Source organism: Vanacampus margaritifer, chromosome 1 (assembly GCF_051991255.1).
Source record: "Vanacampus margaritifer isolate UIUO_Vmar chromosome 1, RoL_Vmar_1.0, whole genome shotgun sequence".
NCBI classification, from domain to species: domain Eukaryota; kingdom Metazoa; phylum Chordata; class Actinopteri; order Syngnathiformes; family Syngnathidae; genus Vanacampus; species Vanacampus margaritifer.
The window spans coordinates 45,711,921-45,856,099 of NC_135432.1; the positions used below are offsets into that span (position 1 = coordinate 45,711,921).

General features: G+C 40.4%; 2 protein-coding genes across 10 annotated transcripts in view; both read right to left on the reverse strand.

Annotated features, from left to right (window-relative positions):
- Positions 1-8,343: 8,343 nt before the first annotated feature.
- On the reverse strand, positions 8,344-83,195 carry clmna (calmin a). Of its 2 annotated transcripts, none has more exons than XM_077560983.1 (13): positions 82,787-83,195; positions 73,791-73,852; positions 67,151-67,246; positions 66,962-67,045; positions 66,762-66,854; positions 60,598-60,788; positions 60,304-60,497; positions 59,785-59,867; positions 57,734-59,677; positions 41,936-42,114; positions 13,587-13,659; positions 13,411-13,478; positions 8,344-9,877 (listed from the first exon to the last, which is right to left on the reverse strand). In XM_077560983.1, the coding sequence occupies exons 1-13, from the start codon at positions 82,869-82,871 to the stop codon at positions 9,754-9,756; spliced, it is 3,276 nt and encodes a 1,091-aa protein (XP_077417109.1). In that variant the 5' UTR covers positions 82,872-83,195; the 3' UTR covers positions 8,344-9,753. The 2 variants fall into 2 exon arrangements, 1 of the variants encoding a protein (XP_077417109.1); XR_013293498.1 differs by lacking the exon at positions 8,344-9,877 and adding an exon at positions 33,046-33,169 and having other exon boundaries at positions 13,412-13,478.
- A 40,322-nt stretch (positions 83,196-123,517) lies between these two features.
- The window catches only part of syne3 (spectrin repeat containing, nuclear envelope family member 3), a 148,674-nt gene continuing 128,012 nt past the window's right edge, over positions 123,518-144,179 (reverse strand). For 4 of the 8 annotated variants that reach the window (XM_077577705.1, XM_077572798.1, XM_077574462.1 and 1 more), the window contains 3 exons: positions 141,125-141,593; positions 140,659-140,802; positions 131,665-136,412 (listed from right to left, as the gene is read on the reverse strand). In XM_077577705.1, coding sequence (XP_077433831.1) covers positions 135,942-136,412; positions 140,659-140,802; positions 141,125-141,593 — 1,084 coding nt within the window. In that variant the 3' untranslated portion in view covers positions 131,665-135,941. The other 4 variants (XM_077575292.1, XM_077576959.1, XM_077576130.1 and 1 more) reach the window with 4 other exon arrangements.

Consider the following 144,179-nt stretch of genomic DNA (forward strand, 5'->3'; position numbering starts at 1 on the left):
GCAGCCGAAGGACCGCCGTTACAGTTGCCCAGCAGCCTTCCTTCAGGAACTGGACCCAGCCAAAGCGACCGAGATCCTGTCATGAGACAACAATCCGAACAATCCGACTGTGAATTTGTCATCTCCACAAAGGGTTGTTCAGGTGACATCCAGAGGTCGTGAGGTTAGGGTGCCTTTTGTTACCGCTGTCATGGTAAATCCCCCAGTCTGGTGGTGCTGTTTTTAGCAGTCCCATACCACTTTCTTATGTTGTCAGGTTGTTTTTTATGAATTTTTTTAAATTTGTTAATAAAATTAAAATATTTTGAAATCACATCTTGTCCTTTGGATGTTTGAACTGCGTGCCTTTTATTTGTGAAGTCTATTTCATACTCCTGGGGTGCAAGTCCCCAGGTGGTGTGTCCCCATTACCCAAAGCCCACTTTGCCACACTAGCATTAACATAGCATTTATCATCTACTGATGCGATCACACCACAACAGGTAAGGTATTTTTATTGTTTGAATACTGTACCGTACTGTAAATGTAAAAAACATAAATGGATTTTTCTGTTTTTGGCGCTTGAGAACGGTCGGACAAGTCAGACTTTGAACACTTCACAGGAACAAATTATGTTCAGGTACCTGTGTGTGTGTGTGTGTGTGTGTGTGTGTGTGTGTGTATGTATATATATATATATATATATATATATATATATATATATATATATATATATATATATATATATATATATATATATATATATATATATATATATATATTGTGCTGCTCAAAAGTTTGTGAACCTCTTGAGCAATTTGGACTTTCCAATTGTTTCAACCTCATTTTGTTGTTCATTCTGAACCATTACATTTTATATGAAATAACAGGTGTAAGTCTACCAATTAAATGCATTATTGTTGTTTTTTTATCAATTGTGTAGTCAAAACTTAATTAAAAAGAGTTTTTGGTAAATTCATGTAGGTGCAAAAGTAAGTGAACCCTGAGCTGCATTGCTTAAAACAAGCAGTCAAGTAGGATCAGGTAGGACAAAATGTTAGTTAATTTAACCACTGAAATGGACCAATGAAATGAGAGGTTTAGCAAAGAAATTGTGCATCACTGACTGAAACAGAGACAAAACCATGTCACTTTAGTCTTACCCAGGTGAACCCATACGGAGGAAGATAAATTTCAGGAGACCTCAGGAAGTGGGTAGTGAGGAAAGCTATAAAGTCATAAATAAAAAATTCCACTGTAAAGCAGATCATCTGCAATTAGAGAACACTTAAAATTACTACAACCCTGCCTAGAAATGGACAACCTTCTAAAATATTAGCAAGAACCACAAGAAAAATAATAATTCAGATAAAAAGCCAACTCGAACACCAAGGGATTTGCAGACCTCTTTTGCTGCATCTGGGACACATGTATATGCTTCAACAATCAGAAGAAAAGTCAATCGACAAGGCTTTCATGAAAGGCTTGCTAGGTAGAAGCCTCTGCTCACAAAAAAAGATCAAAGCTGCCCATCTCATCTTTGCCAGCGAATACCTGGACAACACTGTAGCTTTTCAGAAGTCCCATCTGTGGACAGATGAGTCCAAAATTGAACTGTTTGGTCACAACTAAAACAGTCATGTTTGGTGAAAAGTCAACACTGCATACTAGAAAAACCTTTACCCTAGAGTGAAAAATGGGGGTGAGAATGTTAAATTGTGGGCTGGCTTTTTATCCTCAGGACCTGGACAATGCCACATAATCCAGGGAATCATGATTTCAGAGGAATATTGTGAAATCCTGGAACATTACCTGAAGCCGTTCTTTGTGAAGTTACAGCCTGGTAGACAATGGATCATGCAACATGACAAAAATCCAAAACATTCCAGCAATACAACCAAGTAATAGCTGAAGAACAGCAAGATTCATGTTCTGGATGTGCCCAGTCAAAATTCTTAAATTCTTTCAAAATACTGAGGCGGGACCTGAAGCGGGCAGTTTATGCTAGACTTCCATCCAACCTCTCTCAACTGGCTGCATTTTGCAAGGAAGAGTGGCAAAAGCTCCCCCAAAGTAGATGTGAAAGACTGATGAATCACTAAAGAATGTGTTTGGATGAAGTTCTCATTGCAAAAGGAGGTGCAATGCCTGATTAAGTGAGAGGTTCACATACTTTTGCACCCATGAGTTTTTCTTAAATAAACAACTTTTGTTCAAGAATGAATGACAACATTATCATTCTTTTTGTTCAAGTCCATTATTTTCTTTTTTGTTTTTATTTTCTTTTTCTTTTTTTCGAAAGAGCTCAGTATTGTTCATTCAGTAATTTTACCGATTTGACATGTCATCATCATTGTTCTCTTTTTATTTATTTGTATTTATTTTGTTTGTGGGTGAGTGTGTGTATGTGTGTGTGTGCATGTGTGCGTGTGTGTGAGCGTGTACTCATTAGTTCACCTAAAACCTATTAAAATACCGTTCACCTAAACCGAATACTTCAGAATCCAGCTAGAGTCGCGAGGTTGTCAGGAGACCCGAGGAAGGATCAAAGAAAAGAAAGTAAAGTGAAATGCAGCACCGACCAGACATTACCTACTACCCACCGGGTTACCAACCAGAGTCTTTCACCAACCCCAGAAACATCAAAATTCCAAAAAATTAGGGAGACCTCAACAGACCAAAGGAGAGACTGAGGAAAGGAAATATGAAGCAGAGTGAGATCCACAGACATCAGCCTCCACCGATTCAACGACCAGAGGAAGAAGCAAATTGTGTTTGAATTTCGATAGATACTGGGGCCCGCCCGAGGTACCAGGAGGCCCACCGGAGCGGGGCAAGCACAACACCCCCACCTACCCGCCCGGCCCCTGGAGCCCCGAGACCCGGGCCATGGATGGAGCCCGGGGAGGGGGAGGGAGGCGTACAGGGGAGGGGGAAGAGACTGGGGAAGCAAACGACAAGAAGGGCAAGGGGCGGCGGCAGGGCCGCAGAATGAGCGGGAGAGGAGGAGGAAGGGTGACAAGGGAGAAGGGACAGGGAGGCGGAGGACGGGCAGGGAGAGGCGAGGAGGGAAAGGCAGCAAGGGGGAGGGTTGAGGGAGCCACGGGGCACCCCGGAGGCCCACAGGCCCCGAACCGCGTCGCCGGGCCCGGAGAGACGGACCGCACCGGGGCGGCGCCACCCCGGACACCAGGGAGAGCACCGCAACGCAGCATCCCCCAAGAGACCCAGGGAACGGCCAAGACGCAGCCGTCACCCAGCAGCCAACAGAGGGGCAGAGCCGCCCACGCTCAGCCAGGGGGGACAGCACCTATAGAGTTAACCCACTGGCATGCAGTAATTCCGAATATTATCCCTTAGTGCCCATTGGAGGTGAATCTTGAGGAGTTGGTGACTGTAAGGTGTCGTTTGATGTAGTCTGCTCGATCCTGCTGGCAGCAACTGGGTTCCTGATTCTAAAAACGCAACCATTAGTTACAAATTGCCAAAAACAGAAACAGCAATGTAAGTTATCGTGATGTGGTGGCTCTCGCTAACAGGCAGAATTAAGTAACCAGATTTAGGTTAAAAGATTCTATATACGTAGAGCATGTTTCTATAAATTTTGATGTTTGTTTTTTATTTGAGGAAGATATTTTTTTCCATTAAAATGTGATTTATGACGAGGTTAGAACATTGGTCGATATTCAGAGTTTGTTTATTTTTCCACTTAACAAGAATTAATATTTTTTGCGTTAGTAAGGGCTACAAGTGTAGATTGAAATTGTTTACGTCGTAAGTCAGTTGTTGTTAGGTCACCTAGTAAACACAAGATTGGAGATAAAGGTATTCTACAGTCCAAGATAGCGGAAAGTTTTTCTAAGACTTTAGTCCAGAAATACATAACCGGAGTGCATAACCATAAAGCATGAAAATAAGTGTCTGTAGTGTTTTGTAAACACTGGAGACAAATGTCAAACTTGAATCCAAAAGTTAGATTCCGGAGCTATAGACAAGTCTGTCTCCTATTTTGAGATGGGTAAATACATTTTATCAGTATACGAAAGTAAATTATATATTTTTGAGAGTTTTTTTGTTGTTGTTGGAGAAAGCTTTGTAATATCTTTAGCTAAACCAGGAGGTTGGAACGTACCCCGAAGTGTTGGAATTTGTTTCTTTATCATATTTTTAACTTGCAGATAATTTCCATTTTTTATTTTGTATTTTTGGAGCAAGGATGTACATATATGATATAAACATAATATCTGAGAAAAGATGGTGGAGATAATAGAGTAATTATTTTCTGCTCCCACACACCTAAATAAAACGATTGGTTGTTAAGTTGAAAGTCGGGGTTATGCCATAGGGGAGAAAGCCCGCAGGGCTCCACTTTGGCTTTTGTAATTTCTAGTGCCTTCCACCAGGCAGTCAGGGTGGCGGAAATCATTGGGTTTTTAAAACAATTGTGTCGCTTAATCAATGTTGTAATGAAGAGTAAATCTAGAAGTCTGAGGTTATTACAATCCTTCTGTTCTAGTTCCAGCCAACAGTTAGTATCTCTGTTGGGTTGTGCCCATAGAATGATATATTGTAGCTGGTTAGCTATATAGTAGTGCATAAAATTTGGGGCCTCTAGACCTCCTTTGGATTTACTTTTCTGAAGAGTAGATATACAAATCTTTGCCTTTTTTTTATTCCAGTAAAATTTTGTAACGGCAGAGTCCAACAAGTCCATTATTTTGAATGTCAGCATTGTAGATTTGGGTATGACTAAACATTTAATAAGGTTATTTCAATATTTTATACAAAAAATCTGACCATGCCTGCAGGGTTCACAAACTTTTGAGCAGCACTGTATATATATATATATATTAAAACAAAGGGGAAAAAAGGAGGGTAAATTGGAGGCTCAGTCATCACCATCAGGGAGGGTTGTTGAAGCTTCTATATGATTTAAAACAGGCGCCCAGGTTTCTTCAAAGGCAGCCAAGGAACCTTGGAGGGCAAAGTTTTTTGGAGAGCAGCAACTCTTTAATCCACCTGTTATAAGAAGGAGGTTGAGAAATTTTCCAGTTAAGGAGTATGAGACGTCTCGCCAACAAGGTGGAAAAAGCAAGAACTGTCCGCAAAGGTTTTGTAGCCACTGGGTGTAAGAGGGCGACAAACAAAGCAAAAAAACAGGCCGGAAGGATACAATTGCCATAAGCAGTGCTGAGTGTGTCAAAAATTTCAGAACAAAAGGTGGCAAGCCTGAGACAAGACAAAAGGGCACAAGCAAACTTTTGAGCTCTGTTCATTTTGGTCCCAACTTCACATTACAACTGCTCAACTTTGACAAGCAAACTGCCGTGAGCTCAGATAATTTTTCCCTGAGTAACCCTTGAAGAAAGGAACAAGGGAAAACAATGTTTATAATAAAGGATGAAGCAAAGACGGGAAATTCGTTAGCTTTTCATAGCTACGCTGGTGCTGTTGGAGGGGGCTGCCCCGATGGACACCACCAAACTAGGCAAGACTAATGTTAACATACAAGGCACCCGACGACCGTTAATCACGACCCCCCACCAAGCTACCACCTGCTAAGAAGCTTGCACAAAACACTGCAAAGGAGACACCAAACACTGCTGAAATTGAGTACAGTACTTGTTTGCTGACATAGTTAAAGTCCTGATGAAAGTTGAAAGCAAAGTTGATGAATTCAGTGATAACTGAAAGAACAATCCTACATGTTTGCCAAGCTACTTCAACGCGTCGAGGAAAATGGTAAGACAGTTGCGATGTGCCACTCAAGGATTGACTCTCTGGAGGCCAAATGTCAAAATATGGAGAAGGAAAACGCTGCTCTGAAAGAAAAGGTACTGGAAGTTGAACACTACAAACGTCATTGAAATCTCCGACTATCTGGTCTTAACGGTTCTTTATGCAGTTTGCCACTTTTTTTTTTACTCGCGACTGCCACCTCTGGCCCAAAGCGTAACTGCAGCATCAGTGTCAGGCTCATTCATGGTGTGCGTGCAAGTACGTGCATGATCTTAAAACGACAGCCACAGTTGACAAACAAAGACATGACTTCAAATGAGGTAAGAAAAACTCCGCCCCTCCTTAAGGGAAATGTGGAGTGTGAGGGTACGCATACTCTACTATAAAGGGAAGATAAAAGCTGATAGGTGCAGTCACAGTAAAACAGTCAGGGCTCTTCGTACTTATCTGGGCATTGGTGGAGCATGCATGATGTAGAAAAAGCTTTAATATTACCTTTTTAAACTGCACAATGTACCTTTAAAGAAGAAGATCAAGGAGCTTCTAATGAAGATCTTTCCACATTGGGCTGACAACATCAAGAATGTGATCGACTCTGCACTGCATCGGGGGGAAGGAGAGCTGCCGTAGCCGCCAGGTCATTATGCAGTTTGTGAGACGAGTTCATCGAAACGCAGTGTGAACATCAACGAAGGACTCACAAATCTGCAAGGAGCAAGAGGTCTGCTTTGTCCAGGACTAAGATTTGCTGTCGCACAAGATACTCTGGCCAAAAATAAAACTGGCTAGATCACAGAATAAGGTAGCTTACTACAAAGGCCATATTGCAATTATTGATGGGCGCATAGTTACATCTTAAATATGAGACCTAATCTTCAAATTGTTCTAATCGTTTAAATTCTAACTTGTTCCAAAGGAATGATTATTATGTTAGGTTCAATGAATATACAAAATGCTCACATGTTGTTTTTTGTGTGTGATTTGTGTGTATGTGTGTGTGAAAGACTTGATTGTGATGATTGTGCAAAAGACATTGACCTAACTGAACGTGACAAGGCAATTAAGTGTCTAAAAATAGACCATTCTCCAGGCACAGATGGGTTAACTGGTAAATTTTACAAACACTTTTGGGAATCTCTTCAGAACCTACTTTTCCAAGTTTTTAAGGAAACAACAAATAGTTTAACCTTACTAACAAGCATGAAATGGGGTATCATCACTCTGAATCCCTAAACCAGACAAAAATACTAAGCTAATGTAGTATACAGCTATATTCAAAAGTATTATATTTAGAATTATATTGTTCCCACAGGTATTTTATGTTAATTCATAGTGCAGCCCATGTTCAGAGGGTGGTCATCTTGTGTTATTGCTTAATAATAGTTGAGGAAAAAGGAGAAAAATGCGGTATTCTATAAAGAAATTGTAATTACTAACAACGACCAGCAGAGGGCAGCGTTCACTGTTTTGTGTGCATGGCATTGGAGGGAGCTTCGCATTCTAAATGTGGAGACAACCGTGTGTGTGAACCACTAATCTGAATATATGACTGGATAGCCGATAGCGGATAGCCCATACTCGTGCATGCCGTTGAAGTCACAGGGCGGCCATCTTGCTCCTTCCATCTCGCGAGCAGACTACTCTATAAACTATATGGTATACGTACAGATTAGACAAGAGTTAGTATAGGGGCGGGGGGTGGGGTGTGTGTGGCGGGGTGTCACTATTTTTTAACGATTAAAAAATTTAAAGAAATTAAAAATATCAAGTAGACAGTATGTGCTCCTTTGAAGACCCCTTTTTCTTTTATCGCTCAGTTCCTTAGACTCCAATATTAAATTTGGCAGAGGCACCTTTTGTTGAATTGCAGTTATAATTCTTTAATTAAAAAATATACAAGTTTCCTCCTGTAAACATCATTAAGCATATAATTTATACATGTATTTAAGGAAAGTTGTAAAATGTCTGAAGTCCTCTTGTTTGTTAGGATGTTTGTAATCTAACCCTTGGTCTTACTTTATCCCAGATAACATCCCAGATAACATTTGAAATTATTCTATTCCACTCATTAAATTGTTTATGTGGTATTTCCACGGGAAGGAATTTAAAAAGAAAGAGAAGCCTGGGTAGTATGTACATTATAATAATATCTATACAATTATACATATTAATTGGGAGTAATGACCAACAATTTAAATCTGCTTTTATAATAGCCGTTAGTGGAGCGTAATTAGAATCAAAGATTTTAGATAAATTATTAGGTATCTGTACTCCTAGATATATGATTACTTTGTTTTTCAAATAAAATGTATTCATCCTGTGAATGTCTCTCTGTGGTGTGTAGTTAGGTCAAAGTTTGTGTTTTGTGTAGGTTTAATTTGTAACCTGAGTATGAGCCAAAGAGTTTCAGCATATAAAATAACTTATATAAACTTCCATTTGGGTCGGTAATAGTTAGCAATATGTCATCCCCGTAGGCACATATTTTATATTGTGTATCTCTGATCATTACACTGGTTATATCTTTATCTTCTCTGATTGCCTGTAGCAGTGGTTCAATAAAAAGTGCAAAGAGTATTGGGCTGATGAGACACCCTTGTAGACAAACTCTGTTAAATACAACAGTTTTCGATAAATTCCCATTTATTTTCATGCTTGCTGCGGGGGAACAGTACAAAGACCTCAAACATCTGATTACTTGATTTTCAAAGCAAAAACTTTCAAGAGTCAAGTACAAATATTCCCATCGGACTGAATCAAATGTTTTTTCAGCGTCGAGACTTATAACTGCAGATTCTTTATGACTGTTTCTCATATGATCAATAAGGTGGAGAGCCCGTCTTACATTATCCTGTGTTTGTCTGTTTTTCACAAAACCTGGTTTGATCAAGGTCAATTAAATCCGGGATTATATCTTAAAACTGCAAAATATTTTCTTTCAGAATTTTAAATTTCTTTTCACACTCTACGTTTGACAAGTTGAGACTCTGTCACACTGTTTTATGCTCTCTCAATTTCAGGAGAAAGGCACCAGTCAGAAGAAAATTATAATGATCCAGCACTTACTTCAATACTAGAGGACTTCTTTATAAATGGGTGATGGGGAAAAAAAAGGTTTTCAGGAGGTGCTTGTATATATCCATCCATCCATTTTCTTAACCGCTTAGTCCTCACAAGGGTCACGGGGGGCGCTGGAGCCTATCCCAGCTGGCTTCGGGCAGTAGGCGGGTCACTCCTTGAACTGGTTGCCAATCAATCGCAGGGCACACAGAAACGAACAACCATCCACACACAATCATGGACAATTTGGAGTGTTCAATTAACCTACCATGCATGACTTTGGAATGTTGAAGAAAATCGGAGTACCCGGAGAAAACCCACGCAAGCACGGGGAGAACATACAAACTCCCAGGAAGGTCGAAGCCCGGACTCAATATCACGTCCTCTGGACTGGGAGGCGGATGCGCTAACCAGTCATCCACCGTGCCATATATATAATCACAATTGGAAACTCATTTTTCAATATACAATCAAACAACAAAACTTTCTCAATTTCTCATTATCATTTTGTAACGTAGCTTGTAAAAATAGGCAGGAAATCCCAGCATGGTCTCAAAATATTAGAATTTATCCATGTAATACTTTATAATTTATTTAATATTGTGATTTGGAACTACATAGGCTATCACCAGGACTTAAAGGATGGTGACAATTTATTATTTTTTTGTGCAAATGCAAGAAATTTCATGACAATAAAACTCAAAACTAGAGATATTATTTTGCAAGAAAAGCTGCAGTGTCTAACAGGTTATCCATCCATCCAACCATCCATCCATACATACATCCATACATACATCCATACATCCACTATCTGAACCGCTTATTATTTTGAAAGACAATAATGAAAAAAGCGTGTCAGATGCATTCACTTAGAGCAGTAAGGTTAAAAATGTAAAGCGTACAGTTAACAATTGGTATAAATACAAATGAAAAACAAAAAGTGTGTGTTTGTGTGTGTGAGAGGGTTGAGTGTCTTCAGTGGTTGATATTGAACAACAGACTAGGCAAAGTCTTCAGGTCCATTTGAGGCAACAGCCATAAGCAGTAGAGCAGCAGCCATAGAACAAACAGCAGATAAGGCTCCCAGCTCCCACTCCAGCTAAACAGGCATATAATCAGAAAGTTATGTACAGTTTGTAATAACTCATTGATTAACAGGTTTTCTCAAACTGAAGCATTTCTTCCATGTATAATACTTAACTATAGTGGTTTGGGGAAAGAGGTAAACACTTGGGCTTTTCGGTGAACCAACAGGTTCTTAATCTTACTGTTGTGTTGTTAATTACAAGCCACTAGGGAAGTAACGGTTTATGTAGTGTTCCCTTGCTATAACACGGTTCACTTTTCACAGCTTTGACTTTTTGTTTTAGTGCAATTTTACATGCCTTTTTTACAGTAATGTACCTATTTTATAACATTTATGAAGGTTTGAACATTGAGAATATTTAAACAAGAAAGAAATGTGAGGAAAATATAAATGCCTCGATGAGAAAAGTGTATAAACTGTGTGGTGAGGGGTTTTAGAGCCTAAAAAACATTTATGATAAATGCAAAATATAAAGCTAACTTCTTTGCGTCTTCTTCTTATTTCATTCATTGCGGATATTTTTTGGAACCTAACCCCAGCGGAAAACGAGGGAACACTGTATTCGTCCAGAACCGTCTCGGTTTGGACGTCACAGTTTGCTGCATACACTCAAATAACAAACGTGTGAGTTCATTGCAGTATCTGCACTCCAAACCAGGTTGAGGTAATGCGCCTAAATCAGTTTGCCAACCGACCATAAACAAAAAAAAAAACATGAAGAAAAAAAAAAGTCGGCATCATGACGTTCAATGAGAACAAATGGGCTTGAAATGTCACTCGGTCACTAAGTTGCGAGCGTTGACGAACGTTGCAAAACTTGGGTTTCGCCAGAGTTCGACAGGATTCAGAATTGGTCCCAATATGTCGCATTTGTGTTCCGAGTTATTTGTAGTTGTTATTCGCATTGTTTTGCCAACATGCACATTTGCTCGTAATCCCATCATAATTCATCGTAATTTGTCATAAAACGTGTCAGCAAAGTTCTTTCCAAGGTCCCATTCATAAATTCACTCTGACGCCCATATACTATGGTTAAAAAATGCTTGTGTTGAGGCAGAGCTCGCTCTGTTTGGAGAAGTGTGACTCCTTGGAGCAGCACATGCATTGAAATTATATTAAAAATAAAAAATAAAATAAAAAATATCTTGCAGAAATGTGTTGAATGTATTTTCTAGATTGTATTTAAATTACAAGTGCTTAATGTGCCCCAGCCTATCATGGGCAGCGCGGGCAGTCAAGCCGGTGATATTCCTCAACAAGATGTTGACGCACGGGCATAAGGCTATATGAACATTATAATATCAATGGCATCTGACTACCTGAAAAAAGGTTTAAGCCGATTAACTCATTCATTCCCAGCAATTTTCACTGAATTAACCCGCTCCTGTTTTACTGTTTTTGCAAGGTCCACAGAATATTCTGTTATATTGCTATTAAAACATGGAATCTACCAAAAAAAAAAAAAGATTAGAGTGAATATTCTGTTCTATTGCTATAAAAACATGGAATCTACCAAAAAAAAGATTAGTCTCTTCTTTCATCAGGAAAAAAGTATTTTGGCATCTGTTTCCGTTTTGCAGCAATTAGCAATAACAATAAAATTAGAGTATCTTCTTTCATCAGGAAAAAAAAGTATATTTGCATCTTTCCATTTTGCAGCAATTAGCAATAATAATAACATCAGAATGAAAATGTGGAAGAAACAGTGCCTCTTCTTCCACCTTGTGATCGTGCCACAGGGGACAGCAGCTTCAGCATAGGCCATAAAAGGGGTATTGGAGGTTCAGTTTCAACTGCAACACTGCCAATCCAGTGGCACTGTCGATACGATATTGGAGAATCACATCAGTTAAGATAGCCTTGACCCTGAGGGATCCCATCCAACCCCTGGGCTCTGCAGCAAGGAGACTTTTAAGCAGCTATGCGCCCTCAGTCCAAGTAAAAGAAGAGTCCAAGTTGGAGTCCAAAGATTCTGCTTTCTCATTGGAAGATGTGTCTATAATTTAGCGTGGTAAGGTTAGGTGAGCACTGTACTTTTCCCACAATATCCTGAGTCGAGGTCAGCAGTGCCCCTGTCCTACTGTACACAGTAAGGTAAGGTAAGGCTTTGTATGACCAATGTTAGCTGATCGCAGGAAACGGAACACGTCTCTGTCGTGGGCGAGCAGCGGAAAAGTAGGAAGAGTGCGGGTGGCGGCCAACTGGGACAACTAGTTGAGCTTGGGACGGCCTCAGGGATGACGCCAGCCGTCAGTAAGGAGCTGTTTGGCCGGTACCAAGTCTTCTAGGCGGGCCACATGGCCTGGCAGCTGTAGCCACCGCTTCCTGATGTTGGTTGAGATGGTGATTTACTTAAGGGATTCCGATGCCCTGTAGCAGGAGCCAGAGGGCTTCACGGTCAAGCGAGTCAAATGCCACCTTCAGATCCATGTATGTGGCAAGGAAAGGCTGTTGGTAATCTCTCCTATGCTCAGCTAGGATCTGAAGGGCGAGGATGCAGTCTGCTGTACATTGTTTAAGTGTGAAAACGGCTTGTTGTGGGTGGCACTTAGAGACGAGATATGGCAGTGGATGTTTGAGGATCACCGATGTTACAACTTTGGAAGGGACGGACAGTAGGGTGAATGGGTGGTAGCACGGTTCCTCTTGTCTCCCTTGTACTTATTGAAGAACAGTACATAGACACAGTGCTGATGCATTATTCTCTGCCACTGATCCTGACTAGAATTCTCTTCAAGCCATTGAGAAGTCATTCTTTATGGCCTTGCTGAATTCCTCCCATGCCTGGCCTTAGCCACTGCCAAAGCCTGCCGATATTCATCAGCTGCCTCCAGGCATTTCTTCATCCTTAGCTCATTTGCTTCCCAAAATGTATAAATATGTTCTATTCTAAATGTTTTAAGTGTCCGAAAGACATATTTATACGTTTTTTATGGGGTTTTTTTTGTTTAAGCAAGAGCATAAAGAAGGCTTTGATGCAGCCTCTCAACTGAAAAGAACGGTTGAAGAAATGGTAGTTATAATACAAACGGCCAGCAGTTGGCAGCAGAGCATAAGAGACCAACCATGTTGAAAAACAGCTCATTTACTCACAATTTCAAATAGATTTGTGAATAATGATGAAACTTAGGTATATTCTAATGCTAATTGCTGCAAAATGGAAACACATAAATATACTTTTTTCTTGATGAAAGAAGAGACTCTAATCTTTCGTTTGGTAGGTTCTATGTTTTTATAGCAATAGAACACAATATGGGCCTTGCAAAATCAGTCAAAATCCAGTGAAACAGCCGGGAGTGAAGGGGATTGCTTCTGTGAAAATGGCTGGGAGAGAATGAGTTAATTAAGGTGTCCCTCACTGCTGGTGTCTATGAACAGTAAAATAGCCCACTCGATATGAGCTCAAAGTTGATTATTCAACAGTGGCCTAAGATGCCTTGGTGCGAAGCACAAAATAGGACACCATTATGTTTGAACGTGGTATTGAAACAACCCGTGCCGATCACAGAACTCTAATTACAAACGGGTGAAGGAACAGTTCTTACCAAAATTCAGAGTCCCCATTATTAGATTTTCTGGAAAACACTCTCATGGTCGTCTGAGTGTTCTGCGACTAGAAGAGGGAAAAAAACAAATGTTCTAAAGTAACTATAATGCAGTCAGCCTAAAAAAAGTAGAAAAAGGAGTGAAAGCCAATGTAAGTAAATTTAACTAGTCTCACCTGAGAGAAATTAATACCCTTCCTTTGACGAAGGACTAGAGGGTTTAGGGTTTCATTCTGACTGGTGCCATCTCTGAAAGGAAAATTCAGATCTGTTGAGGCAGATGTGTAAGTGCAACAGAATAATACAGAACAATAACACACATGATTATTTACCTGTCACACATCACAACAATGCATGTAAAATATTTTTGTACTTATTTTGACTTGAATTGACTTGTTCTGGACTATGTAACAATTATTTTCTGACCATTCATTTAATTTTCATTCCCTATTGTTTGCATGGTCCTTAGGCATATAGAATATAATAGAATAGAATAGAATAGACTTGACATGCTATTTGCACAACTGCATAGCAGTATAGGCACTTTAGAATTCTTGTGTGTTTCTTTGAGTCAGACAAGGAACTAAATTATTGCACATATAGTTAAAAGGCTTAGTATATGTTAAGTGACTATGACAGTGAGGGGGTGTTGTGTCCTGGGGTACTTGTTGCCCTCCTTAAAGGTGTATTCAAGAATTTTCTCGAAAAGTAGAAGCCAAACCTCCGTTTGCCACTTTTTAAAAACTGTGCATGCGGAAGACCATCCTACTAGCGCTCCTGCTCATCCGGGGGAAACGCCTATCAAATGTCGAGAACGTGCAGGCTCATCTTTATCGTTATCAGGTCTTGCTTCATAGAAGGATGTCCTATTGCGGCTCTCAGCCATTTTTAAAATATGTGGTGGGATTGGTGGGGCTACAACGATGAATGGGTGAGTCAGAAGCTCACCAGCTACATGCTACAAACGGTCAAAGTGCACATGCGCAGCTAGGAACAAGCATGCACAACGTCATTATGTCAAATTGATTGACAGGATCAAGAACCAAGATCCCTCTGAAGTCCTGATAGTGGCTTTGTGAGCACAGCAGTCAAGTGTGTTCCACTTCCCTGGCCTAAACACAATTGGTGGGTCTGTGCTTCAACCATCAACCACCATCGGAGGCGTGGCCTAAACCAGAAGTGGGCGTGATAAAAAAAAAACTTCTTTTTTTTTTAAGATTCACTGATTGTCACACCCACGTAATTTCTTGTCCGCATTTGACCCATCCCCTGAGGGAGCGATGAGCAGCAGCAGTAGCCGCGCTCGGGAATCATATGGTGATCTAACCCCACAATTCCAACCCTTAATGCTGAGTGTCAAGCAGGGCAGCAATGGGTCCCATTTTTATAGTCTTTGGTACGACCCGGCCGGGGATTGATCCCACGACCTCCCAGTGTCAGACACTCTACTACTAATCCACTGAGCTAGTAAATGTTAAAAAAAAGAAGTGTGAAATTGATATGGATTAATCAAAAGTTGCTATAATTTTTGTTTATTTGAAAACTATTGCCAAAACAGCCTAATTGAGATTCAAATCAGTGCTTTTGACCACAAAAGTAAAACCTATTTTTTTTAAAGTTGTTTTTAATAAACTCAGAAAATGTATGTGTATGAATAAATATTTACTGAACAGTCTGAAAATGTTTTTTATCACAAAAATAATTTTATCACAATAAAAAAGGAAGTTTTTTTCTTAACTCAGAAAAAACATTTGAAAATATGTGATACTGCTGAATACAGCACATGGAGAAGGAAATAATGCAACATGGCTTTTCTTTTTTTATTGTTTTTTTACGTGTGCACATTGAGCACTTGTAAAACATGAAATACAAATAATTTGTATTTCATATTTTTCAAGTGCTCAATGTGCTCACGCACAGTCAAGCCGGTGATATTCCTCCACATTCCAAAACGCAACATGATGTCGCTAAAGCTATAAGAACATTAAAATATAAATGCGATCTGACTCCCTGAAAAAAAAAAAGGTTTAAGCTGTTTATGTGTCAAAATGATGACATACCATGTACGCTGTCATATTGGACTATTTTGTGCAACGCGTCGTCACGATGACCTTGGTGAGCAGGTGACAACACGGCTGAACCTATTCCTGGTCTATATTGTGCTATAAAAAATGGCTATGGCGTCATCAAGTAACCTATTGACATAATTTGGATAGCACTCCTGCATCTCAGGTTACATAGGCTATTCTTCCTTCAGAAAGAAAGGGGGAAAAGTACATTTGGACACACAGCCAAACCGTGTTTATGTGCGCAACCGGTCCGTGATGGTGGCGTTATGAATGAAAGCGTGTACAATATAATATATATTTTATATATATTCTTCTAATGTTTTTAGCCCACCAGAATTTATGGACACATCTGCTATTGATAGTCTGAAAATATTAGAACAAATTTCGCAGGGTTTTATATTTATTATTACTATTATTATTAATTGTTCACGTCATGATGGCTCAATCCCGTTTGTCTGTAGATAAACATTACGTCACTTCATGTAAAAAAAAAAAAAAAATAAATAAAAAAACACGATTTAAAAACACGAAAATTTATGAGTACATGTGCGCAGACATGTGGTATCATAGTCTGGGTTAGGGTTATTGTGTTTGTGGAATGTGAGTTAAGAAACAAAATGCACCTGCTTTTATCCATCTCAGGGAGCAGCCATTTTGCCACTGACTGCTGACTAAAATCACACATAGTTGCTCAGGGCTCAGATAACCAATCAAGGCTCGCCAGCTTTCTGAAGCTGAGCCCTGATTGATCATCAAACTGTGATGTCATTTACAGTCTACAGCAAGTGGCACAATTGCTACTCCCTCAGATGGATTAAAGGGGGTGTTGCCTGGAGGGCTGTTGGGCATGTACACACCACGGTGGCATAGCAACGACTTCAGATTCAAGAAGTGACGTTCGTCTCAGTCAACAGCCAAATTATGTTTATCCTAGTGTTTAACCTGAAGATGGCGTACACAGACAATGTTTGCCCCATATTCAAACTCTCAACAAACATGCACTAAAATGTCAAAATAATATAATGGACATGTAGACACCCGTTTATACAGCTCATTAGCAAAAAAAAGAAGTTATTTTGGTGTTGAGTACCCCTTTAAGTATATAGCACATACATTTTCAGTTCATCCTCAAAGGGATCATCCAAGCGGGATGGCTCATCTTTCACTCATAAAAACTTTCATTATGTATCAGGTAAATAATATTAGCATGCATTTTCAATTTCATCCATTTTTTTCATTTTGCAGAAATCAGTAAATAACCAAATAACTAATATCCGCCCCTTCAGTATTTCAATATAGCCACACCTCCACTCCCTCTTCCCATGTATTGGTGGGAGTCAGTGCAGAGACAGAACAAAACAAAATCATTCAAAATCATTGTACATACTACATACATTGCTCATAATTTCCCAAAACAGCTCTTAATCAACACCAACATTTAAGTTGACGTCTCTACTTATGTCTACTTCAACAGTTGCATGCACCCGTCTTGAGAATATCCACACTGAGACAGAATTCCTGCCAATCCTTGCATATTGTGACATCTAAACAAGGCCATCAAATGAGAGACAGTCATAGAACTCTTCCCTTGCTGACTATGTTCCTGAGAAAATCAACACACCTGTGGATCATAATGATGAAACGGAAACAACATAGGATTTATTATAGTTGCATTGACTCAGTATGTGGGGAAATTAAAAATTTCGACCTGGATAGAGGCACTCAATGCCCTAGATCCTGTGCAAGCCACATTCTTGGATGTCAGCAAGTTGAAGCCTTTGATTGACCTCACCAAGACAACTGCTCTGAACTCTGAATTTGAGTTGGCCTGCAACTTTCTCAGGACACAAATAAAAGTCTCTTCACCAGTTGACGAGAAGTGGACAATAAAACAGGTGATTGCTATTGCTAGCCTAATATTATCATATTAGATCATGACTGTGATGGGGTTGTTTGATTCTATCAGGCCAGGTGTCCTGACTCCAACTCCATTGATGGTAAACTACAAACATAAGCCAGGAGCCTAAGAATGCCCTCTGTCAGTCAACTCTTGACGTGGGGCCAGGGTCTGGTAGGAGGCTACAGTTTTAGAACTGTTTCTTCTCTCTCCCAACTATTCACATTGAGCGCTGCCATAACTCAACCTTCCTCTCTGGATATCTGCGCATTGGTACAACAATCAAGGCAACTCATACCCCAAAGGACAGTCGCGCTCGTATGAGCTCACAGCAAGAGATCTCTTGGATCAAGGGAGAAACGTATCATTTTGTTGACTGTGATCTAGTGTTAATTTCCTCAACGAAAACTAAACAAAAATAAATTTGTCAACACACATTTTTCACCGGACTAAAACTAGACTAGAGTAAAACCTCTCATTAATAAACAATAACTGGGACTAAATCAGAAGGTATTTTGTCGACTAATGAAGACGACATGAAAATGTACTTCACTTAACAAAAAACGGACAAAAATTTATGGACGTTTTAGTTCATGAAAAAAACGAGACGAAAATTAGATGATTTAGTAAAATCTTGTCACTGTGACACTGTCATGTCACACATGGTGAAACCCCCCCTTTCAAATCTGCAGCTAGTGAATGCAACAAGGACAAACACATGGGACAGACAGGAGGTGGATTCACAGTGAAAGGCTAAAAAAAAAGTAAATTATAGTACGTAAAATAACATAAGGTTAACATTAATCCAACGGCTATAACGTTCTAACAATAATGTTAATCCGACCGCTAACTAATGCTGGCTAACCTAATAGCTCATAGCATGGTGCCATAGTAGCCACTTGTTGATATACTGTGATGAGTGTGAAGTTTTTCATCAAAAAGATGAAAAAACATTTTATGTGATATAGTTTTAGATCTGAAATGTTCAAAAAACTGCTGGAAAAAAAAATATGGGTTAAATGATTGTCCTGACTAAAATTAGACTAAAACATTGACAGTTTTTGTTGACTAAAACTAGACAAATAAAATTATGTTTTCTTGGACTAAAATAAAGACTAAAATGCTAGATTTATAGTCGACTAAAAATTTCCTAAATAAAAACGGATGAGGTTGACTAGCTATGATAAAAACGAACAAGCATGATTGAAACTAGACTAAAACTGAGACTAAATTTAAAAATGGCAGATAAAATTAACACTACTGTGATCGTGCATATTATTGTGTGAACTTGTAATGACTGCAGTTCTGTAAATAATGTTTTGGCTTACTTTATTTTGTTTATTTTCATCACAATTTGTCAATACATTGTCCACCTGAATCAAACATTTGGATCTTGTCTTTAATTACTGCCTCTGCCCTCTAGTAGCCAAATCTAGAATAATCTGATATAGCCCAGTTACGTTACGACGCACCCATTACAATAACCTAGCATTGCTCAAACAATTGTTACATTTCTTGGTGAGCTATTCAGGGGGGCAGTTGTGCAGTAAATATTACTGATATTCATTTTCACCGGTTCAGTGTTTCTCATCATGGAGGTTTTTGATAACCTTGAAATAAAAATTCCAAATGCAGTACTTGTCGATGGAGCAAGTGGTCTTTGTGCGAAGAAGTAACTGATTTTCTTGCACAGTATGGCAATATAAGGCAGAATGTCGTTATTGAGAAAACTGGAACTGAATTTGATTATCACGTTGTGGAGTTTAATTCTGGTTCAGCATTGGTGAAGCTATCACCATTGCTCCCATACACTTACTTTTCCGAAGACGGTAACAATTTTTTTTTGTATGTGTGTGTGTGGGTTGGAAGGGGGTGGAGGGTTGTTTCTTGTTTTTTGTTTTCTGTTTGGAAAATATGGAGGCTCATATACGGGTGTTAATATCAAATCAATAAAAGCATAAAAGAGTAAAACAGCAATGTACCAATCTATAATAAGATCAATCAACATTGCAATACCATATAAGATAAACTCTAATAAACTGAAACTCATTCAGACTCCCCCACCAGCTCATACATACACACACCACCCCTATACACCATGCAGAGTAATGACAGTGGAATACATATATGAAGTCTAATCAATAAGTAATAAATAGCAGTGATTAAAGGGTGGACATAATGCAGTGGTTAGCAGTTTTGGAGTCTGACAGCTTGTGGATGGAAGCTGTTCGCCATCCTGGTGGTTCTGCTTCGCAGGCTTCTGTATCTTTTGCCTGATGGCAGTAGTTCAAAGTACTTGTGCAGTGGGTGTGATGGGTCCCTGATGAAGGTCAACCCCCTCCTCCTACAGTGGCTCTGAAATAGCTCTTCTACAGAGGGGAGTAACCCTCCAATCACCTGTTTTGCTCCTCTCACCTATCCTCTGTAGGGCTTTTTTGTCTGACACACTGCAGCTGGAATACCACGTTGATATGCAGTATGTCGGAACGCTTTCAACCACGCCCCTGTAGAAGGTTCTAAGAACGTTGGAGGGAAGGAAAGTCTGTCTCAATTTCCTTAGGAAATGCAATCTCTGTTGGGCCCGTTTGGTGATGACTGTAGTGTTATTGCTCCAGCCCAGGTCCTGGGAGATCTGCAGTCCAAGGAACTTGATAGTTTCTGCTCTCTCCACTATGCGACCACTGATACAAAGGGCTTTGTGCTCAAGTATAGATTTACGAAAGTCAATCATCATCTCTCTCGTCACAACAGATTATGTTTGTGACACCAGTCCTCCAGTTCTTTTACTTCTGTTCTGTTCATTGACTCCTCGTTTTCCCAGGTGAGTCCCACCGCTGTGGTATCATCTGCAAACTTAATGATTTGATTACCCTTTTGTCTTGTTACACAATCATGTGTCAGCAATGTGAAGAGAAGAGGGCTGAGAACACATCCTTTGGGGGATCCTGTGCCCAGTGAGATGGGGCTGGATATGTTGTTTCCAACATTAACAGTTTGAGGTCTCTCAGTCCAGTATCCAGAGACAGATGGTATTGTCTAGATCAATCTGAAGGAGTTTCTTCACCAATTTCAGGGGAATGATGGTATTAAATGCTGAACTCTGAACTGAAAAGTCAATATACTGAATTCTGGCATAGGTGTTTTTCTGATCCAGATGAGAGAGGACAGAGTACAAGGTGGTTGATATTGCATCCTCTGTAGAGCAGTTAGGGCGATAAGCAAACTGGAAGGGATCAAATGAGGCACGGAAGCAGGCTGTGATGTGTGACTTGACAACTGCCTTTTTGGTCACTGGAACAATGGTGGAGGCCTTGAAGCATATTGGGATCGTTGCGTGACTGATGGAAATGTTAAAAGTCTATTATAAAAATAAAATTACTAAAATAGTTCTCAAATGTGTAAAAGACATGTCTGTGACATGCATTCGTCAAAATTGATTTTGGATCTAATATTTTTGCTGTCTCTAAATCAGCCCAAAAATGCTCTGTTCATAACAGCCTGTTTTAGGGGTGTGTCACTTTTATGTAAATAGCTGCACTAGGCCACGCCTAGGTCATACCCTTTTCGCTCAAAGAGGCAGTGATTTAGGTCATGGTAGCTATGTGCTTATGTTGTGAAGGGAAACGACTGACCATGGGAGCAGAAGAAAATAAAAATACGGACATATATTTTACACATTTGAGAACTATTTTTAATATATGGAAAAGTGGCATAACATTTTACTTTGTATCTTGACAAAACAATACACAACCGCTTCAAATTATCCAACCACCGTCTACTATATCATATTTGACCTCTTGTAACCAAACACCTCCACATGACAAATGTAGATCCCACTTCAGGCACTAAACATACACCAGTAATATGGTAGAAGGTCCACATCGCTTATTAGAAAGGATAGGAAGGAAGGCTAAATCAAAAATGTTCAACTTACATCTCTCCCGTTTGCAGTCGTGTCTCACTGTTGAGACCGATCCATTATGTTTAAACGTGTTGCAAATCTAGCTCTGAACAGGCATTCACTAACAAAACAGTCCTTTGAGAAATTATGTCGGTACACATCCTTCAAAAATAAAATTAATCCACTGTCTTTTCAAAAACTTGGGACGAAGGAAGCGAGCACTTTTTCCTGGTAATTGTTTGCCCTCTTCACGGATCCATTGGCGAGCAGGGAGAGAAAAAGAAAGAAGCAGCTAGCTTTTCGAATTTCAGTGGGTGTGACAAACCTTTACCAGAGATGGTGCTACTAACCCGAGGGGGCTGGGTCGAGTGCACTTCAGTGTCTTTTTGACATCACTAAATCACGGAAATTTAATCTGCCCATTTGAGGCACACAGAAAAAAGGAGAAAGCTAAAGAAGTCGCGGACGGACTTTTTTCATACCTGGTTGGATTGTAGACAGGCCGGGGGATGCATATTATTTATAGAAAACCCCACTAAGGTGCATTTTTATACTATTGGCATTTAAAGATATCAGTCAGGACATCCGCTAGCTCTCCAGTGCAAACTTTGAGAACTCGTCCCGTGATGTTGTCCGGGCCTGCAGCTTTACGCGGATTGACCCTGGTCAATGAGAACATTGAATTAATATTAATTGATAAATGTTTACATTCATAATGACAAGACAAATTCTGTTTACGCAAATGTTTATTTTCAAATAAAGATGAAGCCTTCAAGTGATAAAAACATTTCAACTCAGGCTGCCAAAACAACATTCCAAAAAAAGAAAAGTCTATGTTACTTAAAAGTAACAACTCTGCTCCAAGTTGGGTGGGTTTCGTTATTTAAGTCCCTCCATTCCTTCTCCACCACCACCTCAGTCTTCCTCTGCTCCTTTGTTATTTTCTCCCTCCAATCAGCCAGACCTGCTTTAATCAAGGGTTCTAACCGACCACACCTGTTGGTGTTGTGAGGCATCCTGGGAGATTTGGGCTATTTTGGTGCGAGTCACTGAATTCTGGAAAGGATTGTCCCTCCACTACACGTCCCCTCGTAATGCCATATGCTCTAAAGAGTTTTACATAAACTGTATGATGGAAAAATGTTTTATTTTTCAAAGTATTTTGAAACAAATATGGTCCCTCTATATCTTAGTGTCCTAAAAGTTCATATCTAGGCATCCTGCCTAGGAATCTGTCCTGCTGGTGTAACAAAGTAAGGCCCAATTCCAATACCGCCCCTTACACCCGTCTCGTTCCTCCCCCTTAGGAATGCGCGTTAACGCGGACAAAGGAGTTTCCCAATTCTCCGTAAACTGTAAGGTTAGGGTTATAGACAAGGGCTGCAGGTCCCTTTTCACGAAGATAGAAGTCGACCTCCCTAGGTTCTCCCTTTCTACAGTCACGCCTCCTTGGCAAGGCGGAAGCAATGGCGGAAGTAATGGTGACACCAGGAAATAACAAAATGCAAGAGACACATAAATATAAGTATGCTAATATTTATTGAATGTCATAGTAACGATAGTGTTTTTATTGAATGTTCAGGCTTTGGGAGTAATGGAATACAAAGACTCAACTTTAAATTTGAAGAAACATTTACAGGTAAGATCGCTAATATTAGCTAAAGTTACTGTCCGTTAGCGAAGCTTCTACCTATGAAAAATATTTTGAAACTGTGTGGTTTTGAATTTGATATAATGGGCTAGGAGGTATTTGTTAAACAATAGCGGTGTTTGTTGGCAATTAAGTCGGTGCCTGCCTGCTAGGCTGTCCCAGTGTTGGTGTAGCATTGAGATATACGGTACTTACATCAATGACACAAATAACTGAAATGTTAAGGCAACTTGTTGGCTACATGGTTAACTAAAGATTAGACAGAAAAGACCAGAGAAATACTATATATGTTCAATGTATGGAACATTTAAGATCAATGGAGGTTTTTAGGCATTTTGACAGCTTCCACCATCACTGTCTCTGATGCATTTGGCTGATTAATGGTCACCACTAATAAATAAATATTGAGTAAAAAATGTCAAAAAGGGTCAAGAGATAAATAAATAGTATGCTGGGACAAGCGAGTCACCTCTTTAGCTCTTATAACACTAGTGACTAATATTTTTAATGACGATGGTTATTGTTATTGTTTCTATCGTTAGTTAGTGAAATACTGAATTGATTATGCATACTCTGTAGTTGTTTTAATTTTTAATTTGTGCTTTGTGTTTTTGTAGAGAAAGCACCCAAGACGCTTGCTTGTGACCAAGGAAGACACCAGTCCATCTGAGATAAATGAACAGCCTGGTGCCTCTGAAAAAGGAGAAGAGCAAGAGGTCTATCATCCTCCATTAAAACAAGTAAAACTTGAACTTGGACACAGGACAACCCAGAGTGCTATTAGTGGACTTATATTTGACTTTGTGATCGATGATGTTTAGCCTTTCTCCTTGGTTGAGCAACCTTCATTTAAAAAAGCTTATAGCGGGAATCAGTGGTGGGGGAAAAAGTCATGTGCAGAAAGATGCTAGTGCTGAATATTGAAAGTGAATTTGCTGCCATGAAAGATAATTTGACTTTAACACTTGATAAAGTGACGTGTTTGCACAACAGCAGACTTATGGACGGCACATAACAGAAGTTTTTTGGTATGACATGCAACTGGATCGAGAAGGGCACTTTGGAAAGGAAGTCGGCAGGACGAGCCTGTGCATGAGTAAAGGGAAGGCATACCTTTGATGTCCTTGCTGTGAAATACATGCAGACTACAAGTTGCAATCCAAAGTAAGGGCCACAGTTACTGACAATGGAAGTAATTTGTAAAGGCTTTCCGTGAATTTGAAACAACTGAAGAGGAAGCATCAGATGAATTTGATGATGGAGAAGGTTTTTGTATATGGATACGGTATTGGAGACGGAGGGAAATGAGGACCTTCAATTATTCCTGTCCCCTCATCAACGATGTGCAGCGAACACACTAAACCTGATTGCCACTAATGAAGTGGATAAAGCAGCATCAAAAGGGCTGTCCCGTAAAATTTACCCAAGTGCAGTGGGAAAATGTGCTTCTAAATGGAACAAAGCACATCGCTCATCAGCAGCTGCAGAAGTTGTACAGGATATTGCAAGCATGAGGGTGACTGTTCCATGTATCACAAAATGGAGCTCTGAGTACATGGCTATTGCCAAACTGACTGGACTTGAAGAAGATCAGCTGGGTGACCTCTCCTCAAGATTGGGCGTGGCGAGGCTGAACCCTCATGAGATAACTTTTCTCAGAGAATATGTACCTGTTTTACAGTTTTACAGCCTCATGCTCAATCCATTGATCTTCTGCAGGGAGAGCAAAAGTGCTATCTTGGGTTCCTCATTCCAACAATCTTGAGCCTCAAATCTAAACTCTCTGAGAAACTTCCACAGGTGGCGTACACAGCAAACTTAATTTCTGCAGTCATTGATGCAATTCATTGTCGCTTTGGTGCCATGCTGAGTAGCCATGATGCAAAAATGGCAACAACTACTATGCCAAAATTTCGCATGTGTTGGCTTCCAGTTGAGAAGAAACAAGATATGCACAACATATTGTTTCACAAGGTAGCCTCTTTGGAATCTAGAGCATCTCCTACAGCTGCAGTGAACACTATCAATGAGACTGATGGATCAGATGACAATTTTTTCCGTGTTTGGGAAGACTAACGCTGACAGAAGCACAGCAGAGGAAGAAGTTCAGCGGTTCTTGAATAATAATGTGAAGAGCATGGTTTCTCTAAATGCATTTACTTTGGTTAAACAGCTTTTTATGAAGTACACTACTACCCTACCTTCCAGTGCTCCAGTTGAACGCCTCTTAAGTTATGGTGGAAACATACCTCATCTAGTAGCAGAATGTCTGATGACCACATGGAGCAAGTTCTCTTTCCTTATAACAGAATGTTTTGCCCAAAGCAGGGTTTTGATTGAATGTAGGCCTACATGTTTTTGTAGAACTTTAAAAAAAATATATAATAATGGTGTATTTTATTTATTTAATAAATAGCCTCTTGATTTGTTTAAGAATGTTTCAGTTGCTTTTGTTGTAAATGTAAGAGAGAGTATTTTGTGTTTGTCAAAGGAGAATTTCTATTTTGTATACTGTAATTTAGGCTTATTTAAGTTCCATCAGTGGACACCTGATTTGTTGAAATAGAAAACAAGTGTGCCATTAAAGATTGAAGTTGGGGAAGATTTTTGTTTACCCTTTAAGGGGCATACTCTACTTTGTTTTGTACACTGTTTTAGACAAAACATACTTTTAATTCAGAATTTACAATTTCCCTGCCTGAATTTAATTAATGGTTTTAGCACTACACATGCAAAAAAAATTCCCTACTGCAGTCCATAAAATGTAAATATTTCAAATTAAGCTTTAAACACACAGCTTAACAAACACCCTTTAATAATGTTAGGTAGCAAAAATTTAAACATTAAAAAAATATTAAAAACGAAATCTGTGTTGCTATGACAACTTTTGTTCATTTCACATAATAGTATATTATTTCCTACTGTATTCAGCAGTATTTTCCCAAGTTTATATAAAAAAAAACTTGTTCTGTAAATAGTTTATTTGCTATTGTGATCAAAACAGTGAATATTCATTTTGAGACTGTTCTGTAAATATATATTCATACTCAAAAAGATTCCTGTTCTGAGTCATTAAAAAAAGACATGTTCTAAATAGTTCCCTTACTATTGTGATAAAAAAGAAGTGAATCTCAATTTTCAGAGTGTTCTGTAAATATTTATTCATACACATAAATGTTCTGAGTTTATAAAAACTTTTTTGAAAAATAGTTTTTTTGTGATCAAAAGCTTTGATTTGAATATTTATTAGGCTGTTTAGTCAATCATTTTCAAATACCGGTAAACAAAAAATACAGAAACTTTTGAAATTTGAGGAATTCATGCAGGCGCTATAGCATATGTCACGTGGTGTGTGTGTGTGTGTGTGTTTGTGGTTGGGGTCACATGACAGGTGATGTATGCTTCAAATAGACGCGCTTCTCGGTAGTACGTGTGATTGAGTCGAGCTGGGTAGCCGTATTTTTTGTTGACCGCATGATGGCACAAACGCAGGGCACATGAAATGTTGATCCGCATGGCACATGAAATGTTGATCCGCATGGCACATGAAATGTTGATCCGCATGGCACATGAAATGTTGATCCGCATGGCACATGAAATGTTGATCCGCATGGCATTGCTCCACCATTCAAGTTGTGTGTGATCGTGAAAGGCGGATTAAACTAAACAAAGAGCATTCAAGACTCGTGCCTCTTTTGACAAGCCGACATTGCGACACAGCGCCTTAGCAAGTACAGGACCCACCGTCTCTCTCTCGGAAGCGATAAGGAAGCTTGGAGTTGCTACATTTTTGTCAACAAAAAAATGGCATTTAAGGAAAGCCATTGATGCCAATCAAGCGACGAATGAGCCCGGACAAGTGCCACCGCTTGTCACGCAGTCACGCCGCTCACGCGCAGCGCTGCGCCACACCCAAACGCTACTTTGAGAAGAACAGGTAAGCCACCTGCTTCTTGTTTGCCTGTGGATAAGGAATCCGAGTTGTGGGCATGAAATGTTGGAGTGTCTTCCTGCTGGAGAGCAGCTGAATGAATAAATGATCATCGGATAAAGTTGTCCTGGTGATTGCCATGCGTGCGCTTGAGTGAAGTCCGCTGTTGTGGATTAAATAATGCGATGCAATTGGAGTTTGAAAATAGTTAATTGATACTGATGATGATGATGATGACTGCTGTTTTTTTGGAATGAAGTGCCCTTACATCACACACTGTGCATTCATTTGACACATTTTTGGAAAGCTGAATAAAAAGGAGGACAAAATGAGTCAAACAAATAGTGTAAGTGGTGGAACCTCATGTTCTGAAATGGAAACGGGAAAAAGGAGAAAAAGCATTTGAACACAAGTTGGAAACATTGCAAAATAAACGCAAAGGATTTGTAAATAAAATAAAAGGATTGATACCAGACATGAAAGAGCTCATGAGACAAGAGGAAAATTAATTCCACTTAAAATAATTATTGGGGACATTGAATAAACTTTGTGAATGTGCTTACAGTGTTCATAATGAATTGTTGCCACTACTGCCACGGGATGAGGTGGACAAACAAGTCGAATGGTTGTCAAGTGTAATGAAATATACTCAAACATTTCAAAATGAAACAAGACGCTGGATACAAGAAACTGAACAACAGGAAACAACTGAAATTAATGAGACAAAGTTTATTGTGGAACAAACAGTTGTTGAACAAATAAAACAAAGCAACCTGCATCAAATGTTTGTGATGCAAATGAAGATGACATAAAACCAAGTGACAGTATTTCCAATATTGGATCCCATAAAACCTCCCGAAGTATGCGCTCTACAACTTCATCTGCACGTTTAAGAGCTGAAGCTGAGCTGGCTGCTTTAGCCACAAGACAAATACTTTTGGATGAGAAACATACCCTGGAAGAAGAGGAACAACAATTACGCAAAAGGAAGGAACAATTACAACTAAATACTGAAATTGTGGAGAAAATGGAAATATTAAACATACTCAAAACACAAAGTACAGCAAGCAGTAAAAGCTCAATAAAGGCTTTGGATGGAATGAATTCATATTTGGAAAAAGCCAAGTCTCAGCAGCAACTCAACGCGAATGCAGATAAATTCCATCCAGCAACTGGTGCGAAACGGAAAATAACAAACAATGATGGAAAACGATTCAACCCACTGTGATGGATAAAACATCCTCATACAACAAAGTTCATCAACCTGTGTTCAAAACAGAACCAACTAACACTCAGTATTTTCCTCAACAACCCATCTCAAATACAAATACACGTAATGTGGGAAATGATGATCTTGGCATTATGAGGAAGCAAAATGAAATAACTCTGCTTATACAACAGCAAAGTCTCGCAGCTTTACCAAAGCGAGGGATCCCAGTATTTGATGGAGAACCATTGCAATATCACACATTTATGAAGGCATTTGAAAATGGAGTGGAACAAAACACAACAAATAATTCAGATTGTCTATTTGGAACAGCATACTAAAGGACATGCAAAACAACTTGTGAGAAGCTGTCAATACATAGACCCAGTTTACGGCTATCCAAAAGCCAAAACATTACTGAAAGAGCAGTTCGGTAATGAACAAAAGATTGCTTTCATGATCTGCAATAAAACCAGAAGATGTGAAGGAACTACAAGACTACAGTTTATTTCTCAGAGGATGCTGTAACGTTATGGAAGATGTATAATATATCCATGATTTGGACATGCCTTCAAATATGTTATACATCATAAACAAGTTTCCATACAAGCTCAGAGACAAATGGAGAAGCCAAGCTTGTGATCTACAAGTGAAAGTCAGAATGCTATCAGATCCTGTTTTTGGCAATATACAAGACTCTCCTACAATGACAAATAAAGGAATGTACAAACAAAGTCTACAACCTCATTCTAAAAGAACGAGCTTTGCCACCACCGTTGGACGTGTGGATAAAAAACCTCAACCTGTGAAGACAGTTAAAGAAATCAAAACGCCCAAAATTAATACATGCATTTTTTTGGTGGTGCAGGACACACCCTAGTCACGTGTGTACTGTTGGGTAGAATAGCATGAGAAGAAAATTGAATTCTTTTTTTTTTCTGGAGAAAAAGAAAAAAGAAAAAATTTAATTCTTAAAGGAAAATGGCATTTGCTTTGGCTGTTTGTAGTAAGCATTGTCACAAAAGGATTTCTTGTTCAAAGTGCAGCCTGAAACACCCGACTTTACTCCACAGAGAGAAGGAGTCAGAGCATGTTAAAAGAGAGGTGGAGGTTGGTGTCGATCGGCTGGTGTCAAGCGATCTTACAGGGGCTGGAGAGCAAGGCTGTAAACTGCCAATCGTGCCTGTCCGGTTGAAATCAAGAAAAGGATGCAAAATTGTTACCACTTATGCTTTTCTGGATTAAGGGAGCACAGCGATGTTTTGCAATGGAAAATTGCAACTCACAGGCAGGAAAGGACGCATTATGTTACGCACTATGGGTCAGCAAAAAATTGTGAGCAGCAATACAGTGTTGGGATTGGAGGTGGCTGCGCTACACGGGGACACATTTATTGAGTTGCCCAAAGTTTACACACAGGAATCCATGCCAGTGTACAAAATAAATATTCCCACAAAAAGGGATATTCAAAAATGGCCTCATCTAAAACACATTCACCTACTGCAAATCGATGCAGGAATTGAGCTCCTGATTGGAAGTAATGTCCCAAGAGCCATTGGAAGTGGTGTCATATGTAGATGGAGGACTGTTTGCCACAAGGACTATACTGGGATGGACAGTGAATGGACCTACCTCTATGAAGCAGCAATGAAAGAGACAGTAAACAACCACAAGTTGCTGGCAACAGGATCTCTGTTGTGATCCTAGAGGAGCTTTGGCAACAATTCAAGAATGACTTCCCCGAGAACGCTTTGGATGACCAACCTCCCATGTCAAGAGACGATCAGTGTTTTCTGGAATAAGTAAACAGAACTGTAAAACAAGTAAATGGCCAATACCAGCTCAGCCTTCCATTAAAACGAAACACCATCTGCATGCCTGATAACAGAAAAATGGTGGAGCATCGTTTACAACAGCTCAGACGGAGGCTTCAGAAGAACACAACATTCTACGAAGACTGTGTGACATTTATGAACATTCTTTTTGTTAAATGCTATGCTGAGAAGGTGCCTGAAGAGGACCAGAACCGTGCTAATGGAAAGGTGTGGTATATTCCACACCACAAAGTCTAACATCCCACCAAAGCAAAACTGAGGGTTGTGTTTGACTGTGGAGCAAGTTACCAAGGAACGTCACTGAACGCGCAACTTCTCCAAGGCCCTGATTTAACAAGTTCCTTGATCGGCGTGGTGGCCCGCTTCAGAAAGGAACCTGTGGTGATAATGGGTGACATTGAGTACATGCTTCACCAAGTAAGAGTAACCCCTGATGACACAGATTTGCTCAGATTTCTCTAGTGCAGAGGTGGGCATCGAGGGCCGCAGTCCTGCAGGTTTTGCGTGTTGCCCTTCTCCAACACAGCTGATATATGATCAGCTCATCAGCAAGCTCTGCATAAGCCTGATAACGATCCTGTTGATTGGAATCAGCTTGTGTTGGAAGTGAGAAACCTACAACACCTGCAGAACTCCGGCCCTCGAGGATCGAGATTGCCCACCTCTGCTCTAGTGGCAAGATGGAAATTTGGAGGAGCAACCTCTTGAGTACCGAATGAGAGTGCATATATTCGGAACCACATCATATCCCAGTTCTGCCAACTATGCCCTCCGAAAGTGTGCAGATGACTATGGGCATCACTATAGTCAGCAAACGGTACACAAGATGCGTCACTTTTTTTATGTTGATGACTGCCTTGTTTGCATATCTACAGAGGAAGAAGCTGCGTCATTACATCGGGAACTGGTCTCTTTATGCTCCAAGGGAGGATTTTCTCTCACAAAATGGATCAGCAATAGAACAAGTATGTTGGAAACCATCCCTGTGACACTGAGAGCGAAAGGGAATGAGCAGCTGGACATGGAATTAGACGCTCTGCCTGTGCAAAGAGTGCTTGGACTTAAATGGTCAATCTGACTCATTTCAGTTCAAGGTTAAGATTAAGGACAGCCTGCTGACCAGAAGAGGAATGCTATCCACCATAGCTTCCATTTATGATCCTCTTGGAATGCTGAGCCCTGTGATTTTGACAGCCCAAAAAATCCTGAGAGACCTGTGTAGGAGAGAAATGGGCTGGGACAAAACCGTACTCCCGAATCAGTTGCCAGGGCATCGCTGAAACTGACACAGAAACTCCATATGCTGGACAAGTTGGATGTTAACAGGTGACTGAAACCGCCTCAGTTTGGAGAAACCAGTGCAGCCCAGCTGCACCACTTTTGTGATGCTAGCGAGCATGGATACGGAACAGTCTGGTGTCAACGAACAAGAACTCTGACGTACACTGTGCTTTTGTGATGGGGAAATCTCGAGTTGCTCCGCTAAAACTTGTAACTATTTCCAGGATGGAGCTAATAGCTGCAACTATGGCCAGCCGCATGGATGTCCTCTGGAGAAAGGAACTGCTGATGGACCTTGTGGATTCTGTATTTTGGACGGACAGTGAATCTGTCCTTAAGTACATCAGGAATGAGACCTCACCTTATTAAGTATTTGTGGCTAACTGGGTCTCACAAATCCTCAAGGCTTCTTGTACCACACAGTGGAGGTAGGTCGACACTGCAAACAATCCAGCAGACATTGCCTCCAGAGGGGTGAAAGTTGAGGCCTTTGTCAAACATCCAACGTGGCTTTCAGGTCAACACTTCCTGTTAAAGCCTGATAATGAGTGGCCTGTCAGTTCACAAAACAGTCAACTTTCCCCTGAAAATCCTGAGGTCAAGAAAGCGGCCGTAGTTAGTCTAATACAGGCAAATGCAGAGCCGGTTTTGTAACTGCTCCAATGTTTTTCCTCCTGGACACGTTATAAGAGATCCGTGGCTTGGATCCTGAGAATAAAAGACTGTCTTTTGTCCTGCGCGAAGAAGAGGAGACAATTACTTCTGACTGTGGGACAGTCAGACTTCCTCAGGAAGGAACAGGGAGAGAATATGACCAAGTTTAAAAGGAGCACCATAGCCAAGAGTCTTAAGGTGGAGGAGTTGGACCAGGCTGAGCTGGCTATTGTCAAATACTGCCAGCGGAAACGATTCCCTGAGGAAGTAGCCAATTTGGAGAAAGGTCGGCCAATTAAGATCGAAAGCTCTGCCCACAACTTCAAGATGGAGTTCTCAGGGTTGGTGGTCGACTCATCAGATCATCTATGCCAATGGAGGTGAAGCATCCTGTGATTTTGTCAAAGGATCTTCATGTTTCAAAGCTTCTCCTTTGACACATAGATCAACAAGTGGGACATGGTGGTCGCAACTACATGTTATCAAAGTTGAGAGAAAGATACTGGATAACTGGTGTAACGACAGCTATACGAAAGGTGCTATCCAAGTACTACCTGTCGCCGCCTAAATGCTGTTCCTGTTCGCCAGCAGATGGCTGACTTACCCCTTGAAAGAATCGTGCCTGATGAACCACCATTCACTCGTGTTGGTGTAGATTACTTCGGGCCATTTGAAGTAAAGAGCAGAAGAAGTGTGTTTAAGAGATATGGAGTGATTTTTACCTGCCTGGCAATCAGAGCAATCCATCTTGAGATCGCACCATCACAGGATACTGCCTTTTTTATTAATGTACTCCAGAATAGGCCAAATTCGGGAACTCCGCTCTGATAATGGCACCAACTTAATAGGTGCAGAGTGCGAACTGAGGATTGCTATTGAGCAGTGGAACAGAAAGCAGATTATGGATGTCATGCTGCAAAAAAGGAATTTGTGAGGCTGAGGCTATTATCAATGGCCGGCCTATCACTAAGGCCTCTATGGATGTGAACAACCTGGAAGCATTGACTCCAAATCACCTGCTGCTGTTAAAAACCTTACCATCCTTACCACTAGGAGTCTTCCAACAGGCAGACACGTATACACCCAGAAGATGGAAACAAGTCTAGTCAAGTTCTCCGAGAGAAAAGAAAAAAAAAGAAAAAGAAAAAAGGAAACAAGTCTAATATATGTCCAATCTGTTCTGGAAAAGATGGGTGAAAGAATACTTACCCCAGCTGCAGACGAGGCAGAGATGGACAGGAGCAAGAAGGAACATTGACGTTGAAGATCTTGTGCTCATCGTGGACAGCACAGTGCCTAGAAATGCATGGCCGATGGGAAGAGTTGTCGAAACCTTTCCGGACAGAAGAGGATTTGTCCGTCAAGTACGGATAAAAACCCGTACTAACTGCCTGGACCGGCCTATTACAAAGATTTGTTTGCTGCAGGAGGCTGAGGCTGACTAAAGAAGGGCTGTCATCAATAGAGTCTTTTGATCTTATGGACACTTCAATAACTCGATTGTGGATTACTTTAGATTTTTCTTTTTTTTGCTAAATTTTTTTTGTTACAATGACAATGGACTTGCATTTATTTGATACTTTACTCGGGGACATCTTGAAAGTGAAGAAAGATCCAATAGACCAACATGATTCGTGAACACTGAGTGGCGGGCTTTTAGATTTTTTTTTTTTATTATTATTGCTGCTCCTCATCTATTATTTGTTGATGACATTGCTATTTGTAATTATTAAGTAATAATTAAGGAGCTGGTGTGTAGGCGCCATAGCAGATGTCATGTGGTGTGTGTGTGTGTTGTTGCTGTGATGCGTGGGTGTTGGGGTCACATGACAGGTGATATATGCCGGGAGCTTCAAATAGACGCGCTTCCCGGTAGTACGTGTGATTGAGTCGAGCTGTGTAGCCGTATTTTTTGTTGACCGCATGATGACACAAACGCATCGCACATGAAATGTTGATCCGCATGGCACATGAAATGTTGATCCGCATGGCACATGAAATGTTGATCCGCATGGCACATGAAATGTTGATCCGCATAGCATTGCTCCACCATTCAAGTTGTGTGTGATCGTGAAAGGCTGATTCAACTAAACAAAGAGCATTCAAGACTCGTGCCTCTTTTGACAAGCCGACATTGCGACACAGCGCGTCAGCAAGTACAGGACCCAGATGGCCGATACATTATTATTCAGGTGACTATATTTAATAAAATATATACATTTGGTAATTTATATGCCCCTAATAATGATGATCCGGCCTTTTTCCATGAATTTTTCTCTCAGCTGTTTCATTTAGCAAACTATACTTAAATCCATTAATAGACCGTTCTAATAATACAACATGTAGGCGATTACAATCTGCTAAAGTAATAGGGGAATATATGGATGATTTTGGCCTTGTCGACAGCTGGAGACTTAAAAACCCAAATAAGAATTTACCTTCTTTTCTGCTGTGCACCGGTCTTTTTCAAGAATTGATTATTTTCCATCCAGCCATCCATTTTCTTGACCGCTTTTTCCTCACAAGGGTCGCGGGGGTGCTGGAGCCTATCCCAGCTAGCTTCGGGCAGTAGGCGGGGTACACCCTGAACTGGTTGCCAGTCAATTGCAGGGCACACAGAAACGAACAACCATACTCACAATCACACCTATGGACAATTTGGAGTGTTCAATTAACCTGCCATGCATGTCTTTGGAATGTGGGAGGAAACCGGAGTACCCGGTGAAAACCCACGCAAGCACGGGGAGAACATGCAAACTCCACCCAGGAAGGCCGAAGCCCGGACTTGATCTCACGTCCTCTGCACTGGGAGGCGGACGTGCTAACCAGTCAGCCACCGTGCTGCCGAATTGATTATTTTCTTACAAATAACTCTATTGCTGATAAAACTGTTACAAAAATACATCCTATTATTATTAGCGACCATGCACCAGTCTCCCTTTCCCTACAAGTTGATTATACCTTTAAACCACCACCAACATGGCGTTTTAACATCTCACTGCTAAACGACGCAGAGTTTGACAAAATTATAAGAAAAGAGTGGGCAGACTTTTTGGAAATAAATGACTCTCCAGACCTATCGCCATCTCTTCTCTGGGAAGCTGGGAAAGCAGTAATTAGAGGTAAAATTATATCATATTCATCTTATAAAAAGAAACAGGATCAAAAATTTGAAAAAGACTTGGAAGATAAAATTAAACAACTGACGGATGAGTACGCAATAAACCCAAATAACCAAATATGGACTGACTTACAAAATACAAAAATACAGTTAGACGATATGCTAACTAAAAAGACAGAGTTTATAATAAAACAATTGAGATACAACAACTTTGAATATAATAACAAATCAGGTAAATTTCTTGCAAACCAACTTCAACGCAATCGGGAAAAATCTCTTATAATGGCTATTAAAGGAAAAACTGATGAATGCACACAATCACCAGAAGAAATTAATAAAAAAAATTACAACTATTATCGTAACCTATACTCAGAAACTAACAAGCCTAACCCTGAGCATATTGAAGCATTCCTCAGTAGCTTAAATATACCTCAGTTAACTACTGAATATAAAGATATGTTAGATGCGCCACTCACTAACGAGTTGTACAGTGCTCTAGATAGTATGCCTAATGGCAAAGCACCTGGCCCGGATGGTTATCAGGCTATATTTTTTAAGCACTTCTGGTTAATGCTTGCTCCACTATTCTTAAGAGTAGTAACATAAATCAAAACTAATGGTTACATACGCCCACACATGAATACAGCAGCAATTAAACTTTTATTAAAGCCAGAAAAAGACCCCACCCTTCCATCAAGTTACCGTCCGATTTCACTAATTAACACTGATATTAAAATTATCACTAAGGCTTTCACATCTAGACAAGAAACAGTAATCTCGACAATCATTCATAGCGACCAAACAGGCTTTATTAAAAATCGTCACTCTACTAATAATATTAGGAGGCTCTTTAACCTTATTAGCATGTCACAGCGGCATGATAAAAAGGCAGTTATTGTATCATTGGATGCAGAAAAAGCTTTCAACAAAGTTAACTGGTCCTTCCTCTTTGCTGTTTTAAATAAATTTGGCTTTGGGAAATCATTTATCCACTGGGTGTCAGTATTATATGATTCTCCTAAAGCTACAGTTACTACTAATGGGATTATATCTCAGAGTTTTACTCTACAGAGAGGCACAAGACAGGGATGCCCACTGTCCCCTTTATTATTTGCAATATTTATTGAGCCACTTGCACAAACTAAATTCTCACAGTTATCAGATTATTCTATTAACTGGACAAAATCAACACTTCTACCTATTACAGAAAATTCATGGAACCCTGCAAGCCAGGACCCACACTACTCATTTCCTTTAGGTAATTTAAAATACTCAGGCATAAAAATCTCACCTAAATTAACTGATTTAATTCATTTAAACTGAACTCCACTTCTGGATAACATTTATAGTGACTTGGAACGCTGGAATAATCTTCCTATTTCTCTAATAGGACGAATAGCCACCATTAAAATGAAAGTTTCACCCAAAATAAACTATTTTTTCTCAATGATTCCATTTAAACCTACGGCTAACTGGTTCCAGTTGTTGGACTCAGCCATTACAAAATTTTACTGGAATAAAAAAAAAGCAAAGATTAGTCTATCTACTCTTCAGAAAAGAAAATCCAAAGGTGGTCTAGAGGCACCAAACTTTATGTACTACTATATAGCTAACCAGCTACAATATATCATTCTATGTGCACAACCCAACAGAGATACTAACTGTTGGCTGGATCTAGAACAGAAGGATTATAATAACCTCAGACTTCTAGATTTACTCTTTATTACAACATCGATTTAGCGACATTTTTAAAAACCCAATGATTTCCGCCACCCTGACTGCCTGGTGGAAGGCACTAGAAATTACAAAAGCCCAAGTGGAGCCCTGTGGGCTCTCTCCCCTATGGCATAACCCCGACTTTCAACTTTATATCATATACATCCTTGCTCCAAAAATATAAAATAAAAAACGGAAATTTTTTACATTATCGACAAGTCAAAAATATGATAAAGAAACAAATTCCAACACTTCGGGGTACGCTCCAACCGCCTGTTTTAGCTAAAGATATTACCAAGCTTTCTCCGACAACAACAAAAAAACTTTCAAAAATATATGTTACTTTCATATACTGATAAAATGTCTTTACCCATCTCAAAATGGGAGACAGACTTGTCTATAGCTCCGGAATCTGACTTTTGGATTCAAGTTTGTGAAAACGCATTTAAAATGACAAAACACACAAATTTACAACTTATCCAATATAAAATTATTCATAGAACATACATTACTCAATATATGATGAAGAAAATGGGACTCTCAGACTCCGACATTGTCAAACACTTGTCTCCAGTGTTTACAAAACACTACAGACACTTATTTTCATGCTTTATGGTTATGTACTCCGGTTATGTATTTCTGGACTAAAATCTTAGAAAAACTTTCCGCTATCTTGGACTGTAGGATACCTTTATCTCCAAACTTGTGTTTGCTAGGCGACCTAACAACAACTGACTTATCACATAAACAATTTCAATCTACACTTGTAGCCCTTACTATCGCAAAAAAAACAATCCTTGTTAACTGGAAAAATAAACAAACTCTGAATATCGACCATTGGTCTAACCTCCTCATAAATCACATTTTAATGGAAAAAATATCTGCCTCAAATAAAAACCAAATATCAAAATTTATCGAAACATGGTCTACGTATATAGAATATTTTAACCTAATTCTGGTTCCTTAATTCTGCCTGTTAGCGAGAGCCACCACATCGTGATAACTTACATTGATGTTTCTGTATTTGGCAATTTGTAACTATTGGTTGTGTTTTTATAGTCAGGAAACCAGTTGCTGCCAACAGGATCGAGCAGATTCACCTCCAATGGGCACTAAGGGTTAATATTCGGATTCACTGCATGCCAGGGGGTTAATTCTATAGGTGCTGTCCCCCCCTGGCTGGGCGTGGGCGGGTCTGCCCCTCTGTTGGCTGCTGGGTGGTGGCTGCGTCTTAGCCGTTCCCTGGGTCTCTTGGGGGGTGCTGCGTTGCGGGGTTCTCCCTGGTGTCCGGTGACGCGGTTCGGGGCCTGTGGGCCGCCGGGGTGCACCACATACACTCACTGACATGCCTGGGAGGCGGGTGGATCGGAGCATGCCGATATCATTTCCCTCTGCTCCGGTTCACCTGCTCCCAATTTTAATGCACCGCACACACACACTTGTATATACACTGTGTGGGGTCACACACAGGCGGTGCCTGGGTGCGGGGGATCCCCGGGGGCTGGGGGGGCTGCCGGTTGGTGGGGGTGGGGTCAGGGGGAGGGGAGGCTTGTTTGGGTGGTGGTGGCGGGGGGGGGGATGCTGGGGGTGGGAGGGTGTCTGGGGGTTTGGGGGCGGCTGGGGCTGGGTTGGGGTGGATGGCGGGGGTGGATGGGGGCGGGCGGGTCGTGGGTGGAGCGAGCGCTGTGGGCCGGTGGGGTTCCTGGCGGGCCTGCAGTGCCCCGTCCTGCTGCGTTGGGTTGGAGACGCGGGCCGCGTTGGGGTGGGGGGCGCTCCTGCTCCTGGGTTTGCTCTCCGGCCGGTGGGCTCTGCGGGGCCTGGGGGTTGTCCTTTGGCGCTGCCGCGGCCTGGGGGGCCCTGAGGTGTTGCGCTTGCTCTGTTCTAGCAGGGGTCGACGGCTCCCCTCTTTGGTGGAGATTTTCATGCACGCCAGATCCACCACACCAGCATCTATCGAAACTCAGACACAATCTTCCTCAGGTCATTGAATCGGTGGAGGCTGGTGTCTGTGGATCTCACTCCGCTTCGTCTGTCCTTCCTACCTTTCCTCAGTCTCTCCTTTGGTCTCTTGAGGTCTCCCTGATTTGTAGAAATTTAGATGTCTCTGGGGTTGGTGAAGGACTCTGGTTGGTGGCCTGGGGGGTGGTGTCTGGTCGGTGCTGGATTTCACTTTCCTTTCTTTTCTTTGGTCCTTTCTCGGGTTTCGGCCTCACGACTCTGGCTGGAAGTGTTTGGTTTAGGGAAATGGTATGGGATTTTTTTATTTTTTTATAGGTTTTAGGTGAACTAACGAATTCACGCACGCACGCACGCACATACACATATTCACCCACATACAAAAAAAAATGTATATAGAAAAAAAGGAGAGCAATGATGATGACATGTCAAATCGGTAAAATTACAGAATGAACAATACTGAGCTCTCCAGGGAAAAAAAAAAAAAAAAAAAGCAAGTACAGGACCCACCATCTCTCTTTCGGAAGCGACAAGGAAGCTTGGAGTTGCTACAATCCATATCAATTTCAAACAAAACCTAACCCTAACCTTTTTATTCAATTTCATACTAAAAAAATACAGTACTGTATTGATGTAAGCCTCACCCATTTTGGTTAAGCCATGCCTACCTCCAGTTAAGCCACGCCCATTTCTGGTTTATGTCACGCCCACTCTGAATACAGATTCAGTTAGTGCTGTACTCGCTCATCCCTATTAGCCAGGGGAGCTAGCTGGCTGCCTGGAGTCTAACAAAACTGTTGCTTTGTTAAATGTCTAAAAACAGAGACCAATCACCACCAAAATTCATACGCATGTTCCTACTCTTGTCCACGCCAAGCTGTAAAAGTAAAAAACAACAAACAGCACAATCTTTTCCATTGTGTGGAGATAATGTTTTTTTCTTCATGGGAGCTTACATTATGTCAATAAAATTCCAAATAATGTTCCGATTACTTTTATATTTTCACAGACTGGGATTGACAACAGTAGAAATGTGCATATCGTCGCTGTTATGTGAATTACACTTATGTCCATTTTTGTAATTTTTTTCTTACAATGTTACGTTTTTGGGATGTGTGAGTACAGTTTCATCCCCAAAACATAAAAAAAAAAATAAGAAGAAAAATGCTATGTGTTTTTCACATAGCACACATGGGATGTCCGCGTACAGTTTCATCCCCAAAACATAAAAATTTAAATTTAAATTAAAAAAGACAGAAATGTTTTTCACATAGCAGCAATATGGATGATTTGGTGATGAATGGTCAGTGTTTTCAGGCACTATGTGACAATAGAACGTGACAAAACAAGCCAGGAAGCATATTATGATGCTTGCTTCCTTTCATAGATGACGTTGACAGGGTGAGATGGTGGAAAAAGGCTTTGCTTCTATTGTGTTTACTTTAATGTTTTGTTATTGATGAATGTCACCCCCAGCTTCCTCTAACGTTACTTATGTAAGCAAGACGTATGCTGAAGATTTAGCTCAACTCTCTTTGCAGCAGTACACGTTGAAACAATTGGTTAGTGGAACCGATTGGATTACAAACATTTGCCGATACTGCCTGGACCGTCATGGGAATACATGGCAACGTATGCTCTAAGGTAGGATGTCTTTCAAAACACGGACATTCTTGTACTTTCGTCTTTTATTGCTTGCTATGTGCATTTATCAATTGTGAATTAGAGGTGAATAATCTCAGGTTATTTTTAAACAAAGTAGCTAATTCCCTGACCGCGCTAGCTACGCTATCTGTGCTAGCATGTTACAACAAAAACAACAACAACAACATTGTTGATTCATCACTTATTTTCATACACTTTAACAACAATTTAAACTTTTGGGCTGCTGGGAAAGGAAAATAAGAGACCTTATGGAGGGTATTTGGAGAGATTTCAAAATCGAACATCTTGACCACAAATTTTTAGGCAGAGTTAGCCACGGCTAGCGGCTCACAAATATCACAATGGCATTATGGTAAAGCATTTTTACCATCTTACAATGACATCTTAATCAAAATTGTCAGAACACACTTTGGTAGACTTTGTCGGTTGGAAATCTTTTTAATGTATCTTTGTAATTACGGACATTTCTTTGTCGTTCCCATTCAACATTCAATGGATCGACACACAGCGTGGAGCAAATGACGGCATTTAATTACTATCTAAAAGTTTCAATTCACATCTTTGTTCGCCCAATTTTGCACCCGTGAACGGCACATGTGTGCACCATTGTGAAGCGGTTTGTGAAAATCCAGAATGAATGAAGAAAATGAATGAATCACAGTAACATGTAGTAAGCAACACGAGCGTTCCTCAGAATTTGCTTGCGTTGTATTGCTGGCCGTTTGCCACAACAAAGGCCTTCTGGGTCGATAGGTGGGGGTCGGTGACGTCATGTGAATACTGTGTATAACGTTTATTGGCACTAAGCAACTTTAATAGGGTGGTAGGAACACTGCCACACAAACACTGCCACATTATATTCTTTAGATTTGGCAACCACCTTGGCGACCACTCGTGGTAACATGAGTAAATAACAATACTGTACTGTCTGTCTCAACATGAATAAAGTTCTTTCAGCTGTAAACTTCTGTCAGTCATAAAAAGGCTATCTATTGTGGGTTCTTAATATGAATAATATTTTATTATCCACCCATTTTCTTAACCGCTTGTCCTCACAAGGGTCGCAGGGGAGGCGCTGAAGCCTATCCCAGCTGGCTTCGGGCAGTAGGCGGGGTACACCCTGAACTGGTTGTAATATTTTATTATTTTAATAATATTCTGTCAGTATTTAAAAAGAATACTACATGAAATTCAACAATATTGTATAATTATCAATATTAGTTTTCTTGTGAATTGTGAAATGTGTAAATGTACTGCAACTGAAATAATTTCCCTGCAACAATTGCAGAAAGAGTGGATGGCTATTGCAGAAAATGATGTAGATTCATATAACTATATTCAAATGAAATGTATACGAGAAATATGAAGAAACTTAAACATGATGAATACATAGAGTAACTACTAATGTATTAAACTGTACCAGTTTATACTCCACATTCCCTCTCTTTATGGCAACCGCTCTCAGTTCTCACAAAGTCAAGCTTCATTTATCCCTGGCTTACATAGTGCACTTATTCAGTACATTTAAGGAAATAACAGCAAAGTGAGAGAGTCAGAAATTGTCTATTGCCAAAACACGGGATTACTCCTGGGTGAAATTACCTTCTAAATCTACCAGTAATCTAAGAATAAAACGTTTACCTCATGGATTTGGTGTATTCCCTGGAAGAGTATTGCGTGTCTTGGTGAGCCTCACTTTGATCACTGCAATCAGCTGGAAAAACGCTTCCTGTGAATCCTCTGATTTGCCCCCCAGGCAACATGCACTGTTCTTTGCATTCAGATGTGCTGTAAGTCTTTTGTTCGATCAGAGTCATCACCTAATAAGAGCAAGACAAAAAGAGGGATTGTTTAACATCTGAGCAGATAGAATAATAAAAAATGGAGTGACAAACTGTGCATTCTTAAATATTCTAGGCTCAGTCTTACCGAATGTGTAGTGAAAGTGAGTCTGTGTTTAATACAAAATTTGTAAAATATCTGAAACAAAGTTATTGGGATACCGGTGATTAAACAGATGTCCCTATATGTGTCACTGTATTCAAAGGGAAAAAAATCTCCCATAGCATTTACGTTAGAGTGCTAGTCAGTGTATTTGTTTTGAAGAACTCAGGCCAAGGTGCAGCTCATCCAATCAATGGCCTGCCTATGTTCAAAAGGGCAAGCACAAAGAATGGAGGAAGAGACATACCTGGGCCTTATTCACACTGCATGCAAACTCAAATTTGTTCATCAAATCGGATTTTGAAGCTCTATATTTGTCAAGTTTTTGGTTTTTTTCAAATTTACTTTTTATTTAACTCTTTGACTGCCAAGCATTTTCAGAAAAGAGAACACGTGATTTAAGCATTTTGACTGATCTTTCAAGGTCCACAGAAAGTTTTGTGTTTGGACCATGGAAACACAGATACTACCAAATGAAAGATTGAACTCTCATCTTTCATCGGAAAAAAAAAGTTTGTTTCTACCCTATTCGGTTTTTAAGTAATCAACAATAGAAAATAGGTTAGTTTCACCCAAATGCTCTGTTTTGGACCAAGATACGGAGAAATCAAGCTTTTTGTGAAACGATATTATTTCATGCACTCTAGTGAATTTGACACCTTTTTTTTCCCCCATAAATGATGCCACAAACAACTAAACAGTGCTTTACTTCTGTAAAACACTACCACCAACAATGAAAAAGTGTTTTTTGATAGCAAAATACGTTTATTTACATTCAACAGTGTAACAATTTGACAAAACAATTTGGCAAACTATTTACATAGTATTGTATTATTATTTATGTGTGCAACTGTGGTACTATTTACAATTGTGTTGATGTTTCAACTACACACGTTTTTCTTTTCGTGTGGTATATTGAGTAACACTCCCCTGCGTGCAAGGGGACGCAGCAGGATTTGCAGCAGGATTTGCAACAGATTAGTTTCACTGCGATTGCCCCTTCGCGTGCAGACACTACACTTTCTTGCCGGCCTTTTTTTCCGGGGAGTAGCAGGTATATACTGCAGTGTGTGTTTGGCCATGTTGTCATCAAGTCTACTCTCAGGATCATGATACGTTGACCTGGTGTTACGCCTGGCTTCCTCATGTCCTTCAGTTCCTACACCGAGTGGTAAGAGATGTTCTGATCCATCTTATCCACTCCATTCATGGTGGCATCGTAGTCCAGAACCAGTGTCTTCTCCGTGATCAGACTGTACTCACTCCTCCGATGAATATGCATTGGACTCGGGGTACTCTTCATTGTCCGATTGAACGTCCGCCTGTGCAGAAGTGCTCAGTTGTGCACCACGTTTTCCGGCGTTAGCATCACTAGCCGGTGAGGCTTTATGACGTGATCAAAGCCGCCGCGTCAACGCTTCCAACTTCGGCGTCAACCTCGGAGTCACCATCATCAATGTGCTCTTTAGCATTGGTCGATGCTTTTCATCTTTGAAAAAATGCTCAAGCGTGAGCTGCTTGCATCCGGTCGCCATTTTCGCTTCCTCAGCCATTCTCCCCTCAACACTCTAGCTCCGCCTCACGTCTTCTACTGACTCCTACCCGATCTTGTCCAAAGAGTCATCGCTGCCATCTAGTGCCCATAAATAGTCATTATACTAACTCGATCTGCTTGATACTTTCAGCACAGATAGCCAAGGCTTTCCTCCACCCGTTTCCCCCCCAAAAAATATATATATACATAGTTAACTCTTTTACTGCCAAAGACGTTAAATGACGTTCTGCAAAAACCTACAGAGAAGCACCAAAGACGTTAAAAGACGTCCACCCATTTTTTTTGTTTTGTTTTGAAACGGGTGGAGTAAAGCCTTGCCCAGCTGTGGTGAAAGTTTCAAGCAGGTCTAGTGAGCCTAATGACTATTTTTGGCCCCTAGAGGGCAGCGATGACTCTCTTTTGACAAGATTGGGTAGGCGTCAGTAGAAGACGTGAGGCGGCGCTAGAGGGGACAATGGCTGGGGAAGGGAAGAGAACATGGCGACCGGTTTGCAAGCAGCTCACGCTCGAGCATTTTTTTTCAAAGACGAAAAGCATCGACCAACGCTAAAGAGCACATTGATGACGACGATGATCATCATCGATGATGATGATGATGACTCCGAGGTTGGAAGCGTTGACGCGGCAGTAGAAGACATGAGGCGGAGCTAGATGGTTAAGGAAGCGAACAATGGCGGTTGCAAGCAGCTCACACTTGGGAATTTTTTTCAAAGACGAAAGGTATCGACCAACGCTAAAGAGCACATTGATGACAACGATGATCATCATCGATGATGATGATGGTGACTCCGAGGTTGACGCCGAAGTTGGAAGCGCTGACGCGGCGGCTATGACGACGTCATAAAGGTTCACGGGCTAGCGATGCTAACACCGGAAAACGCGGAGCACAACCGAGCACGCTCAGGCGGACGTTCAATCGGACGACGAAGAGTACCCCGAGTCCCATGTATATTCATCGGAGGAGTGGGTACTGTCTGCTACTTGCTATTCCCCGGAAAAAAAGGCCGTCAAGAAAGTGTAACGTCTGCACGCGAAACGGACAATCGAAGTGAAACGTATCTGTTGTGCAAATCCTGCTCCCTCTCCTTGCACGCAGGGCAGTGTTACAAAAAGAAAAACTGTATTTGAAACATCCACATAATTGTAAATAGTACCACAGTTGCACACATTTGTAAATAGTTTGTGAAATTGTTTTGTCAAATTGTTACATTGTTGAATGGAAATAAACGTATTTTGCAATCCAAAAACACTTTTTCATTGTTGGTGGTGGTGTATTACAGAAGTAAAGCACTATTTAGGTGTTTGTGGCATCATTCATGGACAAAAAGAAGTGTAGAATTCACTAGAGTGCATGAAATAACATTGTTTCACAAAAAGCTCTTTTTCTCCGCTTTTTGTTTCAAAACAGAGCATTTCGGTGAAACTAACCATTTTCTATTGTTGATTTTTTTTTTCTGATGAAATATGAGAGTTCAATCTTTCATTTGGTAGTATGTGTGTTTCCATAGTCCAAACACAACATTTTCTGTGGACCTTGAAAGATCAGTCAAAATGCTAAAATCGGCTGGCACTGGCGACATCCCGTTTCTGAAAACGTCTGGCAGTCAAAGAGTTAACGTCTTTTAACGTTTTTGGCGGCACTCATTTGGATTTTACTAAACGTTATTAAACGTTTTTGGCGGTCAAAGAGTTAAAATCACATTCACACAACTCACAATTATTAAAAAATGTACAACATTCTCTTGCTTTTCCATTTTCCATAAACAATAAGAACATTGAACCAAAAAACCGAGGAGCCAGGAACCTATTTCACCATTAAATTTGCTACGCCAAAAAAAAAAAAAGAGTGCAAGAGTGGACATTTAACAAAGTCACCTCATACAGGCTTAACATACTCGTACAGGCTTAACAAACTCCATTTAGACCAAGTTGAGTAAAACACATTTGGCTGTAGCTTTATTGAGAAGGAAATCTTCTCCATAACAAAATTGTCCCCAACTACATCGACCCAGTCATCTATAGTTGATCTTTCAGGTTTGAGCCATTTTCTTGTTAGTGCTTTCTTACTTGCCGCTAGCAGAATTTACCAGCCCAATTCCCAAAAAGTTGGGACACTATACAAATTGTGAATAAAAATCGAATGCAATTATGTGGAAGTGACAAATTTCTATATCTTGTTCAGAATACAACATAGATGAAAGGTCAAAAGTTTAATTAAACTGAGAAAATGTATAATTTTAAGGGAAAAATATGTTGATTATAAATGTCATGGTGCCAACAAATCTCCCAAAAGTTCAGACAGGTAGCAATAAGAGGCTGGAAAAATAAATTGCACTTATAAAAAAAAAAAACAGCTGTAAGACCAGTTACCACTAATGAGGTCCATTGTCAACTTGACAGCAGCACTGCTTAATACTGCGGTCTGCCCCAACCGATGGCTTCCCACCCCGACACACCCGCCCCCTCCAGTTGTGGGGTGCATTAAAATTGGAGGGGAGTTGTAGGGCGAAGACGGTGTCAAAACCCTACCCCACGCCCCCAAAGTGTGTGTTATGTGCCCTATGTGTCTGTTAACAAAGTGTATTGTGCAAAACCAGTGCCGTGAGTTAAGAGGAGCGACAGAAGGCGCACCCGCCCACCGCACACCAAACCACCCCACCCAACCCCCCACCGGGACCCCGGCAGGAAGATCGGAACAGCCAGGTGGGGCGATAGGGCTCGCCCCCCCGGATACTGGGGCCCGCTCGAGGTGCCAGGAGGCTCACCGGAGCGGGGCAGGCACAACAGTCCCACCCGCCCGTGACCGGGCCATGGATGGAGCCCCCGGCCCAGGGGAGGGGGAGGAAGGCGGACAGGGGAGGGGGACGGGATGGGGAGAGGAGAGGACAAGATGGGTAAGGGCAGCAGAGAGAGGGGGGAGGAGGAAGGGTGACGAGGAAGAAGGGATAGGGAGGCAGAGGACGGGTGGAGGAGGGGGGAGGAGACGACAAGAAGGGCAAGGGGCGGCGACAGGGCAGCAGAGAGAGGAGGAGGAAGCGTGACGAGGGAGAAGGGACAGGGAGGCGGAGGACGGGCAAGGAGAGGCGAGGAGGAAGAGGCGGCAAGGGGGAGGGGAGAGGGATCCACGGAGCACCCCAGAGGCCTATCCGCCCCGAACCCCCCAAGAGACCCAGGGAACGGCCAAGACGTAGCCGCCACCCAGCAGCCAACAGAGGGGCAGACCTGCCCACGCTCAGCCAGGGGCGACAGCACCTATAAAGTTAACCCACTGGCATGCAGTGATTCCGAATATTAACCCTAGTGCCCATTGGAAGTGAATCTTTAGGAGTTGGTGACTGTAAGGTGTCATTTGATATAGTCTGCTCGGGGGGGGGCGCTCCCGGGTTTGCTCTCTGGCCGGTGGCCCCTGCGGGGCCCAGGGGTTGTGCCTTGGCGTTGCCGTGGCCTGGGGGGTTGTGCTTGCTCTGTCCTGGTCGGGGTCGACGGCTTCCCTCTTTGGTATTTTTTTTCTTCTTTTTTTTCCTGCGGTCTGCCCCAATCGATGCACCCCCCCCCCCCCAGTTGTGTGGTGCATTAAAATTGGAGGGGAGTTGTAGGGCGAAGACGGTGTCTCCACACTACCCCCCCCCCAAGTGTGTTATGTGCCCTATATGTCTATAAACAAAGTGTATTGTGCAAAACTAGTGCAGTGAGTTAAGAGGAGCGACCAGGTTTTAAGCATGTCAGATTCACCACACCAGCATCTATCGAAATTCAAACACAATCTGCTTCTTCCTCTGGTCGTTGAATCGGTGGAGGCTGATGTCTGTGGATCTCACTCTGCTTCATCTATCCTTCCTTCCTTTCCTCAGTCTTTCCTTTGGTCTCTTGAGGTCTCCCTAATTTGTTGGAATGTAGATGTTTTTGGGGTTGGTGAAAGATTCTGGTTGGTAACGCGGTGGGTAGTACAGTAGGTGATGTCTGGTCAGTGCTGGATTTCACTTTCATTTATTTTCTTTGATTCTTCCTCGGGTCTCCTGACAACCTCACAACTCTAGCTGGATTCTGAAGTATTTGGTGTAGGTGAACTGTATGGGATTTTTAATAGGTTTTAGGTGAATTAATGAAAAAAAAAAGTATTCATGACATTAATGTTTGTAAAAAAAATCCTCCGTCCATTTGGATTTTAATATTCTGGTTGAAGTAGTTTTTAATCTGCAAGTATCTGAAGAAGTCTTCAGAACCCAACCCATGTTTTTGTTTCAAAGTTTCAAAACGGGGCTTCAGGTGGTGGAGTGGTAACCTCACTTACCTACGATACAGGTTGGCGTGGGTTCGCTTCCCTGCCTGGGAATCCATGCTTTGTATGTTTGTGTGAGTGAGTGCAACAAAAAAAAGTTTCATATGGTTGAAATGTCCCCTTGTGGACAAATTAATTATAATCGGTTAAACCTTTTGAAATCCACAATTTGAATATGTTATCATATGTATACCTTATGTACCCTTTCCAAATAACACATTTTGAGAATTTCATCTAAGGCTACAATCATCATATTAGATTTTAGATGTTTCTTTAATGTTAATTTCCTGCTGTAATTTAATATCAAATAGTAAAGCTTTCCATGGGATATTCTTATTCGCTTTCTGCTCGTGGTCTTTCCATCCCCCTGAGTAAGTGGGTGCGTACATGCACACAAGAGGTCTCAGCTGGGCAGCGTAGAAATATTTTATAATATATAATTAATATAATAATATAATAATATATATATATATATAATAATAATATAATTCTCTGCATTGACACTAATAATCAAGGTCTCTTGTTTCTGTTGAACAACATGTTGCATTATACTCATTACTCTCCTAATACTGTCCTGTGTTTGTCTGAACTTTATAAACCCTGTCTGGTCTTTGTGTATTATTAATGGTAAAACTGATTCTAAAGGCTTCGATATGATAGATGTAAATTGCTTGTAGTCAATGTTTAGAACACTAATTGTCCAGCAATTACTACATTTCAATCTATTGTTTTCATTCTTTTGAAATGATGGATATTATTGCTTCATTCCATGATTTAGGAGTTTGGTTATCGAAGTGAGTCTGGGAGTACAGGTTTCTATAATAATTTTGGAAACATTTCTTAATTTTCGCTTGTTCATTTTCTATTTTATTATTTGTGGAATCTATAATGTTATGTATTGTTCTCTCTGCTTGTTGTTTCCTCAGTTTCTAGGAAACTACAGTAATTTCAAAGATATTCCACCAGCCTCATAATATTGTTGTTTTGTAAAGATTTTTTTTTCTGTACATCCAATGTGTTAATATCATCTATTTCCTTTTTCAATTTTTGTATTTCAGACTTTGCTTTACTTTTCAAAGTCTTAAAATGTTCCTGTTGAAGTTTTAACAGTTTCTCCTCTAAACATTCAAGTTTGTGTTGATTAGTTTTCTTCTGGTAAGCAGCTAGGCTTATAATTTTACCTCTCATAACTGCTTTGAGTGTGTCCCACAAGGTTCCGGGGAAGACTTCATCATTGTCATTAAAAGACAAATTATTTAATTGAATCCATTAATTTATCTTTAATATTTGGGTAATTTAGAATACTGTTGTTCATTCTCCAAACAGTACATATTGTTTTGCTTGTAAGGTAGACATTGACGGTGAAAGGTTTATGGTTCGAAACTGTACAAGGTCCTATATTACAACTTTTCACCAGTGCTAAATCATTTTTAAACATAAAAATATAATCCAATCGAGAGTAGACATTATGCGGGTGAGAGTAATGGGTATATACCCGTTTCGATGGGTTATTCTCTCTCCACACGTCTACTACACCTATGTCCTCCATAAGATGCAGCATATTTTTCCTCTCTTGAAAGCTCCCAGCTTCTCTTTATAACCCAGGACTTGTCCTGAGTTAATTGTAGGGCGGGTTCCTCTGGTCATTCTGCTCCTGGTCAGTTGCTTCAGCTGCTCCACGATGGTCTCTGGTGATTTGATGACTGTAACAGGAAGGCCTCTTCTGGACATGTCTTCACTCGCTTCCATGGCTGTGTCATAGGTCTTTGCGCCGTCAGCGTACTTCACCTTTAATCTCGAGGGAAAGAGAGTTTAAAATGGAATCTGATTGTTTTTCAAAGTTTTGCGGATGGTTGCATATTCTCTTCTTTTTTTCAAGATGAGAGGAGGATAATCGTCAAGAGATATGTGCTTATCTTTCCGAGTAAAGCCTCTCTGTCAAGCTTTACGAAGGATCGCTTCTTTGGTTTTGAAGCTCAAAAGCTTTCCTCTGCCTGGTCCAGCTGTGGTCACTCTCGTAAAAGTGTCCTAACAAAAACACTCATTGTAGGGGATTCACGTTCGAGGATAATCGTCAAGAGATATGTGCTTATCTTTCCGAGTAAAGCCTCTCTGTCAAGCTTTACGAAGGATCGCTTCTTTGGTTTTGAAGCTCAAAAGCTTCACGAGGATAGAGCGTGGAGAGGGTCCGCTAGGAGGCGGAGGGGCGACCGAGCTGTGAGCTCGTTCCATGGCAAAATCCTCTGCCTGGTCCAGCTGTGGTCACTCTCGTGAAAGTGTCCCAACAAAAACACTCATTGTAGGGGATTCACGTTCAGACTCTCCAGGCACGCCGTAAATTCAGATGTTTTCTCTCCTGGATCGGCTTGTCCACTAGCTTCACAATCAACTGCACCAGCTCCATCCGCCTCTTCTACATTTAGCATTCTCTCCTCCGTCTTCCCAATCCTCTCTTCCGCTTCTTCTAACCTGTTGGTCACCTTCGAGATGTCCTCCTTGATGCGTTCAACTTTGTCATTATTTTGTGTGTAAATGTCGATCAATCAAGTCAAAAAGACGGCAAAACGAGAGCAGAACAAAAATTATCGTTGGAGCTGTATGAGGCATATAAGACAGAAATCACACCAAAAAAAGGCAATACTGTTGCCATCAACAAGACGAGGGAAATAGCATGGGAGAAAAATAGCTGACAGACTAAATACATACGTACGTTACAATTGTTTCATGTTACATGTGTATTTCACATTAATTGTGTTAATCATCAATTTTATGTAAAGCACTTTGCATTGACCTACATATTCATTCTTCACTGTTACATCTCAACAGGAGCCTTCCCAGCAGTTAAAAGCGATCATGGCAACACGTCAAGGTGAAATACAAAATTGTCCTCCAAACTGGCAAGTAGCCCATAACAAAATGTTTTTAAAAATATGTCTAAATAGGTGTCGAGCTGTAAATATGATGCCTACCACAAAAAACACTGAGGCCGCTGGCACAAGTGGGAGACCTCCGCCTGCTACATTCACACCAGCAGAAGAGCTGGCGCGCTGAGCAGCAATCTGGGGCGGGTACTGATTGAGGGAATACAGGTGGGGACCTCCTCAGAAATTATTCCCCAAAGTGCTCTGGAACTACTACACTGCTTTTTGCAAAACCATGTTTTGTTTTTTAAGAAAAAGCGGATGTTAACCCAATGATAAACAAGGGAACACTGTAGTGAACCAATTAGAGAAACGAAAACATTTTGCAAATATTAAGAAGTTATTATAAATGATATAGGAATCATATGTAATGAAAGTTTGTTTAAGTGGATTGGATAACAATTTTGAGTTGTGAGCCATGAATGTCTCCACACGGGGGATATTTGGTAAACATTGTAACAACACTTAACTAACAGGAATTGGATGTTTTTAATTTTTTACGTTTTAAACTCTTTTGTGATTTGATAATTTTGTTAGAGCGATGGATTTTATTGACTTCAATGAAAGTAATACAATGTGAATATTACCAAGTACTGATTGATGATTTTCAAATTTTAAAAATGAGTTGAAATTGTTCCAGCAAAACAACTGGACGTTATTATGGCAAAAGCATTGTGCATATATATCATGTCTCTATATGGCATATTAGTTATTAGGAGTAACGAATGAAAGTCACTTTGTAAGTCATATTGTTAAGAGGAAAAATAAAAATAAATACATGACCGAGATATGACGATTATGTCAGATAGTTTGGATTCAGTTAAAATGTATATGAGAATTGTAAAAGGAACAGGGCAACTTAGCCTGCTTGAAATTTTGTGTGGTAGACTATTTAATGTGACTATTGTAAGAACCTGTTCAGCCAAGCAGTTGAAAGAAATTGTTTTAACTGACTATATGAGGAGATGTGGAAGTGAAAATCTTTAGTCAAATGCCAGATGACTCTCTGCTTCTGCAGGAAGGCCGACCTCCCATCAAGGGTTGTGACTGGGTCTTGATCAAAGGTCCAACCCAAAGTGGGGAGGTCTAAGTGTTGTTGACGACCCCGAAGGCTGTGAAGATCGCTGAACGACCCTCCTGGATTCACCTATCACACGGCACAAAACAGGTACCATTGACTAATAGCTTGTCCGGTTGCGAAGCGAAGCCTGACCGAATCAAGGTCAGAGAAGGGGAAAAGAAGCAGCTTGTCTAGCTGTGGAGAAAAGTCTGACCAAGTCAGTCAGTGAAGAGGATGGGAGCACGCTCCCCACAAGTTTGCCAAACCGCTGTGAAGTCCAGGGCCTGTCAATTGTGCAGGAAGTGTTGAAAGGGACAAATCAAGGAGACGAGTCCGTCTTCTGAATTGAACAGGAGGGTAAGATGAGATCGGACTCATTCGGGGCTGTCTTTTATTACTTTTACTTTTTGTTTTTGGGGCCATCTTGAGGGGGAGGAGAGACAGCTGGCTGATTTACTAACACTGAACAACATGTACAGAAACAATAGACAATACACACACATTAAAGCGAAGACACTGGCCAATGCTCACTGGAGCACAAACACTGGATATTACATACACACTTGATGGATCAAGTACAAGAAAAGAAAACATATTGGTGACTGACAAATATAGAGGTGAGGTGCTGGTAACCTCTCCCTTGAAAAGACAAAAAAATATATCAAAACAAAAAAATCTGATGATTTCTACCTGCAACTTAACGAGGAAATCAAGACTTGAAAGGAACGTGCGACAACATTTTGGATTGTATTGTATTGATGATTATTCCGTTATGCCTTATGATAGGAATATTTAATTTGTTTATTTAACAAACACATGGTATCGGTATGTTTTAAATGATTGTGGAGGTGATACTCAGAATTCAAGGATGTTGTATAATGTTTTCATTAGCAATAATAATAATTTGCAACACAGGTCTGATAGCTGGATATATGTATTTTTAAAACAAAATGATCAAAATTATTACGAATTGACAGAACAATATGAGGATTTGGATGACACCAATGTTTTAAGCGAAAGAAACAAAATGAGTACACGTGGATTTTTATCCCCAAAAAAATTAAGTTTGACAATATGATGTTTAAATGTGCTATTCATTTGGTAATCAGGGGAAAATGTTGGAAAAATTGTACAATTAGTTATCACATGAATAAGCACTTTACTATTTGCTGCAATGAAGAATTGCTTCTGCTTGCAATAAAGAATGCTTTGTTCTGCTCCTACATAGCATATTAAGGTAGTCGTGTCTAACAGCTGATTAACAGGAGATGATTCATGATGACTACAAGCACATTCAACCCAGCGGAATGAATTGAGCCAGTCCGCTAAGACGTCCTGTTGTCTGTTAAGAAATTATTGCAAACTTGACCACACCTGTACTCAGCACTTACATGCACATACATATAGACAAACAAGTACACTGTGTTCCAACTAAGCTGTTCCCCCCACCCCCCTGTAGAGTTGGAACACCCATGTAACCAGGGATCGCCCTGAAGAAATAAAAAGACAGGGCTTGGCAAAGTGTGCTTCAGAGTGGTAGTAGGTTGTAACTGAGGCACACCTCTGCCCGTTCTCCTCGCTAGCTTGTGAAAAGGTACAAGGTATCTTTTCTCCTTCATTGTGTTGTGTTTTTTTATGAATGTCAGCTTATCAAACCTGACATGATCATAATAATTATAAAGCACATGTGTCAAGATACGTTCCTCAAGGGCCTGAGTCCTGTATGTTTTTGAGGTTTCTCTACTCCAACGCACCTGATTCAATGATCAGTATAATTATCAGGCTCCTGCATAGCTTGCTGAATAGCTTAAATATTGACTTGACTCTGAGTCCCTCCCGGATGACCGAGCATCTCACCCTATCTGTAAGGAAGAGCAACGGACACCCTGTGGAGGAAAGTCATTTCGGCAGATTTTATACGGGATCTTGTCCTTTCGGTTCTGACCCACAGTTCGTGACCATAGGTGAGGGCAGGAACGTAGATCGACCGGTAAATCGAGAGCATTTCAACTCAGCTCCTTCTTCACCACAACAGACCGATACATAGTCTGTATCACAGCAGACGCTGCACCGATCCGCCTGTCAATCTCCCGCTCCATCTCGCCCTCGCTGAACAAGACCCTAAGATACTTGAATTCCTCCACTTGGGGCAGAATCTCATCCTCAACCCAGAGAGAGCACGTCACCCTTTTCCGACTGAGGACCATGGTCTCATATTTGGAGGTCGTGATTTTTTTCCCAACCGATTCACACTCTGCTGCGAACCAAGAGTTGGAGATCAGCCAACAGCATCACACCATCCACAAAAAGCAATGTTGAGGCCACTAAACCGGACCCCCACAACACCTCGGCTCCAACCCTCACTGGAAACGAATTTGACTTACTGCCGGCAATGCGGACCAAACTCTGACACCGGAGGGCTCGGTACCCCGTACTCTTGAAGTACCCCCCACAGGAATCCCTGAGGGACACGGTCGAACACCTTCTCCATGTTCACAAAGCACATGTGGACTGTTTGAGCGAACTCCCATGCGCCCTCAAGGATCTTGCAGAGGGTGTAGAGCTGGTCCACTGTTCCATGGCCGGGACAAAAACCACACTGCTCCTCCTGAATCCGAGATTCAACTTCCCGACGGACCCTCCTCTCCAGCACCCCTGAATAGACCTTACCAGAGCCTTTAGGGACTCCGGGCGGATCTCATCCACCCCCGCGGCCCTGCCACCACAGAGCTTTCCAACCACCTCAGTGACCTCGAACCTCGAGATAGGAGAGCCCACCTCAGTGGCCTCCGACTCTGCTTCCTCAAAGGAAGACGTGTCGGTGGAATTGAAGAGGTCTTTGACGTATTCTGCCCACCGACTCTTGACGTCCCGAGTCGAGGTCAGCAGCACCCTATCTCAACTATACACATTGTTAATGGTTCACTGCCTTCCTCTCCTGAGACGCCAGATGGTGGACCAAAATTTCCTCGAAACCGTCTGGAAGTCATTTTCCATGGCCCCGCCGAACACCTCCAAAGGCCGAGTTTTTGTCTCGGGGACCACCAAAGCCGCATTCCGCTTGGCCAGCCGGTACCCGTCAGCTGCCTCCGGATTCCCGCAGGCCAAAAGGGCCCGATAGGACTCCTTCTTCAGCTTGACGGGGACAGACGTGGCAATTCCAGGTGCAGAAAGTAACAACTTAGGCGCTGATGCTAGCTAGATAGCTATCTCCCTAAAAGATAAATAAGCACCATGGGAGCTAGCTAGGGAGCGAGCTAGCTAGCACCTGGGGTTAAAGCCAAACTGTGACAGTGTTTTTACTTTCTGGACCTGGATTTGCTACCTCTATTCAGGGATTGCCGCCACGACAGGAACCGACCACCTTACGGCCACAGTTCTGATCAGCCGCCTCAACAATGTAGGCGCGGAACATGGTCCACTCGGTCTCAATGTCCCCCGCCTGCCCCGCAACTAGGGAGAACTTCTGCTGGAGGTGGGTGTTGAAACTCTTTCTGACAGGGGATTCTGCCAGACGTTCCCAGCAGACCCTCACAATATGTTTGAGTGTGCCAAGTCAGACCGGCATCTTCCCCCGCTATCTGAGCCAACACACCACCAGGTGGTGATCATTTGACAGCTCCGCCGCTCTCTTCAAATCCGATAACACGACTACAAAGTCGATCATCGAACTGCAGCCTAGGGTGTCCTGGTGCCAAGTGCACATATGGACACCTTTTTGTTTGAACATGGTGTTCGTTATAGACAGTCTGTGGCAAGCACAGAAGTCCAGAGAACACCACTCAGGTTCTGATCGGGGGGGTTGTTCCTCCCAATCACACCCCTCCAGGTCTCACTGTCATTACCCACGTGAGCGTTGAATTCCCCCAGCAGAACGAGGGAGTCCCCAGGGGGAGCGCTCTCTAGCACACCCTCCAAGGACTCCAGAAAGGGTGGGTACTCTGAGCTGCTGTTCGGTGCATAAGCACAAACAACAGTCAGGACCTGTCCCCCACCCGAAGGCGGAGGGAGGCTACCCTCTCATTCACCGGGGTAAACCCCAAGGTACAGGCACCAAGCCGGGGGGCAATAAGTATGCCCACACCTGCTGTGCGCCTCTCACCGTAGGCAACTCCAGAGTGGAAGAGAGTCCAACCCCTCTTGAGAGGATTGGTACCCGAACCCAAGCTGTGTGTGGAGGCGAGTCCGACTATATCTAGTTGGAACTTCTCAGCCTTGCACACCAACTCTGGCTCATTCCCTGCCAGAGAGATGACATTCCATGTCCCCAGAGCTAGTTTCAGTAGCCGGGGGTCGGACCGCCAAGGTCCCCGCCTTTGGCTGCCGCCCACCTCACTGCGCACCAGACCCCTTTGGACCCTCTCACAGGTGGTAAGACCAAGCGAAGGTTGCCTTTTTGAGCTAAACCCAGCCGGGCCCCATAGGTACAGGCCCGGCCACCAGACGCTCGCCTTCGAGCCCCACCTCCAGCCTGGCTCCAGAGGTAGGCCCCGGTGACCCGCGTCTGGGCAAAGGAAACCGCGATCCAAATTTGTTTATTTGTTTATCGTCATAGGGGTCTTTTGAGCCATGCTAGGGGGATAAAGGCCCAGACAACATAGCTCCTATGATCACTGTGTCACACAAACCTCTCCACCACAATAAGGTGATGATTCACAGAGGAAAGTTTTAAGTTTTTTTATTTAATCTATTTTAAGCATGCAGAGCATGCTACTGACTGACCACAGTTAAGCTTATTTAATTACACAATATTTGGCAGAATTTGTGCACTTTACAAAGAGTCGGACCGATGAGGGACACCGGAACGCGAAGGAAGAGACAGGTAGGATCTTTCTTCACTGAGATAGTCAATTCGCGCTAGAAGCAGGTTCTTAAACCACTGTCACTCCATTAGTTTTGTTACACGTACGTCCGCTAGCGAGCTTCGAGATGCTTCCGTCTGTTCCCTTGGTTTCAGGATATTGACAAAATAAATGTTTTTCAATTTTAGCCTCTTTTACGTCCGTTTTTGCCTTTCTTTTCTGTCTGGCAATTGGTAAAAGTAAATGGAGGTTTACAAGCGTACACTTCCGTCTTCTCGAGCTCTGCAATTGTGTTTTTTTGCCCAAAGCGCACCTGTCGTTTTGTCACTTAAGGCTGAAAGCCGTTTAAACAATGCTAGCAAGCTTTAAGGTGTACAGTTACGCAAACACTTTCAGCACATTAATTGTTGCCATTGAAATGACGGCTATTTTGGTAGCCACGCTTTTTTTCACGCATGCGCAAACGTAATGTGTACTTTGCTTATTGTCAAGTCAAGTTCACCTTCTTCGTCTTGTGTCTTATGTTCTGTGTAACAAAAAGGTTTCCGTTCCAACAGTTTACAATCCTGAATTCTTCATTTTATCTCACTATCCATAGAGTGTCCATTGCCACTATTGTCAACTGACAGTTCAATTTAAATAAATCCTTGAGGATGTTTTGACATACCAATAAATCATACGTTGACTAATATCCTACAACAGATAGCGTTCAACATAGATACCATTTATTAACATAACCTTTGTTTGTCCCACAATAGGGAAATTTGCAATTTTGAGGTTTCATTATCAATTAACTGAGAATTCATATCTTTCTATTCTTATTGCTCAATTAATCATGTGACAATGTTAATATTAAAATAGTAGGGATTTTTACATACCTTGCTGTTTTCATTTAACAACTTCACAACGAAGTCTTCATCCATTCGATAAAGAGGTTGATCCTCAGGTACGGCCTCGTAAGCTGGAGCTGGCTCAAGGGCGGATACACACAAGGCAGATGGCCGGCTCTGCATTTTCTTATCAAGTGGCTCTTTAAACAAGGCTTCCTCTTTGCATGGGTAAAATAAATCCATTGGCTCGATAAACTCAGTAGCTTGGCTGAGGTCTGTGGAAAAATCATTAATTTCCCTGGATGTACCAAGTGGCTCATAAAATAAGTCAATATTTTGACCTTGGGACGGCAGGTTATCTGAATCAAATGTTTTCTGTGGAGGGTCATCTTGGTGTCCAGCTGCTTGAGTAGCTGAAGACATGTCCTCTGTATTCACGGGATAACTAGCAATCTGGTCTGTTAGTTTTGGGTCTCCATATGGGTTTTCTGACTTCAACGTTGCTTGATTATCTGGCCAACATATTTTGCCCCCATCAATTGCTTCATTTTGTTTTTCTGTGACCCCCTCCTTTCTTCTTTCCTGTAATGAACATTCTTCTTCCAATTGAAACACTGTATCAACATTCACCCCAATGAAACTTATCTGACAATCAGATTGTCCTTTATAAACTTGTGAATCTGTTGCATGATCCGCAGTTTGCTTTACAAAAACCTGCTCATAAGAGTAAGAATATGGTTTCGGTTCAATTTTGGTAAAACACCGGACTTGTGTAGTTTTATCACTTTCCACTTTTAGATAGTCTTTTCTACAGGACACACAATTATCTGTATCACAGTGAACAATAAGGGATACTTCATCTTTCATAAAATTATTTGCACCCATGTACTGACAATCTATTTTATATTCATTTTCCATTTCAACTCCTTTGACGGTTTGATAATCAATGTCTTTTTCATTTATCTGTGAATCCCTCACAGGGTCAATAGCTTGTGTCAAACATGTCTGTTCTTCATAAGTGCATGTTGTTGCACTGAATGACTCTGAATATTCTTGGGTAGAACAGTATTGTGATTCAGTTTGGGGATATGCATGAGATAGGGTAGCATTATCACTTTCTTGATAGTCAGATCCAAATGATAACAGTCTTTTTACTGGAGGTTCACCCACCGGGCAAACCTGGCCATCTTTCTTCTTGTGTGCATTTACCACTGCAAATTTTTTCAACGGTTTTGGAAAAAAGTCTTCTGTTTTCTTTTCTGCAACTTCCTTGTAATCAGACTCCCTTTTTTCTATTTGTTTTGCCAGGATATTCCCCTGTGTATCATCCACAGAGTTCAGTGGAAAGATACCCTCATCTATACATGACTCAGTAATGGACTGGTCATCTGGCACTTCACACGTAATGGGGACAGATCCTTCATCAACTGAAGTAATGGGCACATGGGTTGCACAGTACATATCCCAAAGTGTTGTACAATCACACAATGAACTGTCACTTTGACTCTCACAACATTTCATCGGAACTACTGCATCATCGCTCTCCACCCAAGAATCTGGAGAGCTGATAGCGGAATCGTCCATGACAGAGTCCATTTTCACCAACTCAGGCAACGTAGGGTCAAACAGAGACTGACTATGTGTTAATTGTAGTGAGTTATTAGTTAAGACTTCTTCTGAAGGTTCTTTAGCATTATCGTCCGTGCTATACAAGTTTTCTTCCATGCAAGTGGAATCAGCTAAGGAGTCTTCACTAAACCATGTGCGAGATATTGCTGGTTGAATGGATGGTGAACTGCCCCCTCTGTCCTCTGACACAAAAGAAAATAAGATTTTGGGTGGGGGTTGTGCACAGTCCATCTGGAACATGATGCATCTCTCTCTCACACTGCTGCTATGAACACTGTTTCCTAAATGGTGGGTGTCATGGTTACTGAAGTTGAGGCGCTCCATAGAGATACTCCTTTCGATGAGTGGTAGAGGCTCTCTTTGCTAAGGAAGACATAATTTAAAAAGTCAATACAGTACTCATCATCAGATTAGTTTTTCAACACAATCTGAAGACAGAGACATCCGTGCACATATTTAGGGATAAGTACCTCCTCTATGCCAGGGAAGTGCTGAAGGAACTGTGATATGTATGTTATGATGGACTGCTCGTCTGGTGTGCTGATAGTCACATCTGGGGTACAGAAAATGTGTTTACTAGAGTTACTGAAATAAAATGTATGTAAGGCCGTGTAGACACCATTAACCAGCACAAAAACCGTCAAAATGATTTCAAATGTTCCACTCTGCTGCATTATTTTCACAGAAAATTGAACCATTCTCTCATTAACATCAACAATCAGTCACGATAAAAATGTGCCTATTCACAAAAATGTAATCAATCTACATTAATTATGCACAACACTTATGGGTTTTAATTTTAAGTGTTGCAGATTCTGAAAATAGATTTTCTCACAAATTTACATTTTAAACTTCTCTAGGTGGGGTACTGTAGATCATCATTAAGTACCCTACCTATAATCATCATAACTCCATCAATGTTGCTCAGATTTACATTAAAACATGCATCATTTTATTCCTTAGTAGATTTACAGAAAACTGTACAACACCTTCAGGTTCCAGAATATGAGGAATACCCAAGCTGTAGTGGGCAATCCTGAACGCGTCCTCAAGATTTTCTCGTGCACTCCTCAGCAAGGCCTTCCTCATGTCTACCAGGCTGGGGTCAATGGACTTGATGACTGCAAGGAAAGCAAGGCCACTTGTCCAACTCTTCCCAAAGTCCTGAATTGCCACACCATACCTTGGGAACAAAAGTAGCCACAGAAACAAATTGAATGTTGCTCAAATTAGAAAATAAGAACACAAAGGAAATTTAGTTTTAAGCGGAGGTTCACACTTACTTGCGCGTTTGCTTCTGTACCCACTGGAGTAGTTTTTTAAAGGCTTTGCTGTGTTCTTTTGTGGTTGTGGTCGCCATATGCCCTCTGGTCAATGATGTGTTGCAGTTGGATAGGTTAGAGCTGGTAGGTATGGATGACAAGCTGGAGGTTGAGGGGAACTGGCTCCGTATGGTACCAGTCAACTCCTTAATCTGTCAGGATACGGAGAGTGATGTATTATAATGATGATTATAATGATGGGCTTGATTACTTGATATGACTGGTGGAAAAACAATCAAACATAAGGATAGAAATCCAAACATATCCAACTTGAATTGTAACAGAAGAAGTGGAGGAAGAATGGCATGGAATATGCCCCATATTCTGAATATAGTGTTAAAATATGTTTACATCAATCGCGTTTTTAACCATTTGTGCTACGTGATCCCATATGGCGTTAATGTAGATGGCGCGCTATGGCGTGAAATGGCAGCATGCGACTCGAAGACATGTATCTGGCGGCATGAATCAGAAGGGCAAGTGAAAAACCTGTACTATTTGCACTACATGATCATATAGAATGTCATACCAAAAAAATTTAATAGTCTATCCGTGTTAAAGAAATGCATGGTGTACTAAAAATACAATTTAAAAAACTACGTAGTAGCCTATATAAAACATTTACATTTAAATATCCTTTTTAATAAATAAGCGTTATTAATTATATATATATGTATATATAGACTTGATATATATATATATATACATTTTCTTAACCGGTTGTTCTCACAGGGGTCGTGGGGGGCGCTGGAGCCTATCCCAGCTGGCTTCGGTCAGTAGGCGGGGTACACCCTGAACTGGTTGCCAGCCAATCGCAGGGCACACAGAGACAAACAACCATACACACTCACAATCACACCTATGGACAATTTGGAGAGTTCAATTAACCTGACATGCATGTCTTTGGTATATGGGAGAAAACCGGAGTGCCTGGAGAAAACCCACACAAGCACGGGGAGAACATGCAAACTCCACCAAGGAAGGCCGAAGCCCAGACTCGATCTCACGTCCTCTGCACTGGTAGCCTATATAAAACAGTCACCCACCGTGCCGCCTATAGATTTGGGTATGACTACTTTTGAGCAGCACTGTTACAGTGCTGCTCAAAAGTAGTCATACCCAAATCTATAATGCTGACATTGAAAATAATGATAATATTGTTATTCATTCGTTAAACAAAAGTTGTTGATTTAAGAAAAAAAAAAAAGTATGTGAACCTCTCACTTAATCGGACATTGCACCTCCTTTTGCAATGATAACTTAATCCAAACACTTTCTTTAGTAACTTATCAGTCTTTCACATCTACTTTGGGGGAATTTTTGCTACTCTTCCTTGCAAAATGCAGCCAGTTGAGAGAGGTTGGATGGGCGTCAAGCATAAATTGCCCGCTTCAGGTACCGCCTCAGTATTTTGAAAGAATTTAAATCGGGATTTTGACTGGGCACATCCAGAACAAGGAATCTTGTTGTTCTTCAGCCATTCCTTGGTTGTATTGCTAGAATGATTTGGATTATTGTCATGTTGCATGATCCATCGTCTACCAAGCTGTAACTTAACAAAGAACGGCTTCAGGTTATGTTCCAGGATTTCACAATATTTCTCAGAATTCATGATTCCCTGGATTAGGTGTAGTTGTCCAGGTCCTGAGGATGAAAAGCCAGCCCAGAATTTAACATTCTCACCCCCATTTTTCACTCTAGGGTAAAGGTTCTTTTGCTGGTATGCAGTGTTGACTTTTCACCAAACATGACTGTTTTAGTTGTGACCAGTTACATTTTGGACTCATCTGTCCACAGAAGGGACTTCCAAAAAGCTTCAGTGTCTACTCGCTGGCAAAGTTGAGTCTTTTTTGTGAGCAGAGGCTTCTACCTAACCTTTGTAACAATCGTGTAAACAAAGGAGCTGTCTGAGGATTGTAGGCATGTCACCAGCATTCCATGAAGACTTGTCGATTTACTTTTCTTCTGATTGGTGAAGCATGCACGTGTCCCAGATGCAGCAAAAAAAGGTCTGCAAATCCCATAAGGTTCGAGTTGGCTTTTTACCTGAATTATCATTTGTCTTGTGGGTCTTGCTGATATTTTAGAAGGTCGTCAATTTCTAGGCAGGATTGTAGTAATTTTCAGTGTTCTCTAGTTGCAAATGATCTGATTCACAGTGGAATTATGAAGCTACATTTTTTTAGATGACTTTATAGCTTTCCACAGACGTGCTGTCATTACCCACTTCCTGAGGTCCCCCGAGATTTCTCTTCCTCTCAGCATGACTGACCTGTATGGGTTCACCTGGGTAAGACTTAAGTTACGTGGTTTTGTCTCTGTTTCAGTCAGTGATGCACAATTTCTTTGCTAAGCCTCTCATTTTATTGGACCATTTCAGTGGTTAGTTTAGCTACCAATTTGTCCTACCTGATCCTACTTGACTGCTTGTTTTAAGCAATGCAGCTCAGGGTTCACTTACTTTTGCACCTACATGAATTGACCAAAAACTCTTTTTAATTAAGTTTTGACTACACAATTGATTAAAAAAAAAAAAAAAAAAAAGAATAATGCATTAAATTGATAAACCTACACCTGTCATTTCGTATAAAATGTAATGGTTCAGATTGAACAACAAAATCAGGTTGAAACAATTGGAAAGTCCAAATTGTGTTTTGTCCAGATACTCCTTGGCAAAGGTAAGCCATTCTTTTTTATGTCTGTTTCAGGAATGATCTTCACCCATAAAGCCCTGTTCTTGGTTCAGTGTGTGGCGTGTGGTACTTCTTGAAACCATGATCCCAGACTGTGCCAGGTTGGCTTTCAGGTCTTTGGATGTTTATCGTGGTGTTTTTTCCACCATTTACACCAATCGTCAAAGAAGTCTCATCAATTTCTCTCTTCCCCCCACGTCCATGGAGATTCTTGACAGTTCCGTGCCTGTCAAACTTCTAGGGCTACCAAAGTCTATGGAGATACCCTTTGGAGGACTTCCACTTCTAATATCCTCAGACAGCTCCTTTGTTTACACGATTGTGACAAAGGAAAAGGGGATAAAAGGTGGCTTTTTAAAACATCAAGTCATCATTCATTGGATAATTCATGTCAATTGGGCACAGACAATTTGAAACAGGGAACTCTCATTTGTGATTTACCAAAGGTGAGTCACAATGGTGTTTCCATACTGATTTACAGGAAAGGGTGCCAATATTAGTAATAATTCAAAGTTTTCTGTTATTTGCGTCTATTGTTTAGTGTTTTAAATAGTTTTATAATAATTTGGTGTTTCGGATAAAATACAAGTTCTCCATAAAAAATAAAATGCTTTTCTTGATTCATTTTTTTGAGAAGATATTCCACATTATGGACTTTACCTTCATCGGTGCTAATAATGGTGAGCAGATTTTCATGAGTGGTTAATTTGGAGCTTCTTACTGAGGGCTTTAAAACTATGTGTGAACTGATGTCGAGTTATGTATTTAGCAAACAAAAAGGTGAAAAAACTGAAAACATGTTTTATATTATAGATTTTTCAAAATAGTCATCTTTGCTCTGGTTACTTTTTGCATAATCTTGACATTCTTACCTCTGGGAACTCCTTAAAGACCCTTTCAGGTGACTACCTTTTGAAGCTCATCAAGAGAATGCCGAGAATGTACAAAAAAGAAAGTGGCTATTTATTAGCTGTCATAGTTGTCGTCATAGTTTTGATGCCTTCAGTGAGAATTAACAATGTACATAGTCATAAAAATTAAGCATGTATTGAATGATAAGGTGTGTCCAAACTTTTGGCCTGTACTATATATATATATATATATATATATATATATATATGAGAACAGCACTCCGAGGCTGGACCAGCCCCGCTGCAATATGATTGGCTCCAGCGCCACTGGAAGGATATGATGCAATGCCATGACGCGCTCCGTAACCATGGACGCCAATTTAATAATGGACGCTACCATATTAGATTAGCGCTCATGAAGGGGGACAAAAATAGAGTTGCGTGTGAGGCTCTCAGCAGCCAGTTCTGTCGCGTCTTCGGCAAAGTGGGAGTGAGCTACCTTTGTGTGGAGGCGGTTTGGTTACAAGAGGTCAGATATGATGCAAACAATCGTTTGCAAATTGTGCAGGAAAACTGTTACCATTAAAGTTAAGAGGATGTGCAGGCTAAAGACACACGAGCAGGACATGGAAAAAGCTTGTGTTGTTAAGCGTAAAAGTGAACAAAAGTTCATTGCTTTTGTTTGAGTACTTTTGATTAGATGCACTCCTTATGAAAAAAAAATGTAGACGGTGGTTGAATATGACCAGTAACTCGCCACCAAGTTGACGTGACTTTGTGATGCTAACCGGACGCTAAGCTAACATGCTCTCGACAAAATAGCATGCACATTACTATCGCGCAGCAGCCTAAACGTGCACATTTGTGTTATTCATACTCGCTAGCTATGTCTACAAGCAATCATGGCATTTTCTCGCTCCTCTGACCAATCAGAGACATTCACGGCAAAATGACGCTCACAGGAGCGTTGCCGGTTACAGCAAAATAACCATTGCCTAAGCAATCGCAGGGTAAAAACATTTTTCAACAATACACCTGCATGCGATGTACAAAGCATGATGCCACAAACTGGCTGCTACTTTATCATTTATCAAGTTTTTTTTTGCCTCTACAACACGAGGATCAATTACACAGGAGAAAATAACGGACTTTCTTAACTCATTAAATTTGCCACTGACTTCTGAAGGCTTGTGTTTTCTTTACATAGGCTTTATGTGCTTTTAAGCAGTTATGTTACAATGAACCCTCGCAGGGTTAACACTACCTGGCCTGTTCTTATTTCCATTTAATTTCATTATGGATGCTATATTTGCACTTTGTTTACATTTGAATTGTGGAAAAAAGGTGCTGTTAATATTGTGCTGTAATAAAAGTGCTATTATTCCGAAGCACCAATCACAAATCTATTGTTCAGTAATTATTACCAATATCGTCAAAAATATGGTCACCGCAAATTTCTTTGAAATATCGTGATATAATTTTTAGGCAATATCACCCACCCCTACCTGGATGCAAACGCTGTGTCCTGAAATTAATGTCGCTGCTCATTGAGGAGTTTGTTGTGTGGCTATGACTTGTTTTTAAATATCTTTTATGCTATATTTTATCATTTTAATATGTACACATAGCAAATCTGTGTTTCTATTTGCGATAAAAGGAAGCAGAACATGAGGCATGAGTTGATTGCATCCAAGGACAAGATTGTTCTCAACATGAATCAAAACCAAAAAGAAAGAAGTAGTCAAGTTTACAAATATATAAAATAATATATATCCGGCTACAGAAGCTAGCTCTTGGGACATGGAATGTCACCTCTCTGGTGGGGGAGGGTCCTGAGCTGGCATGCGAGGCCGAGAAGTTCAGACTAGAAACAGTTGGACTCGCCTCGACACATAGGTTGGGTTCTGGTACCACCAGAGAGGTGGGACTCTTTTTTTTTTAATGGAAGTGCACTGCCCATGACACAATGTGAAGTTAAATGTAACATATGAGGTGACATATCTTGGACACATCATCATCTGTCATATCATCAGATATCTACAGGCAATGTAGGATATTGTATGCCCAGGCTAATTCACTGCTGCGCAAGTTTGGTTCATGTACTGATGATGTAAAGTTGATCCTGTTTAAATCATATTGTACATGTCTGTATACAGCTCCCTTTTGGTATCATCATATTATGGTATTTTAAGAAGATCATGATGGATTAGTGAAACTGAGATGTTTGTCTATGCGCGAGTGAACACTTTGCAAGCTATACTGAGAACTTTAATGTATAGTTTTATTGGTAGACTGGAAAGGTCTCAAAATGAAATTTTGGTGTCCCTCACAAATATTGGATGTAGAGCAATTTGCTTTAAGTCAAACATATGGAAACACTGGTATGCCTGTCTTCTTAATGTGTCACTGTAGTTGTTTAATCTTTGTATGTATTTTGTTTGTTTGTTTTTAAAAGTGGACCCTGAGTCTGGAATAAAATTGAATTGAATTGAACGTTTGTACAGAAAAAGGGGAGTTGCAAACAGCGCAAATGAGGGAGGTTTTACACCGGAAGACTAAAGAAAAGTATTAGTATTATAACCTGGAAGAAGAGAATGATGTTCCAGATAAGTCCCAGGATGATGGATGAGTTTCCATCTACGACATCAGCAGCGTCAATACTGACCAGCTTTACCTGTTGTGCAGAGCGTACACACGTATTTTGCACGTATAAACACTTCGGCAATAAAAACAAAAGTAGGATTCTCACATTTTTGGGGATAATATACTTGTGGCACTCACATTTCTCTCTTCAAGAAAAGACAAGACTTTGGCAATATTGTTAAGTCTGAAGATTCGATGTGGTGACTTCTTAAACCCGTGAAGCTGGACAGTCATGTAAAATACAGACAGCAACAAAAAAAATATTATTGTAAGATAATATTCACTGATTGAATAAGGTCATGTACAAATAAACAGTGAGAATCTGACTAGCTTGCAGCCAGAAAGCTCCTCCAGAAGAGCCATGAGGATACGTCCATCCTGGATATCTTGGAATAGGTCTTGGACTTCAATAGGCGGATTACACTGAAAATGAATGAAAACATAAAAGTACATAATATGCATGGGTACTTTGCTGCTTTGGACAATTCCCACATTTAGATTTATTTTGCACTCTTATCCCCCACCCTACCACCCACCACCACCCAATCAGAAGTGGCTTGCTCATCATGGAAAGAGACAAGTTTTGCTGCAGACAATGGGCGAGTGGAGCTCCACTGGAAACACTTGACCTCCACTTCCGCCTCCACTTTTTACCGTATAGTTTCTTAGCCTAAACCTAACTATAACACTCACATAGCAAAACCTTAACTCTAACTAACGTTGTTGTATTATTTGTATTTTTTAATATATTCTGTAGTTTTAATTAACTAATTAACTCACAGCCATTTTCACTGGAGCAACCCCCTTTGCTTCCAGCTGTTTTACTGTATTCTGTTGCCATAAAAACATGGAACCAACCAAAAGGAAGATTAGAGTCTCTTTTTTCATCCGGAAAAAAAGTACATTTGTATTTGTTTCCATTTTGCAGCAATTAACATTAGAATATGGCTAGCTATAGTTTCGTCAAAATTCGCATTTCTGGCAAAAATTGAGGATGAGAAAAAAAGCTTTTAGTAAAAGCATGCATTTCAAACGTAACTTTGACTTTAACACTAATTTAACACTACATAACCATAACAAAAACAATGCTAAAAAAAGGGCTTTTGATAGCAAAATAGCTAATTATTTGCCTATAACACCAAACTATTTAACTGATCTAAACTGCATATAGAAGTCGCTCTCTGACAAACTCACACACACACAACGAACTAGATGCCCGAGCCACCTCAACTGGTTCCTTTCAACGCGGAAGAGCAGCGGCTCGACTTTGAGTCCCTCCCAGATGCGCGAGATTCTCACCCTATCTCTAAGGGAGAGCCAGGACACCCTGCGGACGAAGCTCATTTCGGTCACTTGTATCCGGGATCTTGTTCTTTCGGTCACAACCCACAGCTCATGACCATAGGTGAGGGTAGGATTGTAGTTTAATTGGCAAATCGAGAGCTTTGCCTTTTGACTCAGCTCCTTCTACACCACAACGGACGGATACGGAGTCCGCATCACTGCAGACGCTGCACCGATCTGCCTGTTGATCTCCCGCTCCATCTCGCCCTCGCTGAACAAGACCCTAAGATACTTGAACTCCTCCACTTGGGGCAAGATCTCATCCCTGACCCGGAGAGGGCATGCCACACTTTTCCAACTGAGGACGATGGTCTTGGATTTGGAGGTGCGGATTTTTATCCCAGCCGCTTCTTACTCGGCTGCAAATCACTCCAGCGAGAGTTGGAGATCTCGGCTTAAAGAAGCCTACAACACCACATCATCTGCAAAAAGCAGAGATGCAAACCAGACCCCCTCAATGCCTCGGCTGCACCTAGAAATTCTTTCCATAAAAGTTATGAACAGAATCGGTGACAAAGGGCAACCTTTGTAGAGTCCAACCCTCACTAGAAACAAATCTGGCTTACTGCTGGGATGTCCTTGGTTTTATTTATATTGATTTAGAGGCAAAAGCTCTCACACCATGATGTGAACTCCTGCAGAGTAGGACCATGATCTAATGATGGAGTAGCAGGGATAGTAAGACAGTGTTGTCGGCAAACTTCACCAAATAATTGTTTGGCTGAATTGACCTGCAATCATCCGTGTACTGTACATAATATACAGGAGGAAACATACCCCTGGGGTGAGCCGGCAGGCGTGTGGGCAACATCGGAGAATCTATCATTCACCAGCACTTTTTGCAACCTCCTTGTGAGGAAGCTGACAATCCACAAAACAAGCTGATGGTCCAGATGAAAGTGTGTTGACAACTTCTTTGCGAGGATGTGAAGCTGCAAACAGAAGCCTGGCAAATTGTGCCCGGAGACTCTAGATGTCTGTGGATAGTCTCTATGATAAAAAAAATATTGGCATCGTCCACACCTCTTTTAGACCTATAGGCAAATTGCAGAGGGTCCATCATCGGGCCAACAATTCCAGTATTGCTCTTAACAATTTTCTTCAGGGTCTTTATCACTAGAGCCGTTAAAGCCACTGGTCTCAAGTCGTTTAGGACCTTTATGAATCCCTTCTTAGGGACCGGGATCACAGTCAACTGCTTCTACACAGCTGGCACTGTGCTGCTATTAATGGAGTTCTGAAAGAGCTGCTTGAAAAGGCCTTCCAGCTGCTCGGCACAGTGTCTCAGGGTTTGTCTACATATGTTGTCAAGTCCAGGGGAAGTGCCGATTCTGGTCCTTTTCAGGAAGCACACCACCTCTTCTTTGCTAATGGTGAGAGATGTTCCCATCGGCATGGAGGAGTGTAACTGCAGTTGCTAGGGTTAATAACCGCTAGGGTTCCAAATTAGGTTTTGGTTAGGAATAGGCACAGTAGGGATTTAAATTGCTAAGGTTAATGACTGCTAGGGTTCCAAATTTGGTTCTGGTTAGTAAAAGCCACAGTAGGGCTTTAAATTTGATTAATAGGAGCATTAGGTCACACAAAGGATCCTCGAGTGCAGGTCCAGTGACTGCACTGGCTGGTTAGGAAAAGAGTAATGAGACATGTTGTCCTTTTCAAACCTGCTGTTTAGGTCGTTTGGAAGTAATGTAATATTGCGACCATCAACATGAATGGGCTTGTAACAGGAAGAGACTGAATTCATAGCTGCCATTTTCTTAAGTCCCCACCAAGCATCTTGGAGATTGCCCTGTGTAAATGAAAGCTCTACCTTGTTCTTATAATTTATCTAAGCCTTTTTGATGCCACGTTTAAATTCCTTATTGACCTCTCACTTCTCTTGATCTGTACCAGCGAAAAAAAATAGAAAAAATATATTTTCTTCTAGTTCAATGTCTGCTTAAGTTTTTTTTTTAAATCCATGGTTTGTTGTTGTCACTGAATTTCTGGGAGTAATGCTATCAAACACAGAATGTGATGTACGATGACCTGCTCATTAAGGTCAACTGAGGATGTGAGACAATCCCAAAACAGTGGAATCAAAACATCCCTAAAGCTCATCAATTCTATTTAGTAAAGGAAGGTGCCAGTAGAATAGCGTGATGGTGCCAATCTGAGGAAGGGAGACAGATTTAAATGCACCTATAACAGATCCCTAACATTTGTCCAGTATTCTGCCTTTTCTGGTGGTGCAAGTCACATATTGTTTTAAACCTTTCAGATATTTATCAAGGGAACAATGATTGAAATCCCCCAAAACAAATTTGGGGGCGTCAGTGGAATTCAACTCAAACTGTTCAAGTGTTTTCTTTATATGTTCAGTGGCAGCAGCTGATTTTGCCTAAAATATAGAAAAGAAGGAGGAAAAGTTGTGGGAACTTCCTATGAAGATAGAATGGATTCAGGAAAATAGCCAATAATTCAATATCTGAATTACACAACTCTTCTCTCACGACCAGCTAAAAGCAAACACCACCCCTACCATTTCCTAATCAAATCACTGTCTCTGTCCAGCCTCCACGGTGAACCAAAATCCATCTAAATGCAGAATGTCATTGGAGTCAGTTCCACTTAGCCAGGTTTCGGTAAAGGCCAAGACAGATGCCGTGCGATACTCATACATATGGCTGATATTAGCCTGCAGTTTATTAGCTTTGTTTCTAAATGAATGCATACTTGATAGTATGATAGAAGGGAGATGGTGCAGTTTAATATTGTTGTACTCGAGTTTGGCCCTGACTCCAGTTTTCTTCCTTCCTCTGCGGGTCCTCTTCTTGTAAGAGCGTGGAAAAACTGAATAAGGCCACTAGGGCGGCGCTAAAAAGCCGCATGCGGCTCAAGAGCTGTGGTTTGTCGACCCCCGTGATAGACGAATATGTTTTTTCAGGCGGTCATAAAAAATTGTGAAGAATAAAAAACAGGAATTTTTATGTTTTTCTCTTTTACCGCCAAAAACGTTTAATGACGTATAATAAAATCCAAATGAATGCTGCCAAAAGATTAATTGACGTTTACTAAAAAAAAATTCTCAATGGGCAGTGGAAGTTGTTGCGCAGCGCTGTCTACTCAATGGACTACAAACACCAACTAACTATGGCCAGCAGATAGCAGCATTGTATCTATTTTCAATGGGCTCCGAATAGTGTGGAATTACACTGAAACATGACCAATCTGATAAAATAGAATGTTTTCAAGGATGACGTGAGTAACCTGGTTTACATGGAGCCATGTATTCCGATTAGCATGAATCCGAACGGCCAAACAGAATGAAAATGCTCCATATAAACACCTCAATCGGAATGATAAGGCTGAATCCGAATTGAATTTCATTCGGAATCACAGGGGTGGTATATTCCTTTTGTTAATCCGAACGAGCGTCATGTATACATTTCATTCGGGATGGCGAGGCTGCGTCCGGCATGCGCATGCTCTGTCTTGAAGTAAATGCGTCTTGACGTCATCATTTCCACCCACTAATATGGCGGCGTCTCCCCAGAGCTTGTCTGCACGGAGAGAACTGGTTTTTAATCACTTGAAACTTTTTTTTATCAAGATGTTGCTTCAATAAAAGTGTTAACACTATCACAACTACTGTGCTAAAGGATGAATGGACTCCATCTTTATAAATGAGGTGATCGATGTCCGTGCGTCCAACGGCTGCCACGGGGCTGATCTGATTAAATGGGGGAGCATATAAACGGCAAATCGGAATGGACCACATCACATGTAAACAGGTGACCAGAGATTTCCATTTGGAACAATTTCAATCGGAATGACTAAAAAGTCTCCATGTAAACCTGGCTAATGATCAAAGCCTTTGTCACATTAAATCTAATTCACAGAACGTCACTAAACAAAAAATATTAGTGTCAAAGTCACTGTTGTGCAGAAAATGTATCTTTTTACAAAAAGCTTGTTTTCTCCTTATGTTTTCTGTTTTCGCTCAATGTGAAATGTTAATTACTAAAGAACGGAATAAGGTAGAAAAGAAACATACACACACACATACGATTAAGCGACACAATTGTTTTAAAAACCCAATGATTTCCGCCACCCTGACTGCCTGGTGGAAGGCACTAGAAATTACAAAAGCCCAAGTGGAGCCCTGTGGGCTTTCTCACCTATGGCATAGCCCCGACTTTCAACTTAACAACCAACCGTTTTATTTAGGTGTGTGGGAGCAGAAAGGAATTACACATCTCCACCATCTCTTCTCAGATAATATGTTTATATCATATACATCCTTGCTCCAAAAATACAAAATAAAAAACTGATTTTTTTTACATTATCTACAAGTTAAAAATATGATAAAGAAAAAAATTCCAACACTTCGGCGTACGCTCCAACCGCCTGTTTTAGCTAAAGATATTAACAAGCTTTCTCCGACAACAAAAAAACTTTCAAAAATATATAAGTTACTTTCATATACTGATAAAATGTCTTTACCCATCTCGAAATGGGAGACAGACTTGTCTATAGCACCGGAATCTGACTTTTGGATTCAAGTTTGTGAAAACGCATTTAAAATGACAAAACACACAAATTTACAACTTATCCAATATAAAATTATTCACAGAACATACATTACTCAATATATGATGAAGAAAATGGGACTCTCAGACTCCGACATTTGTCTCCAATGTTTACAAAACACTACAGACACTTATGTTCATGCTTTATGGTTATGTACTCCGGTTATGTATTTCTGGACTAAAGTCTTAGAAAAACTTTCCGCTATTTTGGACTGTAGGATACCTTTATCTCCAAACTTGTGTTTGCTAGGTGACCTAACAACAATTGACTTACCACATAAACAATTTCAATCTACATTTGTAGCCCTTACTATCGCAAAAAAAACAATTCTTGTTAACTGGAAAAATAAACAAACTCTGAATATCGACCAATGGTCTAACCTCCTCATAAATCACATTTTAATGGAAAAAATATCTGCCTCAAATAAAAAACAAATATCAAAATTTATAGAAACATGGTCTACGTATATAGAATTTTTTAACCTAATTCTGGTTACTTAATTCTGTCTGTTAGCGAGAGCCACCACATCGTGATAACTTACATTGATGTTTCTGCATTTGGCAATTTATTATTATATTATATTATTAGTATGGGATTTTTTTTAATAGGCTTTAGGTGAACTGATGAATACACACACGCTCGCACGCACGCACGCACACACACATACTCACCCACATACAAAATATATATATATATATATATATATATATATATATATATATATATGTGTATAAAAATATATATTTATTTATTTTTTATTATTTAAAAAAAAAAAGGGGAGTAATGATGATGTCAAATCGAATGAACAATACTGAGCTTTCCTGAGGAAAAAAAAAAAAAGAAGAAAAGAAACATACTTTTTTTCTAATGAAAGAATGGAACGCGATCTTTCATTTGGTACCCACCGTGCTTATGTAGTCAAAGTATACCATATTCTGTTTGCCTTGAAAGATGAGTTAATATGCTCGAAATTGGCTGGCACTGTCGGGGTTGTTTTTTGGATGTGTGGCAGTAAAATAGTTATTTTGTTGTCAACACATGAACGAACCTTTTCTAAATGGAGATTCATCCATCGAGTAAAGGTCCTCTTCTGAACCACTTCTCTCTCAACTGTAAAAAGGACATGGAGAAAAAAGATTTTATGAAATTCAAACTGATTCATAAAGATTGAGAACTCAAAGAGAAAGAGGCAATAATTACCTACCTTTTTACACACACACACACACACACACACACACACACACACAAAATGCACACACACTTAGTTAAACCTGGAAAAACACGCGTGTATGGGTCCCACAATGTAGCAAAGACAAAACCACACACACACACACACACACACACACACACTATATATATACTGTATATATATATATACACACACATATATGCATACAGTGCTATGAAAAAGTATTTATATCATAGCCGCCGCTGAATTTCGAACTAAAGCAGTTGGAGGCTGGAGCTCCCCTCCCAGCGAGGTAAGTGCAGCACACAGTGTTAGGCTACATTCACACCAAAAGCGGGGGACGCATTATGGAATGCTTCTTTTGCTAGCGTTTAAAACTCAACGACTCAAAACTATGATCATAGCCTCTTGCCCACTCATCCCTTCACATTTAACACTTTATTCTTGAACACTATTCTTTTAGTCAAGTATAAAATAACCTTGTAACTATCATGTGAAATTCAAGCTTGCCTTTTCATTCTTCATTTTCATACTTATGCATTACATTACTCTTGTCTATCATTTTTATTTTACATCATTTTCACAAGTCTGGGGACTTTGGGGGCTAATCTGGGACCTCAGAGATTGTGTTTTGTGCTACATTATGTGGAAATGTGTGTTGGTATGACAAAAAAGTTTGTGGATATTTGTATCCTTGAATTTTGAGGAGAGGAAAATTCCATGAAAACTCAACTTTAAATATGACTTAAAAGGACAGCGAGAAATTCAATTAGTAAGAAAGTAAAATAAGAATATACTAAAACAGCAATTAAAAACAAATATTGGCTGTTCCTGCACATATAGACAGTTCCGAGCTTACGTAACAAGTGAAAATGGCAGTCAATTTAGTGAAAGATAGCCCTCCGCTCATTGAAATGCATTGGACTTTGGATCGTTGTAATTTATTGGGATTATTTTGATTTCAAAATGTGCTGAAATATTATTTGACTACTATAACAATCTGCCTGGTTAGTATGCTAGTCACAGGCAAAAGCAATACAATCAGTCGTTTGTTGTCACCGTATAAAGGAAGCATTTGCATTGCGTTCAGAAATGCCTGTATGTTCGGAATTGTCTTTTGGCCTTTGAGAGGCAGTGTGGTGCCATACTCTTAGAACGAGATAGAAGAAAGTTGAAATTGAGCTCTATTAATATAACTCGTTTTCACAGATTGAGGAAAAATTGTGCCTGTGTGAATGTGTTTCTACAGCATTTGTGTGTGAATACTCATTACTTTGAAGGATTATCACTCCCTAAATCAATGCTAATTTCCTGTTAGCATTCAAATGGGCTCCTACATTGACTTTAGCATTAGTGTTAACATAGCGATGTTTCAAAAACAAAACATGTTTTGCATATAAATATATAGTCAGTGTTAATTTGGACAACAAAATGTAATTTATTTTTAGTTGTAGTCCTTTGACTAAAATTAATTAAAGTTTTAGTCATAATTTAGTCATCTGATTGTATTTTAGTTCTAATACAATTTTAGTCAATGAAAATAAAGAGAAATTTTAGTTGACGAAATAAAGAGCAATTTAAGACAATTTAGTCCATGTTTTCCTTCAGCATACATTTAAAATTAAAACACACCTATTTGTAACTGTAGTTTAACACGCAAAACACATTTCAACAGTGTCTTTATTAATTGTTTCAATGAAACATGTTGAACTGACAATTATATGCTGTTTTATAACTTAAAAAAAGTGCATAATTTCTTGAGATTCATTCTTACAGCTGCACAATAAATGTATACATGTTTGAACATTAAATAAAGTGCAGTGAACACTGAACAGTTTCTGAGTGGTTCTTTTCTCCCAACCGCGTTTCATTCCTTCTGATTGGATTGTGTGAATTTTAGTCACTGTGTTGTTTTTACTTTCGTTTTAGTCATTGACGAAATTGTCAGTCAATTTTAGTTATCGTTATCGTCTCAATGAATGGCTTCTATTTTAGTTTTCGTGTGATTTCGTCTGGAAAAAAAAAATTGTGATGAAAAATATGACACAAATGTTTCGCAGACAAAATTATCACTGTATAACAGTGGATGTAATTATTATCGTCGTGTGTTTAGTAAGGCTGGGTATTGCCAACAACCTCGCGATACGATACATATCACGATACAGGGGTCACGATACAATACGTATCGCGATACATATGTATCCCAAAACATGATCTTCAAGGCAATACATATCCTAATAGTTTACATTAATTTACTTGCATTTTTTGTGTAACAGTCATATGTGTACCTAAATGATATGTCCATTATGCTGGATGGCAAACATGTTTTAGTTAGCAGCTCTTCTGGTTTACCACCAAGCCTGGTCTAAATGTGCATGCGCTGCAGAGCATTGAGTAGTTTTCACAGACACACCGGGAAAATTTATAAACAGGCATGAGCCGATATGAGAAAAAATATCAAAGTAATAAATGACAGCTCTAAAATTTGCTTATTTGAAATATTTGGGGAAATAATAGCATTTTTTTCTATGTAATACATTCTAGTTCGTTTTTAAACAAAACATAGAAAAATTGGTACATTTAGTTTATAAGTAAATTAATGTTTATTCTTCCTCTGTTTTAATTTTCCTTAGCAAGACACAGTATCCAATCACTGATGGGCTATTTTTAAAACAGACTTCACACGTACACTTTTTTTTAAAAAACAAGTCTACAAGGCTACGATGCAAACAAAACACCTAAGGCACTCATGTCCCTTTCGTCTGCTCCCCTACTCCGCTGTCGCTACACGTGGACTAATTGAGTGCAATTGACATCAAAGACTGCTTAGGTACAATGCAAGCTGTGCCCCTCCACCCGCAACTGCTGCTAGTGCATGAGCGAAACTTCAGAGACTGCCTGCTGTTCTTGTGCAAGCAACCTTGCTTTAACTGCCTATTTAAAGTTAATGAGCAATATTGATTCTGACGCCTGCATATTGATACGTGTGTTGAAATGAGGCCCGCAACGATGTAATCCCGTATCAATTCTTTTAGCACACTCCTAGTGTTTAGTATTACAGTTACCTACAACTGGGGTGTCATTAAACATCTTAAAGAACGCTTAGGGACAACCATATCACATACACTACACAACTTGCTAGTTGCTAATGCTACACAAGCAAAATGGTGCATTCAGGGTACTTTCACGTGCCGGAAACTTCGGTTTTCTACGATGACAATGTTTTACGGGGAAAATAATCGGTCATTTGGCCAAATTGGCAGCTTGTTTTGGTGGATTCGCAATGTAGGGAAATTGGAAACATACCGCATTGTTCTGCACATTAATCTAACGATCTCATCTAACTTTAAAGATTGAGAGAAGCCAAAATCAAAATCACAATAAAATTTTGATGAATCGTCCAGCCCTGTTTTATGTTACAACAGAATTGTTTGTTGTTGTTTGCGTGTGTGTGCGTCTGTGTGTCTGTGTGTGGGCATGAGCCATGAGTGGGACAGAAAAAGTATGTTGTGTGGGATATGGGAACATTCAGCTCAGAGACTTGAGCACAGTAAAGCAGAGGGAGGGAAATGCATTCCCACTCTTTCTGGCTCATCATGTTATGCAAGAGCCTCTGAAGCATTGTTTTAAAGCACGAGCTGCTCTCCCACAATTCAAGCCTCCCAGCCACTTATCAGATACTCAAACACTATCCACGAATGCTGCAAGGACTGCTGACATCTTTTTAAGGAGCTAGAAAGGTTTGTGCTCAGTTTCAAGAAATAAATTGATGCGAGCACCTAACAGCAATGTACACAATGAATCAGCAGCATTAGTGAACATAGTTCAATGACATCAGCACAGGTTGTGGGCATTTTATGTATATTTGTGACATTACATGTTTGCCAAACACTAACTGATTCACTAAAATTAGCTACCACATTCATTAACGCTGTTAAAACGATATCTTGATTCTTTGTACAAGCTACAAGAACAAAATGGCGGATTTGTTATTAATAGCTTACACCAAGTCTCTCACGATTGTGTGTTTCTATGGAAACAGTTGCTTATCAACAAATATTGGAAGCAGTAGCTCAGTCAGTAGACGGAGTTGGTGGACATGGATTTGAGTCCCAATAATAACAAAAATGTAAAAATGGCAACTAGTTGTTGTAGAAATGCTAGTCTGCTTGCTGGCTACTTTTGAGGTACCTTTGAGTAAGGCATTGTACCCACCAAGCCAGCTCAGGAGACACAGCACTCTTAACGCATATCTTTCACTCTGAATTGACTTTCCTTTTCGAGTCTGATATTGATTCATAAAACCATGAATCAATTATTTTAATATTTGTTTTTCCTGGGGGGGGCCCTGGGGGGTTGTGCTTGCTCTGTCCTGTCCTCTGTCGACGGCTCCCCTCTTTGGTGGAGGTTTTCATGCATGCCAGATCCACCACACGAGCATCTATCGAAATTCAAACACAATCTGCTTCTTCCTCTGGTCGTTGAATCGGTGAAGGCTGATGTCTGTGAATCTCTATCATCTATCCTTCCTTCCTTTCCTCAGTCTCTCCTTTGGTCTCCTGAGGTCTCCCTAATTTGTTGGAATTTAGATGTTTCTGGGGTTGGTGAAAGACTCTGGTTAGTTAGTCTGGTGGGTGGTAGGTAATGTCTGGTCGGTGCTGGATTTCACTTTCCTTTCTTTTCTTTGATCCTTCCTCGGGTCTTCTGACAACCTCACGACTCTAGCTGGATTCTGAAGTATTCGGTTTAGGTGAACAATATGGGATTTTTAATATTTTTTAGGTGAACTAATGAGTACACACTCACACACACGCACACATGCACACACACACACACACACACACACACACATACAAAATAAATAAAAATAATAATAATAAGAGAGAGCAATGATGATGATCAAATCGGTAAAATTACCGAATGAACAATACTGAGCCCTCTATAAAAAAAGGAAGAAAAAAAAAATATATATATTAGTTTTTCGCATAAATTCATAAGAAAACAGAATTTTAAACACATGTTTTTTTTTGTAATTACTGTTTTCTTGAAATTTACTGTTCACATGAATTTAAAAGTATTTTCTTACATTTATCTCATGCACTCCAGGCCATTTTCACTAAAATAATCCCCTTCACTCCCGGCTGTTTTACTGAATTTTGACTGATTTTGCAAGGCCCGCAGAATATTGTGTTCTATTGCTATAAAAAATTTTTTTTATAAAAACAAACCTACCAAAAGAAAGATCTTCTTTCATGAGGAAAAAAAGTATATTTCTATCTGTTTCCGTTTTGCAGCTTAGCATTAGAATATAGCTAAGTTTCATCATTATTCACAAATCTATATAGAATTCTGAGTAATTGAGGGTTTTTTCAACATGGTCCTGGTTCATTTCCTATTCTCTGCTGCTACCTGCTGGCCGTTTGTGTAATAACTACCATTTCTTCAACCGTTCTTTGCAGTTGAGAGGCTGCATCAAAGCCTTCTTCTGTATGTTCTAGCATTTTAAAAAACACACAAAAAAGGTATAAATATGTCTTTGGGACACTTAAAACATTTAAAATGAACATATTTATACGGTTTTGGGAGCAAATGAATTATGAAAGAAATTACTTTTTTGACAGTTTAAGACAATTCAGAATCTTTTTAATTTACAATTACAACTGTTTAATAAGAATTATGAAAATATTTTCATCTCGTCCTTGCTGATGTCAATATTTGTGTAACACGTAAGTGATTATAACACGTGTTACTTTCAATAATAAACTAAACCATTTAACCAGTTATTGCCTCCGCAGCGAAGCGAATCGGAAAAAAAGCTAAATAGAATTGAACTGAACTCTTTTGAATCGAAATTGAATTGATTCAAGAAATTAGAATCGATACCCGGTCCTAATGCACTTGTTCTAATAATTAGGGCCCAACCGTTTATAGCACTTTTTAAAATAATCAACAATCGGCCCAAATTTACAGTACAGTACATGCTGAATGGTGTCCTTACACTGTTTGTCGACTAAGTGGAGCTGTGACTTCATTCAATCCTCAGTCAACAGAACACTGAAAACCCTGAGGTCTGTTTTACTGGTGTGGACTGACGGAGGAACAGGTAAGTTTGTTTTGTACAATGTTTCCAAATTAAACGTGGCTCAACATGTCTATCGTCTATGTCATGTGTGCCTGACAACGCCTGTTTCAAGGCGCTATCTGTGACCCCTGCTCGATCTGGGACGCGCATGCCCAAAAGATTGCTAACTACGGCAACCACACTAGAACAAAATACCTGTATATTCCTGCACGATAGTGTGCGAAAGCAAAAACATGGTACAACATGAAAAATATCTTAGATTCTTGATGCATTTTAACTAAGTAACTTTTAATCCTATTCGTTTTAAAGATGGACATTTTACTTTTTACCCCGTTACATTTCCAATGAGTCTTCATTGATACACTTTACAGTAAGTCTGCGGTGTGTTTTGCTTTGATTAAAATTAAAAAATAAAATTAAAATCGACATACATCTGTCCTGTATCTTTTGCAATGTCCATTTCATTTTGCGTGTGTACGTGTTTTGACCTATGTGGTTGCCGTAGATGGCCGATCTTCTGTGCTAACCTCGCAAACCAGATTGACAATTGTGCTTCACTCGAGGGAGTTCTTCACATTATCAATCTGAGACTTCACTAAATTCACTAGGCAGATATGTCTGGGAAAGGAGGGACTTGCTGTACAATACTTCGAGTTGATTGGACGATGCGGCATTTTGCACTTTTGTTTTGACCAATCAACGCAATGGATGAAAATGTCGTCTTCCGTCTCGTCTTAGGGAGTGGGGAGGAAAAGCACGAACATCTTTACCAGATAAAAATGCACGAAGCACCTCTCGCTTGTTCAACATTCAACAAGGAAACTGTGAGTCATATTGTAGCGTTTGAGAAATGATCAGGCTAACCACGCAAGAAATCAACACGCTAACGTCGGAAACTTAACACACACAAAAAAAAGTCTGTGTTGCATTCATGGCCTGTCCAGACTATGGGAAACTACATAAAAACGCCACCCACCCACAACGGTTGCTACAAAATTGTGATCTTTACTTATAAAAACTTGCTTTTTACTTACCCGCCAGCAGCAGTTTTTTCAACTTTGTTTATGTGCTTTTTTTTAACCATGACTAGCAGCCAAATTGTGTCCAAGAGATTCACTACTTTGATTAGACTACTTGAAAACAGAAATGTGACTTCTTCTTTTTTTTTTTTTTTTACAAAAGGTGTTTATTACCATGATCAAAAGCATTTATTCAATATGTCTCTTATTTTATGTGTAATTTCATTTGTATTTCTTATTAATAAAAAATCATGATAAAATCGAAATTGCGATTTTATAATTTAAAAAAATTGTGATATTCTATTTTTGCAAGCTCACCCACCACTATTATAATGGTATTTTCAACCGATATCGATAAAACAATAATTTTGAACGTGCCGATGTCGATAACCGATTAGTAAGCCGAGAATTGTTTGCAAAAAATTTACTTGAATGCAAATATACTTTCGAGTCCTACTGTAAGTAAAAATACATCGAAACATTTGTAACGCACCATGAAGCTGAATTTTATTGATATCACTGCTTCAAAGACAACCAGTAAATAATTTTTGCCAAAACAAAACAGTCATGTTTTAAAAATTCAACAAAAAAACTGTGAGGGTAACATTTTGGGGAGACACACTCTTGATCCACAAAAGATGGACCAATGCGGCAAGTCTGTTATTATTGGCGGATTTCTTTATTATCTGGTTTATCTGTATAACGTCAAATTGGTTGATAATTGCAGATAATTATCGGCTGATATCTTTATTATCTGGTTTATCGGTTTGACGTCAAATTGGTTAATAATTAGGGATGCGCGATAATATCGGCCACCGATTTTATCGTGCATCCCATATATATGTATATATTAGGTGTGTGAATTGCCTAGTACCTGACGATTCAAATTCGTATCACGATTCATAGGTCACGATTTGATTCGAGGCCGATTAATCCCGATACGAATCTATAAATTGATTACTGCGATTTATTTAAAACTCAAATTTAGAAAATACAAATCAGTAAACTTGTACATGTACACTGTAAGATTTGTATGAAAATGTACTTCAGGCTTATAACCGCGAGCCACTGCATTTAACAAACAGTTGCATTCTGTTTCATGTTTGAACAGCACTGAAATAAAATATTAGGCTTAATGTTCCATTAATATAAAAATTTTCCATACTTAATGTGTGAATCCTAACCCTTAGCAAGACGTGTTGTTGAATATTTCCATAAAAATTTTGTTTAAAAATCGATTCAGCCGCATATTGAATCGATTCGAGAATTGTGTGCTGTAATATTGCACTATATTGCCGAATTGATTTTATCTAACACCCCTAATATATATATATATATATATATATATATATATATATATATATATATATATATATATATATATATATATATATAGATAGATAGATAGATAGATAGATAGATAGATAGATACACACACACACACACACACACACACACATACAAAAATGCCTAATAAGTGAACAAGTGCACATTAGAAACTGATGCGTGACATATGGTTGTTGTTTTTCCAAACCATTCACGCATGATACGTATATAGCATGTAACTTAGCAGTTTCTACTTGAAAGCAAAGTTACGCTCGCAAGTACATTTGCGCCTGTGCACGATGTTTTACTTGGCCAATGTAGATACTGAGAAGGTAAAAGCATAGCTTCCAGGTTTATCTTCTCTGCTATCGTCTTGAATTTAATATTAATCTAAGGCTGCACAGAACGTAACTGCAGGATGCTCCTACCTTGGAGGTTCTGCACTCGCATGTCGCTGATCTGTCCGATGAATTCCTCCCGCTCGAACCAGTCAGTCCAGTTGTGTCCAGCCATCAGGATTAGTGGAAAGTTGTGACAGAGGAAGGAACACACCGGGAGGTTGACAAAACGAAGGCTAAATTGTTATCTGCAGCGGGTAAACAGGCGGTTTATTGTCCAGTCATCCGACAGAGAGCCATTCATTCCTTCAATGCAAGGCTGAGGTCGCGGAACGATTTTCACTCAGTCGACAAACATGGTGGCTGAAAGTAATCATGTGTGTTGCTTTCTTTCGTCTTCTTTGCAGTGAGCTGATTGCCAGCTCTGTGGAAAAAAGGCCCATGGAAACGATAGCGTAGTTTGAGAAGTCGAAGCCCAGGCTGACACCAAGTCGGTATGTCCAAGGAGGGATGGATCAGGATCAGAGCTCGTCCCGCCTACCATCCCGAGACCCACCCCGCCCCTCAAAACCGAAGCCTATTAGAAAGAGGTAGAGTACATGTACACCGTCAGTCAGTTGATGCATAGAGAAAGCTGAGACTTATTCTTAAAGAAGGTTAATTAACTGTTGAAGCATTATGCGTTTGAAAGAGGAACGGCGACTGCAGAATGGATAACGCAGTTCATTTAAACGATTTTGATAAAAATTTTATTTCATGCTTGGATTAAGAAATGGCGAGATTTTACAGTTATTAAGCACTGTTGATGGTGCTGTAATGCATGCTCTCAGAGGCAGCGGCGTAAATATCGACAGTGCAACCAGGGCCCAGAGACAGCGCAGGGGCCCATGACAGAAGGGGAAAAAGGGAAAAGAAGGAAGAGAGAGAGAGAAATAGAGAGAACAAAAACGGGGAAATAAACTGCCAGTTATTAAATAAATATATATATATATATATATATATATATATATATATATATATATATATATATATATATATATATATACACATGTATACATATATGTATATATATATATATATATATATATATATATAGGGCAGCACGGTGGCTGACTGGTTAGCACGTCCGCCTCCCAGTGCAGAGGACGTGAGATCGAGTCCGGGCTTCGGCCTACCTGGGTGCGGTGGCTTTCACCGAGTACTCCGGTTTCCTCCCACATTCCAAAGACATGCATGGCAGGTTAATTGAACACTCCAAATTGTCCCTAGGTGTGATTGTGAGTGTGGTTGTTCGTCTCTGTGTGCCCTGCGATTGGCTGGCAACCAGTTCAGGGTGTACCCCGCCTACTGCCCAAAGCCAGCTGGGATAGGCTCCAGCACCCCCGCGACCCTTGTGAGGAAAAGCGGCCAAGAAAATGGATGGATGGATGGATATATATATATATATATATATATACATATACATGTATATACATATATGTGTATATATATACATATACGTATATATATACATATACGTATATATATACATATACGTATATACACATATACGTATATACACATATATATATATATATATATATATATATATATATATATATATATATATATATATATATAAATACGATGTCGGAAATTATCATTTAATCACCTGACTTCGGCATCTGTCAGTCAAGATGAGTCCCAACGTGATGTGAGTTGAAAAAAAAGTGGTAGGTAGTGTGTGTGCCATCGTCGCATGCTTTGCAAACAAAACAAAAAAAAAACGCTCAAAAAAGAAAAGACAAAAAAAACATGATGTTAAAGCTATTGGACGAGATGTGATAGCAAAATCTAGTGTTCCGCTCCCACCGGAGTCGAGCTGTAGCTTGCCGGCAGTTAGCTCCATCGCAGAAGCGACCCTCCAGCCGTGTGTCGCTTCTCTCGGCGGTCAAAAGGCGGTTCTCCGTGTCCCCGCCGCCTACGCAGCCTCAGGGAATGAATTTGACTCCAAATGCAAAAAGCTAATATCGCATTTGGCTCAGGTGCTCTGGACCATTCTCCAGATACAACAAACAAGGAAACAGGTGTTTGTCTGACAAATGCTACTTTAGACCTATAGGAGCGTCGTAAATGACTTCGCTGAGCGCGGCGCGCAAATGAGCTTCTAATGAGTGAGTATAGCTACAAATTATTTTTGTTATGAAGTGCAGTTAGTGGGATTCAAATCTATGGCAAATTACTTTATTGTTTTTTGGTGCCATAGTGAGCCTTTTGCACAGCATGTTCAAACATATTTTAAAGTTGTAAAACAGAATATAATGTATTGGAAGATTTTTGTGGTATTTTTAATGTTCATTATAGATGTCACAATATTAAAATTGGAGGCCGTGCAAAAGTCCTTGGTGACAAGTCGCACTTCTCTCCAACGAGTGTGCGCGGGAGCGCTCATGCGTGTGTGGGCGGTGGGTGGGGGAATTTTTTTTACACCGGGGCCTCTCAGCATGGTGCTACGCCACTGCTCAGAGGGCTGGACTAGCCATCTGGCATACAAGGCAGATGCCCGGTGAGCCGGCCTCTTTTGGGGCGGACGCAGTGCTTTTTAATTATTATTTTCCTACATTTTACCACAATAGACTGACCCAGACGTTAGAAGGTGGTAATACATTTTGAATATAGACAGCAAACTGAAACATTATCATTAAACATCTGGTAGAACTACATGTTAGGTAAGAGTCGGGCTGGGCCAGGGAAGTCGAAATGTCAGGATTGATTTTTTGTGCCAGTCTAGCCATGTCTCAGACTGAATTTAAAGTGCATGGGACTACGGTATACAGGAGGAAGAATCAGTTGGACCCGCTGAAGGTTTCTCATGGATCAACTGGAGGGGCACGGACAGCTCCACAGCTACAAGCTACACTGCATCGAAGCTGGTTGTGTCCCAGAGTACTGTAAGACATCTGTTGACGTTTTTAGAGTGCAGTGGTGTAGTGGTCCCTGGAGAAGTGGTTCAGAAAAATTTAAAAGTAGTAAAAGTAGTTCAGAAAAAGGTTTGTGAATAGTGATGAAACTTAGCTATATTCTAATGCTAATTGCTGCAAAATGGAAACAGATACAAATATGCTTTTTTTCCTGGTGAAAGAAGAGACTCTAATCTTTCTTTTGGTAGGTTGCATGTTTTTATAGCAATAGATGACAATATTCTGTGTGCCTTGCAAAATCAGTCAAAATCCAGTAAAACAGCTTGGAGCGAAGAGGGTTACTTCAGTGAAAATGGCTGGGAGTGAATGAGTTAATCATCGTTGTTACCCATACCGTATTTTTTTTTATTTTTATCCACATCATCCCCAGGAATGCAGTAGCGCCAAGTGGACGCCCTGTTCTACTGTATACCATCCCTCATCTGTTTGGAGAACAAGATCAACTAAACAGGTCTCCAATGAGGCAGTGCAGGCCTGTAAACAATAATGCCAACAGAGAAGACCTGTTTCCACTTATGTTGCCTTATAATGAATGAGTATTTCTTATTTGCACCCACCACAAAAGATGAGGTCATAGAGCTTTATCTCTTCCTGAGAGCATTTATACTTAAAGACTTGTAAATACTATTGCACCAAAATTCTGAGCATTATTGCAAGGAATCAAGGATACATTTTGTAGATCAATGCCCTCTGGTGACTTTTAAACATTTCTGTTTGTAGGTAAATCACAACTAGTGATGGGCAAATGAAGCTTCATTGAAGTACTTGAGATATATTTTTTAGTCCTGTAGATGACATTCTTGGTTTAATGATGGCAATATAAATTTAATCAATTTCCATTGCACTAGACTAGCCTTTAACTTTAACATCTAGAGTAGTAAATAAATATCACAAGTGCTTCATAACGCTTCAATTTCCCATCACTAATCACAACCATTATGTTTTTTTTTTTCATTTTTATTTCCTGTCCTTTGTTCTGCGCAAAACTAGTGTTTAACTTGGCCTCAACAATATGTTGTCTGTATGTGCTGACTTGACACTACAAAAAAACTAAATGAGACAAGTCTCTGAGATCAACAATGAATTCCACAATGTAATTATGCAGTGGTGCTGCACTCTGTATCATGAGATCCTTGCCTGCCCAAACTCTGAGCCTGCTGATGATACTACAAGGGATAAAAACATAAAGATGGGGCCCTGTCTTTCTTTTTTGTTTGTTTGTTTCTGTTTGTCTGGAAAGAGGGACTACTTCATGAATTAGCTTTTAACTCATTTGCTCCCAAAAACGTATACAAATGTTCTTATTTAAATGTTGCCACGGTCCCAAAAATATATATATTTTTTTTTAATGCTTACATACATTCATGCATACAGAAGCATACTCTGATCTGAAGAGGACGTTTAAAGTAATGGTAGTTATTACAAAAAACAGCCAACAGGTGGCAGCAAAGTATAAGAGATCAACCAGGGTCATGTTGCAAAAAAACAATTTTCCCCAGTGTTTTAAACAGATTTGTGAATAATAATGAAACTTAGCTATATTCTAATGCTAATTGCTGCAAAACGTAAGCAGATTTCACAAGATACCCCCAAAAAACGGCATGTTTGTTCAACCATGAACATTCACTCATCATCATAGCGAGCAAACCGTAGCCTAAAGTTAACAGAAGATTTTTGGATATCACTCAGTGCTCCCCAAAATTTATACCCTCCCTAATTGTAATGTTGAGATCCTCCTATTTTTGTTTAATCAACAATGTGGAGGTAGCGAGTATATTTGATATAAAATGTTTTTGTTTCAAACATGCACGAAAACAAAAAGCCTCAACAGCGACAACATTTTTGTGAAATGCTGAACTGAAAAGTATACAATGTACTGTATTTGGCAATTATCAGTCCAACATGTAAAATTTTGACATTTCTAACAGTTCTCTCAAAAAACAAATTACATACTGATTTCATTCAGTTTACTTTTATTAAGCCATTGTTCTACAGGTATCAACTTTCTGTTTTCAAAAAGTACACTTATTTCCCAGAAGCCTTTGATATTACCACATTAATTGGATGATGGTCTCGTCTGTGGCCTCCTCGTCTGCCAGATCATGAGGTGCAGTCAGGCATGGTATTTGCAGACCTGCTTCTGAAGGTCAGGGTGGAATTGTAGCGTGCGAGTATCATTGCACAGCGAGCATTTTGTGAATTGAGGCTCTTTGCCGTGCGGATGTAGGCCAGTGTGTGTGTGTGTAGATGGTGAAGGGTTCCCTGGCGCCCTCCAGCCAGTTATTACAACAAATCAAAATGGTCATAAAATGCATACTTTCCAATTGTTTCAACCTGATTTTGTTGTTCAATCTGAACCATTACATTTTATATGAAATAACAGGTTACAGGTATATGTAGGTTTATCAATTCAATGCATATCTTTATTATCTATTCTTTTTTTAATCAATTGTGTAGTCAAAACTTAATTAAAAAGAGTTTTTGGTCAATTCATATAGGTGCAAAAGTAACCAAAATTATGCTGAATATACATGTGCAACATCTCAAAACCATTGCCTATTAAATATATGCTTGTTCCTGGTTGGCTGCTTCCTCGACCCATGGGAGCAAGCTACTAGTGGTGTGACGGATCACAAAAGTCACAGTTCGAATCGGATCACGGATTTAAGTCATGGATCGGATCGTAATTCGGATCAACACCACCCCCCCCCTCCAAAATTGTACTTTGTCTTAATTTATTTTGTAAAACGCTTTTGCCCATTAAAAAAAAATCAACCCAAAATGTCTAATATGGCCCTTTAGGATTTAAGAACACAACTTTAAGTGCAATATGAAGCAGATATATTGTTATTTTATACATGGCCCACGCTTAGAATAAGGTATTTATGGCCTAAAATTGTGTGACATTTTGAGTTGAATGTTTTTTTTGTTTGGTTGGTTGTTGTGACCGAACGGAGTCACCACAGCCGTTTTGGGAATATCTGAGGGATGCACTGGAACTTGATGGTATCCACGAACAAGGTCCATTTTGGAGAACACCTGCTTGCCCGTCAGGTGCGCAAAGAAATCCTGGATGTGGGCAACAGGGTAGTGGTCGGGCGTGGTAGCGTCGTTAAGGCGGCCGCCATTCGGATGAGGCACCATGTGGAGAGGAGAGGCCCACAGGCTGTCAGACGGCCGGATGATCCTAAGGTGTTCCAAGTCCGCAAACTCAGACTTGGCGACTGCCAGTCTGTCAGGGTTGAGACGCTGGGCCTTAGCATGGATGGAGGCCCCTTCAGTGACAATGTGATGCTCAATCCCATGTTTTCGTTGTGGCAGCGAAGAAAGTAAGCTGAGTCAAACTGAGGAACTCACTGAGGAGGCGATGGAACTTGTCACCCCCGGAGGGTGAGTTGGAGAGACCGCCATATGTCGTCTCGCCACGGATACAAGGTATCAAAAATAAAGTTCGTGCTTCCACCAACCGGTCCACCTCGACGTCCACCAGCAGATCGTGTGCGCACAGGAAATCAGCACCCATGATGGGAAAGAAGATCTCAGCCGTGACAAAGCCCCACGAGTAGCGTCGGCCGCCGAAACACAAGTCCACTGTCTTTGTGCCATAAGAGTGAATAGGGGAGTCGTTGGCAGAAGACAAGGGTGGGCCATGTGTCCCGCCGGCAGCGTCGCTTGCTGAGGCCGGCAATACACTCCTCATAGCGCTGGTGTCGCAAAGAAATTTGAGGCCGGAGAGGGAATCTTCTACGAACACCAGCCGGTCCTTCACACCTGCGCCCATGGCTGCTACTGGGCGCATGGTTTGGCATTTCCCGCACCATCATAACTGCAAAGCGAACGGCAGCTCGAATATCTTAAGGAGATGAGCCTTTAACGCTGCATACTTGAACTGAGGGGGAGGTAACGTGAGGAATCCCACCACTCTTGCAGCAGTAACACTTCCTAGCGCTGAAACAACATAGTAGTAGCACGTGTCGTCATCAGTAATGCCGCGCAGTGTGAACTGAGCTTCTGTCTGCGCGAACCAGGCGGCCCTGGACGTCTCCCAAAACTGCGACAGTTTGAGAGCAACGTTATTTGTCGCCATGTTTGGTCCAGTTGCTGAGACTTCAAAACTGACGTTGGGGTCACCAGTGTGGTGCCGAAGCCAGGGAGACGCAGGAGGAGTGTCACAAAAAGCAAAAAGTTTACTGCCAAGTTACCAAAAATGATAAATTTTTCACTGTGTCTGCATCAGCAGCTTCTACCAGCAACTCACAGCCTGCAGCAGCAACGACAACGTCAATGCCTGTTGGGGACACGAAACTTGTGAGAAACTGTCTAGCTGGTTACATTTCCCCTGTATTGATAAGTTTTTTTTGTACTCACTCACACAAACATGATCTCCTAGGCGGGGCAGCGAACCCACGCCAACAACCTGCATCGCAGGCAAGTGACGGTACCAAATATTTCTTTATCTCATTGAATTTGGGAGGGCCCGTTATCGTTCCATTGTATCGCCCTCAGGACGGTTGCTATTTTAAAAAAAAGCTAGGACATGTACATCACCACCCTGGCTATGTGACATTTTTAAGATCATTTTAAATGAATTCATGTGCTGTTGGACAGTTTAATAAATTTTAATATATTCGTAGCATCGCTATATAGTCTTTCATGTGAGTTGCAGCCAGCCTGTTTTCAGGCGTTTCATGATGCATTTTACAAACTGGCCCAAGATAAAACAATTTTTTAAAGTTTTGCCTTAAGAAGTCACCCCGCAAAGGTGTTAGAATAAATGTTCATGAGTTATCACATTATAGTATTGTAAAGCATTTATTCAGCAGTGTGATCTATGTTTGAACCATGTGGGTTGGGGTTATCTGTGAAGAGAGCAAAGCGCGAGAAGCTGCAGTTGCAAAACAGGAACTGTGCCCTTATCACAAGACAGCGGCTGGAACATTTTGCGGTTAAACTGTTGAACTTTGACTGAAACTTTCAGCGCTGAAGAAACATGTCTGTATTATTGTCTGTGTAATGACTCATATCCGGGATGATTGTCACGTTGCTGCTGCGTCCTCAAACCTTTTAGAACAGCAATAGGCTATGTAACTAGGGACTACTAAAAAAAAAGAAAAAAGAGAGGGCTCGGGTAGTGTGCTTCAAAGCGGATAGCAGATAGTAATGTGTGCACATCTCTGTCCGTTCTCCTCGCAAGCAAAAATAATCGAAGTCTCTTGTCTTCCTTCTTTGTCTATATTTTTATTAAATGTTCTATGTTGACCAAACCTGACAAAAGGAATCCTCTTTCACTTTAAGCATCACCACTGAATAAGAAGCCTTATACTGTGTTGTGCGTGTTTGTTTTCAGAATGAGACAGGGATGGGCTGTGTGATTCCAAAATTATTTAAATTTTAAGTAAACATTTTAGGGAAAATTCTATATTATAGATTTATAGGTCTGTCTTTAAAATAATGTGTCATTTTTTTGTACTAATGGCAGGGGCATCACTAGGTTTCATGGAAAGGGAAGGGGGGGGGGGGGCTTAGCCACAAAGACAGGGCTGGGCAGGGATGTTTCCCTTCTCCAACGCAGCTGACAAGTCAAAAGATTCTGCAGGTCCGAGCTTCGCCATGCCTTTAATTTACTAGCGTGAAGTTGGCCACTTCTGACACCACGTCATGTGTCAATGCTGCAATAATAATGAGGAGTCCGGTGGCTTTCTCAACGAGTCTCTTTTTATTCTACAGTTAGCTTAACTCGTGTCTCGCGTGGTGTATATTGCACCTGCTCCAAATCTCTCAACGCAATAATGTTGATACCCTTAATATATATATACAGTATATACGCGACCCTTATGAGGTATAAGGAAATGTATGGATGTATGTATATATATATATATATATATATATATATATATATATATATATATAGATATATATATTTATTTTATTTTATTAATTTTTTTAATTTTATTTTTTTTATTTTTTTTTTAAGTACACTCACTCACAAAACACACACACATACAAATATGATCTCCCAGGTGGAAAAACGAACCCATGCCGCCTGCTTCGAAGTCAAGTGACAGTGCCACTCCGCCACCCAGAGCCCCAGAGCTGATATATGATCAGCTCATCAGCAAGCTCTGCATAAGCCTGATAACGATCCTGTAGATTGGAATCAGCTTGTGTTGGAAGAGAGAAACCTCAAAACCTGCAGGACTTCGGCCCTTGAGATGCACAGATGGACAGATATAAAAGGAATACAATACTGTGTAAAAGTTAAAGTCATCATTAGACTTGAGGTACACAAACACATGGAGCATTTTTATCAAATTATCCAACTATATATATATATATATATATATATATATATGAATTTTTATATGAATTTGTGTTTGTTCCCAAATACTTCTGAAGTCACATGTTACATTTCAGTGCATATGTGACTAGAAGGAAAATATTACTCAATGACTTCTAAATTAAATATGAAAGTAATATTAAAGTGTGAATATTTTTTATTTCAGCTTAAAAACTATGCTATTCACCATGCCTATGATTGAAATCTGTCCGAGTTTTTAACCACAAATTATTTTTCTTACACTGTAAATTGTATTTACTTATTTTAGTAATCTCTCAAATTTAAATATTTGTTTCCATACTTTTTAGGTGTCTTTGGTTCTTTTGAGTTTTTTTTTGTTGTTGCTTCACTTATTGCAGCCACTTTCACTACGGCAAAATCCCTCTCAGATAAAAATAAGTTTCAACATTGCAATCAAGTGGCCGACACTGTGCCATAATGCTTTAGCTAATGTAGGGTTCTACGTTAACCCTTTTCAGGTGGTGGCCCTGCCAAAACCAGAATTGGCCCTGTATATCGCTAGCGTTGTGCCGATAACTCACATCACAATTTGGTCAATTAAACATTTTTCAAATCAATACTATTAATCGTCCTCACATGTGTATATTCTTATGCTTTCTCTGATGATGCAATGTCAATGATTGAACAAACATTCAGTTTTTGAGGATGACGGCAACACAGCACATCACCAGAACTCGTCACTTCATCACCGCAAACACGACACCACTGGGCAAAAAAACAAACAAACATAGCTGAAGTAATAAAAAATAAGAGAATAAATAATGTAATGATTCCTAATGAGAGATAAAGTAATTCACAATTAGTAAAACATAACTGAAAAACATTGTATATATATTAAAGTGTTGATTTAATCACATTTATTGATCAAATTTTTAGGGCCATTTGTATTTCCAGACACCCTGTACAATACACAATAAAATGAATTTTAAAAACTAAATACGTAAATAAAGTAAAAAATAAAATATCTTAAGATTTTTTGTTACACCAGCCCAGAAAAACACCAAGGAACTGGAGATACATGCTGGAGATGTAACAATGGCCAAACACTTTCATATATTTTGGGAACGTACAGTCATACACGATTATTGGTTGGACATTCATTACCATTTGCAAAATGTATTTAATGTTGTTCTCCCCATGTCTTCTATTACTTAGTACCTGGGTAAAGTAGACTTGCAGTAGCTTAGCAAGAAAAAAAAAGAAACGTATCCATATTCTGCTGGCGGCAAGTAAGAAAGCACTAACAAGAAAAGGGCTCAAACCTGAAAGACCAACTATAGATGACTGGGTCGATGTAGTTAGGGAAATTTTTGTTATGGAGAAGATTTCCTTCTCAATCAAGCTACAGATGGATGTGTTTTATTGGTCTACTTGGACAGAGTATGTTAAGCCTGTACAAGATGACTTTGTTTAATGTCTGTTCCTGCACTCTTTTTTGTGTGTAACAAATTTAATGGTGAAATAGATTCCTGGCTCCCCGGTTTGTTGGTTCAATGTTCTTATTGTTTATGCGAAACGGAAAAACAAGAGAAAGTTAAACATTTTCTATTTTTTTTTTATTTATATTTTTATTTTTTATTTTTTTTTCAGTATTGTTCATTCGGTAATTTTACCGATTTGACATGTCATCATCATTGCTCTCTCTTTCCTTTTTTTTAATTTTATTAATTTTTATTTTGTATGTGGGTGAGTATGTGCATGTGTGTGTGTGTGCGTGCGTGTGAGTGTATTCATTAGTTCACCTAAAACCTATTAAAAATCCCATACCGTTCACCTAAACCGAATACTTCAGAATCCAGCTAGAGTCGTGTGGTTGTCAGGAGACCCGAGGAAGGATCAAAGAAAAGAAAGGAAAGTGAAATCCAGCACCGACCAGACATTACCTACTACCCACCGGGTTACCAACCAGAGTCTTTCACCAACCCCAGAAACATCTAAATTCCAACAAATTAGGGAGACCTCAAGAGACCAAAGGAGAGACTGAGGAAAGGAAGGAAGGACAGATGAAGCAGAGTGAGATCCACAGACACCAGCCTCCACAATTCAACGACCAGAGGAAGAAGCAGATTGTGTTTGAGTTTCGATAGGTGCTGGTGTGGTGGATCTGGCATGCATGAAAATCTCCACCAAAGTGGGGAGCCGTCAACCCCTGCCAGGACAGAGCAAGCGCATCACCTCAGGGCCCCCCAGGCCACAGCAGTGCCAAGGGACAACCCCCGGGCCCCGCAGGGGCCACCAGCTGGAGAGCAAACCCAGGAGCCAGGAGCGCCCTCCACCCCGACACGGCCCGTGCCCCCCAACCCAACGCAGCAGGACGGGGCACGGCAGGACCATCAGGCACCCCACCGGTCCACAAGCTTGGAATTCGTCGGCCAACAGGTAAGTGACCTCCAATGAGATAATGCTGGGTTATGCTCTTCACTCGCAGCTGTTTCAGCCGAGTTGGAAACTATTAAAAAGGAGAATAAAACGCTAAAATAATCAGTTTTGAATGTCCAATCCCGTAGCATGCGGGAGAATTTAATATTCTCAGGCATATCCGAGAATACCTCTGACAATCCAGAGGTCGAGATAAAAAAATATATGGCGACGTCGTTAAAAATTCCTCAGGAGACGGTAAATAATATCTCTTTTCACCGGGTACATTGGCTTGGAGCCTGTAGGGGCAACAAACCCCGTCCTATTATCGCTAAGTTTGAGCATTTTAAACAGAAATAATTTGTTAAAAGTAAATGACGGGATCTTAAAGGGACCTATTTCGGAATGAATGGCCAATTCCCGAGAGAGATTAATGAGCGGCGAAAGGTACTGTTTCCGACAATGAGACAAAATAGGCAGGAGGGTAAACAGACTACGATAGTCGATGATAAGCTATACATCGATGGCCAACTATTCCGGAACCCCAACTCCACTCCCTGGCTGTTCTATTTGGCATTGGTGGAACTAAACTTTGTTTGATTATTAGATGTATACATATACTGTATATGTGGTTATAAAACCTAAAATATATATACTCATGTTTAGGCTATATAACAAATATAATACTAATACATAACTATATCTAAAAATATATTTAAACAAAAAATCTTGCTTAGGTTACCAGTTACTGGTGTATTGTTATATGTGTAATCCCCCGCTAATTTCCTTCACTTTCACCTCCCTCCCTGTTTTTTCACTGTTATATTTACTTACACGTTACCTCATATTTTACACAAATTACATAAACCACCTAACCACTTTGATTCTATCCTATAACATACCAATATTAACAAATAGCCTATAAAGATATATACAAAGGACTGAGTCTATATTGTTTGTATGCATAAATTAGTTCTGGTTTCCTTGAATGTTTGTGGCGCTCGCTCACAGGCAAAAAGAATAAAAAATGTTAGACCATCTCTTAAAATTAAAAGCAGATATTTGCCTCCTACAAGAAAACCACCTACCAAAATCGGAAGACAAATTACTTATTGATAAGAATTTTTGTCAAGCGTACTCTGCCCCATATAACGGTAGACAAAGAGCAGTCTGTATACTCATACATAAGAATTTATTCTTTACTCTAAATAATACAATAATACAACAGACCCAGAGGGCCGATACATTATTATTCAGGTGACTATATTTAATAAAATATATACATTTGGAAATTTTTATGCCCCTAATAATGATGATCCGGCCTTTTTCCATGAATTTTTCTCTCAGCTGTTTGATTTAGCAGCGCACTCTACTATTATTATTGGAGGAGATTTTAACACACTCTTAAATCCTTTAATAGATCGTTCTAATAATACAACATGTATAAAGCGATTACAATCTACTAAAGTAATAGGGGAATATATGGATGATTTTGGCCTCGTCGACAGCTGGAGACTTAAAAACCCAACTAAGAAGGAATTTACCTTATTTTCCGCTGTGCACCAGTCTTTTTCAAGAATTGTTTTTTTTCTTACAAATAACACTATTGCTGATAAAACTGTTACAAAAATATATCCTATTATTTTTATTTTTTATTTTTATTTTTTTTCTGGAGAGCTCAGTATTGTTCATTCGGTAATTTTACCAATTTGACATCATTGCTCTCCTTTTTTTATTTTTTAATATATATATATATATTTTTTGTATTTTTATTTTTTGGGTATGTGGGTGAACATGTGTATGTGCGTGTGTGCGTGCAAGAGTGCGTGCGAGTGTGTGTGTATTCATTAGTTCACCTAAAACCTATAAAAAATAAAAAAAATCCCATTCCGTTTCCCTAAACCGAACACTTCCAGCCGGAGTCGTGAGGCCGTCAGGAAACCCGAGAAAGGACCAAAGAAAAGAAAGGAAAGTGAAATCCAGCACCGACCAGACACTGAGGAAAGGAAGGAAGGACAGACGAAGCGGAGTGAGATCCACAGACACCAGCCTCCACCGATTCAATGACCTGAGGAAGATTGTGTCTGAGTTACGATAGATGCTGGTGTGGTGGATCTGGCGTGCATGAAAATCTCCACCAAAGAAGAAGGCCGTCGACCCACGCCAGGACAGAGCAAGCGCAACACCTCAGGGCCCCCAAAGGACGACCCCCGGGCCCCGCAAGGGCCACCGGCCAGAGACCAAACCCAGGAGCAGGAGCGCCTCTCACCCCAACGCGGCCCGCACCCCCAACCCAACGCAGCAGGATGGGGCACTGCAGGCCCACCAGGAACCCCACCGGCCCACAGCCCCCGCTCCCCCCACGACCCCCCCGCCCCCATCCACCCCAACCCAGCCGCTCCCAGGCCCCCAAACCCCCAAACCCCAGACACCCTCCCACCCCCAGCACCCCACCCAGCCACCCCCACCACCACCACCCCCCAAACAAGCCGCCCCGACCCCACCCCCACCAACCGGCAGCCCCCCAGATCCCGGGGATGCCCCGCACCCAGGCACCAGCGCCGAAGAGGGGCCGGGCAGCGAAGCGGAGAGGGCATAAGCGCCCACCCCACCCCCCACCATGTGGAGGGACGGAACACCGGGGGCAGAAGGGGAGATGGGGGCACCGGAGGACGGGCGGCACCCACGAACCCCAGGCCCAGCGGGGAAAGGCCCCGGTCATCACTCCAGGGATCTTAGTGAGAGTTACTGAGTTCGCCAGCTCGCCGACTGGCGAACTCTACCCCTAAACCTTGAATGTGACCCCACCCAGTGTATATACAAGTGTGTGTGGGTGGTGCATTAAAATTCCACTCCAACCGGGCGGGGGCAGGAGGCGCACCCGCCCACCAAACCCCCATCCACCCCACCGGGACCCCGGCGGGCATATGGGACCAGCCCGGCGGGGCGATAGGGCTCGCCCCCCGCATACTGGGCACAACACCAACCCACCCACCCTCCCGGCCCCCGGAGCGCCGAGACCCGGGCCACGGATGGAGCCCCCAGCCCAGGGGAGGGGGAGGAAGGCGGACAGGGGAGGGGGAAGGGGCAGGGAGGCGGAGGACGGGCGGGGAGAGGCGAGGAGGGAGAGGCAGCAAGGGGGAGGAAGGGGGAGGGGACCACGGGGCACCCCGGCGGCCCACAGGCCCCGAACCGCGTCGCCGGGCCCAGAGCGACGGACCACGCCGGGGCGTCGCCGCCCCGGACACCAGGGAGAGCCCCGCAACGCAGCACCCCCCTAGAGGCCCAGGGAACGGCCAAGACGCAGCCGCCACCCAGCAGCCAACAGAGGGGCAGACCCACCCACGCCCAGCCAGGGGGGGACAGCACCTATAGAATTAACCCCCTGGCATGCAGTGAATCCGAATATTAACCCTTAGTGCATAGTATGCCTAATGGCAGAGCACCTGGCCCGGATGGTTATCCGGCTATATTTTTTAAGCACTTCTGGTTAATGCTTGCTCCACTATTCTTAACTCTTTGACTGCCAGACGTTTTCAGAAACGGGTTGTCGCCAGTGCCAGCCGATTTAAGCATTTTGACTGATCTTTCAAGGTCCACAGAAAATGTTGTGTTTGGACTATGGAAACACACAAACTACCAAATGAAAGATTGGATCTCATCTTTGATCAGAAAAAGAAAGTTTGTTTCTACCTTATTCCGTTCTTCAGTAATCAACAATAGAAAATGGTTACTTTCACCGAAATTCTCTGTTTTGAAACAAAAAGCGGAGAAAAATAGCTTTTTGTGAAACGATGTTATTTCATGCACTCTGGTGAATTGTACACTTCTTTTTGTCCATGAATGATGCCACAAACACCTAAATAGTGCTTTACTTCTGTAAAACGCTTTCACCAACAATGAAAAAGTGTTTTTAGTTTGCAAAATACGTTTATTTCCATTCAACAGTGTAACAATTTGACAAAACAATTTCGCAAACTATTTACAAATGTGTGCAACTGTGGTACTACTTACAATTAAGTGGATGTTACAAATACAGTTTTTCTTTTTGTAACGCTCTCCTGCGTGCAAGGAGACGCCGCTGGACTCACACAACAGTTTACTTTCACTTTCGCATTTGTCCGTTTCGCGTGCAAATGTTACACTTTCTTGATGGCATTTTTTTCCGGGGAATAAATAGCAAGTAGCAGACTGTACACACTCCTCCGATGAATATGCATTGGACTCGGGGCACTCTTCGTCGTCCGATTGAACGTCCGCCTGAGCGTTGTGCTCCGTGTTTTCCGGTGTCAGCATCGCTCGCCCGTGAACCTTTATAACGTCGTCATAGTCGCCGCGTCAGCGCTTCCAACTTCGGAGTCACCATCATCATCATCGATGATGATCATCGTCGTCATCAATGTGCTCTTTATCGTTGGTCGATGTCTTTGAAAAAAACGGCTCGACCGTGAGCTGCTTGCAAGCGGCCGCCATTATGTCTTCTACAGCCAATGTCCCCTCAACACTCTAGCCCCGCCTCACGTCTTCTACTGACGCCCACCCAATCTTGTCAAAAGAGAGTCATCGCTGCACTCTAGAGGCCAAAAATAGTCATTAGGCACACGAGACCTGCTTGAAACTTTCAGGACAGCTCCGCAAGCCTTCCCAGCAACCGTTTCAAAAAAAAAAAAAAAAAAAAATGGGAGGACGTCTTTTAACGTCTTTGGCGCTCCTCCGTAGGTTTTTGCAGAACGTCATTTAACGTCTTTGGCAGTAAAAGAGTTAAGAGTAGTAACAGAAATAAAACTAATGGTTACATACGCCCACACATGAATACAGCACCAATTAAACTTTTATTAAAGCCAGAAAAAGACCCCACATTTCCATCAAGTTACCGTCCGATTTCACTAATTAACACAATCATTCATAGCGACCAAACAGGCTTTATTCAAGGTTGTCACTCTACTAATAATATTAGGAGGCTCTTTAACCTTATTAGCATGTCACAGCGGCATGATAAAAAGGCAGTTATTATATCATTGGATGCAGAAAAAGCTTTCGACAAAGTTAACTGGTCCTTACTTTTTGCTGTTTTAAATAAATTTGGCTTTGGGAAGTCATTTATTCACTGGGTGTCAGTATTATATGATTCTCCTAAAGCTAGTTACTACTAATGGGATTATATCTCAGAGTTTTACTCGACAGAGAGGCACAAGACAGGGATGCCCACTGTCCCCTTTATTATTTGCAATATTTATTGAGCCACTTGCATTAGCTATACTCCAGGAAAGAAGGATTCAAGGAATTCACTCTGGGGTAACAGAACACAAAAGTAATCTATATGCCGATGATATTTTACTTTCTTTAGAAAAGACTGCTATTTTGTTAGGGGAAGCATTTAACTTAATAACTAAATTCTCACATTTATCAGATTATTATTATTATTAACTGGACAATATCAACACTACTACCTATTACAGAAAATTCATGGAACCCTGCAAGACAGGACCCACACTACTCATTTCCTATAGGTCATTTAAAATACTTAGGCATAAAAATCTCACCTAAATTAATTGGTTTAATTCATTTAAACTTTACTCCACTTCTGGATAGCATTTATAGTGACTTGGAGCGCTGGAATAATCTTCCTATTTCTCTAATGGGACGAATAGCCACCATTAAAATGAAAGTTTTACACAATTTTTTTTCTCAATGATTCCATTTAAACCTACGGCTAACTGGTTCCAGTTGTTGGACTCGGCCGTTACAACATTTTATTGGAATAAAAAAAAAGCAAAGATTAGTCTATCTACTCTTCAGAAAAGTAAATCCAAAGGAGGTCTAGAGGCACCAAATTTTATGCACTTCTATATAGCTAACCAGATAATATATATATAATATATCATTCTATGGGCACAACCCAACAGAGATACTAACTGTTGGCTGGACCTAGAACAGAAGGATTGGAATAACCTCAGACTTCTAGATTTACTCTTTATTACAACATCGATTAAACGACACAATTGTTTTAAAAACCCAATGATATCCGCCACCCTGACTGCCTGGTGGAAGGCACTAGAAATTACAAAAGCCCAAATGGAGCCCTGCGGGCTTTCTCCCCTATGGCATAACCCCGACTTTCAACTTAACAACCAATCGTTTTATTTAGGTGTGTGGGAGCAGAAAGGAATTACACATCTCCACCATCTTTTGTCAGATAATATGTTTATATCATATACATCCTTGCTCCAAAAATACAAAATACAAAACGGAATTCTTTTACATTATCTGCAATTTAAAAGTATGACAAAGAAACAAATTCCAACACTTCGGGGTACGCTCCAAACGCCTGTTTTAGCAAAAGATATTATCAAGCTTTCTCCAATAATAACAAAAAAACTCTCAAAACAAAAAAACCTCTCAAAAATATATAAGTTACTTTCGTATACTGATAAAATGTCTTTACCCATCTCGAAATGGGAGACAGATTTGTCTATAGCTCCGGAATCTGACTTTTGGATTCAAGTTTGTGAAAATGTATTTCAAATGACAAAACACACAAATTTACAATTTATCCAATATAAAATTATTCATAGAACATACATTACTCAATATATGATGAAGAAAATGGGACTCTCAGACTCCGACATTTGTCTCCAGTGTTTACAAAACACTACAGACACTTATTTTCATGCTTTATGGGTATGCACTCTGGTTATGTATTTCTGGACTAAAGTCTTAGAAAAACTTTCCGCTCTTTTGGACTGTAGGATACCTTTATCTCCAAATCTAATCTAAATCTGGCAGCAACTGGGTTCCTGACTATAAAAACACAACCATTAGTTACAAATTGCCAAATACAGAAACAGCAATGTAAGTTATCGCGATGTGGTGGCTCTCGCTAACAGGCAGAATTAAGTAACCATATTTAGGTTCAAATATTCTATATACGTAGACCATGTTTCTATAAATTTTGATATTTGGTTTTTATTTGAGGCAGATATTTTTCCATTAAAATGTGATTTATGAGGAGGTTAGACCATTGGTCGATATTCTGAGTTTGTTTATTTTTCCACTTAACAAGAATTGTTGTTTTTTTGCGATAGTAAGGGCTACAAGTGTAGATTGAAATTGTTTACGTGGTAAGTCAGTTGTTGTTAGGTCACCTAGCAAACACAAGTTTGGAGATAAAGGTATCCTACAGTCCAAAATAGCGGAAAGTTTTTCTAAGACTTTAGTCCAGAAATACATAACCGGAGTGCATAAAAAAGATTCAAGATTCACTTCCAATGGGCACTAAGGGTTAATATTCAGATTCACTGCATGCCAGTGGGTTAATTCTATAGGTGCTGTCCCCCCTTGCTGGGCGTGCCCGTCGACGCGGATCGGGGCCTGTGGGCCTCCGGGGTGCCCTGTGGCTCCCTCTCCCCTCCCCTTTCCTTCCCCCTTGCTGCCTCTCCCTCCTCGCGTCTCCCCGCCCGTTCTCCGCATCCCTGTCCCTTCTCCCTCGTCACCCTTCCTCCTCCTCTATCTGCTGCCCTGCCGCCACCCCTTGCCCTTCTTGTCGTCTCCTTCCCCTGTCCCGTCCCCCTCCCCTGTCTGCCTTCCTCCCGCTCCCCTGGGCAGGGGGCTTCATCCGTAGCCCGGGTCTCGGGGCTGTGGGCCGATGGGGTGCCTGGCGGGCCTGCCGTGCCCCGTCCTGCTGCGTTGGGTTGGGGGCGCAGACCGTGTTGGGGGGCGCTCCTGGCTCCTGGGTTTCCTCTCTGGCCAATGGCCCCTGCGGGGCCCGGGGGTTGTCCTGTGGCGCTGCCGTGTCCTGGGGGTCCCTGGGGAATTGTGCTTGCTCTTTCCTGGCCGGGGTCGACAGCTCCCCTCTTTGGTGGAGGTTTTCATGCATGCCAGATCCACCACACCAGCATCTATCAAACTTCAAACACAATCTGCTTCTTCCTCTGGTCGTTGAATCGGCGTAAGCCGATGTCTGTGGATCTCACTCTGCTTCATCTATCCTTCCTTCCTTTCATCAGTCTCTCCTTTGGTCTCTTGAGGTCTCCCTAATTTGTTGGAATTTAGATGTTTCTGGGGTTAGTGAAAGACTCGGTGGGTAGTAGGTAATGTCTGGTCGGTGCTGGATTTCACTTTCTTTTCTTTGATCCTTCCTCAGGTCTCCTGACAACCTCACGACTCTACCTGGATTCTGAAGTATTCGGTTTAGGTGAACGGTTTGGGTTTTTTAATAGGTTTTAGGTAAACTAATGAGTACACACTCACACGCACGCACACATGCACACACACATACACACGCACATGCACATAATCACGCACATACAAAATAAAAATAAAAAGAGAGAGCAATGACATGTCGAATTGGTAAAATTACCGAATGAACAATACTGAGCTCTCTCAAAAATAAATAAATAAAGTTAGTGATCATTAATAACGACCAAAAAATTCTGGAAAATACATTAAGTGTTATTTTGATGAGATAAGAGTTGTAGTATATGCAGGCAGTCTCCATTTATGTGTGATGTGAGTTAGGAGACATGACTATGTACAATCATGAAGTTATTGAGCAGTAATAACTGAAAAAGTGTTCCGTTGGACTAAACAAAAAAAAAATGCTGTAATTTGTTACAGCTAAATTGTTTAGTTTTTCTCGTTACATTCTTGATATGGTTGAAAGCATCATTTTCAATTTAATATAAATCAAATTCATTTATTTTCCCCAATCCAAATAAAAGTTACACCCAAGTAACTTTTTACTTTGGAATAAACTAATTAAAGTCAATTTTATTACTTTACCCCGAATCGAATTTCTGATTCAATATTAACAAAATTTGCAGGGTACAAACTGAGCTGGTTGTCAGACAATTAAAGGGCTCACATAGATGAACAAACATACACAACCACATCAAGGGATAATTTAGTGTCCAATTTACGTATGTAGGCACAGGGAGAACGTGAAAGCGCCACACAGGAAGGCTAGAGGCTGTATTTGAACCCTGGACTACTGAATTGTGAGGTGGATGTGCTTACCAGTAGGCCACCAAGCATGCTAAGCTAATTTAAATAAAAAACCCAAAAATTCAGTCAAATAACAATGCTATTAACAACATAAAACTGTCCCTATAAAAAGTATATATATATATATATATATATATATATATATATATATATATATATATATATATATATATATTTTAATTATAATTGTTTTGATTTGTTATAACTATTTAGAATTGGACAAAATTGCTTTGATTTACTCAGTATAGTTTTGTATGACAATTCTCTGTCACTTTAAATTCCTGCTAGCAAATGTATTGAGACATCATAGTGACCAATGGGGGCGTAGTCATGTGACTTTGGGAGGTAACATTTTGGAGGACAAGGGATATTGCCAGCAAGTGGGGGGGGGGGGGGGACTACACAGTCGAGAATTCAAGTTGGCGCGGGTGGTTGCCATTTTCTCCTGTCGATGTCGTGAATAAATGTGAAGAAAATGCCTGAATTCACTGATCTCATGTATGTTTATTAATCAACGGCATGAACACGCAAATGGTAAGAATCCACCATTTACAACAATATATAACAAAACAAAAAAGTTTTTATTTAAAAAAGGTAGAACTGTAAAAATGTATGAAAGTTTTTTTTTTCTTGAAAATTTCTCCTGTAATGAATTGTCATATGTATTAGTTAAAAATGTCAAATTTTGCACACATAGGGGAAGTGAAAAAGTGAAAAACTCTTCTTCAAATTTTTTTTATCTGCAAAAAATGTGTTCTATGTGCCCCCGCTAGTTAGACCAAAATAAAAAGATTGTAAATTAAGACTACGGAAGTAGTGAAGAGAGAAAATAAAGTTTAGCAGGATTCTGACTTTATTTTCAGAATTCTCACTTTTATCTCAGAATTCTGACTTTAAAGTGAGCATTCTCCAGGTACTCCAGTTTGCTTCCACATCTCAAAAACATGCATGGTTGCTTAGTTGAATACTAAATTGTCCCTTTATGTGTAAGTTTGTTCGCCTTGTTCTCAATTGTCTGGCAACCAACTCAGGTTGAACCATGCCAATTTTGTTCATACTGAATTAGAAATTAGATTTGGGAAAAAGTAATAAAATTACTTTAATTAGTTTATTCCAAAGTAAAAAGTTACTCGGATGTAACTTTTTTATTTGGCTTAGGGAAAATTTATATTAAATTGAAAATGATGCTTTCAATCAAATCATGAATACGAGAAAAACTAAAACATTTAGCTGTAACAAATTACAGCATTTTTTTTTATTTAGTTTAGTCCATCCATCTATCAATGAAACAATTTTTTCAGTGAACCCAAAAATTCAGAAAAATACAGGAAGTGTTATTTTGATATATACCTAAAGATCTATCATTAAGTTATTGAGTATTATTTGAAACAAACTCACTTCTAAAATTTCGAGTTGCCCTGAATCCCCTACAAAGGGGGGTGGGGGTGGGTTGTAATGTTACCAGGTGGACATCTTCTATGTGTGTAAATATTGCAAAAACACGACAATGAACAATGACGAGATAGGGGCCCGCGCCTTGGAAAGCGTTGCGGGTCCGGCGGCGTCCGGTGAAAATCCGGGTGAGAGGGTGTAAATCTCGCGCCAGGCTGTACCCATATCCGCAGCAGGTCTCCAAGGTGAACAGCCTCTGGCATGTTAGAACAAGGCGGGTAAGGGAAGTCGGAGTCAGATCCGTAACTTCGGGACAAGGATTGGCTCTAAGGGCTGGGACGGTCGGGCTGGGGTGCGAAGCGGGGCTGGCGCGTGCCGCGGCTGGGGGACTGAAATCCAAATTGTAGCACGTTGCCGACCTCACAGAGATTGGAATAAGCCATCGTTGATGGTGATGATGCAATGACGTTTCATTTTGGAGTTCATGGACCGACAACGCCAAATCTGCCAATCTCTTGCTAACTAAACTGGACTCACGTGAAAGCCATTACACTAACTCATCAGCGAGAAAAAGTTGGCTTGACGTTCACTCTTACCGTCTAATTTAGGGACCGTCTACAAATTACATTCTCAGTGTGACGTATCGTCAAATCACCATAAAGTTTTATTTTTTATTCTGACTGTTGTAGTAACTGGCAATGATAAGCAACCACCTACTACAGCTCCAATATTTATCATATCTCTCATTTTGGATAATTTGGGGACATTTAAGGGACAAAAACTACCAATGTTCCAAAATATTCACCAAAAATCAACAAAAACACATTTTCTATTTCTGATTGCAGTAGTACCTCGTCATGGCAAGCAACAAACTACTACAGTGCCAATATTTATCATCTCTCTCATTATGGACAAGTTGGGGACATTGAAGGGGCTAAAAAGACCATAAATGTTCCAAAATATTCACCAAAAATCAACAAAAACAAATTTTGTCATTCTGATTGCTGCAGTAGATAGCAATGGTATGCAACTAACTACTAGAGCTCCAATATTTATCATATATTTCATTATGGACAAGTTTGGAACATTTAAGGGACTAAAAGGACCATAAATGATCCCAAATATTCACAAAAAAACAACAAAAACAAATTTTCTCATTCTGATTGCTGTAGTAGATAGCAATGGTATGCAACTAACTAGTACAGGTCCAATATTTATCATATCTTTCATTATGGACAATTTGAGGACATTTAACTCTTTGACTGACAGACGTTTTCAGAAACGGGATGTCGCCAGTGCCAGCCGATTTAAGCATTTTGACTGATCTTTCAAGGTCCACAGAAAATGTTGTGTTTGGACTATGGAAACACACATACTACCAAATGAAAGATTGAACTTTCATCTTTCATCAGAAAGAAAGTTTGTTTCTACCTTATTCCGTTCTTCAGTAATCAACAATAGAAAATGGTTAGTTTCACCGAAATGCTCTGTTTTGAAACAAAAAGCGGAGAAAAAGAGCTTTTTGTGAAACGATGTTATTTCATGCACTCTAGTGAATTCTACACTTCTTTTTGTCCATGAATGATGCCACAAACACCTAAATAGTGCTTTACTTCTGTAATACACCACCACCAACAATGAAAAAGTGTTTTTAGATTGCAAAATACGTTTATTTCCATTCAACAGTGTAACAATTTGACAAAACAATTTCGCAAACTATTTACAAATGTGTGCAACTGTGGTACTATTTACAATTATGTGGATGTTTCAAATACAGTTTTTCTTTTTGTAACACTGCCCTGCGTGCAAGGAGACGGAGCAGGATTTGCACAACAGATACGTTTCACTTCGATTGTCCGTTTCGCGTGCAGACGTTACACTTTCTTGCCTTTTTTTCCGGGGAATAGCAAGTAGCAGACTGTACCCACTCCTCCGATGAATATGCATTGGACTCGGGGCACTCTTCGTCGTCCGATTGAACGTCCGCCTGAGCGTGCTCGGTTGTGCTCCGCGTTTTCCGGTGTTAGCATCGCTAGCCCGTGAACCTTTATGATGTCGTCATAGCCGCCGCGTCAGCGCTTCCAACTTCGGCGTCAACCTCGGAGTCACCATCATCATCATCGATGATGATCATCGTCGTCATCAATGTGCTCTTTAGCGTTGGTCGATGCTTTTCGTCTTTGAAAAAAACTGCTCGAGCGTGAGCTGCTTGCAACCGGTAGCCATGTTCTCTTCCCTTCCCCAGCCATTGTCCCCTCTAGCTCCGCCTCACGTCTTCTACTGACGCCTACCCAATCTTGTCAAAAGAGAGTCATTGCTGCCATCTAGGGGCCAAAAATAGTCATTAGGCTAACTAGATCTGCTTGAAACTTTCACCACAGCTGGCCAAGGCTTTCCTCCACCCGTTTCCCCAAAAAAATGAAAATAAAATGGAGAACGTCTTTTAACGTCCTTGGCGGCCCTCCGTAGGTTTTTACTAAACGTCATTTAACGTTTTTGGCAGTTAAAGAGTTAAGGGACAAAAATATTCCAAAACATTTACCAAAAATCAACAAAAACACATTTTCTCATTCTGATTGCTGTAGTAGATAGCAGTTGTATGCAACGAACTACTACAGCTCCAATATTTATTATATATTTCATTATGGACAAGTTTGGGACATTTAAGGGACTAAAAGGATCAAAAATATTCACCAAAAATCAACAAAAACAAATGTTCTCATTCTGATTGCTGTAGTAGTTTGCCATGGCAAGCAACAAACTACTACAGCTCTAATAGTTATCATATCTCTCATTATGGACAAGTTGGATACATTTAAGGGACTAAAAGGACCATAAATCATCCAAAATATTCACCAAAAATGTATGCGAAATTTGCATATAGATACATGTATTTACTGTGTGTACATTTGTATAAATGATGTTCAGTAATTGTTAGTATTTCTGAAATTTTGTTGCATCCTATTTCTTCACAATGAGAAATTTAAGCTCATTCTACACGTGTTGTAAGTATTGGCCTGCCACTTCAAAAAACTATATCCATCTGAATGAAGGTGCATTTTCATTAGGGATGCACCAAAATGAAAATGGTTGGCCAAAACCGAAAACCGAAAATGAAAAATGCTTGGTTGAAAGCCGAAACGCAGGGAAAAAAAGAATGGCAATTTTTACTATCATTGCATTTATTATAATTAATTACAATTATGATATTATTATAAAATATTTATTTAGCACTGGCATTTTAATCAAGCACAATATAAACTGAAATGTGTCCACACCGCAGACATGTTGGCTAATGGTACATTAAACATCAAATGAGGGTTGAGCATTTTCTGGCGGTGGGATTGCACCTTATAGTCAATGTAGTTCGCACTGGCGGTTACGGATGCGTGCGGCACATTCACATATTAATATAGAGCCGCATATAAATAGAGCTGTAGTAGTTAGTTGCATCTACTATAGCAATCAGAATGACAAAATGTGTTTTTGTTGATTTTTTGCGAATATTTTGGAACATTTTTGTCCCTTAAATGTCCTCAAATTGTCCATAATGAAAGATATGATAAATATTGGAGCAGTAGTAGTTAGTTGCATACCACTGCTATCTACTACAGCAATCAGAATGAGAAAATGTGTTTTTGTTGAGTTTTGGTGAAATTTTTGGAACATTTTTGTCCCTTAAATGTCCTCAAATTGTCCATAATGAAAGGTATGATAGATATAGGGGCTGTAGCAGCAGGGCCGGAGCAGGGCATAGGCGAATTAGGCGGTTGCCTATGGCGCCATCTAGTGGAGGGGGGGCGCTAAATTGCAGAGTAATAAAAAAATTTGGTTGGGGCAGGCCGCAGTATAGAGCAGTGCTGAGGTGTTGCGCTTGCTCTGTCCTGGCAGGGGTCGATGGCTCCCCTCTTTGGTGGAGATTTTCATGCATGCCAGATCCACCACACCAGCATCTATCGAAACTCAGACACAATCTGCTTCTTCCTCAGGCCATTGAATCGGTGGAGGCTGGTGTCTGTGGATCTCACTCTGCTTCGTCTGTCCTTCCTTCCTTTCCTCAGTGTCTTCTTTGGTCTCTTGAGGTCTCCCTGATTTGTTGGAATCTAGATGTCTATGGGGTTGGTGAAGGACTCTGGTGGGTGGTGTCTGGTCGGTGCTGGATTTCACTTTCCTTTCTTTTCTTTGGTCCTTCCTCGGGTTTCCTGACGGCCTCACGACTCTGACTGGAAGTGTTCGGTTTAGGTGAACGGTATGGGATTTTTTTTAATAGGTTTTAGGTGAACTAATGAATACACACACACTCGCACGCACGCACACACACACATACACATAATCACCCACATACAAAAAAAAAGAAAAAGAAAAAGGAGAGCAATGATGATGACATGTCAAATCGGTAAAATTACCGAATGAACAATACTGAGCTCTCCAGAAAAAAAAAAAGATAACTTACTATACAATTTTCCCAACATTCCCCCCTAATTATCAAATGAATAGCACGTTTAAACAACATATTGTCAAACTTCAAAAGAATTTCTTGATAAAAATCATAACGTGTACTCATTTTGTTCCTGTCACTTACGTAACATTGGTGTCATCCAAATTTTCATCATATTGTTCTGTCAATAAAATCAATACCTCATAGAGCATGACGTAACATTCTCTTTTCATCAAAAAACATATTAACGGAATAATCATAATAATACAACAAAATAATCCAAAGTGTTGTCCATAAAATGCAATCAATGTGTTGTCGCACGTTCTTTTCAAGTCCCGATTTCCTCGTTAAGTTGAAGGTAGAAATCATCTGATTTTTTTTTTTTTGTCTTTTTGAGAGGGAGAGGTTACCAGCACATCACCTCTATATTTGTCAATCAGCAAGATGTGTTCTTTTACTCTACTTGAGCCATCGAGTGTGTATGCAATATCCAGCGTTCGTGCTCCAATGTGTGTATTGTCCAATGTTCGTAATCCAGTATGTGCAATGTCCATTGTTTCTGTACTTATTGCTGAGTGTTAGCAATTCACCCAGCTGTCTCTCTTCCCCCTCAAGATGGCCCCAAAAACAAAAAATGAAAAACAAAAGACAGCCTCGAATGAGTCCGATTGCATCTTACCCTCCCAGTGGATTCAGGAGAGGGACTCGTCGTCTCCTCGATGTGTCCCTTTCAACACTTCCTGCACAATTGACAGGCCCTGGACTTCACAGCGGCTGCAATTTGGGTGTACAGTACTGTTATAGTTTTGTCATTCGTTACTCAATTTGTCATCAAGAACATTGTGCTTCAGAATCCAATTTATCTAATAATGTGTCTAGTTAGTCATTTCAATCAGCACTCCTGCCTTTAGCAAGTCCTTATCACTAGCCAAATGCATCTCTACTTTAGCATCTTACTTCAATAAAGTTTTTAGCATAGATAATATTCACTTCTTTGCTCTGATTTCCACTTACTTACATGCCGTCTTTACACCAACATCAGAATTACTTAATAACCAGGAAGGAAGCAGGTTAAACAGCTCTTCATGTTCAGCTTTAAAAAGAAAAAGAAAGAGAAAAACAAAAGTACTGTCATCTCTACTCCTTATCTCCTCTAACGCCGACTCTTCTCATCTTAGTACCTACTGTTTCCTTCTACCACAACTGTTAGTCGTTACCACTTATAATATTACTTACTTCTTAAACCTTTTAATAAACTTTTCCTCTTCAATGCCAGTACTTATCAGGTCCTGCTGGGGAGGATCAGTTCACTCATGAACAACAGGAGGTGGAGAAGAATTCTCTTAGGAAAACATTTTTCAATGTAACCAATCTTTTATACAAATCTTAGGGCTACATTCAATACAAAATTGTTAAGGCTCTTACTTACAATTTTTGTGTTGTTCCAATTAGGATCTACATGAGTCACTGTCAAGTTTGTTAGTACATGCAAACACCACAATAATATCTAGTAAGTATTTTTAAATTTAGTCAACAAGGGTTTAAAATCACTACCTTTCAATGTAATAGTAAATAGTCCATAGTCTTATTATCTTCAATCATCTTATTCTGTTAGAAAGTCATGAAGTCATTGCAATCCCACATAGAAACTTCTATCATTCAAGTGATATTTTTTCATTCGCACATGGCCTTCAGTTAACTTTGCAATTTGGGAGTGTAGTCAAAAAGAAAGTGTAGGTTAGCTGAATTCTTGTCCACAGAAAGTGAAGGAGTGGAGTCACTCACTCAGGGTCAGACTGATAAGGGAGAAACAGAGGCCTCTCATACAACACACACATCTGTTTATCATCAACAACACCACCAGTGTTCTAAACACTTTATCGAATCACACTTTGAATTCATCCACTAATTCTGCATTTTTATTTTACTAAACTCTAATATCATTCAAATTTCAACAAACCGTTTCTTCTTCTTCAGAATTAATTTCACCTCGTACCCCCCCTGGAAGAGGGACTATTAACTTAAGTATTTATGTCTCGCACACACACACACACACACACACGCACACGCACACGCACACGCACACGCACACGCACACACATCTTCTGCTGAACTTTCTTCTTCTTCAACTTATCTGCCTATCTATCCCTTTTTAACATTCTCATTAATAACTGATTCCCATTTAAACATACAACCAACTACTGGAGCTCCCACATCTACCTTATGTAGTGAAGTAGCATAATATTACGCATGACAATGTCCTTATTGCTTAACGTTAAATCACTCCTCTACTTCGTTCCAAATATCACTCATCATTGATTACCACTCAGACCCAGCAGTACATTTTCTACACCACTTGGAGTTATTAACACAATAGTAACCACACAAAAAATCTTCTCAAATGCCATTCCTCAGTCTAACACTTAATGCCATCAATATATCAAAAGTTAGAAGTACATTTTCATAACTTTAAATTTATTAACTTTACTACCTCCTTATTGAATGAAATTAATACTATGTGACTTCTACATGCAAAAACTACAACAATGGACAAAATCTGTGTTTTTACAAAGATCCCTTATAGCCCTTAAGAACTACATTCAATTATAAAATTCAATGTTATAACACCTTCTTTTTGAAGTTATTTAAAAAAATAATTCACTTAAACAATCATCAGAACTCCACATATTTGTCTACCACTTAATCACATTTTTTTATTGCCAATCAAACCTAGAATAGAAATTGTGAAATAAATAAATTACATCGGTCACCAATCATTTCCCTATTATCTGTACTTTTGTCATATTAAGTTAAAAAGAAAAATGTCCATTTAAGGAACAAAAGTACACAGCAATTTAAAATATTTATTCATCAAAATCTCCTCTTTCATCTATGGCCCTTTGTTAATTACTAAATATTAACTTATTTTTAGCCCTGATTTACTTCCTTTTTATTTAACTATTCTATGTCTTTTCAAACACACCTAAACATGCATAATAGTTCTCTTCCTGCATGCCCCCAGGACACATTTACAATAACTAATTCCTCTCAACAAGGCAACCCAACCGGCGTCTGTGCATTTCTCCCCCCCTCTCTAAAGGGGCGGATGACCAACAATCAGCAGGTGTTGATCAACTCCGCTACAAGAATGGCCAATCCAACTGCTCCACACAACCATGGCACAAGAACAAGTACGGACCGACCACCAATTGGTTGCCACTCACCAGATAGGTGTTATCATGAAACACACTCACCCCCTCAGGATTACTCACTGAACAGACGCCTTCCTTAGTACATATATTCACGGCAATGCAAATCTTGACTTACTTTTAATTAGTACTATCTTATATTAACTCCCTTGAGTACCAATCCATCCAATTAGGCCTCTTAGTTATTAAAGTTAACCTCATTCAATCTCACAATGTTTGTATTTTATTTATTTCTCTCTCACAAATTTCCCCTAACAGGACCACTTTCGGCCCACGCACCTCATATTTGATACATCCAAATTTCTTATTTCCAACTTTATAATTGTACAGACTTAATAGACTCTGCCTAACAATCCCTTTTGCACAATTTAAACCCTTCTAGACTTCTTTTACAGACAATAACACACAGACAGACAAACACACACGCACGCACGTACGGGCCCACAAGACAGACACAGACTGAGTAAGGGGAACAATTTACAAACAACATTTACACAAACGTTCCGACGCCGCAATCTAATTTCCAACTCATATCTCTCACATTATAAAAGTATTACTCTTTCAGACAATATGACATACAGTCAGACACACACAAGAGCTCACAGAGACAAAACACAGACACAATATTTCACGGACTTTAAAGTGTACACAGGACTCCACTGTAATTTCTCTACGGAATTTATCGGACTCCGCCGTCTCTCATTTACTAGTATTCACAGGGTTTTAATTCTTAATGTGCAATGACCTCCAGTCATTCACTTACCCTTATTTTAGATTCAGCCAGGAGGAATTATGACCCCCTATCTCAGCGCTACACAAACACAAAAACACACACGCAACAACAACATACGACATGCGTCCTTTCCTCATCTCAGGGAGCTGCTGTTCCGGATTGCCATCAATCCGCAATCCCGGGGAGCCAAACGAAGGCCGATCGGCCACTATCAAGTGGATTTAGATTATCAGACCTAGTCTGGCTGTGCACAGGATTCAATCGTCGACAGTCGTTGCGCTCCGGGACCGCAGATATTTTGGTATTCGGCTATCGGGACCAAAAAATGTCAGGGTTACATTTAAATCTTCCTCAAATGATGCAACTCCGTGATACAGGAATTAATGACCACACCAAAGTTTGTCTTTCTACAGAAAGGAGGAAGTGGATGCTCTCAGCACCAAACGACTTCCTGCCTCCACCTAATTGCTCTGCACATTTATTCACAAGTTTAGAAGGCGGAACAAAAGGCAGTAGTAAACTCACAATAATAAAAAACATGCATCTGGTGTGTGTGTGTGTGTGTGTGTGGTTGTAGCATTTCATTTGCAGCAAATAGTTAAGTGCTCATTCATGAACTTATTTTCACAATTTTTCCAACAAGTTGGTACTTTTATTTTGAAGAATACAGGAAAAGGTCTCATAAACCGTTAGGAACTGACGTAAGTAACTGACGTAAGTAACTGACGTACTGTCATGCCATTAGTAGCGCCATCTTCCAAAGTGCAGAGAAGACGTGTGCGCGCCACAGGAAATCAGAGAAAACTGAAGTTTAATTCAGTGAACGATTCTTTAGCACCTGGCTGAGAAGGGAACAAGGTTCGTATTGGAGGAATGCTTCATTGTTTAACTAATGTTGCTATATTTCATGTTCATTGTGTAATTTACCGCATAGTAAAACGGTACCGTTTTTGTCCACTGGAGTGTGCTAACGCTCCTCGGTAAATATTTAGCAATGCTCTTGCTCAAGATTCTGTTTTATTGACTAAGAATCTGTATTTCCGTATGGTTTATTTTTGTTTTAAGGTATTTATAAAAGGCAACAGGCAAAGTTAAAATGTTTATTTACAATATAAATTGTACTCAAGAGATTGTCAAGGCTATAAAAAGGTAATAACTTAAGGCAATTCATTTATAGTATATGATAGGGTGACCAAATATGTCCTCTTTTGGGAAGGACATACCATTTTCTTACGTCCTGTTAGGGCATCCGGGGTTTTTATAAATTCATGAAAATATCCATTTGGCATTGCGTGACTAATAGGAGGTGAAGTACACTGCGTAACTGCGACTAGCACCACAATTTCAAGGCCGGGGCAAGTGTTCTCTTTTTTGAAAATGGGAATATGGTCACCCTAGTATATGGCTTAAATACGGTAAAAGGATACACAAAACATACCGTTTGAGTTATTAATGGCAATTTTTGTTTAATGGTATTGTAGCTCTTACAGTGTGTTCACAGAAAGGAAGGTTTAATAAAAGTTGTGAACCATCAGTTGGAGAGACCACCTTTATTTCAACCGAGGATGCTACAAAATGTTATACAGCATATACATTTTATTTATTTGTGTGTCGGAGTGGGGTGCCATCGGTTGGGGCAGACCGCAGTATTGAGCAGTGCTGCGTTCCCCCATCCGCGCCACCGTGCCCCCCCTATTTTTTTTTTAATGCACCACATACACTCACTGACATGACTGGGAGGCAGGTAGATCGGAGCGTGGGGATATCATTTCCCTCTGCTCCGGCTCACCTGCTCCCAATTTTAATGCACCACACACACACACTTGTATATACACTGGGTGGGGTCACATTCAAGGCGTAGGGGGAGAGTTCGCCAGTCGGCGAGCTGGCTTAGCTTTCACTAAGAACGCTGGAGTGACGACCGGGGCCTTTCCCCGGTGGGCCTTGGGTTCGGGGGTGCCGCCCGTCCCAGTGCCCCCATCTCCCCTTCTGCCCCCGGTGTTCCGTCCCTCCACGCGGCGGGTGGCATGGTGGGCGTGGGTGCCCTCTCCGCTCCGCTGTCCGGCCCCTCTTCGGCACCGATGCTTGGGTGCAGGGGGTTCCCTGGATCTGGCGGTTGGTGGGGGTGGGGTCGGGGGGCAGCTTGGTTGGGGGTGGGGGGTTGTCTGGGGGTTTGGGGGCGGCTGGGGCTGGGTTGGATGGCGGGGGTGGATGGACGGTCGTGGGGGAGCGGGGGCTGTGGACCGGTGGGATGCCTGGCGGGGCTGCGTTGGGCTGGGGGCGCGGGCCGTGTTGGGGTGGGGGGGCGCTCCTGCCCCTGGGTTTGCTCTCCGGCCGGTGGCCCCTGTGGGGCCCGGGGGTTGTCCCTTGGCGCTGCCATGGCCTGGGGAGCCCTGGGGTGTTGCGCTTGCTCTGTCCTGGCAGGGGGCGACGGCTCCCCTCTTTGGTGGAGATTTTCATGCATGCCAGATCCACCACACCAGCATCTATCGAAACTCAGACACAATCTGCTTCTTCCTCTGGCCGTTGAATCGATGGAGGCTGGTGTCTGTCATTCAAAGTTCTGAAATTTATATTTTCTGTCACATTCTAGATGAATTATAACATCACTTAATATCACAAATGTTGTTTTCTATTTTCTACTCATTAAAACATTCAACATATTTACAGGAATATACAAGTGTTCATTCTTGAGCACAATCCATTCACATGACACAAACACTACTTCCTCCTAGACTTCATTGCTTTGGAATGGGTCTTTCTAGCCTGCTTCTGTGCAGCTTTGATGGTTCTTCTTGAGGCAGCCTTGCTCATTTGGGTGTCCTGTTTCACAGCAAGTTCTGTTCGTTTTGCAGACAACATAGCTGCTTCTGCATCCTTCTCCTCCCTGTACCTTTTGGAGGAGGATGTCCTCAGATTTAGGCACAGTTTGGACTGCACAGGATCCATCAGAATGTCTTTCCTGCCAAAATGGCTGACAGAGGTGGTCTTTCTTGCTCTTAGGGCATATTTCACAGTCTGGATAGAACTGTATGTGGCTATGTCCATTCTGCATGCTTTGGGGTTCAGGACATCACCCATGACACTGAAAGCCCCCTCTACTTGCGGCCCATGGAAGCAACTCATGAGAGCCTTCACCATCTTGGCCAAGGTTGGGTATCTTCCATCAGCAAAGACTTGAGCCCACCAACGATCCAGTGCAATTGCCTTCCCCTCTGAGTCCAAAGGTGTTGGCAACTCACTGTCCAACTGGTATTCTCTCACCTCGAGATCATAGTTCCCCAGCTCTGACTCATCAAGGACATTGGTGACCAACGATGACAGCTTCTTCAGTTGGTTTAAAGTTGAGCTGTGTCCTCTGGCAAGTGGGTCAATGGCAGAGGCTGCTTTCAGAAGCTTGCTGTTCATGGGCAACTTTTTCTGAAGGTACAGTCCACATGCCAGATATGCTGCCTTGGCTTTGGCTTTGAACTTGAACACAACTGACGACTTGTTGGAAGAATCCATCAATTTGCTGGTGACACCACCATAGAAAATATCCTTTTCTCTGAGTTGGTTGGCTTTGTTGTTCAGCTCAATTTCTGTCAGTTTACAGCCTTGAAGGGACTCTGGCTTCAGGAAACAGGACAAGAACTTCTTGAAGAAGGCCACTTGCTTGTCGTTCAGCTTGTGGATCATTGGTGTTTTCGTCTCAAAGGTGATCACATAGTTCTTCAGCAAGGGCAGAACTGCTGTGTAAAGGTTGAGGGTGAAAAGCGTATCCAATCTTGTGAAGAATATCTTCTCATAGATCCTCTGCTTCCTCTTCTTTCCTTCCTCAGTCATGTTCTTTTGGCCTAAAGCTGATTGTATGTCTTTGAGTTTGGCTTTGACTTCTCTTGAAAGATCCTTCTTGTGGTAGATGGCCATGATGGTGGGGAGATAGAGTTATTTATCTTCTCTGCCAATAAATGCATGGTAGAAGATGGTAAAGACATCCATGAGGCGTAAGGTGGACATTGAATCATCATAGTTTGAAAGCCATCGATGGCTGACAAATCTCTTTGGCATGGTGAAGGTGATGCCTGTCAGAAAGCAAATTTCTTGAAGAACTTCCTTCAGATCGGTTGACCACTTGGAATCATTGAAGAGATCATTATGGAGTCCTTCAATCTTGTACTCAAATGGCTTGCAAAAATGCTTGGAGGCGTTGTGGATGTGGTGGCAGGTATCCCCATCTATGTCAAGGAGATGTGGTGCTGGTCCCTCTCGCAAACGCGTCTCAACTCCAGATTTGGAACCCCGCATCACTGCACATGAGTCCATCAACACCGACACCAAATTGCTCCAGGGAATATTGTTCTTGGTCATGAGGGCTGAGAGTTCATCAAAGAGAGATTTTCTGTCAACTTTAACAACACTCAAAGATGCTAAATGTTCCACCACAACAGACTTTGTCAACGGGGAGAAATAGCTGACGAGTACACACAGGACACGGTGTAGATTGTTGCTGGTGGACTTGTCAATGTTCATTGAAAAGTGGGAGGATCTTAAGTTTGTTAAAGTCTCATCAAGCATAGCGTGAGCAAGGCCATACTTCGTTTTGTAGGATGCACTGGTTCTATCCATGGACAGTCCATTCAGAGCTTTTGGATCCCTTGCCAGTTCCTTTGCCAGTGTGATGAGCTTTGGGGCCATGGTGAACGGAAGAGAATTTTCGGCCAGCACTCCCAACAGCATTGCCTGAAGAATAAAAGAAATTTAACAATAATCAGTAAACAATTAAATAATTTAAATAATTATTTGAATTATAATCCAAAATGTCATGCGACCAAAGTAAATAAAAAAGGATTTAGTCTAAACTTTCATGCACATTCACATGTCAGAGTATTTATGATGGTAACAAAAAATGTTGAAAATTAGCTACAAAATAATAAAATAGAAAAATTCCCACGGAAATTTTGAATGGGACTGCTGACTCTTTGGTAACGAGCTGAACAGTTTAAAATTTAAACCACTGGAATCGCTCAAGAAATGTGGAAGTTAACCATAATCAACATCAACTAAAAGTATCTTACTGTCCATAAAAAAATGTAAATGAGCTGAACAGTTTAAAATTTAAACGACTGGAATCGGTCAAGAAATGTGGAAGTTAACTAGAAAAATTCCCGCGGAAATTTTGAATGGGACTGCTGACTCTTTGGTAATGAGCTGAACAGTTTAAAATTTAAACCACTGGAATCGCTCAAGAAATGTGGAAGTTACCTATAATCAACATCAACTAAAAGTATCTCACTGTCCCTGAAAATGAATTTAAAAAAAATGTAAATGAGCTGAACAGTTTAAAATTTAAATGACTGGAATCGGTCAAGAAATGTGTAAGTTAACCATAATCTAAAAATATGTCACTGTCACTTTAAGAGCACATACATTTTTGACTTGGAGCCGTCACGCGCCCCACATTGCATTGAGATTGAATGAGAGAAGCACCCCTTCAACAAAAGCCTCTCACGACTTAACGGTTGAAGATACAGATTCAAGAAATGGCTCGTTAGAACGGCAAGGGTTTGGGGAACACGAGCATGTTCTCATTTTTTTAATCGGATGAAAAATTACCAAATGAGAGCAGGTTGAAAACTTATGATTTATCAGAAATGGAGAGAGGAAGGCGCCTGAAATTAACATGGCAGAGATAGGCGAGTTGGTCCGACTTGTCCGAGCTTAAAGGGAAAATAAAGGTACTAAATGACACCTTAGCCAAATAAAAGTTAGTTTGTCTGAAAGAAGACACTCGTGACTACAAAATGTGAGAATTTGACGTCTAGTGACAAAAGATTGTGGCCATGGTGACGAGTTGAAGTGAAATTTTTTCAAATACATTATTTGGTTCCCGGCACTGGATGGCTAATTAGCCAACAGAGTGTGTGAGAAAGCTAATTCAGTCACTGTCTTTGAACCCGCACAGGGGGGGGAGCTTTCATTCCTTAAAAAAGATTTCGACACTGAGCTAAAGATGGGAAAAATTCCTACAAAATGAGCTAAAATTCGTATCGGTCGGATAACGTATTTCTTATTCTTAGAAAAATAATAGCGCAGCGAGTCAGATCGAGCCGCATCGTTTGATACCTCATTTGTGCCGGTGCGATGTACGGTACGGGCCGCATTTTAGCGGAAAAATCGCTGGAATAAAAAAAATAAAAATAAACCACTGTCCTAGGTAGGATAACAATATGTGCCTGCTTGCTCCGCAAGCAGTCCCATAATAATAAATCACTGTCCTAGGTAGAATAACAATATGTGCCTGCTTGCTTCGCAAGCAGTCCCATAATTATCTTTAACCATTGGAAATAATATTTACCATGCAATAAATCATTTAATCAATCATTCTTAATTTAATACATAATGCATAACAAAAACATAAAATCTCATGCAGTAAGCTCTGGTAAAAACACAATCATGCATTCGACTAAGATCATCTCTGTAACTGCATACATCAAGACAGTCAACATATTGAAACCTGAAAAGTGCAAACATGATCATTATTACATTATAATATTTTCGAAAAAAAGGGGAAAACTGTCAAATTAATTTGAAAAGTTTACCACCTACCTCAAAATTCACGACTCTATCAGCAACTGGTACAGGTTGTTGGGGTGGATCACGTCTCTCTATTACCGCTTCCGATTGTGATGTCAATAAGGGATGGAGGCCGTAAAGTTTTGGAGTTTTCGTTTGGGCACCGAAACTTCCAGCGATGGAATAATTTGTTGTTCTTGACTGGAGTTCTTTCACGTGTTTTTTGCTCTTTGCGTGACTTTCAAGAGCTTTGAAACCTCTCCCACCATAGTCAATGGTATCATGGCACCAAATGCAAAGCGCTTTCCCGGCACGATCGATCTTCCAAATAAAGTCACTGAACAAATTTGTCACAGTCTTCTTTCCAACATTTGTAGATATAGCCTTCTCTAACCAGTCCCATCGAAACTTGTTTTTTTACGTTCTTGTCAATTTCCTTAACTCGCGGAGCATCTTTGCGTTCGATCACGGACATCTTTCTTTAAACACCCGGCAAAAACGTGTGAGAAATGAACAATGGCATATTCCTATGCCTTTATAACAAGCGCGTTTATTGGTCAACACGGAGACTTCAGCCAATCGCAAGATCCGTTTCATTTCAGTTACGGAAACACTAAAATGGAATGCTGTAGAGACGTAATCGGATTTTTTACCACTTAAAAAATCGGAAATTTTTATTTTTGGAGATAAAAAAAGCGGAATTCCGCGAATTAGTGGAAAAATCACATCCCTGTCTTGAGGTCTCCCTTATTTGTTGGAATTTGGATGTTTCTGGGGTTGGTGAAGGACTCTGGTTGGTGGCCCGGTGGGTGGTGTCTGGTCGGTGCTGGATTTTACTTTCCTTTCTTTTCTTTGGTCCTTCCTCGGGTCTCCTGGCGGCCTCACGGCTCCGGCTGGGTTCTGAAGTGTTCGGTTTAGGTGAACGGTATGGGATTTTTTAAATAGGTTTTAGGTGAACTCATGAATACAGACTCACACGCACATGCACATACACACCCACATACAAAATAAAATTTTATAAAAAAATTAATTAAAAAAATATATATAAAAAAAAAAGAGCAATGATGATGACATGTCAAATCAGTAAAATTACCGAATGAACAATACTGAGCTCTCCAGAAAAAAAAAAGGAAAGAAAGAAAGCGGCGAATGGAGGAGGAAAAAGGGGCCCAGGGCAGTGGCACGTATGTCAGTCAATCAGAATTGTCTATAAAAATAAACATCAAAATAGCGTTAATTTTCGTAATTTTTTTTGAAATTTCCCGTCAAATGTTAACAAAAAGGGCGTCCGTCATTGACTTCATTATTTTTTATATGTATCTTACACAAATATATTGTTCATTGTTTGAAAACATTTTGTAGTTAATGGCAGCACAAATTGCACTTAACAGTTGTATTGCACTTAACAGTTGTATTGCACTGTACTTACGCTATTTATTTGTATTGTTTGAACACATACTATGAGCCATAACGTGTGGTGCTAGTTATCCAAGCACTGTAGCATAATGTTCAGTTGAATTACACTGCTTACAGACACATTAGCTTGACATACGCCCTATGTTGAAGAATGCATTCTTAACTGTTCTCTCGTTAGCATTACATTAACACAGTAGTCAACATTACAAGACCCCAAATGTAATACATCTCTTCACCTGTTCTTTTCTTTCTCATTTCTTCTTTCATCTGTCCAATCCAATCCACTAACGTCCGCCAAAACGACAGGTGCCGATATTGGCGTTTTGCGCATGCTCCATGTGCGAAGGAGGACCTGTTCAGCCTGCCAAAATCCATTCATACATACAAACATACATACTGTACATTATGACATAGGCCTACGAAGTGGAACCGGAGGGAGACAACGGTCCACTAAAAGTATTACAGTGAATAGGCCTACCATACCATGGACTGATATGTTGTGATAATTAATTATGCAAAAATACCTGCAATGGGAGACAATGATCATGATCAGCTTCAAAGAGGCTTTTTGGAAAATTATATGAGCTCTCCAGCCTACTAGCAATCCTGTTCCCATAACTCACACGTCCCCAGCAATTAATTAAATTTCCCATTATCCCTCTTCTTTAAATCAGATAAATCTTAAACGATTTTTGAAGTAAATTTGGACCTCATTGGATGGGCTATATATAACATGACCCAGTTTTCACTGTTTATTTTTGGTCTAAATCAAGTCTAAGACGGACGGACCCGATTTAGCCCAAATTCAAACGTCCAAAAGACGTCTGGTGCTGGGTGGGTTATAAATACAGTACAATAGTTTAGTGTTCCTTATATGTATTACGTAATGGGGGTGGGGTAGATTTTTGAATCATCACAACATTTTAATTTTTTTTATGTGACATTTGACACATAACATCCATGATAAGTTATCAATAAACGTACTTGTCACAAACCACACCAAATGGAAAATAATCTTTTAATTCACACAAAATTATTACATAAAATTTCCCACTGCGGTAATATGCCAAAATAATCTCACAAGGAGCAACCATTTAAGAGCAAAACTTTGTCTGATGATGCCTCAGAAGATGAATTGTAAGCTTAATGTGATTTTCAAAGTTGAGGCTGATTTCATCTGATGAGGTCAAACTTAGAAACTTTCAAAGGGTTCAAATTGTGAATTATGTCCTTACCTGCTATTAGAAGCACCACCCCCTTCAACCCTTGGATGAGTTTAATGTGTAATAACTAAACTAAACTAAATGACTTGCCTTGAGCTCATCCCCATCAAACAAAACAGACTGTGAATCAGGCCCTTAAAACCAATTTACAAATTGATAGGGTTATTTTGCTGCTCTCTTGTTAATCCTATGTCAACATTTCCAGTCTGAAGCACACATTTTAACATCCGTAAGATACACAGTGTAAATCCATAGACGAAGAAATTGACTTTTGACAATAGGTTATCAATTTTTTTTTTTCAAGGTCATGCTTCATGCTTTGTGCAAAGAGAAAAATATATCACTTTGAAAAACAAGAATAAAATGAGATTAAAAAGAGGAATACACTACTCAACTTGAAGTAATTTATGTGGTTAAATAACTGTATATTGCCGGCTAACTATTTGGCATTTGTTTGTTATAAGTGCGTAAATAGAGTACTTTTTTAAAATGTTCATTGAAATGTGGTTTTGGATCTCTTGGCTTGAAAGTCGTGCTCTTTGAGGCATCTGACAACTTAAGGCCATATTCTCCCATTTGTGCAAAAGTAAATTTTAAATGTCTGGAATTGAGCACAGATTCTCTAATCCAGATTTGTAACATGCGCCCACTGCATGTAAACTGTGAATGAATGTGGAAACCCCAAAGAGGTGTGTGATCCCATGACTGCAAATCCTGGAAAATGTCGTTTTCCTGAAACTTGTGTGATTAAAATCCGTGCAAAAGATGAATCGCACTTCAAATCAAGAAATGCATAGTGTAGGCTGCCATTTACACTTTTAAGTAAAGCATTAAAAAAATATATAGGTGTAATACATCCATTAAAGGCTCCATCAATAAAAAGGGGTGAGCCTACTGTGCTCCAGATCGATGGTCCCCAACTGTTTTTGCGGCACAACCTGTTCCACGTGGACATTTTGTTGGATTTGATGAATTTAGATTAAAAAAAACAACAATAACAATTTCTGTTGTAACTAGTAGCAGCCCTGCACTGATGATCCCATTTGAGGGGATTATATATACAGTATGTATATATATATATATATATATATATATATATATATATATATATATATATATATATATATATATATATATATATATATATATATATATATATATATATATATATATTATTTTTTATTTTTTTTGATGACTCATAACCTTGCCAGCAAGCTGAATTCTCGCCGTATTTGTTCACAAATACTACAAAAATCCATCATGTACTGCTCCCGCTGATTCGTTCCCAACCGACCTTTTTTAGGCCGGACCAATCAGGTGTTGTTTAGAACGCGACATGCAGGCTGTGACGAAACCAGCAGCGCCGACGCCGGGGGAAATGAACAGACCTAACAGACGAATGGATGCTGCAATTAATAATGTACCGTTTCCTTGTTGAATGTTGAACAGCGAGAGGCGCTTCATGAATTTTTATTTGGTTAAGATGTTTGTGCTTTTTCCTTTTTTCCTAAGACGAGACTGAAGGTGACATTTTTATCCGTTGCCATGATTGGTCAAAACAAACGTGCACAAGATGCTGCATCGTCCAATCAGCTCGAAGTATTGTACAGAATGCCGCGCCTTTCCAGAGCAACTCACAGTGGATCAGTCCCAGATTGATATTGTGGAGAACTCCCTTGGGTGAATCACAATTATCAATCATGGCTATTGCCAGGTTAATAGACTCAATAAAGTATTTTGTTTGCGGTCACAGTGGTCGAGGACCCTACTCTATATTACGGAAGTAACAATATCCAAACATCACGATACATTACCATCACAATATGAAGCTCACGATAATTATCACAATATTGTGGGGAGGTTGGTGATATAAAAAAAAGGTCACAATATTGTAATTTTTTTTTAGCTCATACTAAAAATAAAAAAATAAATAAAAAAGCACAATATTGTGCTTTTGTATATAACAGCAATGCATACAAACAACCTACAATCTCTAATGACACTTAATATTGAGCACTTACTTCCTAACGCACGCTCACATTGAGTTCCTCCACATTTTGACCCGGTTCACAAGCATATTATGTTCCCCTTCATCTGACCATTAGTGTGGATTTTAACTCATTCCCTCCCAACCATTTTCACTGAAGCAACCCCCTTTGCTCCTGGCTGTTTAACTGGATTTTGGCTGATTTTGCAAGGCCCAAAGAATATTCTGTTCTATTGCTATAAAAATATGGAACCTACCAAAAGAAAGGTTAGAGTCTCTTCTTTCATCAAGAAAAAAAGTATATTTATATCTGTTTTGCAGCAATTAGCATTACAACATAGCTAAGTTTCATCATTATTCACAAACCTGTTGAAAACACTGGCAAAAAGAGCTAGTTGCAGTTTTTGGGACCATGGCAATATTTAAAATAGAACATTTTTAAATGTTTTTTGGAGTTAGATGGGTCAAACATGCCTGGTGAAAATTAAACTGCACTAAAATAAACTAGCCACCAGAGGGTGCTCAAACTGCACAAATGGAAATCCAAATTGACTTTTTTTAAACAGATGTGCTGCTTTTAATATTGTGACATGACGACGCGATATTGTGGCAGTTTTAATATCGCGATATCACAATATTGCCATTAATGTTACATCCCTACTCTGTATTATTGAAATTAATTAGCTTGTTATTTCAACTGCCTTTACACCTGCATGTCTTTTCCTTCTTAAGCAGATGGGAGAATATAGCCATTAATTAAATGTTTCATAACAACAATTTCAAAATCTGCAGAAAACCATGATGAGTTGGCAATTCAAAAGCTTATATAATAGCTTGGAGAACTTATCAGTTGTCTCTTCTTTAAGATAAATGGTAGGTGAGTAGTTTGTTGCGACAAGAATTTGCTGCGCTGAGGCTATGTAGGTGGTGGTCCAGAGTAGCGCAGCATAACACTGAATGATCTGGCGAAGTTATTGGAGATGGAGCAGTTGTTGCCTTCGTCCATGACGGGCAGGAGAAAGGCCAGCAGCAGTAAAGCCAGGAAGAGGAGCCAGAGAGGAAGAGCCAGTCGACACACCCGTTGCAGCAGCCCCGTTTTCTGCAACAGCAGCAGCAACAGTGTTAATGGAACATAGTACATGAATGCACAGGTTTGTCGTCTGTGTCGTTGAGTGTCTTATCAATAGGGGTGTCAGAATTAGTGCATTAATTTTGAGTTAATTTTAAGTTCCTTTAACGCCACCATTTTTTTTAACGCATGATTAATGACCACCCCTTACTTGGAAAGCCTGTACAGTAGTGGGGGAATTCTAGTCGCAATGCAGCAGACACGTCTACGTCAAAATTTAGCAGTAAAAAAATTATTAATAATGAATATATTTGTGGAGACTGGGGTCAAGTATTATTTTACAACTTTAAAAATGTGCAGAATTTCACAAGCTCTTAATATGAACAGAAAAATGCACAGAGCTGTCACTTCTTACAAATGCAATTATGCCATCTAGTGGCAGAAAATGACCTCAACACAAATCAATATCACTTTTTCTTATTTTTTTACTGTACAGTACATCTTTTTAATTTTAACTCAATTTTATGAATCATTATGAAATTACTGTATCAATGACTAATGAAGCAGCTATATTTCTATTATTTTAACATTTTTTCCACTTTTATGTTAACAAGAGTATGATTTATTTTATTGTACATTTAAAACAGACATAAAATTTGCGATTAATCGTGAGTTAACTATTGAAGTCATGCGATTAATTACGATGAACATTTTTAATTGGTCAACACACCTACTTATCAATATTTAAATATCCAAAGAAATTTTTTGTCAATACCAAAACACATTTCCACAGGATATGGCACAAAATACAAACCCAAGGTCTCAGGTTAGCTCAGTCAGTAAGCCCTGAGATTTGTGGGGAAAAAAAGGAATACAAAGTAAGATTAAAAAAAAAAAGATTTAAATGTGTGCAAAGATGCTCATGCAGCAGGAATAAAAATTCAAGCTGCTTGAATCGCACATGATATTTACAATGTCTTTGTAAAATTGTTCAACAGGGGGTTGCGGAGCTCTGTTCAAGTACTTCTGGAAAGAAGCTGTTCCTCAGCCTGGTGGCTGTGGATGTAGCCTCCAGCATGACAGGAGAGGATGAAGGAGAGTGTATATGGGACGGGTTTGCTCCCTGATGATGTAGAGAGCCCTCCTTCTGAATCTGCTACTCAGAGATGGCAAATCTAGGTCCAGAAAGTAAAAAAACCCTGCCACAGTTTGGCTTTAGCCCCATGTACTAGCTAGCTAGCTCCCCAGGCACTTGTTTACCTGCTAGGGAGCTAGCTAGCTAGCTAGCACGAGGTGCCAAAGCCAAACTCTGGCAGAGTTTTTACTTTCTGGACCTGGATTTGCCATCTCTGCTGCTAGTGAAGATAGATGTGTTTCACATTGCTAGGCACGGCAGAGAGACAGCCGCCATTCTACACACTGAATTCGTTGTGATGTAAAAAAAAACAATGGTGGCATACATCCACATAAAGTTTCTACAAAATGTATTAAACTGGAATTAATTTTTGAAAAAGAAATCTCTTAGTTATGTTAGTTACAACCAAATAAATAATATAGAGCAAACTTGTCATTACAGTTGGGGTTGCTTTTATGGGCTCCCTCACATCTGATGGGGATAATTTGAGGAGTGTCATGGGGTGGTGGTATGCGTCTTATGTTGGGAGCGTTGTTGGGGTCCTCAGTGGTCAAAGAACTGGTTCGGCGTTTGGTATTGTATGGAGTTTGTGATGCCCTGAGTGCTGATGCTTTGTGTGCCCTGAAGGCAGTATCCCTAGTCTTCAGCAGTTCTCTCAGGCAGAGTTTAATTTGATCCGATTGATTTTCACTTCGCTAATACTAATCGCTAAACAACCCCCCCCCCCCCCCCACACACACACACACGCTACCGTCGCTGATTTTCTGTCCAACACAACACCCCTAACCCCGCCAGCGCCCTCTATTGACCAGTCACCACTGCCGATCACAGAGAAATAAACATCCATCCATCCATTTTCAAAACTACTTGTCACTAGGGTCACGAGCGTAATGGAGCCTATCCCAACTGTCTGCGGGCAGTAGGCAGAGTACATCCTGAACAATCGCACTGCCACACACAGACGAGCAACCGTACACACACGCACACGCACACACACATTGACAAATTAGAGTGTACAATTAAACAACCATACATGTAAAAACATGCCATTAATTCACTGTCTATCATGAAATATATACATTAATTTTATGGTACCTTGAACACTGTTGATCCAGTAGCAGGTTTCCCCTGTTTGACAGTGACTTTCTGCAAAGGAAAAAGAATATTACCTTTTTACTATGTAATGGACTTTCCTCCCAGAGCTAAAATCTACTTATGAAGACAAACACTCCATATCACTCTCCTCACAGCAACTGATCGCCAACATAATGTTTAGATGGGGATTTGGTGTTGTGCACCAGTGGACAGTTTAGCATGACAAAATCTCAAAACACACAGACAAAGTGGTTAAGAAATGGGCGTGGACAAAAATATGCATGTTTTGCAATGGCCCAGGCAGCTGTAATAGCCCCCCAAAAAAGTTTTTATTGATTTTTGAGAAGGGTATGAATAATTTTGGACATGCCACTCTTTGTTTAAATGTATATAAAAGCTAAAAAATATTTTTTTTTCCCACAGTGACGCCTCTTGTACAACATTCTATTATCTTCTGGGAGACACCTGTGCCACTTCCAATTCAGGAAAAAATTGCTGGTTGAATACAAGTAACTTTAAATCCAAATTTGCTGGGGGTATGAATAATTTTCGGCTTGACCATCGCTCTAAATTAACAACCACCAACCAGCCAAATGCCCACTGTTTTTTTTCCAACTTCCCTCATACTACTGTTCGTCTCTCGCGCTGGGTGCATCTTCTATTTCGTTTACTGGTGGATTGCTGCTCATTAGTGGGCCTTCCATCCAATCGTTTTGACATTTTTTAAGTAAATTTACTGAAAATACTTATGCCCGTTTCCATTTGTTCTTCTTTTGCAAATATTAAGAGGGGACTCCGCTGCTGTAGGTGGTGGTATTATACACCATAGAGATGTGATCCACCAGAAATTTAAAAGAAGAAGAACAGGAAGCGACTACGCCGTGCAATGACGTCGTATGAGTTTGCTTTTGTAATTCTTGATAAACCGTAGCGTTTCTTTGCTGTTTTCCATCAAAAATTGCATTAATATTCACTTCTTTAATTCCAAAAATATTTCAGTTTCAATTTTGTGTTTGCAGCTGGACGTTCAGGGTGGACAGATGATGATCGCCGGTGCACGCTGATCAGTAATGTGACCATTTGCAAGATACCTCGTCACTCACTCTCGCAGCTTGCTTGGCTGAGTACGATCAGAGGCAGTGGGCGTGAACGGGTCGTATGGGTTGAACCATGGGAGTGGTCCGTTTTGAATTGTTTGTTTACAAACAGAAACGGTTTGATTACAAACAGAAATAGTCAATACAGTGCCTTTAAGTCTATTAACTCTTTGACTGCCAGACGTTTTCAGAAAAGGGATGCTGTGGGTGCCAGCCGATTTAAGCATTTTGACTGATCTTTCAAGGTCCACAGAAAATTTTGTGTTTGGACTATGAAAACACACATACTACCAAATGAAAGATTGGACTCTCATCTTTCATCAGAAAAAAAAAGTTTGTTTCATTTCATCCAAATGCTCTGTTTTGAAACAAAATACGGAGCAATCAAGCTTTTTGTGAAACGATATTATTTCATGCACTCTAGTGAATTTGACACCTTTTTTTTCCATGAATGATGCCACAAACACCTAAACAGTGCTTTACTTCTGTAAAACACTACCACCAACAATGAAAAAGTGTTTTTTGATTGCAAAATACGTTTATTTACATTCAACAGTGTAACAATTTGACAAAACAATTTGGCAAACTATTTATAAATGTGTGCAACCGTGGTACTATTTACAATTGTGTGGATGTCTCAAATACAGTTTTTCTTTTTGTAACACTCCCCTGCGTGCAAGGGGACGCAGCAGGATTTGCACAACAGATTAGTTTCACTACGATTGCCCCTTCGCGTGCAGACGCTACACTTTCTTGCCGGCCTTTTTTTCCGGGGAATAGCAAGTATATACTGCAGTGTGTGTTTGGCCATGTTGCCATCAAGTCTACTCTCAGGATCATGATACGGTGACGTTACGGTGGTGTTACGTCTGGCTTCTTCATGTCCTTCAGTTCCTATACCGGGTGGTAGATGTTCTGATCCATCTTATCCACTCCATTCATGGTGGCATCGTAGTCCAGAACAAGTGTCTTCTCCGTGATCAGACTGTATCCACTCCTCCGATGAATATGCATTGGACTCGGGGTACTCTTCGTCGTCCGATTGAACGTCCGCCTGTGCAGAAGTGCTCGGTTGTGCTCCGCGTTTTCCAGCGTTAGCATCGCTAGCCGGTGAGGCTTTATGACAAGGTCATAGCCGCTACGTCAACGCTTCCAACTTCGGCATCAACCTCGGAGTCACCATCATCATCATCGTCGTCATCAATGTGCTCTTGAGCATTGGTCGATACTTTTCGTCTTTGAAAAAAATGCTCAAGCGTGAGCTGCTTGCAACCGGTCGTCGGTTGTGCTTCCCCAGCCAGTCTCCCCTCAACACTCTAGCTCCGCCTCACGTCTTCTACTGACGCCTACCCAATCTTGTCCAAAGAGAGTCATCGCTGCCATCTAGGGGCCAAAAATAGTCATTATACGAACTAGATCTGCTTGATACTTTCAGCACAGCTGGCCAAGGCTTTCCTCCACTCGTTTCCCAAAAAACACAAAAACCTAGTGAACGTCTTTTAACGTCTTTGGCAGTCCGCCGTAGGATTTTACTAAACGTTATTTAACGTTTTTGGCAGTCAAAGATGATCTTTTTTCTTCTTCTTTTTTGCCTTTATTTAATATACTGATCTAGGGCTGGGGGGAGTGGCTGGTAGGGTTTTAGTCTGGGGGGTGTCAACATTTTATCATTTTCTCCATCATTTTACCTTCTGTTTATTACATATTTGTTTAAAATTGAACATTTGGCTATTATTTTCACTGTATTCATCACTGTCACGTTGATGTGACTTGCTTCGCTACGATTAAAGTTTTATTGGTACTCTTTATTTTTCACTCAATATGTTTACAGTACATGACATCGATGAATGCCGTGCTAAGGATTGCTTCTCTCTCTGCTGGCTTGTATTGCCTTACTTGGTTTTCAATTTTCTTTCTTCTGTTTTGTCTTTTTTCTGCCTTTATTTTATTTTTTTAATTGAAAAAATATTTAAAAAAAAACACTTCTATGGCACTGAATGTTTAGGAACTTAAGGCCTAGTTATACTTCTGCGTCAGTGTTGCTCGTGCTTTTGCCTTCTGGTGCGCAATACACATTACATTACTTGGTTTTCAATTTTTTTTTCTTCTGTTTTGTCTTTTTTGTGCCTTTATTTTTATTTTTTCATTGAAAAAATATTTTAAAAAACACTTCCTTGGCACTGAATGTTTAGGTACTTAAGGCCTAGTTATACTTCTGCGTCAGTGTTGCTCGTGCTTTTGCCTTCTGGTGCACAATACACATTATAATACAAATCAGGTTGTTTGCTGCAGTTTCACTGAGCTGGGGTGCTGCTACGGCTGTTATTGGCTAGGACGCCACAAGAACCCCGTGCTTAGCAAACATTTTTTTCCCCCCTCACACAGACATCCACACAATCACACACAAACGTGGTCTACCGCACGGGAAGTGGATTTGCGCCGCCTGCGCTTACAAACTTCACGGAAACTATCGGGGGGAGGTAAAAATGCAAGCTGTCATCTGTGAGGCTATTTGAGTGATGTTTGTTCAGTTTTTTTCCAGAAACTTTTCTTTTCTTGGATTTATCCATGGTTTATCTTCTGGCAGTTGAACAGCTCAGTAAATATTGACGCCAGTTGCCACATGACTGGCAGCTGTGACGCATATTTTGATTGATCACCCCCCACCCCCCTCCAAAAATACACATTTAAATGCAGGCAATATTACACAAGGTTGGATGGAAAGCTCTCAAGAGGTAGTCAACTCACCTTAGAACTGAGCCTGGTCTTGACAACACCTGCAGCCTTTAGCTTGGACTTGTACAACATCCAGCGGTAACGAAGTTCTTCTAGATTCGAGTCCACTAATGGATCTGATCCACTCTTACCAACTCCACTCTCCTGAAGCAAAAGCTGCAACTGCTCCTGACCCCATGTTAGACCTGACCTCAGGGCCTGCATCAAAAAAAGTCAAACAAGTTCAGGGGTGCTGGAATACTATAGCAGGCACATTGCTTTCTTGTTTTCAAAATAATAGGCAATATGTAAAAAGAAAAAGAAAAAAAGAGTTGTTCCAGTTTATTTAATCTCCATTTTACACCATATGAAAGGGGGTTTCTAAACTCAAGACTACGAGCGCTTCAACTAACAACTTTTAATTATGAGCTGTCGCTTGTTTTGTTGTTGCTTTGTTGTCAGTAGTGATGAACCAATACCACTTTTTTGTTTTAGTGTGAGTACTTACATTTGAGTACTCGCCCATACCAAGTTTCAATACTAGATAATGCCATAGCTAATGCATATACACGTTCATATACTGAATATACATAAGTATATATTCATACGCAATGTAGTTTGAGGGTCAAAATTTGCATTTTGCGATTGTAACAAACACGTTGAAATGCAAAAACTGCAAATAAGCATTTATTTGGGAAAACCCAGAGCTGCCAAATGTAACTGAAATCCCTGAACACTAATATGTTACACCCCTAACTCCTGCTAATCACACTTTGGGTATGTCAGCTGGTGTCGGTACCCGATGTGATCGGGCTTCCAGATCGTATCGGGGTCGCCTACACGATTGGCTGGAAATTATATGGTTGACGTCAAACATTAGAAAGAAATTATCAAAGACGTCATTTAAATAACAAAATGTATGGACTGAAATTGTAAAAACTTAGGGATGGGCTGTACCAATACCAGGTATCGGGCTGATACCAGGCACATTTCATGGTATCGGTACTCGCGATGGATACACGATACTGGTGTCAGCCCGCGCACTCTTTCATTTCATTACTTCCGGCAGCGCCATTTCGGCATGCGTTACTGAGAATCAATAAGTACGCTTGTGAGTAATATCACCTATATTTGTGGTTCAATGTGTGTTATATGTTTGTAGCTCACGTAACTTTGCCGTGTTTAATTGCCTTGTTGAGTTGCTGCATGCTTAATTGCCTCGTTAACATCCGAGCTGTGGTGCTAAAATAGAACAGTGCTGTTAATCAAATCAAACTTTATTTATGAAGCACCTTTCATTCATTAAAATGCAACTCAAGGTGCTGAACAATTAAAACATCCATAGTACAATAAAAAGATAACCCATCCCTTCCCCAACATCTCCATGATCATACCCCACCACACACACACGCACGCACACACACAATACAATTTAAGCCGAAAGAATATGGCCAAAAGAGGATGTTGTGGTGACGCAAGCAAAAAAATTAATAAAAAAAAGTCTGGAAGCAAGTGCCTTTTTGAATTAAACACCAAACACGGGAGTGAGTGTCTGCCTTGCGTTTGTGAGTACCGGCAGCTTCATTGTGCACAACGGAGAAGGAGAGGGGCGTCGCTTGGTAAACTATGTCAAAAGAGAGAACGCTGCCGAGTACTGCACTACAGGTGAGCCACTCTTTCTCTTGCAGCGCCTTCTTTTTTTTCTTTGATAAGAGCCCCCCCCCGAGCGCTACCACTTTTTCACTTGCATTCTGGTGGCCGTACTAAATACTTTAGCTAATGTTATCACTATTGCTATCAACAGTTTTAAACAAGTAAACACTTACCACTATCTCCAGTTGACTACAGATCTATACAGGACGCGATGTGTGACTTTGCAGTCCGTTCCCATAGCCGATTGGCTGGTGTGAAGAAATTTATTTATTTTAAAACGTTGGTGAATGTATGTGAATGTGCCGATTTTAAGTGCGCCACACCGTGTCCCGCTCCAAATAGCCTACAAACGCGTCATCCGCACCGCACGCATCTGTGCCCGCCAGTGCGAAGTACTGAACATTGACTATAAAGTGCAATTGCACCGTTAGAAAATGCTCAGTTGCTCACCCCGCGTTTGGTGTTTAATGTACCATTCGCTAATATGTCTCTGATGGACTCCTTTAGAGATATTCAATGTAATATTGACGCAATTACTATATCAGATCACGCCCCAGTAAGCCTGAAACTTAAGTTGAGCCCAAATAGAAACGTCAAATATTGGCGAGCCAATGTATCTATCCTAAATAAAAACAAAATTAAACAAGAATTGCAGATGCCTAATGAAGTATATTCAAATCAACAATAATGATGCGGTGTCCGCAACAATATTATGGGAGGCAGCCAAGTGTTTTTTTTAAGAGGCAATATTATTGCAATCTGCTCTAGATTGAAGAAAGAGAGACTTGCTGAAATAATACATTAGAAAACGAAATCCGTAAATTAGAGCGAGATTATCAGACAACGCAAAAAGATAACACACTTACCATGTCAAAGGAGAACAGACAGAAATTAAATGACCTATTAACCTATAAAGCTGAAAGGCAGCTTTGATTTTTGAATCAAAAGCATTATGAATTCGGTTACAGGGCTAGTTGGCTCTTGGCATTTCAGTTGCGAAAAGCGCAATTGAGTAGAATAGTGCATAAGATCAGATGCCCAAATACTGGCGATATGATGCTTCAGCCCAAGGATATTGCAAATGCCTTTGCCGTTTATTACCAGGAATTGCATAGGGTGGAAAACTACCCAGATAAGAAGGAGAAAACTAGGAACTTCCTTAATTCAATTAATATTGATAAATTGACTGAGGAGGAGGCGGAGCAGATAATATGTCCGATTACACAAGACTAGATCAAAAAAAGTATTTTGAAACTCAAAAGTAACAAAACCCCTGGCGTTGACGGCATTCCGGGAGAAATCTAGAAAGCTTTTGAAAAGTAATTGACGCCGCTGTATAATTATGTATTTTCGACAGGTGAAGCTCCTCAATCATGGTCTGAAGCGATTATTTATAAGGATCCAACCCTTTGCACATCTTATCGCCCTATCAGTCTCCTACTTGTTGATATGAAAATACTAACCACCATCATTGCGGATAGAATTCAGTGCCATATCCGGAAACTGGTGAAAGCTGATCAAACAGGTTTCATAACACGTAGACAAGGAATGGATAACGTTAGAAGGGCCCTAAATCTTCAATTAATAGCGCAGAAAGGGTGTATCCCATCATTGTTTTTAAGTCTGGACGCTGAGAAAGCGTTCGATCGGGTTAATTGGGACTTTCTGCAACAGACGCTACAATATATGGGTTTCAATAATGTTTATTAAATGGGTCCAAATGTTCTATAAAAAACCCAGGTCACGGGTGAGGGTTAACGGACTCTGCTCTGATTTTTTTCCCACTGGGACGTGGGACCAGACATGGTGAAGTACTTTCACCCTTATTATTTGCTTTTAGCATCGAGCGCCTTGCTGAGTTAATTAGATCAAATCCACTCATACAGGGAATAAGAGACGAAACTGATGCCTGTCATAAATTGTGCCTTTTTGCTGATGATATTTTGTTATTTTTGGAGAATCCCATCACTTCTGTGCCAGCCTTGCTTAATAGTCTTTATCAGTACAGTATGGTATCAGATTATGAAATTAACACAAATAAATCAGAAGCATTAAAATGCTTGTGGAGAACTGGCCACCACAATTAGACAGCCTTGTTTCTTTTAGGCAATCAAAACAGGGATTTCAATATCTGGGTGTAACACTTACTCCTAAGACAACACAGTTGTTTTCATCAAATTATGACAAACTGTAGAAGGTTATTATAAATGACTGTATGAGTAAATAGGATATACTTCCACTGTCTCTTCTGGGAAAGATTGAATGCATCAGAATGAATGTTCTTCCAAGTTTACTCTACGTGTTTCCAAACCTCCCAATTTGTCTACCCCAGTCTGCATTTAGATCTCTCGACAAATTAATCTAAACATTTATTTGGCAGAATAGAAGACCAAGAATTAGTCTTAAAATCTTGATTCTGGGTAAAGAACACGGAGGGCTGGGACTTCCTAACATCAAACTGTATTATTGGGCTGCCCAAATAAAAGCAATGGCGGCCTGGATTATACGGGATCCGGAATCGCACTGGGTTTCATTGGAGGAGCATTCATTACCAGGTATTTCCCTTTCGACTGTTCCCTTTCTCAGTGTTCAGTTCCAGAAACAAATTAAAATTAAGAATTTATGGGTTAAACATCCATTGAATGTCTGGAAACGGGTACAAAAACAATTAAAGGGAATTTAAGAATATAAAGTGCGCTTTATAGTCGTAAAAATATGGTAATATGAACGCTTACTCCCAAAAATCTGATTTCACCCAAAAAGTGTAATTGAGCATTAAGACCTGCAGTGTGAACGTAGCTTTAAGGCCTAGATACACCGATCCAACGTTGGCCAAATGTGACCGACACCTACCCCTTGGCCCAGACGTCGGCACGTCGCGTAGAAAAATGACGTAAATACACACCGCACCGACACAGACTATTACGTACCTTCAGCGCATGCGTGAGAAGTAATTCCCCTCCGTACCATCGACGGCGGTATTCATTCTTCCTAGAGGCAACCAGCAACCTCTTTACGGGGGCGGAATATAAAAACGTAAACAACTCATACCAGTGTTGACAGTGGCGCCAGGGTAAAGGCGGCGGCCAGCTGGTGAAGCGAAAACGGGCCTTCTCGTTCCCTAACGCATGGATGTACTCCGTTGTGGTGTATCCTGGACCCTGTTGACTTCTGGCTGCTATCGATCGTCGGTTCACCCGAAAAGCTTCGGCCGTGTTTCCCTCCGCGTTTTGGATGCTGACCTCCAGCTTCTGTAGGAGCTTCCTCGAGACCGCCGGATGGAAGGGCCATGCATCCCTGCTGCTCCCACAAGGATCGCGCTGTTTAATGCATGGTCATTGAAAAACAAAACGTTTATTTTGAGGGAGTTATTCCTTTCCAACAACTTGGATTTCCTCTGCCTGGCGGAGACCTGGACTGTCGCTGGTGAGTCCACTACTATGATTGAATTACTACCGCCTGGCCGTGATTACTTGCGGACGCTCCACGGACGTCGGGCCGAGGTGGAGGAACGGCGGCTATTTAATAAAAAAAAATTAAAAAATTAAAAATAATTTAAATGTAAACGATGTCTATTTACCACATCGATCACAGCTTTAAAGCCACCGGTGGTCTTTGAAGTCGGCCAAACTGTCACTGTGCTGTGCTATGTCATTTACCGACCTCCAAAATACAATAAGGACTTTTTACACGACTTTGCAAATCTTCTTTCCGAAATCATGCTGAAATATGATCATGTCATCTTTATGGGGGACTTTAATATTCATGTGTGCTGTCCTGAAAAAACAGTTGAGTTGAGTTGAGTACTGTTTATCTGCGTTGTCACTTGCTTTTCTTGATCCATGCGTTGATTCGCTAGCTAACAGCCAATCAAAGTAATCAAATGCCCCCGACGCCGATTCAACATGTCGAATTTGCTGGAAAACCACCCTAAAAAAACAAAGTGAACACATCTGACTTACACATTTCATTAGCTGATGTACTGACGTCATCAATCTATTTTATTATTTCTTCAATCTTAAAGGTCTCATATATATATATATATATATATATATATATATATATATATATATATATATATATATATATATATATATATATATATATATATTCCACAAGAATATATATTTTCAACATATTAAAATAGTTCTCAACTGTGTGAAAGACATGTCTGTGACATGTATTCGTCAAAACTGACTTAAGATCTAATATTTTTGCTGTCCCTTAATCAGCCAAAAAATGCTCTGTTCAAAACAGCCAGTTTTAGGGGTGTGTCCCTTTTATGTAAATAGCTGCACCAGGCCACGCCTAGGCCATACCCTTCTCTCTCTCGAAGGGGCTGTGATTTCTGCTCCGCTAGCCATGTGAATGTAAACGACTCTACCATGGCGAGCAGGAACAGTACAACCGTAACAATTTGAGCCAGACCAATTTGTCTTTTACACATTTAAGAATTATTTTAATATGTGGAAAGTGGCATAACGTTTTACCGTAAGAAAAAGTAGCATCACGTTATTACAGAGACGATGTTGTAGCGTTAGTTTGCAGTGGTTATTTTGCCGGAACTAGCAACTCTCCTGTGAGCGTTATTTTGCAGTGAATGTCTCTGATTTGCAGTGAATGCTTGTAGACATTTACAAGTGGTTATACATAAGACAAATGTGCACATTTAGGCCATTCAGCGGTCGTAACGCGCAAACCGTCTCGTTGAGACCACTTAGTGGACGGTTACCATCACAAAGTCACGTCAACTACAGTCCTGCTCACTGTTATTGGCACCCCTTAATTTTTTGCATGATCTCAACAATATCTTCAGAAATCAATGGAAATGTACCAATTTTATATCATCGGGACCTTTTATGAAACAGGGTTACCAAAATCTTTGGAGATTGCTCTACACCCTTTGGAGGTCTTGTGTTTGTGAATAATAAGACAACTCCTTAGTTTTCATGATTTTGACAAAAGAAAAGGGGATAACAGGTGGCTTTTAAAAACATCAAAGTCATCATTCATGTCAATTGGGCACAGACAATTTAGAACAGGGAATTCCAAGGACAGAGCACATTTCAAGATTTCTATTTTTTCCACTCATTGTTTATTGTTTGAAACTTTTTTTTTTATCATTTGGTCTTTAGGATAAAACACAAGTTCGATGTAAAAAAATAAAAGGATTTACTTGATTAATTTTTTCAGAAGATATTCCACATTATGTACTTTAACTTTATGGGTGCCAATATTGGTGAGCAGGGCTGTAGGTGGCGAGTTGCCAGTCACGGCAAAATAACCACCGCGAATTATATCTTTGCAAAACAATACGCAACCTTTTCAGTATTATCCAACCACCGTCTGCTTTATCACATCTGACCTCTTTTTACCAAACAACCTCCACACGACAAATGCAGGTCCCACTATAGTCACTAAAAATACGCCGGTAATATGGTAGAAGGTGTGATATGGCACATCTCTAATTGAAAGGATAGGAAGGAAGACTTAATCAAAATAAAATGTTAAACTTACATCTTTCACCTTTGCAGTCGTGTCACACCGTTGGGACCAATCCATTATGTTTAAATGAGTTGCAAATCTAGCTCTGAACAGGCTTTCACTAACAAAACAGTACAGTCCTTTGAGAAATGCTGTCGGTACATGTCCTTCAAAAATAAAATGTATCCACTGTGTTCTCAAAGACTCGGACAAAGGAAGCAACGGTTTAGGGTATACCCCACCTACTCCCTGAAGCCATCTGGGATAGGCTCCAGCACTTGAGTGCACTTCCGTGTCTTTTTGACATCACCAAGTCACGGTAGTTTAATCTGCCCGTTTGACGCACACAATTTTAGATAGGAGGAGAAAGCTAAAGAAGTTACGGACGGACTTTTTTCATACCTGGTTGGATTGTAGACAGGCCAGGGATGTATATTATTGACAGTAAACTCCACTAAAGTGCATTTTCATACTATGAGACCTTTCAAGTATCCTGCTTTCATATTCTTAGCTTTATTTACGCTTTTACAATTTCAGTCCATACATTTTGTTATTTAAATGACATTTTCAATATTTTCTTTCCACTGTTTTGATGTCAGCCAGATAATTTCCAGCCAATCCTGTAGCGTAACATCTTCGGTAGGCGACCCCGATACAATCTGGCAACCCGATTACATCTGGTACAGACACCGGTTTGCGACTACACTGGCTCAGTGTAGGGACATAGGTAGTCATTTGAGGACAATGGTAAATAAAGACAACCAACGTCTCCACTAGGGGTGGGACGATACCGGTAACTCACAATTTGATACTGTGACGATATGTTGCCCACGATAACGATATCACGATACACGATCTTCACGATATATTGTCAGATATGTTATCAACATTATATCAAGATATTCAGAATGTGAGTGACAGTGGAAATTTGCCGACTGTTCTTCGCAAATAATGTCGAGACACCAGTTCTTCGCTACTTTAACGCCATTTAGGGGATTAGCGCCCCCACAAACAGGACAGGAGCGTTATGTCATGACGGTGACAACAATGGATCAAAAGTCACAATTCGGATCGGATCACGGATTCGAGTCACGGATCAAATCGTTTTTCGGATCAGTAAAAACAAAACAAACAAGATCAGTAGAACGTCTTCATTTATTTAGAAAAACACTTTTACTCTAAATGAAAAAAAAATAATAAACTCAAAACATCTGATATGGCTTTTTAGAATTCAGAGACACATGCAATATGTGTTTTATATGTTAAGTGCAATATGAGGCAAATACATTCTTAATCTATACACGGTGCATGTATAAAATAAGGTATTAATTATGGAGGGCCAAAAATGCCAAAATAAATAATAAATAAATACAAGTGGAAATAAAAACGGATATAAATTATTTATTTATTTATTTAAATTTTGGCATTTTTGGTCTTCCATAATCAATAGCTTAAAGTTGTATTCCTAAAGTCTAAAGGGCTATGTTTGACATTTTGAGTTGAATGTTTTTTTAATTGGCAAATGTGTTTTAGAAAATAAATGAAGACAAAGTTCTAGTTATCTTTTTCTTTTTTTAAATAATGAAAAAGACAGTGCAATTTAAGGCACATTCCCTTCCTTCCGTGAATTACAAAGTAGCCTAGGTCCACAATATTGAATAAGTAGTAAATAAAGCAAGCCAAGCAGCAGATGTAGTGTAATGTAGTAATGTATTATTTGGTAAACTTATTCTGAAGTTAGCCTTAGCGTAGGCGGCGTGTTCCGCTGAGTATGTTTCCAGCTTCCTTGACATGTCTGAATGAAAAAAAAAATCGTGCATCATTAATTTGAGGACTCATATCACCCCTAGTTGCCAAAATGCTCCCATACATCCGACTTGACATGATCTACAAGGGTTTTCAACTTCCTTTGCTGCTATTATAGTGAATGTGGACTGATCATGTTGCTTTCGTGGGAAATTGCAGTTTGTTTGTTTTTTCACCAACCAATCCGTGGATCGTGTGCGATCCAAACCAGGGGGCCTGAGCCGTACGGATCACAGATCAATGACAATCCGTTGCACCACACTACTGGTAACTCACGCTTAGTGTGTCCTGTTGCATCTTGAGTTCTTTGCCGTTGAGTGTTGCTCTCTTGGTGCTAAGGATCCCTGAAAGCAGTTCAGTCTCTCTGCACAGCCAGGCCTCAAACTCTCTCCTCTTGGACTCATATTGGCCTGTATCCATCTGTAAATATCAAAATCAACTCAAAAATGTTATGTCGCGGAAGACAACAATAAAAACAACTGTCATTATTAGTGAAAAATGCACATGTTGGTTTGCGTTGTTTAAGCTCTGGTGGATATTATTTGGATGAGTTTGGATTTTTGTCTGAGGACAGTTGTGTTAAATATCAATTGTGTTAAATATCAATAAAAATGTATGAGTGTGTGTGTGTGGGGGGGTAAATTAGTGATCTTTAAACAATTAGTTGTTGAATAATCGTTGCACTTCTTGTGTTTATATATTAAATACATATAGTGTTTGATTGACAATATTTATAACATACCATTGCGCCTTCAGTTGATGTGCTGGCTTGCCACTCGGCTGGATCATGCCTGAAAAGCATGAAAGCTCCTCTTCCTTGCCTCAGGCTCTCCATCATCATAGATCCTTCTTCTTGGTTAATTGAGCCCTCTTCTTCATTGATACCCAAATGTGATCCTCTGCTAACTGTGTTCAAGGTACGACTGTCACCTACACCAGACACATGAGTGAGAAGATTTGTATCCCCTTGAAAGTCTTTGGCAAGAGGCTGCTGACCTGCTTGACTGAGAACAGTCCTAGCAGACAAATCATCTACATCTCTAGCATGGGAGCTCTGGCCGCCCATGTCTTTTCCTGATAGTTTTTGTTCATCCTGTATAGTAGGCAGTATGAGTTGACATTCAGAAGGACCACTGCATCCATTGTCCACCTCCTCGACATTGATCTCTGTCAAGGTTGATTGTGTCTCGTCTATGGAGCCGTTTAAAAGCCTAGGACGAAAAAAAAAGGCAACATTCTTAACTCACAATTGCAATATTCACAAGTTTAGTCCTTAACTCATTCAAACCCCAAAACGTATAAATATGTTTTTTAATACTTTATCCTGCACTCCCCAAAACGTATTTACCGTATTTTCACGACTATAAGGCGCACTTTAAAGTCTTAAAATTTCTCAAAAATCGACAATGCGCCTAATAGTGGGGTACGCCTTGTGTGTGGACTAAGGTCCAAAATCTGACTGACTGTGTGGGAGGACGCGACACATTGCTTATACAATATACAAGAAAGGCGGACCTGACTGAGGACAGACATGAGAGCACGGAAGAGTCAACTTGGTGGCGAGTTCTCTAGCCACTCCTCTCCCCCAAAGCCCTCCCTCCCGCACGAGTGTTTACTCTGCCTGTCGTGACTTGTGTTCAAACTTATGCCATGGCAAAGCATACATGTTCAGTGAGCATGTGTCTTCTTTTTTGCTTGTTTTAGAGCTTAACGAGCCACTTACAAGTTAATTGTTTGATTGACAGCTCCCTCCAAAAGTGAACGGTCTACTCTCGCAGGCAGTGAGGGAGTTGGAACATACCAAATGCAAAGGGGGTGTCCGGCTAAACTACTACATACAGTAGTGTATGGTTTCCTTTTTTTCCTTTTATTTTTTTAAAATTCTTTATTGAACAAAGTGCACTTACAGAGCAGACATTGCAAAAGTCACTTTGAAGTAGTGCAAGTCTACAGAGTGTAGCTAAACAGAACACACCACATGCTAAAGACACCAGATTGTTTTTTCCCACGCATCACGTTTTTCCTTCCTTATCTCTGTGACCAAATGCGCGCACATCTTTCAGCCGCTGTTAAAAATAAAGATCGGCAAATGAAGGCGGAGCTTGCTATCATTCCAGGAGGCTGGCGAACACAGCTTTACCAAGTCTGGGAGGCAGCACCATGCGAGTTATGCCACGATTTGTCAATGGATCGTGAATGCTTGGGCGAACGCAAAAGCCGGCATCATTTCCGAGGACACGACAACGAGACTGACTCTGACAATGAGACGGAGCCTGGCGTGTTTGATGGAGAACTTGCCCAGTTGTTTGTTTCTGATACAGAAGATCATGAGGATTATGACTGATTTGTGGAATAGGATTGATCAAAAGCAATGCGAGTACTTTGTTATTTACTTCAAGTACAACTGAACTTACTGTTTACAATACATCGTAAACTCAGTTTAGTTCCACTCGCTACCTTTTTAACTCTTTCACTGCCAGACGTTTTCAGAAACGGGTTGTCCCCAGTGCCAGCCGATTTAAGCATTTTGACTGATCTTTCAAGGTCCACAGAAAATGTTCTGTTTGGACTATGGAAACACACATACTACCAAATGAAAGCTTGAACTCATCTTTCATCAGAAAAAAAAAAGTTTGTTTCTATTTCTTATTTCTATTATTCCGTTCTTCAGTAATCAACAATAGAAAATGGTTACTTTCACCGAAATTCTGTTTTGAAACAAAAAGCGGAGAAAACAAGCTTTTTGTGAAACGATGTTATTTCATGCACTCTAGTGAATTGTACACTTCTTTTTGTCCATGAATGATGCCACAAACACCTAAAGTGCTTTACTTCTGTAAAACGCTTTCACCAACAATGAAAAAGTGTTTTTAGTTTGCAAAATACGTTTATTTCCATTCAACAGTGTAACAATTTGACAAAACAATTTCGCTAACTATTTAGAAATGTGTGCAACTGTGGTACTACTTACAATTATGTGGATGTTTCAAATACAGTTTTTCTTTTTATAACGCTCCCCTGCGTGCAAGGAGACGCAGCAGGACTCGCACAACAGATTAGTTTCACTTTCGCTTGGTGCGTTTCGCGTGCAAACTGCCTTTTTTTCCGGGGAATAGCAAGTAGCAGACTGTACACACTCCTCCGATGAATATGCATTGGACTCAGGGCACTCTTCGTCGTCCGATTGAACGTCGCGCTGAGCGTGCTCGGTTGTGCGCCGCGTTTTCCGGTGTTGGCATCGCTCGCCCGTGAACCTTTTATGACGTCGTCATAGCCGCCGCGTCAACGCTTCCAACTTCGCCGTCAACATCATCATCATCGATGATGATCATCGTCGTCATCAATGTGCTCTTTATAGCGTTGGTCGATGCTTTTCGTCTTTGAAAAAAACGACTCGACCGTGAGCTGCTTGCAAACCGGTCGCCATTATGGCTTCTTCAGCCAATGCTCAACACTCTAGCCCCGCCTCACGTCTTCTGCTGACGCCTACCCAATCTTGTCAAAAGAGAGTCATCGCTGCCCTTAGGGGCCAAAAATAGTCATTAGGCACAAAAGACTTGCTGGAAACTTTCACCACAGATGCGGAAGGGTTCCCTCTACCCGTTTCAAAAAAATAATAATAATAAATTGGATGACGTCATTTAACGTCATTGGCAGCCCTCCGTAGGTTTTTACTTGACGTCTTTTAACGTCAGTGGCAGTGAAAGAGTTAAAAACATGCACTAGCACTAGCATATGTTTTAGCATAATAGCATGCTACCATGTTTTGAACTAGCGTATCTTTAACCGTGCCTGCG

What these genes read in the sequence shown, in the direction of transcription:
- clmna (XM_077560983.1), bottom strand. Translation starts at nt 82,871, where the DNA reads ATGGCTGGACACAACTGGACTGACTGGTTCGAGCGGGAGGAATTCATC. An exon ending in ACATCATTCTCTTCTTCCAG is followed by an intron (nt 60,789 to 66,761) that starts GTTATAATACTA and finishes GTATCCTGACAG; the next exon opens with ATTAAGGAGTTGACTGGTAC. An exon ending in GTACAGAAGCAAACGCGCAA is followed by an intron (nt 60,498 to 60,597) that starts GTAAGTGTGAAC and finishes TTTGTTCCCAAG; the next exon opens with GTATGGTGTGGCAATTCAGG.